General features: G+C 40.1%; 2 protein-coding genes across 5 annotated transcripts; both read left to right on the top strand.

Moving 5' to 3' along the window:
• Positions 1-58,660: 58,660 nt before the first annotated feature.
• arhgef40 (Rho guanine nucleotide exchange factor (GEF) 40) lies at positions 58,661-118,186 on the top strand. 4 transcript variants are annotated; one of them, XM_067399924.1, is made up of 27 exons: positions 58,661-58,784; positions 65,548-65,664; positions 67,126-67,233; positions 68,882-69,167; positions 69,381-70,641; positions 70,820-71,043; positions 73,066-73,215; positions 73,287-73,401; positions 73,648-73,741; positions 73,841-73,927; positions 74,455-74,571; positions 76,810-76,908; positions 77,059-77,210; positions 77,365-77,467; positions 80,039-80,158; positions 80,304-80,495; positions 81,265-81,780; positions 84,158-84,525; positions 86,415-86,664; positions 88,421-88,510; positions 89,297-89,500; positions 101,737-101,916; positions 102,844-103,024; positions 108,089-108,199; positions 112,184-112,293; positions 112,391-112,453; positions 114,420-118,186. In XM_067399924.1, exons 1-26 carry the CDS (start codon positions 58,782-58,784, stop codon positions 112,415-112,417), a joined length of 5,265 nt encoding a protein of 1,754 aa, XP_067256025.1. In that variant the 5' UTR covers positions 58,661-58,781; the 3' UTR covers positions 112,418-112,453; positions 114,420-118,186. The 4 variants fall into 4 exon arrangements, with proteins under 4 accessions (XP_067256025.1, XP_067256023.1, XP_067256026.1 ...); XM_067399922.1 differs by having other exon boundaries at positions 77,329-77,467; XM_067399923.1 differs by having other exon boundaries at positions 58,675-58,784; positions 65,575-65,664; positions 77,329-77,467.
• Positions 118,187-126,058: 7,872 nt separating this feature from the next.
• On the top strand, positions 126,059-140,393 carry znf219 (zinc finger protein 219). Its single transcript, XM_067401267.1, has 5 exons — positions 126,059-126,188; positions 132,831-132,921; positions 133,047-135,072; positions 135,342-135,485; positions 136,198-140,393. The coding sequence occupies exons 3-5, from the start codon at positions 133,050-133,052 to the stop codon at positions 137,319-137,321; spliced, it is 3,291 nt and encodes a 1,096-aa protein (XP_067257368.1). The 5' UTR covers positions 126,059-126,188; positions 132,831-132,921; positions 133,047-133,049; the 3' UTR covers positions 137,322-140,393.
• The last annotated feature ends 3,786 nt before the right edge of the window (positions 140,394-144,179 follow it).

The following is a 144,179-nucleotide window of genomic DNA, read 5'->3' as shown; positions in this document are numbered from 1 at the left end:
TATTTATGAGATCATATTTAACATCAACATTCAATTATGAATATTAGCATCTCCTTTATCCAGCTCTATTTTTATCATAAAAACCAATGAGAATCTTAAAAGACATGCATTCAATGTAATATCATTCAACATTCTCAATGCTTGAGCTCCTCCTCCTTTGGGATGGTAGAAGTCAAGCTTCCTGTTCGTGGGCCCCTCCAATTAGGAAGTTCCAGGAAGAAGGTAACACAAAGAGAATCACCATTAACAAACAAAGCATTATTTGTTATTTGTACACCTTTTCTTATTTACAGGCACAAAAGGCTAAGACTGACAAACATGAGTCACAATGGAATGTGCACCTTCCATTTGACACGTGTGAGACAAAAGAGTGAATAAAATTATCTTGAAAACAAAACCCATTGTTTGGTTTTTTGAATTGAGTTACATACCTCACTTTATCACATTGCCCATCAATAGATATTGTTGAATAAAGACATTTTATTTATTTATTTTTTTTTTTTTGGTGCACAAAAAGTATTCTCATCACCTCATAACATTAAGGTTGAACCACTGTAGTCACATAAACTGTTTTAAATGTCTTTAGTAGCTTTCTGGGCATTGGAAGTGTTCATTGTCTTGAAAAATATATTTAAAAAATATATATTAATTTGTGTTCCAAAGATGAACGAAAGCCTTACGGGTGTGGAACGACATGAGGGTGAGTAATTAATGATAGAATTTTCATTTTTGGGTGAACTAACCCTTTAAACCACAGAAATTAATCAGAGAAATTCACACATTATTTTTGACACCCATAATTAAACACTTTAATAGACGGATATGCTCTCGTGATCACTTTTCTGTAAAGTAAAACAATGTACTGTCTACAAAACACACACATGCATTATGCTTACCATACTATAGCCTTTTTTTTCCTGTCCCACCTGTGATCCAGTTATTAATAAACTTATTATTGGACAGAAGTGTCACAATCACAGTCAGTTCCTGTCACTTCCTGGACTACATTCCCCATAATCCTCTCTGCCAATCACCTGCACTCACTCCACCAATCACTATCACTAATCACCACACCCAGCTGCAGTACATTAACAGGACTATAAAGGACTTTCACTCACACCACCTCACCGCGAGGTCTTGATTACCATTGTATCATTTCTGAGCGTTTCTATCCTGTCTGCCTGCTTGTTATCGTTCCTGCCTGTTTCTTGTTTTTGACCCGTTGCTGCCTGTCCTGATCTTTGCCTGTCCCTTGACTACGACTCTGCCTGTTCCTCACTGCTCCTGTTTGTTCCTGTTTTGACCCTGCCTGTACGACCACTCTCACTTGTAAATAAATGCTGCACTTGGATCTCCTGCCTGAGTCTCCATTCGTTACAGAAGACCTCGCCATCTACGATCCAGCAGCTTCCACAAGCGTTTCCAGCCTCAACATGGACCCAGCTATACGTCTCATCCGCCTTCGTCAAGGTAATAGTACCCTGGAGGACCACATTCAGAAGTTTCTGGATATTGCCTATTATGCAGACTGGCCTGACTGTGCACTTATAGACTTTTTCTGCGATGGCATTAATCAACCCCTCCAGGATAAACTTAGACAAGAGGGACCGCGTTCATCACTTACTTGCTTTCTGGATTATGCATTATTGACTGTTGGTTCTCTGTTTACTGTGGGGGTCGCGGAGGAATGCGACACCATGGTAGATCATGTAATGGCCGCCTCGCCAGATGACACTCACAAAATGGCGGTCACCACAATAACAACACCAAGTCAAGTCAGCACTGATCGCCCAGAGCAACGTCACGCCTTCGCTGATCACCCAGAGCAACGTCACGTTTCCGCTGATCGGCCAGAGAAACGTCACGCCTTCGCTGATCGGCCAGAGAAACGTCACGCCTTCGCTGATCGGCCAGAGAAACGTCACGCCTTCGCTGATCGGCCAGAGAAACGTCACGCCTTCGCTGATCGCCCAGAGCAACGTCACGCCTTCGCTGATCGCCCAGAGCAACGTCACGTTTCCGCTGATCGCCCAGAGCAACGTCACGTTTCCGCTGATCGCCCAGAGCACCGTCACGGCGCCGCTGATCGCCCAGAGCAACGTTACGCCTTCGTTGATCGCCCAGAGCAATGTCACGTCGCCGCTGATCGCCCAGAGCCACGTCACGTCTGTAGATCAGTCCGGGAGCGGAGAGGGTTGCGTTCCAGTGTGGCTGATCCTCCACTGACTACGGTCCGAGCAGCTGGCATCCCCAAGTCCTCGCTGGCCGCTTCGCTCTCAAGCCAGCCGGACGCTTCGCTCTCAAGCCAGCCGGACGCTTCGCTCTCAAGCCAGCCGGACGCTTCGCTCTCAAGCCAGCCGGACGCTTCGCTCTCAAGCCAGCCGGACGCTTCGCTCTCAAGCCAGCCGGACGCTTCGCTCTCAAGTTCGCCGGTTGCAACGCTCTCAAGTTCGCCGGTTGCAACGCTCTCAAGTTCGCCGGTTGCAACGCTCTCAAGTTCGCCGGTTGCAACGCTCTCAAGCGCCCTGGACGCGATGGACAAAGTGGCTGCCTTGCCAGTGCCCTCGGGCAAGATGGCCGCCCCTGCAATGAGTAAGGATGTAGGGGGCGTTCCAGCCAGTGAGTCCATTCCAGAGGCCGCTCCAGCCAGTGAGTCCACTCCAGAGCAGCCTGCTCTCCTGGTCAGTCCTGTCTTGGCCCAGAGGGCTGTGCTCACTTTTTATGTTTTGGCTGTCCTGCGTGCGTTGAGGATAAACTCGAGCTCTATGGACTTTGGAGCAGTCTGCCAGCCCGAGCAGCCCGCTGTCGTCCCAGAGCAGCCCGCTGTCGTCCCAGAGCAGTCCGAGCCTGCTGCCGTCACAGAGCGGCTCGCTGCCGTTCTAGAACAGCCTGTGCCCATCCCAGAGCTGCTAGCTCTCCCTGACACGGCCACGGAGGCCGTCACCGAGCTGCCCGCTCTCACTGACACGGCAACGGAGCACCCTTGGTCGGCCCTGTCACCATCGCTCAGGCCATCTATCCTGCAGGGGCCCCCGAGCTCCTTGCCCATGAACCCGACAATGCCTCCGTTGATTTCCCCAAGAACTTTTTGGGGGGGGGGCAGTATACCTAGGGGTGGGGAGCTTGTGGGAGGGGACCCTGCTCGGCCACTGCCGTCATCGGCCTTTGAACTATTCTGGCCATTTATGGACCCTGACCCGCCGTGGTCACCCAAGCCACCTGACCTGCCGTGGTCACCCAAGCCGCCTGACCTGCCATGGCTACCCAGGCCATCTTACCTGCCGTGGCCGCCCGAGCCACCTGACCCGCCGTGGCTTTCCGACACTCCGGACTCGCCATGGTTGCCCGAGTTCCTGGACCTGCATTGGGGACCCCGTTCCTGTCTGCATGCAGGTCTCCAATGCACCCACCCTCCCTCCCTAGCTGTTCCTTTTACGCCACGAGGACGCGCCTTCCGGGAGGGGGGCGTTATGTCACAATCACAGTCAGTTCCTGTCACTTCCTGGACTACATTCCCCATAATCCTCTCTGCCAATCACCTGCACTCACTCCACCAATCACTATCACTAATCACCACACCCAGCTGCAGTACATTAACAGGACTATAAAGGACTTTCACTCACACCACCTCACCGCGAGGTCTTGATTACCATTGTATCATTTCTGAGCGTTTCTATCCTGTCTGCCTGCTTGTTATCGTTCCTGCCTGTTTCTTGTTTTTGACCCGTTGCTGCCTGTCCTGATCTTTGCCTGTCCCTTGACTACGACTCTGCCTGTTCCTCACTGCTCCTGTTTGTTCCTGTTTTGACCCTGCCTGTACGACCACTCTCACTTGTAAATAAATGCTGCACTTGGATCTCCTGCCTGAGTCTCCATTCGTTACAAGAAGAGAGCCAGAATCTGAAGTGAACTTCATCTGCAGTAAGAAAAAAGCAAACAAACAAACAAAAAACAATAATATAGTTGACATAACAGGGTCACTTTTATTTTACTGTATAACCAGTCTAGTACATTGCATTATATAATAAATATGGAAATTTACATATAAAAAATTCAACAACATGAATGTTTTATTTAGTTATTTTACAATTGCTAACAACCTTTTGTCCAAACGCACTAAACACAATTAGCACAACATCCTTCTGTTGAGACTAGGCAATTAACACAATTCATGTCGTTTTCAATATGGAGTCAATTAAAACGTTCTAAAATTCTTACATTTTCTTTTCATAAAAACAGGTTGATGGGTTGATGATTGGCTGAACACTATTAAGACTATAATTACAATGTAATTAAAATGTAATGGCTGTGTACTATTCAGCACAGTGATAGTTTCTTTGTTAAATACTTTAGTACATGCAGGTGTGCTTGTGCTATTGTTAACTGGCTTGAAAATATGAAACATTTATAATGCAATTTATAAGAAATATATTACATTAGATATTTCTATATATGTGTGTTTATACTGCAATATATTTATACAGTACCATATTTTATCACAAGTACATACTATAATTTATCATATATTATGAATATGACATACAAATAGGCTTAATAAAATACCCCCAAAATGGCAAGAGACAAAGGAGCAAGACATAACACAAGCCAATACACATGCGATCTGCTGTATTTCATGCTACTGCATCAATAATACATAAATACATAATGATAATAAACCCAACAGAGACAACAAGTGTGACTATAGAGGACAATACAGCCCCCCTAAACAAGCACATCTACCACCAAGATATTGTACTTCTGCTGCTCGAAAAGCCATGAAAATTGCATGTTTGCTTGCTTTGTGTGCCTGGGTCTGCTTTGCTGAATGGCTCAATGGATTCTTCCAGTGTGAATGTATTCACTTGACCAGACCAGACTTAAAATCTAGTGGCTTAACTTATAATGTGTATCTGAACTAGTGAAGCCCAGATGAGTTTATACTGTTTTAACTCCAAGCTAATGTTAATGATCTCTGAGCACATCATTTAATGGGGAGCGCTGCATTTTGTTAGCGGTTTTATTCTACTATATTGAGATCACATGACCAAGTGAATGTTGGTCCTTTTATCAACCCCCTGCAGTACTTTTAATTACAGTACTTTTAATTAATCATGAGTGATGAAACCATCAGCCATTAGACTGATGTCCGATCAGCGTTTGTGTGGTGCTGTGTGTGTTTGTGGTGTCTGAGATTTCCTCTGCAGACCAGAACACACAGGAGAGGGTCTGAAATCACTCTCAAACTCAACAAACAGGTAGACATCACAAACCAAGATGTGTGGACTCTATGTGGACCCATGAAGAATTTCACACAAATGATCAGAATGAAAGGTAAGTACAGTATAACAAAGGTAAGAATGGCAACAGTGAACACTGAACATGTGTTTTTTCTGACAGGAGTGGGAGGAGCTGTACAGGTCATTACACATGTTGTAGCCAAATAGCTCAGCGATGCCAAAATGCCGGCAAGACTGAACAAAGAAGGAACAAATTTAGGATTGTATGCAGTTAATGTACTCAGCATCGAAAAGACAAGCACAAGGATAGAGATTATGATGTAACAGGGGTGTGAGAATATATAAGCAGAATGCAATGGATATTTCAATGTCAAAGCCCCCTCTAGAGCCACCAGCTGGTGCAGGTGAAAACCACACAAATGTAAGCCTGACCAAAACTGGAAGATCATGTCAGAGTTCCAGTATATGTATTTTCTGAGTAGTTGTGTCACCATATATAGATTTAGGAGAAGTTGTATCAGGTCACTGAGAAGGAGGAGGAAGATGAAGGATGAGATTTGTCCTCTGATCTTTCTGTGAAGGTTCAGAAGATGAAAAGCCCAAATGAGAGCTGGCAGACCCACACAAACACTAGTGATGAGGAAGATAGACAGATAGTCTGATTTCTGAACCTGATGAAAAAGGGTTTAGAGGAAAATCCATTTCATTTATATTCAGATCTTCAGCAGTTAGTAATTAAAGTTAGTAATACAGCAGTTAGTAATTTCAGCAGCTGTGTTAGAGATGTCACAATCACTGTAGTTGTTTTTGTCCTCTATGGTCAATTTGAGTAGCTGAAAGACAAAATAATGGTACAGAGAGAGTGATTGCTTTTATATCAAATAAAATATATTTGAATTATCATTAACAATATTGTGATCAATCACATTATGATATCATTATTTTTTTACTATATTATGCAGTAGACAGCACTGGAGGGAAACTTTGCTTTCTTCCTGCATTATTTTTTATAATTTAAAAGTTATTTGTAATTTAAAAAAAATAAAAAAATAAAAGTTTGATCTAGCATGTAGGCTCACCTTATAAGATTTTCATTGGTTTATCCTATAACTTCACATTCGTAACACTACTTCTCATGGTTAATACTACACACACTAGAGAGGGGCTCCTAATGTTACAATTTTACTAATCTAATAATGTGACACGGGATTAGAGAAAAGAAAGCGTTTGACCAGATTTAAAAAGTTTGCAAACAGATGTGAAATAATAAAGTGGAGAAATCGGAACAGAAATGTATTACTATTCTACTTTGCATTGTATTATACTATATTATATTATAATTTATTAAAGATGAGGTAACATGGTGTTACATTAGTAAAAATAAAGAATATGGGAAAGAGACTCAGGAAGATGTCATATTTCACATTTTTCAACATACTTTGTTCAGTTCAATCAATCAATCAAGAAGGCTATTTTTATATGTTTGCCACTGTGAAAAAGAATTGCACTTGTAGTGTTGCCTACTTCAGATCTTTAAAGTATATTTCTAAAAACCTTGCATCTGAATTGGTACAATTACAAATGCATAAATAATGTTGAGATTAATGTTTTAAAAATACAATTTTGTTTATTGAACATTTGTTAAAAAAAAAAAAAAATCAATTGTGACATTTTTTTTACACAATCCTTTGTTGATTTCTGACCCAACACAACAGTAATAAAATGAATAAAATTAGAAATAATTTACTGATTTCGTTTGAAGCAGGAAGTTTTAAATCCAATCAAATTATTGGTTAACAAGAAAACAGACAATGCAACAGCAATTTAGTGATAACCCTGCAGTTGTGGTCTTGACTGGTCTTGAAGTAAAATCTTGTGTCCTTTTAGTTTGAGACCAAGACAAGACCGAGACCAAATGCGGCCAAGACCAAGACCTTCAAAAAATGGTCTTAAGATCGGTCTTGAGTACTGCAACACTATTACAAATGAATCTTCCTTATTACTGATCATATCATTAACATATATATTCAACATATGTTGAGTTTGCATGCTTATACTCATATATTCCACATTTAACCTTATTGTCAATATCTGAGCCACACTTGAGATATATATTACCTCTTGCCTCTTGTAAAAAGGGGCATAATAGGTCCTCTTCAAGATAATATACAGGTATAAGTAAAATATGCTATTTTAAATTCATATTTATGTCCATGTATTTATTTGTATGTTAAGTATAATAAGCTCCCCATGGAGTTCCTGATAACCCTGCTAGGGATTATTTTGCAATAATGACAGGATAATTGTATTTTATCCCTTACATACACAGAGGCTACCTACCTGTTCTCTTGTTTTTGTGTTTCTCCAATCATTGTAAAGTAATGTTGGCGAAATTGTCTCTGAAAGTTGCTAGATTTGTGCGCTGAAAGTCCTCTGAATTGTTAATTTCACTATGCAGTTAGAAAGGTATTGTCTTAAAAAAACAGGCCAATCACAAGAGATTTGTTAGGGAGGCACCTGGGGTGGTCGACCAGATTTCAGTGGGGGGTGGTGCCCCTGTCTCTTCCCAGGCTTGTAATTTTTTTTTTCCTTTTTTTTTCACTCCTGGTGGTTTCTCACATACAGCTCTCATGTATGTGGTCTGTGTAGGTACTCAGTATAAAAGTGTTTTTTTTTTTTTTTTTTTTTAAGATAACTTTAAAGTGTTAATGAACTGCATTTTTTTTAAATTATAATGTTCTTTAAAGTCTTATAAGTTTAACAAGTTAGCAGTGACTGAATGATTTTGAGATCCGTCTTTTCACACTGAGGACACTTGAGGGACTCAAACATAACTATTAACAGTCGGGATCACTATTTACACCCCCAATTTTTGCATATACCAACCCATGTTCAAGGCAAGCCAGTATTAAAGGGATAGTTCACTAAAAAATGAAAATTTGATTTTTATCTGCTTACCCCCAGGGCATCCAAGATGTAGGTGACTTTGTTTCTTCAGTAGAACATAAATGATTGTGTTTCCTTCTGGAGCATCAGTGAATGTTTGAACCTTTTTTAATAGTTGAGTTGAGTCCCTCAATTGTCCTCAGTGTGATGAATCTCAAAATCATACAGCCACTGCTGGAAAGGGTTCAAATATGTAAAAATGCTAGAAAACTGATGAATCTGCAGGACCTGGAGGAATTTTCTGAAGAACAGAGCTCAGTTTAACTGCTCAGGACAAACAAGAGACTCATGAACAACCATCACAAAACAAAAAAAAACAGTTGTAGATCATCAGGTAACCAAACACAGTATTGAGAATCAATGTTTCACATACTTATGAATGGGGTTATTTTAATAAATTCAGCTATTGTTTTGTCTTGTGAACTAAATGCAAACATCTCAGGACAGTACTAAACAAAAAAAATAACATGCATTTTTTATTATCCCCCTTATTTTATTAAAAAAATTCTCATTTTCACAGATTCTGCAAGGGGTTCACATACTTTTTCATGCCACTGTAATGGCGTCAATATTGCCATACCAATTTGAGCCTGAATCAGACCCAGATAGCAATGATGAAGGCCAAGCAGAACCTCTGCAAGCATGGCTTTTAATGGTTTGTGAATGGTAAGTATTTTTGTATTTGTGTCAGTGTTTAGATTAGTGATGTCTAGCACTCATTGAAGTATATGCGCAAGACATCATTGCCATTGTCAGAGCGCGATCAGACCTCACTAAGTGAATGCTGAGCGCAGTTGGATATAGTGGTGTATTAGAGGTAAAAAATGATATAAATACTGTTCGGTTTCTCGCACAAACTGATCGTTTCGTGTCTTAGGACATCAATGTGTTGTCATGAGCTGCAAGGTTTAATTTGGATTTGTCTAAGCAAGTTTTATTTACTCTTATAGTAGAAGTTCCCATTCACTCCCATTATTTGACTGACAGATGGCAGGGGTTGTAGTTAAAAATCATCATTTGTGTTCTACTGAAGAAACAAAGGCACTTATCTTGGATGCCCTGGGGGTAAGCAGATAAACATCAAATTTTCATTTTTGGGTAAACTATCCTTTTAAGTCAGAAACGTAAAAAAAAAGTTTCTAAAGTCGAGCACACACCTTATGATTAGATTAGATATGCACAGGCGGTGCAATGCTCCACCAATTAATTATCTATTAACGGTTCACCTATGTTTAAGACAACTGGGGGCACCATAGGCGTAATTTGCGGTGGATCATGTCCCCACCACAGTCTGACAGTCTGCACTGCATAAATTTTAAATTAAATATGGCTAAATCATTATTAAAGCTACAAAAGTTCTTTAGTCAATTTTCCCTGTTACCTTTGTTTTTTGATTAACTTAATGGTAGATTCTGGCGCGCGTCTTTCTGTGCGTTGTCAGGACATTCACAGACAGCTCATACTTGTTGTTTGACAAGAGGCTGCTTTTACATAGTTATAATTTTTTGTCTTTTTACTCTTACAGATGTAGTAATGAAATGTAGTAAGGATGCAACTGAGGTACGGAAGCCTGCACATACCGTTTCAACGGTCCTGTCCATTCCTGGCCACCAGCATTTCCCTGGGGAAGAAAGTGGGCTTCGAACAGCGCTGATTTGCGAGCCACGGCGGCAGACCCAATGTTTAAATCAGTAAGATCAGCGCTGAAGTCCGCTACCATTTCAGGGACAGCTTCATACCCAGCCCATGAGTCCTCTTCAGCTCACGAACCTGCTCCACTCCACGAGTCTGCTCCAGCCCCGGGAGTCCGCTCCAGTCTCCGCACCAGAGCCCGCTCCAGCACCAGAGCCCGCTTCAGTTCTCCATGAGCCCGCTCCAGTTCTACACGAGCCCGCTCCAGGCTTCCCAAACTGTCCGACACGCCGTGGTTTCCCAAGCTGTCCGACCCGACATGGCACTCCGGTCAGCCTGCACCATCCTGGAGACAACCTACCCTGCAGCACCCGGATCACCCGTCAATTCTCCAGGACACCCGGTTTGTGGGCGTGAAGTCACAGTCATTGTCTGTCTCATCGCCCCAGGACTCCATTTCCCATAATCCCCTCTGACCCACACCTGCACCCAGTCAGCTCATCATCATGGATTTCCAACACCTGCACTTTCTCATCAGCACTTCCTGTTCTCATCATTGTTTTGTTAGTTGTCCAGTTCCTGTTCCAGTGTTTAAGTATGATTAATAAACCTTTGCTGCTATAACTTGATCCTGCATCTTCACCTTGATTGCAACCCTGACATGAGTACACGCCTCACATTTTTTTGTAAATATTTTATTATAACTTGTCATGTAACAATACTGAAGAAACATGGATAACTGGTAACACGGACATGGATAACTGGTAACTAACCAATATGGACTTTTTCACTTAGGGGTGTACTCACTTTTGTGGCCAGCGGTTTAGACATTAATGGCTGTGTGTCAAGTTATTTTTAGGGGACAGCAAATTTACACTGTTATACAAGCTGTACACTCACTACTTTACATTGTAGCAAAGTGTCATTTCTTCAGTGTTGTCACATGAAACAATATAATAAAATATTTACAAAAAAATTGAGGGTGTACTCACTTCTGATATATATAGTGTGTGTGTGAGTGTGTTCAGCCCTGTGCTTATGGCATGAGAACATTTCAATTCTTGGTTGATTTATTCACTCGTTCTGTTTGTGTTTTTGCTCTTCCTTTTTTTTTCTACTGCTGGTTTCTGGTTGTTGGTTTATCTGGTGGTTTGATCTCAGCTCTCATATTTGAGCTCTGACTGTGGTTTCAGTAATAAGCAATGAATAATCTTTACTTAAACCACAATGTTTAAAAGTATTAAAAAAGGTAAGTGAAGTAAATGTAAACTGTTTCTATAAATGCTGTGTAAATTTGTACAAATTGTAGTTTTATTGTGAGAAAAAGGTAATTACTTATGAAACAAAATATGAGTAACTGTATTTCCTTACAGTTACATTTTAAATGGGTGGTAATTCCAATTAGTTACATCTGAAAAGTATTTTAGATTACCCGATTGATTACTTTGAATTTTAATGTCATTTATTTCATTTAAAAATTAATGTAAAACTGTATGTGGCAATTAATGTAAACAGCAATTGGTGATTCTCTGACTCTGACACTGAAAAAGCATTCTAGCTACAGTTCTGCTCATATTGCAGAACATGCAAAATGTTAATAATTTTAACAAAATAAGAGGGATCATGAAAAATTGCATGTTATGTTTTAGCACTGTCCAGAATAAGCTATTTCACATAACAGATGTTTACATACACTTCACAATTAAGAAAAATTACCCTATTCAAATATTTGCATACTCTTGAATCTTAACTGTCTGACGTTACCTGAATGATCCACGACTATTTTCATGTTTTGTGATAGTTTGTCCTAAACAGTTAAACTGCCTGTTCTTCAGAAAATGTCACGATCACCTGTCCACTCCAGAGCCCGCTCCAGTTAGTGAGTCCACTCCAGAGCTCGCTCCAGTCAGTGAGTCCAATCCAGCCAGTGAGGCCATTTTGGGTAAGCCACCGCCTCACCCTTATAAGTGGAGGAGAGGGAGGAAAAGGGCTTCCTCCATCCTACAAGACCTGGAGACCACTCTAGTGGTTGATCGTGGGTTCTCCAAGCGTCTTTCCCTGCCGGTGCCACCGAAGCTTCTTTCCCTGCCGGCGCCACCGGAGCGCCTTGCCCTGCCGGAGCAGCCCGAGCCCGCTGCCTTCATCGAGCTGTCCGTTCTCCCTGATACGGCCACGGAGGCCGTCACCGAGCTGCCCGCTCTCCCTGATACGGCCACGGAGCAACCTTGCCGCCGCCGCCCAGACCTTCTGCCCTGCCGCCGCCGCCCAGACCTTCTGCCCTGCAGCCGTCATCCAAGCCTTCTGTCTTGCCGCCACTGCCCGGGCCGTCTGAGCCGCTGGAACCAGCCTGGTCGGTTCCTCCAGCGCCACGGTGTTCAGTGAGGTACCCGGGATCTGGCCCACCATCCCTCCCCCTGATCCTCCTCCGGTCCACCTCCCTCCTGAGTTTTTTGTGTTTTTGTTTGTTGTCTGGTGGAGCGTCTGGTAGCCGCTCCTTTGAGGGGGGGTAATGTCACGATCACCTGTGAGAGTGCCCTTCAGCCTCTAGAGGGCACTCCTTCCCGGACTCTCTGTTTCACCCATTTTATGAACTACACTTCCCATACATACTCCCCGGACTAATCACCATTCGTCATTGCACTCAGCTGTTTGTTATTTTGTCATTAGTGTCTGTGTATTTAATCTGAGTTGTTTCTGTCTGTTCTTGTGGTTCATTGTTGAATGTCACCCTGGAGTCTGATCCCTGGTTTTCATGTTTCCCCGTTTTGGTTTGTAGTTTCTTGTTTCGTGTTTCTTGTTTTATGTTTGGACTGTTGTTTTGGATTCTGACCCCTGCCTGTACTCTGGATTACGCCTTATGGAATTGCCCTCAATAAACACCTTTGCTGCACTTGGATCTTCCTTTTGCCTTTCCGTTCCGTGACAGAAAAATCCTCCAGGTCCTGCACATTTCTGTTTTTTCAGCATCTTCTGCATATTTGAACCCTTTACAGCAGTAACTGTATGATTTTGAGATCCATCTTTTCACACTAGGGACAACTGAATGACTCAGATGAAAATATTTAGTAATGCTCAAGAAGGAAACAATGTATTAAGAGCAAACTTTGAACAGGATGATTATGATGTGTATATTTTGTTTAATATTTTGTTTAAAAATCATATTTTTTTCATTTAGTACTCCCCTTCCTAGTTTCCTAGAAGACAAAATAATTACAATTTACCCTGTTCATGCAATTCCAAAACACACCCTACCCTAGCTCTTAATGCTTTGTGTTGCATCAGTAGTTTTTTTTTTTTGTTTTTTTTTTTAAGTTTGTCTGCATTTTTTTCCTTCAAGAGATACTGTGGAAAACTATTGATGTTAAAAAGTATTATGCAGAGGAAATCCAAGCCCTATGTTTGGTGGACCCTTTGTGTTACATACCGTATTAGTGTTCCAAAGTATTCTAATGTATTTAGATTAAGTTACAAAAGTTGTGTAAATTACAAATTACTTTTTAAAGCATGTATTTTGTAATCTGTAGTGAAATAGATTTTAAAAGTAACCTTCCCAACCCTGGTTATAATGCACAATGGACGAGAAGGCTCATGCCACAGACACGTTGCATTCTCAAGTTCAAGGTGGCAGTTCATAACAGTGTATTTAATCACCATTAAGGCAAAACGTTTATTTCAAGAACGAAAAAAGTAGGACTGATGAGTTTTGCTTTAAAAACAGTGCAAATGGAGAAAGAGTGATCTACAGACTAATATTATAATATCTCTCTATATATGAAACATCAGACTTTATTTAATCCACAGAAAGACATATTATTGAAAAAATTTTATACAGACTATGAATGTCTTCCTTTTTTTTTTTTTTTTTGCATCAGTTGACTGTCAGCTGATCCAAAACTATCTGTAGGAATACAAGGCCTATCACAGCATCCATATGAGTCATCAATATTATCAAGCAGCTTATCGTGTTGCTCAGGAACTGAATAATTCTTGAATTATGTTGAACATTAAATTATTGAACATTAATGATATCTCCAATACATTTATATTGGTTCTGTTCTGTTTACCCTAAGGGGTTATCGCTGCTCTCCCTGCTTTTATCCATACTAATCGTCAATCATCTTTGATGATAGTGTTCCTCACAGAACTGTGTTTGTTTTGTGAGTGTGTGTATACTTAACCATATTTATTTATTTAGCATAAGTCTGTAAAACCACTACCTAACGTAGGATAGCACATGGTGGTTCCTCACATACAGCTTTCATGTCTGTGGTCTATGTGGGGCCTCTGTGTTTTTCTCAGTATAACTCAGGATAACAGTCAACCTTAAAGCTGCACAGTAATTTCATGTTATTAAAGCTGCACAAAGTAATTTCATCCACTTAAAATTATACAATTAAAGAGATAAATTTGTCTGTCATTGTTTAAACTGATGTAGCCTACACATCACATGAGACTCAAATAATTCCAGTGAAGGCATATCATGTATATAAAGCACTGCTTAGTATGAGCTGTTGAACACTGATGTTACATACATTAATAGGGCTGGGGGCACTACATGTAAACACATAAATTGCAATTTAATGTAAAATATTCATATTGGAGTGTCTATTTACACTAAGTGCAAATAGCGTCCCTTGTTGGAAAACACTATTTACACTAGCTCCGCCCCCAAATGTCTGATTGGGCCACTCAAGTTTTAAAAAAGCAACGCACAGAATATCTTAATGTCTTCAGTGGCACAGCAGTAGCGCGTGAGACTCATAAACCTGGCTTTTAACGCAATCCACACAATAAAAATTAAAATAATGTTCTAAAAGCGGAAATAAACTGCGAATGAGTGTTTAATAATATTAAAAGGGGGGGAGGGTTTTTATTCTCCCAATAAGGCAGCATCCATTTAATAATTTTATGGTATTATTGCATCCTGTTAATGTACAAAAATACTGATGTGCAATTGGTATCAGCCAATATAAAGTAGGCTATAGATGGCATCTAATTACTATTTACTCTTACTGAAAAGAACTGATTGCCTACATGGTGTAAATAGAATCGCTATTTTCACCTAGTGTAAATGGAATATATTGCCAGTGTTGGGGAAGCTACTCTGAAACTGTAGTTTGACAAGCTACAAGCTACTCATAAATTAAAGTAGTTAAACTACAGTCAAGCTACTCTTTTGAAAAAGCAGTTAACTACACTACAAGTTACTATCAAAAAGTAGCTAGCTACATTGAAACTACTTTCTTTTTTTTTTTTTTAATGGCATGGCTTATTACAAATAACTGAATAACTGTTAAAGGTGCCCTAGATTGTTTTTTTTACAAGATGTAATATAAGTCCTAGGTGTCCCCTGAATGTGTCTGTGAAGTTTCAGCTCAAAATACCCCATAGATTATTTTTAATTAATTTTTTTAACTGCCTATTTTGGGGCATCATTAACTATGCACGGATTTTTTCAGCGTGGCCCCTTTAAGAGATGCGCTACCTCTGCCACACGAGCTCTGGACTCTATATTCATCGCATAAACAAAGTTCACACAGCTAATATAACCCATGGATCTTTACAAGATGTTCGTCATGCATGCTGTATGCATGCTTCGAATTATGTGAGTAAAGTATTTATTTAGACGGTTCCCAGATAACACACATACGTCGGGCCGATGTTGTCTCGATGGAGCGTTTGCTCTGATCGCGAATGCTCTCCGGCCGATGTGTGGACGATGCAAAACTGTAAATACTGGCTGCTGTGCAGGGCTTTCTAGGACCTTCATTTATTTAGGCTGAACCTTTCATGCTACACCCAGATAGCACATAATTAACCTAGAATCGATGTTTCTCACGACATCAAAGACCAACGTCAGACACGCCATTCAAAACTAACGGAAAATCGACGCGGATGGTTTGCTTACCTTATGCTGAAACAATGTTGACATCAGTTGAGTGAAACACGATGTTGATTTCAGTTGGGCTAAAGTTTTACAGTTTACACATTTTCGTTTTTAAAAATCTCAAATACTTAATACTAATTGATAATTGTGCATGTTTATGTAATAATCACACATCACATTCAGTTAACATTGTTTTAATATTTACAAAATACAGATACAGATAGCCTACATGTTTAGAGCATACATCCTCCTATACAAACCGTCAATATAATAGAGAAGGCATTTACATTTAAATACACACAGAGGTATACAAGTAAATTACAGGCTTAACAGTCTCAAGTTAAAAAATTAAAAGCAATATTTACTCATGAACAAAACTGGTCATGTTCTGTTGTACCAAACACGTTATTTTTATTGGAGCACAAAAGGAGATGTAAGGCAGAACATCAAGAGACTGATAGCCTCAGTCACAATTCACTATCACAGTTTCTTTTCTAATGGTGACTGAGACTGTGACTCTCTCCTTTTGTGTTCCACAAAAATAAGACATACTGGTGAGTTGATGATTTATATAAAAAAAAAGGTTACATGTAGTTACTATAGTAATAACTATAAATTATGCATAATTGCATGCAACTAACCCTAATCCAAACCAAACCCTAATCCTAACCCTATAGTAAGTACTTGTAGTTACTTAATATTACTCAGTACTTAAATGTATAATTACAGTGTAACAAAGACACGTTAAAATAAAGTGTAACTAAAAAAAATCTTACCCTTGAAAACGGAGGACAGAAGAATATAGCAGAAGAATTGGTTTTCCTTTGTAATTAAAATGTAAGTTCCTCGCTCTTGTATTATCAGGAATGTAAACTCCTTGGGTGAAAACGGTGACAAAGATGTAAACCACAATTTCAATAGCATAGACAAAACTATTTTTAATTACTTTTTAAAAAAAAAAAATACATATTATGGGCCAAAAAGAGGTTTAACCCACACTGAAAAGTCATGAAATGCCCATGAGAAGGATGCAACACTAGAGAAACTGGAAAATTAAAGTATGACCATTGCACGAGAAATGCTGATTGGGTCAGCAGGGTCCAGCCAATCCCTCATTAACAATTAAATATCACTTGTTTATATATTGATTATACACAAAATGAATAGTAGTTAATAAGATAGACATGGTTTGTCATTGATAAAATGAGACTGGAAATTTAATCAGAATATTGTCTCAAATTATGCATGTGCTGTATAATATATTGTAGCAAAACTGAGCTCCTGTGACAGTGGAATTTGTAGAGAATATTTCAGTAAAGTCACTGAGAAAATGTATTAGGATTTTCAAACTTGTAGTTTTCTTTTCTTTTCTCTCTCACAACCACAACAGTTAAATTTGTACTAATCTTATTCTACAAATTCAAATTATGAAACTAAATGACCTGTAATGAAAAAATCCTACCATCCATAAAAATGACTCCTATCTCTCTCTAACATAGTCTTAAATATTAATTGTAAAATAGTAGCATTTATAATAAATATTTGGCTACTTTTAATTTCTTGCCAAAACCATAATTCTACAGTGCCAGGTAATTTCAGGGTGGTGCTGTGTTGATTACTGATTGATTAATAACGTCAAGAACATGTTTATCACTGCATAGAGCACGTGTTTGAGTGGGATGTTACATACTGATATGTCATATGTGAGATCTCGCATATCAGTTCACAAATAAAATCTGTCCATGACTTCACACTTTTGATACAGGTGTGCTGCAACTGTAGAATAAGGTGCGATCACACTACGCTTTTCATTCCATTGACCTCCATTCATATGCACACAAATGCGGGAGACCAGAAACGCAAGCTCATGCAAAAAGTTTGGTTTGGAACTCTGACCTGCAAATTCACATCACACGACTATATGTAAAGAGTACAAAATTGCTATATGAAGGTGTGACCTAATGGCTAAATTTCAGTGTCTGAAGAATTTTCGCATGCTCAAAGTAATGTGTCTGCAGCTTAAATGTGAGCTTATGAATATCTTAATTTCTGATTTGTAGAATAGGACTTGTGCACCACCAGAAAAGAATTTGAAAAGGTTTAACTGTTGTTGTTTGTAAGAGAGAAAGAGAAAGAAAAGTTTGCAACTTCTAAAAAAACATTGTGTGATTATTCTTTACAACTACAAATCCCACTGTCACAGGTGCTCAGTTTTACTATAGTAATACCCTCTCAGAACATGATAGTAATCAGCCATCCATGCAAAAGCAGAAGTCGGTGTGGTGTACTGTTGGTACATCTGTCCAGGCCAAGATCTGATGTCTTCATGCCTTCGGCTGGGGATCCCAGATACCCTGCAATAAAAATAGTAGAGTTCAAAATCCATTGTACATGCCCATTACAAAGTATCGCATCTGGTAACATAAATCACCATTCCAGGTTCAATTTAACTTTAGCTCAATAGACAATATTTGTAGCATAATATTGCCCAAAAGAAACAGTTTTGACTTGCACTCTGAATAGTCCTTTAATATGGCATTTTGTGAGAGGCCTTGTCACATTTTCTTCTATAAGTAATTTTTATTCAAAATTAATGATTAATGTAAAATATAAAGAATTCATGCATTTACAAACCTCATTTGGATAAATATGATGTTTTACACAGGAAAGCCTGTCAGTGATGGGCTGTAATGAAAAAGAAAAGACACATAACATATATACCTATCAAAATAGACTAATACAGATTGAAGTTGTGACCAGTCTCTTGATCTCGGTAGTGGCAGCTATTGGGGAAACTCACCATCTTCATGGCATCAAGGCCACGTCCTGAAGAATCTCAGCGCCAAACGCTGGGGATCACATCTCATCTGGTAACAAGATCACAGCCATAATTGTAAGAACCCTAATGACATCTTTACCCCCTGATATTGTATTGGTGATTTAATTCAAACATTTTAGAGGCTGAGTATGAGCAGTGTGTAAGCTGACCAGATTTATGTGAAAAATAACTTAAATGCCTAAAGTTGTCGACCCCCTGAACCAGTCAGCATTTAAAGTATTTAAGTATTTGGTAACACTTTACAATAAGGTCCATTAGTTATCATTAGATACTAATACATTATAAAAATCTTGTTAACATTAGTTAATGCACTGTGAACTAACATGAACAAACAATGAACAACTATATTTTCATTGACTAACATTAACAAAGATTAGTAAATACAGCAACAAATGCATTGCTCATAGCTAGTTCAAGTTAGTTAATACATTAACTAATGTTTAACAAATGAAACGTCTTTTAAAGTGTTACCAAATATTTAGTAAAATGTATTTAAGAATGTATCAGTAAAAAATACACACAAATAACTCAAAGACCTAGAGAAAATATATTAATAACCATAACATCCTGTTATCAAATAGTTTATCATAACTACAAACACTATACCATTATTTGTCTCCTCATCTCATTTTGCTGATTATTTTATGCTAAAGGCTTTTCACAGACACTCTCACTGAAACAACCAGGGATTAAAGAGTTAGTTCACCCAAAAATGAAAATTCTGTCATTTATTACTCACCCTCATGCCGTTGCACACCCGTAAGACCGTCGTTAATCTTCAGAAGACAAATTAGGATATTTTTGCTGAAATCCGATGGCTCAGTGAGGCCTGCATAGCCAGCAATGACATTTCTTCTCTCAAGATCCATTAATGTACTAAAAATATATTTAAATTGGTTCATGTGAGTACAGTGGTTCAATATTAATGTTATAAAGTGACAAGGATATTTTTGGTGTGCCAAAAAAAAAAAAAAATTCAAAACACTGCTTCAGGAAGCTTTGGAGCATAATGAATCAGTGTATCGAATCAGCGGTTCTGAGAGCCAAAGTCACGTGATTTCAGCAGTTTGGCTGTTTGACACGATCCGAAACGCTGATTCATAACGCTCCGAAGCTTCCTGAAGCAGTGTTTTGAAATCGGCCATCACTATATAAGTCATTATTTTGTTTTTCGGTGCACCAAAAGTATTCTCGTCACTTTATAATATTAATATTGAACCACTGTACTCACATGAACTGATTTAAATATGTTTTTAGTACATTAATGGATCTTGAGAGAGGAAATGTCATTGCTCCCTATGTAGGCCTCACTGAGACATCAGATTTCAACTAAAATATCTTAATTTGTGTTCTGAAGATGAATGAAGGTCTTACAGGTGTGGAACGGCATGAGGGTGAGTAATAAATGACAGAATTTTCATTTTTGGGTGAACTAACCCTTTAATGATTTTAAAATGTGAAAAATCTTACAGGCCCCAAACATTTGAACAGTAGTGCATGTTTGAGGATTTGCTTACTGGTTATATGATTTTTAGCCTGAGATTTTCTTCGACAAGAGTGCAGGCCGTCAGCATGGAAGAATCTAGGAACATAACAAACAGTTTATCACAGAGCCTATATAATGTCAGGTTCATTAGAATCAAAACAGCTACAGCAGAGGTGAAATTCAGGAAAGAGAAAGTAGAATATGCAGAATATATATACAAAATTGTATTAATAGAATTTGTTTTAGGCTTACTTCATTTTATATTGCTCTGTGTTACTTACGTTTGTATGTCAGAACCTTACAAACTGTAATATTAAAAAATAATTTTGCAAAAGAAAATAACATGCATGGTGATATAGGTAAAATATTTTGTGGGGCAACACTTTGGAATGGGAAACATATTTACTATTAACTTTTGCCTCAAACTCTTAATATACTGCTTATTAATAGACAGTAAGGTAGTTATAGCATTTAAGGGTGGATATCAGGTAGGATTTAGGGATGTTGTAGAATAAGGTCATGCAGAAAAAGGCATTGATATCTGCTTTATAAGTAATAATAAACAGCCAATATGCAAGCTAATAAGCAACTAGTTTAAAGTGAGAATTGTTCCCCATACTAAAGTGTTACCCTCTGAGGAAAAAATGCGTATGAAGTTATTTAATGAGCTTTCTCAGTTCACCTGAGCGTCCTAAAGATACGTTACTCATGTCAGCAGCTCTTCTCCCTCCGGTGTTGTTGATTTGTTCACTCCTGAAATCACAGAACATTTTTTCTTCAATGTGATTAGTATTAAATTATTAAACATTAAATGTAATCGAGGTAATTTGTTTACCATGAAAGATAATTTCATTTCGTTTCATTTGATTTTCGCGCTTCCTGTAAGGGATGTCAGTACAGCAGTTTAAATAAATTAGCTCACTCCCAATTACCCATTGACGGATTACCAAAAAAACCTTAACAAAACTACCAAAGCCTCTCTTCTGAACATAAAGATGTGATTAAAAACGCAAACTTTCATAAGAGCTCAGTATATTAGCCAAACAGTTCTGAAAACGGTTATGCTAACGGACTTTTTCCGAAGAAAATAAACTATTTCAATAAAGTAAATATTCGACAGAAGCGTGTCAATTACAGGTAAGAAACATCCAGAACAGTTTTAAACTATTTATGTGATTTTAGGGACTAAACTCACCCGAAAGCAGAGAAAGCAACAGCGAGAGACGGAGATTTTGCAGCTTGTCCGTTACTGCGGTGCACCGTTACCATGGTAACTTCTCCAGTGTTTGAACATTCAAAGTGCGCGCCCATTAAAACAGGTAAAAGTCACGCAGTATTTAAACATCTACCATTACCGGTTTATGACCTGATCCGTTTATTTTGCAGAGGACGAGATATGTTCAAATAATTTTGCTACTTACAAAAACTTTTCTGAACTAAACAAGCTGGGCTGACCTAGCATTCTGCTGCTCATCTTCCCTTCGCCTCAGAGAAATTGAGATTACAAACTGCCTGTAGTAAACCGAGTGCCTTAGTAACTTTTAAGTGTCACAGAAATATAAAAAAGATTTTTCTAATTTACTTAAAGTGAAAACTTACCTGAAAACCACAGATGTTGCCGGAGTCGCCATTTCTCTCGTCGATTGCAGAGATGAATGGTCACGCGCAAACAGAAAAGCGCGGCATATCGGCCTGCAGTCGTGATCCGACCCAAAGCCGACAAGCTGGAAATAGAGCTCGGACTGAACATACGCGCCTATGCCTGGCCGATCCTTATTAGATGTTACAGATATGAGGCCGACGTTCCGCTCTGCGGCCGACGTCGGCCACATGTATGTGTGCTATCTGGGTTACGTTTGATTCTGTGTGAGTTTGAGGCTGTGCTCTGCGGCTAAAGCTAACATTACACACTGTTGGAGAGATTTATAAAGAATGAAGTTGTGTTTATGCATTATACAGACTGCACATGTCTAAAAATGAAAATAGCAACGGCTCTTGTCTCCGTGAATACAGTAAGAAACGATAGCAACATGCTAATGAAACATTTAGAAAGACAATTTACAAATATCACTAAAAATATCATGATATCATGGATCATGTCAGTTATTATTGCTCCATCTGCCATTTTTCGCTGTTGTTCTCGCTTGCTTACCTCGTCTGTGCACAGATCCAGACATTAATACTGCCTTTCCTTGTCTAATGCGTCGAACAGGGGCTGGCATTATGCAAATATTGGGGCGGAGCCCCCGACTGTTAAGTAACAGTCGGTGTTATGTTGAGATCCGAGTGTTTTCCGGAAGTCTTTTAAACAAATGAGATTTACATAAGAAGGAGGAAACAATGGAGTTTGAAACTCACTGTATGTCATTTCCATGTACTGAACTCTTGTTATTTAACCATGCCAAGATAAATTAAATTTTTCATTCGAGGGCACCTTTAATGAAGAATGTTTAAGTAAATGTTTGTGGTTTAAAACAAAGCAATGCACTACAATTTTGATTTCAAAGCATACTTTTTTTTTTTTTTTGTAAACTATCAAAAGTTACAGTACTCAAATGTAGCCTATATCTCACACTGACTCTCTTTGCACGTTTTAAAGAATACATTCAGAATTTCAATATGTTTTGTTTTTCATGCTATGAGAGGATGGACCATCAGTTGCACTCTGCAGTTTTAGATTTCTACATATAAATGTGGGATTCATGCTCAAAATTGCTACCATAACCATAACACGGGACAAAAATTTGCATTAATAAGAATAATAATAAGCAATGTAAATGCAGACTACAAAAATATTAGAATTTTTGTATCAATATTTTTGAAATTCTATTCCAATTATTTGTAAAATGACTTTACATCTTAAATGTCTCACTGTACATTGCTATACTTATTATAGTGGAGCCGTTGTTTACACATTACACCTGCACTTTACTATAGCACCTTCATTTATTTCAGAAGCACCCTCAGTGATTTGATTCTGGAACCGGACCTGCACTTAAACTGAACCGGAACTTAAATTTGATACACAGAAAAATGCAGGTTAAACTCACAGCACATGCAGTGATAAAGCTTTGAGATGCGAATCATGCACTTCTCGCGTAAACATTCTTATACCCGAGCAACCGATTTTATTAGATCAGTCTTTGCCATGTGCTAAGCGCAATAAGCTATATCGCGATTTTGTTTTCTGTTCAATTGACAAATGCTTTGCCAAAGCAATGAATAAAAACACAGCGTTAGTGATCTTATGTTCATTATAAAACTGTCAGGACAGATTAGACTATGGCGGGTCACCACTGTAATAAAATAGTTTGCATACATTTGATGTAGACTGCAATAAAGCAGGACAATCAATTTAAAAAGGCTATTATTCACCTGCATGTGCTTGAAGTCTTTGACACAGACAGCGTTTAAATCATTTGTTTATAAATTAAGCGAAACGTTTACTAATCAATTCGTGCAGTGTGAAACCCACTCCTGTCCTTTACATAATCATCAGACGATCTCTTCTCGATTAGCTGCTGATGAACTGTTAAAGCCGCAAGATGCGTGGTATAACAATAGATGGCAGTAATGCACGGTTTTAGTTTGTGATCTTAAAGGTCCCGTTCTTCGTGATCCCATGTTTCAAACTTTTGTTAGTGTGTAATACACAAAAAAGGAATACACAAAAAAGGGGGCGTGGTCTTGTTGCGCTCCCACGGAGAAGAGCAAGAGTTGAGTTTGTAGGGTGTGTTTGTTGCCATGTCGTCAAAACGCTGTTATTTTCATCCCGCAGTCCAATCACCTTTGTTTGGCCTTCCCAGGGACGCTGTCTACTTAAAGATCAATGGTTACAATTTATGTTTAACTCGGTTCCCGAAAATTATAATTGTGGTATCCTTACTGCACAACCTGGTCTCATGACGAAAACGTACCCGTGGGCACGTTTTCGCGAGTCGCGAAATACGTACCAGTGAGTACATATCGCTCGCCCTAAGTCCAACTCCGTATCGGCCGAGCTACCGAGTAAGCTTGGTTACGGCCAAATCGGGCACTCTGGTCGGATGCGTTTTGAAGCCGTGACATGATATTGCGCGAGGAAACGCCAAAATGAGTCTTTACGAATCCATAATCCGACCCCGGCCATCGTCGAAACCGTGCGTGAAAACGAGCAAAAGCGCTTATCGACGTTTTACCGGCCTCTTGCGTTCGTTTCTGTCGAAAACTGCAGCGAGACGTACTCGTCGGTACGTAATTTTGTCTGCGTCCGAAAACTGAAAAATGCTGCCTTCCGAGGACACATTTCAAGGTAAGAAGGCATCAAGGCACGTCCGAATCCAATGTTAGCTTCACTTCCTCTCTCATGAGATACCTTCCTCAGATCAATTTTTGAAGGAAGCATAGATGTATCCTTAGCTGCCTTTGATATTCCACAATCCTGTGCTTTCCATTCTGTGACAGTTGAGCTTAGAAAAATAAAGATGGCGTCCGAAAGTTGTGTTTGCTGCTCAGTTTGTGTATAAATGTACGATTTTGATCAACATATTTCAATTTTGATATCATTTCTATCGAGAAATTACTACTGTAGTAATTAAATATTTGTTTAGTTCTCACCAAAGCTCGCGCTATATTGTTGTAGATCATTAAACTGTTACACTGCCTCAGAAGTCTGTCCGAAATCAATTTCGTGAGGTAACTTCATGCACAAACGCTGCTGTACAAGTCATTCTCTTATAAGATAGTGAGGCAGCAAGACAGCTACCTAGGTTTTCGAACGCAGCCTTTGTGTCTTGCGAAAACGTGCCCACTGGTACGTCTCTCCTATGAGACCAGGTTGCAACAAAGATCTGTGAGTGTGATTGTCTGCAACCTTAAATCAAATTACTCACTCACCTGATTGTCTGCTTTCATTATCATCCGCAAATTGTTAATAAAGTTCCTGCTCAACACTACCAGTGTATCTTTTCCTATTTATCTGTGACAATGTATAAGGTCCCATAATTTGAGGGGTTACAGAATTCAGCACGACACCAGCCCTTGGTTTATAATTGGTATTCACTGCACAATTTTGCAGTTAGTTTTATACAAGATTCAATGGGACTCTTAGAATTACTTGTTTAATTTGTCTTGGTAATAATAATAATAATAATTGCCTCTGTACTGGGATTAAAAATGTTGTTTTAAATAATTCCTTATAAGGTGATGTGAGCAGATAGATGATTGAGCATATTTCTGTAAATGGCAGGATCTGCTTAACAAACCACAGTACATTAAACATAAGATCTAAAGAAAAGTCACCTTTAGCTGTAACTGAACTATTTAGTTAATTGACATATTTTCCGATTCTTGAGAAAAAAAAAAAAAGGCCTATTTATGAAACCACAGTCAGATGAGAAATGCAACCACACGAAGCACAAACAACCAGATAAAACTAACAACCAGAAACCAGTGAAGGAACAACCCATTCTAACTCTCAATGCATCAAACACTGAAGCATGGTCAATTGGCTTGGGTTTTTCCAACAGAATTTTAATAAAAAAATTTTTTGCCATTTTGCAAGGGTGCCATCCTTAAAATGAGTTTTGCCCCCCAACCCCCCCATTTTCTTAAAAAAAAATGTGTGTGTCAAAAAAAAAAAAAAAAAATACAAATGTATGCTTTATAAACACAAATGATTGCCTTGCACGTGCTTCCACTTTCCATATCCTTCAAAAAGCTTACGCTGTATGTCCTGCCCTTCCCTTTACGGAAAAAATGGAAATGGCACTGTTTGTTCCATAAGTTGAATAGGTAAGGCGTAATCTTTTTGAAGAATATGGAAAGCGGAAGCACGTGCAAGGCGATCATTTGTGTATATAAAGCATACATTTGTATTTTTTTTTAATGACCAATTGTTTCACTCGATGAGACCCTTATTCCTCATCTGGTATCATTTAAAGCCCTTTGAAGTTGCACTAAAACTGTAATTTTGACCTTCAACCGTTTGGAGAGACCACTGAAATTCACCATAAGGACAATAGTCCTGGAATATTTTCATCAAAAACCTTCATTTCTTTTCGACCGAAGAAAGAAAGACATGAACATCTTGGATGACATGGGAGTGAGTAAATTATCAGGAAAATTTTATTTGAAAGTGGACTAATCCTTTAAACTATGCCAGAGCGCATACACACCTCACGCACTGGATGCAGTGTGCTCAAGGCAGTTGGACATAGTGGTGTATTAGAGGTAAAAAATTATTTAACTGTTCGGTTTCTTGCACAAACCAATCATTTCATGTCTGAAGACATCTATGTGTCATCACGAGCCGCAGAGTTTAATTTGGATTTGTCTGTGCATGTTTTTTGTCTCTTATAGATTGTGTTCCCATTGACATGCATTATACAACTGACAGACTGCAACAGTTGGAGTTAAAAATCTTCATTTGTGTTCTACTGAAGAAACAAAGTCACCTACATCTTGGATGCCCTGGGGGTAAGCAGATAAACATCAAATACCCAGGTTTCAGGGAACAAACTGGGAAACCAGTTTGTTCCCTCATACTGATCTTTTTACCTGTTCTGTTATTTATCTCATTAGTTCTTCTTGTTATTCAAGCCCTGTGTTTCCTGAGTTCATTGTTCAGTGTGGTCAGTGTTAAGTGATTGTGATATTTGTTTCCCTGAGTTTTCTCATGGATTTTCAGAATAAAGACAGCTGCATTTTGTTAGCTATTTTATTGTACTATATGGTTGGCTGCCATGTTGAGATCACATGACCAATTATAAAGTTCTATATGACATTTTTTTGTCAAAAATGAGTTATTCACATATTCTTGTTCTGTGACAACTATATATATAACATATCTTTTTTTTTTTTTAGATTTTTGCTTGATTCTGCATTCACTGTGGTGCTGTATTGATTGATTAGGAAGACAAATATAGTCAGAAAAACAACAAAAATTACATTACATTACATTACAATTACATTTCTCTGTTGTTTTCAGTGACAGTGAACAAACAAATCAGATTAAACAATCAGCACAGAGCTAGAAAGTCTTTCATGCTGAAAATGAATGTAGCTCTAAAATAAAGCACACTGATTGAATAAGCAAAATTCAGACCCAATGACTGATAAAACTCATGGCAGCCATTAAGTTCAGACTGACGTCTCATCAGCATTCTGTGTGTTTGTCGTGAACATCTTTAAGATTTCTGCAGACCAGAATACACAGGAGAGGGTCTGAAATCACTCTCAAACTCATCAAGCAGATAGACATCACATACCACGTTTTGTGGACTATAGTGAATAAATCTAAACAGAGGATCAACATGAATGGTAAGTACAGCATAACAAAAGTAACCATGCTAACAATGAACACTGAATGTGTGTTTTTTCTGACAGGAGTTGGAGGAGCTATACAGGTGATTGTACATGTTACAGCCAATAAACTCAGTGGTGCCAAACTTGTGCCAAGACTGAATATCATATTGGCTCGATTTCCAAATGGATGTATGAAAAAAAGGAATGCATTCAGTAAGGAAAACACAAGCACAAGAATGAAGATTATGATGTAACAGGGTAGTGAGAAAATATGAGCAGAACACAATGGATATTTCAGTGTCAAAACCCCCTCTAGAGCCACCAGCTGATGCAGGTGAAAACCATATAAACTTAATGCTGACCAAGACTGGAAAACCATGTCAGTGTACCAGTATATTTTTATGAGTAGCCATGACACTGTAAGTAGATTTAGGATCAGTTCTGCCAGGTCACTGAAGAGGAGGATGATGATAAATGCTGAGATTCTGCCTCTGTGGCGGCGCATATGAAGACAGGCCCAAACCAGAGCTGGCAGACCCACACAAACACTAGCAATGAGAAAGATAATTAGTCTGATGTCTGGATATGAAGAATTATAATCTGAATAAAAATCCATTTGATTTATATGCAGATCTTCACAATAGACCAGTTAGTAATTGTAGTCGTTGTGCTAGAGATGTCAAAATCACTGTATTTGTTTTTGTCCTCTATGGTCACTTTGAGCTGCTGAAAGACAAAATACATTAAAGAGCTGATTTAGTTTGTTGTGTTTATATAAAATGTATTTCCAATATGGTCTATTTGAATCATCATCAACAATAAAGTGATCAATCACATTATGTTAACATTGTTCATAGAACGCAGTAGAGTGCTAGAGGAAAACTTTATAGATTTTTCTTTGAACCTCTGCCTTAAATTCCAGCAGATACTCTCTTTTCTTCACAGTTGTAAATGAAACTGAGAACTGTCATGATCTGTTCAATGAATCTATAAGATGAGGACCTGTGTAGAGTTTGTTTTTCAAACTAACGATTGATGTACAGTCCTCCTGATGCGGAATATCTGGGCTTCGACTTCAGCACACTCGCCGGGGGCCCAGAAAACCAGGACTTCTTTCTGCACAATTTTATGATTTAAAAGTGATTTGTAATTTAAAAAGTAATAATTTTATGAGTTTGATTATAGATGATCTGGCGTATAGGCTTCACCTTAAGATGTCCATTTTTATATGCTAAAACCTGCATTTCACAGAGGATTTGGATCAAAAAGTTTGCTTTAAATCAAACAATAAAGTGAAGAAACTTGGACACAAATGTATTAGTACTCTATATTGTATTATAATTTATTAAAGATTAAGTATCATGGTTGCATTAGACAAAATTAAAAAAATCTTTCCACATAATTTTTGCCTGTGCAGATGTTTCTAAACACACTTAAGTAGTTTCAGAAAGTACACTTTGTAATGTCAAATTAAACATTTTACTTTAAAGTATTTTAAATCATTGTTTTATGTTGTCTTTTTTCATGCTTTAAAGAAGTACACTTATTCTGATGTGTTGACTACTATAGTAAATCACATGTAAAGTATTCAATTATATCTTTAGTGCATGATTTTTAGTGTATCTGTAGTGATATTCAATATTACGTTTAAATTTAATATGTTTTAAATGTACTAAATGTACAATCACAAATGTATTTAAATACATGACATTCAGGTTTTTATTGAAATGACAAAGTATGCTTTAGTTGACCATATTTGTCAGTACATGCAAAAACTAAAAATTAAAATTTCAGGTAATTGTATTCAATATAAATTTAAACTATAGCACAGTTTCACTAATTACAATTAAGTGTATATAAACATTATGTTAAATTCACACATGTAGTTGCACTTGTATGTAGGGAAATAATTTGTAGTGCATTATTTTTAAAGTATACAATTTTCATAATAATAATAAAATAAGTACTTAATGGTACAAATTCCTATATATTAACACAGTACATTGAGCCCTGTTGTTATGGAAACATCTCTCTTGGTCAGCTGAAAGCAAACAATCATAAAAAAAAAAAAAAAAAAAGGATTCATGAGGTCTTACCTGAATGACACTGACACATTAGCTGTCTTTAGATTCATATGCTACATTCTTTATTTCTCTCTCTCTCTCTCTCTCTCTCTGCACACGCGTGACCGTGGTGAGTGGGTGAGGTGCATGTTAAGAGTGTGGTGAGTGATACTTCTTTTTTCGATCAAATCCCAGGAGGAAAGTTGTTATTTCTAAAGTGCCATTCTTAAGTGATAAGATAATGAGAATTGCAAAGACATGGACAGATTTTCTTGACAATTAGTAAGTAATTAGTAAGTAATTTTAATTTATAAAGCACATTTACACACAGCGCAAACTGACCAAAGTGCTGTACAATGAAAACACACATATAAAATCAATAATTAAAGAATAATAAGTAATAAAATAAAATGAAATGAAATCTTCAATATCAGGGCACACAACACAGAAATACATGACAGTAGAAAATTCCAGGTTATGGAACAGGGAAGGCCAAAGAATAAAAATAAGTTTTTAACCTGGATTTAAATGCATCAATGGAAGGGGCAGATCTAATATGCTGGGGCAGCTGGTTCCACAAACGTGGAGCAGCAACTGCAAATGCTCTATCACCTCTCTGTTTAAGCCGTGAGCGCGGCACAAACAGGAGCCCATTGTTTGAGGATCTCAGTGACCTTTGAACTGAGTATGGCTGTACAAGGTCAGTAATATAAGTTGGGGAGAGCCCATTAAGTGCTTTAAAAACAAACAATAAAACTTTAAACTGGATCCTAAAAGGAACTGGGAGCCAATGCAAGGAAGCCAAAATAGGGGTTATGTGCTCACGCCTCCTAGTGCCAGTTAAAAAACGTGCTGCTGCGTTTTGTACTAACTGCAGACGTCTAAGTGATGATTGTGGGAGGCCAAGATAGAGAGAATTACAATAATCCAGCCACGATGTAATGAAGGCATGGATAACTTTTTCAAAATCGTTAAAAGATAAGAATGACTTCAGGCGTGAAATCATTCTGAGCTGATAAAAACTGTTTTTAACAACAGAACTAACCTGTTTTTAGGCAGAGTTCTGTGTCAAGAATGACACCCACATTTCTGGCATAAGGTTTGATAAATGTGGTGAAGTGACCTAAATTTTGTACCACAGTGCATCTTTCCTTGGGAGAACCAAACACAATCACTTCCGTTTTATCACTGTTTAACTGGAGAAAGTTGTTAACCATCCAAGTTTTGATGTCTTCGAGACAGGCCAGAAGAGACTGTATGGAATCGCTAGATTTTAGAGGCAGGTACAACTGTGAATCATCCGCATAGAGATGAAACGAGATGTTATGCTTCCTTATGACGTCGCCCAGTGGGAGCATATAGAGGCTAAAAAGAATAGGACCCAAGATGGACCCCTGAGGGACCCCATATGAGACAGAAGCAGAGGATGAGGAGAAATTACCAATAGAAACAGAGAAAGTCCTTTCATTGAGATAGGACCGAAACCAAAGTAATGCAGTCTCCCTAATGCCCACCTGCTGATCAAGGCGAGTAAGAAGGATGTTATGATCGACCGTGTCGAAGGCAGCACTAAGATCCAATAATATCAGGATGGCATTATCACCTGAATCTAGTGTAAGGAGAAGATAATTGGTTACTTTAAGCAAAGCAGTTTCAGTACTATGCAGTGATCTAAAACCTGACTGAAAAGGTTCTAATATATTGTGAGTGGTCAAAAAGGGAAGCAGCTGTGACAATACAGCTTTTTCCAGTACTTTAGAAATAAAAGGAAGCTTAGAAATGGGACGATAATTATTTAGGCATTTAACATTGAGATCATGTTTTTTAAGCAGGGGTTGGACAACCGCATGTTTAAAACATGTAGGGACAGTGCCAGACGCAAGACATGAATTTAAAATGACCTGAATGGAGGGGCCAACTACATCAAAAACATCCTTTATAATAGATGAAGGAATAGAATCATAAGATGAAGTGGTAAGTTTCATATGTGACACTAAATCCCTCAATTCAGTGAGAGAGATGGGCTGAAATTGGTTAAAAGTAGCCAGTACCCCTGAGCTAACAAACGAAATAGCAGATGAAGTAGGTGTAAACACTGATCTAAGATTCTCAATTTTATTAATAAAAAACGTAAGAAATTTCTCACAGGTATCGGTAGATACATCAACTACTGGAGAATTTATGGGATTGATAACAGAGTTTATCGTACTAAATAAAACTTTTGGTCTATTTGAGTGTTTACTGATCAAATCAGAGAGGTATTTTGCTCTGGCTATTTTAGCTGCTGCCTGAAAAGAAGCTAATGCAGATTAAAAAAAATTGAAAAGAAACATTGAGATGATCCTTTTTCCATTTCCTTTCAGCTTTACGACACGCCTGCCTAAGTGTCATGATCACAGTCTGCTCCTGTCACTCCCCGGACTACACTTCCCACAATTCTCCCTGTCAGTCACATGTTCACTCCACACCAATCACCTGTCGCCACATACAGCCATGCACACACTCCTCACTAATCACCACACCCAGCTGCAGCTTGTTACCTGGACTATAAAAGGACTCTCACTCACACCATCCAATCGTGAAGTCTTGATTACCCTGTGTGTCAATTCCAAGCGTTATCCTGTTTTCCTGTCTGTTCCTGTCTTTGACCCTTGCCTTGTTATCCTCTTCTGTGATTGATATCTGCCTGCCTTTGACCATTGCCTGTATTTTGACCACGATTCTGCCTGTTCCTTGTGATTCCTGTTTGCTCCTCTCTGACCCTGCCTGTACGACCACTCTAACTTCAATAAAGCTTGCAGATGGATCTTACCTTGAGTCCCGCTACATTACAGAAGACTTCGCCACCACCACGATCCAGCAGCTTTCCCGGAGGACATTTGTACGGTATGGACATTGATCAGTTGTTGTTATGGAGTACGCAGGGCACACGTTCACTGGAGGATTACATCACAGAATACCTAAACCTAGCTTATTATTCGGATCTGCCTGACTGCGCACTTATTGACTTTTTTTGTGATGGAGTGAACCAGCCACTCAAAGAACAATTAGTTCACAATGGACCCCGTTCCACCCTTAGTCATTTTTTGGATTATGCCTTGTTGACTGTTGGCTCTCAGTTTACTGTGGGTGAAGCGGGGGAACATGATTCCTCGCTTAATCATGTAATGGTTGCCGCGCCAAAGGACACTCACAAGATGGCGGCTCCCATAACAGCAACACCAGTCAACGTCTCCGCTGATCGCCCAGAGCAACGTCAACGTCTCCGCTGATCGCCCAGAGCAACGTCACGTCGCCGCTGATCGCCCAGAGCAACGTCACGTCGCCGCTGATCGCCCAGAGCAACGTCACGTCGCCGCTGATCGCCCAGAGCAACGTCACGTCGCCGCTGATCGCCCAGAGCAACGTCACGTCGCCGCTGATCGCCCAGAGCAACGTCACGTCGCCGCTGATCGCCCAGAGTCACGTCACGTCTGTAGATCAGTCCGGGAGCGGAGAGGGTTGCATTCCAGTGTGGCTGATCCTCCACTGACTACGGTCCGAGCAGCTGGCATCCCCAAGTCCTCGCCGGCCGCTTCGCTCTCAAGCCAGCCGGCCGCTTCGCACTCAAGTTCGTCGGACGCTACGCTCTCAAGTTCGTCGGACGCTACGCTCTCAAGTTCGTCGGACGCTACGCTCTCAAGTTCGTCGGACGCTACGCTCTCAAGTTCGTCGGACGCTACGCTCTCAAGTTCGTCGGACGCTACGCTCTCAAGTTCGTCGGACGCTACGCTCTCAAGCGCTCTGGATGCGATGGACAAGATGGCTGCTTTGCCAGTGCCCACGGGCAAGATGGCCGCCCCTGCAATGCTGAAAGATGTAGGGGGTGTTCCAGCCATTGAGTCCGCTCCAGAACCTGCTTCAGCCAGTGAGTCTGCTCCAGAACCCACTCCAACCGGTGAAACATCGCCTCACCCTCGGAAGAGGAGGAGAAGGAGGAAGAAGGCTTCTTTCATTCCTCAAGGCTCAGAAGCATTTCAAGAGGCCGCTGGGGGTCCGGAGACTACTCCAGAGGTCTCTCCCACTCCGCCCAGGTGTCTCGCTCTGCCGGCGCCACCTGAGCTCCTCGCTCTGCCGGCGCCACCTGAGCTCCTCGCTCTGCCGGCGCCACCCGTGCTCCTCGCCCTGTCGGCGCCACCCGTGCTCCTCGCCCTGCCGGCGCCACCCGTGCTCCTCGCCCTGCCGGCGCCACCCGTGCTCCTCGCCCTGCCGGCGCCACCCGTGCTCCTCGCCCTGCCGGCGCCACCCGTGCTCCCCGCCCTGCCTGCGCCACCCGTGCTCCCCGCCCTGCCTGCGCCACCCGAGCTTCCAGCCCTGCCTGCGCCACCCGAGCTTCCAGCCCTGCCTGCGCCACCCGAGCTTCCAGCCCTGCCTGCGCCACCCGAGCTTCCAGCCCTGCCTGCGCCACCCGAGCTTCCAGCCCTGCCTGCGCCACCCGAGCTTCCAGCCCTGCCTGCGCCACCCGAGCTTCCAGCCCGGCCGGCGCCACCAGAGCTTCCAGCCCGGCCGGCGCCACCCGAGCTTCCAGCCCGGCCGGCGCCACCAGAGCTTCCAGCCCGGCCGGCGCCACCAGAGCTTCCAGCCCGGCCGGCGCCACCAGAGCTTCCAGCCCGGCCGGCGCCACCCGAGCTTCCAGCCCGGCCGGCTCCACCCACGCTTCCAGTCCTGCCGGCACCACCCACGCTTCCAGTCCTGCCGGTCCCACCCACGCTTCCAGTCCTGCCGGTACCACCCAAGCTTCCAGCCCTGCCGGCGCCGCTCAAACTCCTTGCGCAACAGTTAGGGAGGGGGGGGGAACCCTGCCCAACCCTGCCCAGCCACTGCTGTCAGGGCCATTTATGGACTGTAGCCCACTAGGGCCATTCATGGACTGTAGCCCACTTGGGCCATGTATGGACTCATTGCCGTGGTTACCCAAGCCGCCTGACCTGCCGTGGTTACCCAGGCCGCCTGACCTGCCGTGGTTACCCAGGCCGCCTGACCTACCGTGGTTACCCAAACCGCCTGACCTACCGTGGTTACCCAAACCGCCTGACCTACCGTGGTTACCCAAACCGCCTGACCTACCGTGGTTACCCAAACCGCCTGACCTACCGTGGTTACCCAAACCGCCTGACCTACCGTGGTTACCCAAACCGCCTGACCTACCGTGGTTACCCAAACCGCCTGACCTACCGTGGTTACCCAGACCACCTGACTCGCCGTGGCTACCCGAGGCTCCTGACCCTCCGTGGTTGCCCAAGTTCCTAGAACATGCATTGGAGATCCGTTCCCGGCTACCAGTAGATCTCCAATGCACCCACCCCCCCTCCCTAACTGTTCCGTTTACGCCGCGAGGACGCGCCTTCCGGGAGGGGGGCATTATGTCATGATCACAGTCTGCTCCTGTCACTCCCCGGACTACACTTCCCACAATTCTCCCTGTCAGTCACATGTTCACTCCACACCAATCACCTGTCGCCACATACAGCCATGCACACACTCCTCACTAATCACCACACCCAGCTGCAGCTTGTTACCTGGACTATAAAAGGACTCTCACTCACACCATCCAATCGCGAAGTCTTGATTACCCTGTGTGTCAATTCCAAGCGTTATCCTGTTTTCCTGTCTGTTCCTGTCTTTGACCCTTGCCTTGTTATCCTCTTCTGTGATTGATATCTGCCTGCCTTTGACCATTGCCTGTATTTTGACCACGATTCTGCCTGTTCCTTGTGATTCCTGTTTGCTCCTCTCTGACCCTGCCTGTACGACCACTCTAACTTCAATAAAGCTTGCAGATGGATCTTACCTTGAGTCCCGCTACATTACACTAAGAGAGCGCATATCCTCATCTAATCAATAATGAGATTTTAATTTAGAGCGAGTGTATGTGAAAGGTGCTACAGAGTCAAGTATGGTAGAACAAGATGAGTGAAAAAGGGTAACTAATTCATCCGGACTAGAGGAGAACAATACCGCTGTTGCAATAATAGATGCAACATTTCCATTAAAAAAACTATCAGAAAACTGAGTTGCAGTAAGTCAAGTCAAGTCAAGTCAAATTTATTTATATAGCGCTTTTACAATTGGTAATTGTTCAAAGCAGCTTTACATATTAGAAGCACAGAAAAAAGGGAAGTGGTTAAAAATAAGCTGTACAACCAAGCGTGGTAATATGTAACATATACAAGATGGTGCTACATTAAGCCAATGTCAGCTGACTCCCAGGGGTGGAAACAACCCCCTAGGAGAAAAACCCAGCGTGCTAGCACTGGGAAAAAAGTCCTAGGAGGGAAAAAACCCCTTGGAAGATATATATAATATATGTAAATGGATATGGAGATCAAAATCTGAATTATACATTTTTATTATAGAGATTAAAAATAGATTATATATAAATATATGTATGCGGATACGGGGATTAAAAATCTGAATTATAGATGCAGCCAGAGCTGGGTCTGTAGGCCCATTGTCTCCTGGGCTACGTTGTAGTCAGGTCCAGACACAGGTTCTCCATCTGATCTGGATACGGCCTGAATCCAGCACCCGACAAACCTCAGGATAAGCAGAGAGACAGATATTAGCGGAGATGCCATTCTTATTCTGATGTACAGGTATATCTAGTGTTATAGGAAATGTTCTCGGTTCCGGCCGACCTAAATATTGCAGCGTAACAATCCTTTAACGGATTTGAAAAATGTTAATGTATTGATAATGTGTTATGTGTATGCAAGAGCAAAGAGATGTGTTTTTAGTCTAGATTTAAACTGACAGAATGTGTCTGCTTCCCGAACAATGCTAGGAAGATTGTTCCAGAGTTTAGGTGCTAAATAGGAAAAGGATCTGCCGCCTTCAGTTGATTTTGATATTCTGGGTATTATCAACTGGCCTGAATTCTAAGATTGCAATAAACGTGAAGGACTATAATGCATTAAGAGCTCACTTAGGTACTGGGGAGCTAAACCATTTAGAGATTTATAAGTAAGTAGCAAGATTTTAAAATCTATACGATGTTTAATAGGGAGCCAATGTAATGTTGACAGAACTGGGCTAATATGGTCATACTTTCTGGTTCTAGTAAGAACTCTAGCTGCCGCATTTTGGACCAACTGTAGTTTGTTTAAAAGCCGAGCAGAACAACCACCCAGTAGAGCGTTACAATAATCTAGTCTTGAGGTCATGAATGCATAAACCAACTGTTCCGCATTTGTCATTGAGAGCATATGCTGTAATTTAGATATATTTTTTAGATGGAAGAAGGCGGTTTTACAGATACAAGAAACATGACTTTCAAATGAAAGATTGGTATCAAAGAGCACACCCAGGTTCCTAACTGAGGACGAAGATTTAATGGAGCACCCGTCAAGTGTTAGAGAGTATTCAAGGTTTTTTCGTGAGGAAGTTTTTGGTCCAAAGATTAGGATATCAGTTTTTTCTGAATTTAATAATAAGAAATTTCTTGTCATCCAGTTTTTAATGTCAGCTATGCATTCTGTTAGTTTTGTGAATTTGTAGGTTTCGTCAGGGTGCGAGGAAATATAGAGCTGAGTATCGTCAGCGTAGCAGCTGAATGTCATCAACCAGCCTATTTATTGCCCTGTCTTTTGTCTCATGTTATCAGATCGTTGGAGAGTCCCTCGTGCTGTTCCTTGTTCTACTCGTGTGTTCCTGTGTTCTACTCGTGTGTTCCTGTGTTCTGAGTCAAGTTCATCGTGTCATGCTGTTCCTGTTCCATTCTCATTTTGGATTACTCACCTGGTATTCTCCCTTCACTTCGGGCACTCTTCACACGGTCTTCACTCATCTGTCCCAGATTGCCCATCGAGGTCCCTGAGTCACACTCTCCTGTTGGCTGCTATGTGTTTGACTTAAAAATTAATCATTTTTACTTGCAACTTGCATCCGCCTTTAATTCCGTGACAGAACGATCTGACCTTGTCATGGATGCAGCAAGTTCAGCTTCACTGACGAAGTTCATCAATCACAGCATCGCTCGTATGGACCAGCAACAGAAGAGTATCACCACCACAGGAAGCGCTGTACAAGCGCTCCTGACGCATGTGTCCGAGCTCTCTCAACAGTTACAACTCAGTTACAAATCCCACTGCGCCGCCCACACCACACGTTCCCCCTACACCACCGGAACCGGATGACCAATCTGAGCCATGCCTACTGCTCCTCAAAGCTATGCAGGTGAGCCCAATTTTTGCAGAGCCTTTCTTACATGGTGTTCCATGCACATTTCCCTACAGCCCCAGACCTTTGAGAGAGAAGAGTCCAAGGTGGCGTTTGTACTCACCCTCCTCACGGGTCAGGCAGCACTGTGGGGAACGGCGGTGTGGGAAAACCAGGATCCATGCTGCACCTCGTTCCAGGCACCAGGCACTCGCCGCCGAGATGAAGAGGGTCTTCAACCGTGCAGTGGCAGGCAAGGACGCTGCCAGACTCCACCATACGATCACCTTGAACTAAAACAAGGTGATCGTACGGTGGCCGACTACTCTATCGAGTTCAGAACATTGGCGGCAGAGTGCAGATGGAACAAGGAGGCGCAGTGGGACATGTTCCTGCATGGGCTGGCCGACCGCGTCCAGAAGGAAATTTACATCTTGGACCTTCCCCAGAGTCTTAACAGTCTTATCGACCTAGCCTTGCGAGTGGATACTTGTCTCAACCGTCTGGAGCAGTATACTTCTCCTAATCAAGGACTCAAAGGCGCAGTAGGTCGATTGACCAACGAGGGAGACATGGTCGGTCCCATCGCTGATTCCGAGACCATGCAGGTAAGGAGAGCTCGACCTTCCCGGGAGGAGAGAGAGAGGCGGAGGTCCCGAGGACTTTGTCTTTACTGTGGAGGAGTGGGCCATTTTTTACATGCGTGTCCAGTAAAAGATCAAGCCCGATAGTAATGCCGAGAAGTCCTCACCATCCACTCTCCTTCTGGTAAGACTGAGATGGGCCAACCACACACACACCTGTCAAGCCTTACTGGACTCCGGAGCCAAAGGTAACTTCATGGACATTCAATTCGCTCAGAAACTTCAACTCCCCATCACACCACTCACCAGGCAGATTTCTGTGAATGCTCTCAATGGACAGGAACTCCCCAGCATCTCCCTTACTACCGGTCCCATAACTCTCACCACGTCAGGCAACCACACTGGAAACATCACGTTTCTCCTCATGGACTCCCCTCTAGCACCCATAGTTCTTAGTCACCCCTGGCTTAACACTCTGAGGTCTGAAAACGCGCCTGCGCGTTTTGCAGGTTTTTTTTCACATTGCAGCAATTGCAAGTCCGTGATTCAGCTCATTATCCGCTAATGCGGCCACGCCCACGGAGCCAGCGCTATTCAGACGCAAATTCAGAGGCAATACATGCATTCATCGCCTCAATCGTGTATTTATTGTCTTGAAAAGTGTTTATCTGGATGTAAAAGTCATGGTTAGGGAGCTCTAGAAGACATGCAGTTAGTTCCTGTTTTCTTTTCTTCTATAGATTAATTTTAGATGAGTTTTTGTTTCTTTAGCGCCCTCCGGCTGCAGTATGAATTGGAAACTCCATTCATGGAAAAGCCTCTTCTTCTTTTAGATGAATTTGTGGACTAAAAATGCAGAGCACCCTCCGACTTCAAGGATGAATTGAAAACACCAGCGCTCATAGTAATGACAATGAATATTAAATAAATATAACTCTATATAAGTATAGAAAATTGACATAAGTATATGAGAATCCAATATTTCTCCAAATGTGCATGCTTTTAAACTAAAAGCCTATATTCAGACTCTTTGCATCACAGAAATACATTATATTTTATATATATTAAGTATAATATAAAACCATTACTTTATATTGTAATAATATTTTTCTGTATGTTTCATATATCATGATGAGCTTGAGACATCACAAGGTTTTTTTCACAGCCTACCTTACTGAAATGCCTCATTAATATGTAAGTCATTTCAGCTCATTACTATCCAGTTCTTTTGTCTTCTCAGGTGAGAATGGCCCATTATTCAGTGGTGATTCACGCCTCCACGCATACTGTGTTTCTTGGCAAAAAGTGTCTTACAAAAACGAAATCAATATATTGTTTTATATGTAGGCAGCATAATTTTTACATAATTTTGAAGCAAAAACTCTAGTTTACAACCTCCAATACCCTAAAGTATTGTAAACACAGATTTACTATACTTTTTTTGGCCTTATTTCAGTGAATTAAGTTTTTTTTTGTTTTTTTCAGTAACCACGCATAAACATTATTCCTTCAAAAACACAAACATGTACATATATTATATATGTATATATTATTGTAGCCTAGTTGGTGCTGAATACAGTGTAATGACACTTTTTTCATTTATATGTTTATGAACAACTGAAAAAAGCACAAATGTCGCCAGCACTCTATCTCCGAATGCAGCACTCAGTGTCACGAGTTTTGTCTTGTGTCTGCTTGTCCGTCTGTGTCTGTTTCTGTGTTTCAGGAGAAGGCAGCGGATTTATCAAATGTGCCCGCAGAGTACCTGGATCTGAAGGAAGTGTTCAGTAAGTCCCATTCTGCTTCTATTCCTCCGCATCGTCCCTATGATTTACTGCCCGGTAAGTCTCCACCTAAAGGCAAGCTTTACTCTCTTTCTGTTCCCGAGAGGGAGGCAATGGAGAAATATATTTCTGATTCTCTAGCAGCTGGGTTCATCCGTCCTTCCTCTTCTCCAGTGGGGGCGGGGTTCTTTTTTGTGGGAAAGAAGGATGGTTCCTTGCGACCTTGTATTGATTACCGAGGACTGAACAACATCACGGTAAAGAATACCTATCCTCTGCTGCTGATGTCTTCAGCCTTCGAGAGGTTGCAGGGAGCATCCATTTTCACAAAATTGGATTTACATAATGCTTATCATTTGGTTCGCATTCGGAAAGGGGATGAGTGGAAGACCGCTTTTAGCACCCCTAGGGGGCACTTTGAATACTTGGTCATGCCCTTTGGGCTGTCCAACTCCCCGGCGGTCTTCCAGGCACTCGTCAATGACGTGTTGAGAGACATGGTTGATCAGTTCATATTTGTCTACCTGTATGACATATTGATTTTTTCCTCTTCTCTCCAGGAACGCGTTCAGCACGTCAGGCGAGTGCTTCAGAGACTGCTAGAGAATGGTCTTTTTGTCAAGGCGGAGAAATGCAATTTTTATGCACAGTCTGTTTCTTTTCTAGGATACATCGTCTCGTCTGAGGGAGTACGTATGGACCCTGACAAGGTTAAGGCTGTGGTTGATTGGCCAAGTCCAGATTCCTGTAAGGCCCTACAGAGGTTTCTGGGGTTTGCCAATTCTTATCGTCGGTTCATTCGCCACGTTGACCTCCCCCAGAATGATGTTCAGGTGGTCCGATGCAGCTGAGGCTGCATTCGCCAAACTCAAAAGCCGCTTTGTTTCGGCCCCCATTCTCATAGCCCCTGATCCTTCATGTCAATTCGTGGTGGAGGTCGATGCGTCAGAGGTGGGGGTAGGTGCAATGTTGTCTCAGCGTTCTTCCACAGACGACAAGATGAATCATTGCGCGTTTTTCTCCCATCCTTTATCAACTGCCGAACTTAATTATGACATTGTTAACAGAGAGTTGTTGGCAGTCAAATTAGCATTGGAAGAGTGGCGTCAATGGTTGGAAGGCTCGGGGGTACCTTTTATCGTTTGGACTGATCATAAGAACCTGTAATCTATCAGATCTGCTAAAAGACTAAACTCCAGACAGGCTCGGTGGGCACTTTTTTTTTGTCGTTTTTTTTTTTTTTCTCTCTCTGTTACCGCCCGGGTTCCCAAAAACGTCAAACCCAATTCTTTGTCTCGTGTTTTTGATCCTTCCGAATGCCCGTCTACTCCCGAGTGTATTTTACCCGAGACATTAGTGGTCTCCACTCTGACATGGGAGGGAGACCCTGGTCCCACATTGCGCTAGATTTTATTACCACCCTCCCACCCTTCCAAGGGAAGATGGTCATTTTGACTGTAGTGGACCGGTTCTCGAAGGCGGCTCATTTCATTCCCTTGTCCAAATTACCATCTGCCACGGAGACAGCAGTAGCTGTCATAGACCACGTCCTCTGGCTACATGGCCTCCCAATGGACATGGTTTCCGACAGGGGTCCCCAAATTGTGTCCAGATATTGGAGAGAGTTTTGTAAGTTACTGGGGGCGTCTGTCAGTCTTTTTCGGGGCTCCATCCTCAAAGCAATGGCCAGACCAAGAGAGCCAACCAAGATTTGGAATGAGTGTTGCGATGTTTGGTATCCAAGAATCCTTCCTCCTGGAGCCAGCAACTCTCTATGGTTGGTGTAAGAACTGTGGACGAACCAGACAAATGAATCATTTAGATGATTCTTTCAAAACATAATTCTAATTCAGAATTGAGGTTCCAGCTCTGGACCGTCTGCAGATAAAGCCAGGCTGATTACTTTTACGACACATGCTTCCTGATAGCAGAAGCGACATACCAAAGGGTCACCCAAGAAGACAGAGAGACAATCCAGACCCTTTTGTTTCCTTACTTCACAGGAGAGCCAAACAGACTGTTGAACAAATAAATCTGCTTCAAAATTATCAAACATCTTTTAACTACATACATTTTGCATTATGTGTCCACAAGTACTACCTGTAAACAGTTAGGCTTTAGAACACTCACAATTCGTGTAAATGCGTTAACTCTTGACTGAATGACTGGAAGTATGCCTTATTTGGACTTAATTTGATTCTTTCTCCCTTTCCTATATTCTGATTGAATGAAATCTGTTTAAAATGTATTGTATTCCATTTAATAGCAATTATGTTAAAATGGCACTCTGCTAAAGCAGAGACAGACTGGGATGTAACACTTAGGTTTTATTGGGGGCAGAGGAAGGCCCTCTTGAAACGGGTCAATGTCTGATTGGCCAAGACTCCTCTGAGGTGTGACAAACAACTCAGTTTAAATGATCATATGGCAAGATAGTGAACGGGAGAAGTTGGTTAGTTAACGAGAAAGGAGTTGGTTCTGTTCTGGGAAAAGAAGCCAAGACAAGTACCAAGAACAATGGAGTGACAAGAAGAACAGACCAGCCGCTCATTCAAGCCATCCAACCTTCACTCACTTTTCTTTTCTTTACTTAATTTTCCTTTACCGCTGAAAGTGTTGTGTCCTAAGTTTCGCCGCAAAGTTCAACCAACGACTTTTGCCGCTTCAACTCCAGCGACAAAGAGACTTCCTTCATTGTTCCACACGGACCTGATCTGGACCAATCATCGACTTGGGAAATCCCTCTCTGAACGACGAGGGAAATTCACCTTAGTCAACGCAAGCAAGTACCTCCAGATGAAAACTGAACTGGTGCATTTAAATGAATGATTCATGGTTCGTTCTGGTCTTTGAAATGCATTGATAGGAATTCGGTTAATCAGATCTCTCTCTCTCTCTCTTTCAAAACTCTCATTTCCTTCTTACTGCAACGCGTATGAATGTGTGTGTGTGTGTGTGTGTGTGTGTGTGTGTATGTGCGTGCCTTTGTGTTAGATTAGGTTGTGTTAGAATCAATAAAATCTCTTGTAGATTTTAAAAGGAAAGTGTCTTGTATTATGTGCTTTATGATTTAATGTCTTAAACTGTGATCAAGTTACCGTGCTCTAATCAGTGTTCTCACGATTGTTGGATATTTATATCCGTTACCAGAGCTTAATTACGGCTCGAGCAAATGAACGCTGGACGAATCAGTTGCTCGGTCGTAATCTAAACAACTCTTTATAATTCCCTATAAATATTTCATTTGAGCTAATTTTACTTCCTAGGGTGTTTTCCCTACAGTTGGGTATGCACATAATTTGTTACCAGTGTCATCCACGGGCCTCTCTCCATTTGAAACTATCCACCCTATCCGCCCTAAATAGTATTGAATATTACTAGTATCACATACTATTTAGGATGGATAGTATGCATATTGATACGCAGGCTAGGTCACAGGGGAAACACAATAGCTGTGTCCCAATTCAGGGGCTGTGCACTTCGAAGTGCATGAAAGGTGTGGGGCCTTTGAAGTGAAGAAAGGTCTAACTGAGGTGCAGGGTTGCTAGGTCTGCACAACAAAACCATCCCAAAAGTAGCATAATCATGGCACAAGTGTTAAACTAGCCCAAAGGCTTGGCAACAATTAGCAGAGCGTCGTTACATGGCCTAACAGCTGTGTGTGCCATTTGTTAGGGGATTTTAAAAAGGGAAATGGATGCAGAAAAGTTTTATGACTTTCTATTGGGTTTTGACATGCTTCAATGCCGGCAATGACAGGACACCAGGCCAGGTAAAATATGAATGGTTAAACAGTGTTATGTCACTTTTATATCATTAGCATCTATTAGTTAACCTTGTTTATCTTTTATGTTAAATGTAACGTTAACTGTGAAAATATATTTTCACATTTACACATATACTCTGTAAATTTAACTCTAAATTTAAAGTACAGTACTTTAGGATTTCATTCAACTCCATCTCAGAGACAAATATTGTATTTATGAAAAACTGATGTTTTGAACATCATGGATATTGCAGTTTTATTTAGATATTACATATTGGTTAAACCAGGGAATTACTTACATTTATATGTGAATTCACACAGAACTGTAGTCACCAGCGCACTATGAATTATGAAATATGGTAGACTGCGAAGTGTCTTGAGATCAGAATATACACTAACAAGAAGTGACACTTAATAGAACGTTCCATTGCAACACCAGTGCCCAGCAGCTGCCCTGCTTTTCCGCCACTTTGGGGGTGAAAGCGAGTCGGCAGTCCACTAGTTTCTATGGCAATATCAGCTGCTTTGTTAAAAAAGAAACGTACATTAAAGCTGGAATCCAACCTGAATGATGACATCACAGAATAAAATACTATTACTAGTGATCATCAAATCCTTTTAACAGTTTATTTTACACACTTTGTGTTTAAGTCTTTCACTTTTTTTTCACAAAACCTTTGCTCTCTATAAACCCAGTCATTTTGGGTTAAAATTCTTTAAAAGGCTTATAAACACTGAATTATTACCAACATATGAAATTAAATTAAGGACATTCATCAGAAAAATTGGGAATGTTGGTGTTATGTCTTTGTAAAGATGCAAGCAACACAGGGATAGCTTATGAACATGCTTTTTACTCAGACTAACGTCTCGGTTACATAGGTAACCCTCGTTCCCTGAAGGAGGGAACGGAGACGTACGTCGGACAGACCGACGAATAGGAATCTCGCTAGAGAGGCCAATCTACTTCGAGTGTAACTAAACGAGCCAATGCACATTGGCATGCAATCATATGCATCAGCTGCTCGCCTCGCAGCGCGGGTATATAATGAGCAGCAGGTGCGTTGCATCTTCAGGTTTTCGCTGAGGAGCCGAACCCAGCAGGCGGCAGCATCAGCAGGACAACGCCTGTGGCGACGGGACGTACGTCTCCGTTCCCTCCTTCAGGGAACGATGGTTACCTATGTAACCGAGACGTTCCCATTCAGTCGGTCACGTTCGACGTACGTCGGACAGACCGACGAATAGGAATCCCTACCAAAGCGCCACAGGGGCTGCCCTCTTCCAGCGCTCTGTCGTGAGCCACCTGAACCCCCTTGCCTAAGGACGGTGGGACCAGGCTCACGCAGAGAGGGTCGATCACTGTTGTTCCCAAAACCCACTCAGTGCGACAATTGGATAACGCTGGGAAAGCGTAGCCTTACATGCGATAAGGAACGCTGCGGAAGCCATATCCTTCCCCGAAGGAGTTATATGGATAAGTACATATGGACTAACCTTGTAGGTTGTACAACATATGGAAGAACTGGGGTGACTCCACTCGGTGAGAGATGGGTTCTCCCAGAGGGAAAGACACGGGCTTCGTTTAGGAGCAGCCGTGGAAAAAGCCATATGGGATCCCCGTAGGGTCACACATATGGAACCCAGCCTAAATCCGGTTCTCAAGGATACAACGGAGTATAGGCCTGGCGCCAGACGCTCCGCCACGTCGGCTGCCGAAGGGTAACCGGAGGACTCAACAGGGTCTGCCCGTAGGGACTCTCTGGAGAATAGAATGCGCATGTAGCGCAGCAAGCCGACACTAAGCCGGGGCCTCTCCGTGCCTCTGACCTGAGGCGAGAACACGGGAGGAGACCGGCTCGACACGAAGGCTATAGTATCTAGCGAACGTGTTAGGTGTCGCCCAGCCCGCAGCTCTACAAATGTCTGTTAGCGAGGCGCCACGAGCCAGCGCCCAGGAGGATGCCACACCTCTCGTGGAGTGGGCATGCAACCTGAGCGGGCAGGGCACGCCCTGAGCTTGGTAAGCCAGGGCGATGGCATCCACTATCCAGTGGGCCATCCTCTGCTTGGAGACAGCCTTTCCCTTCTGCTGGCCTCCGTAACAGACGAAGAGCTGGTCTGAGGTCCTGAAGCTTCGAGTTCTGTCTATGTACAGTCGCAAGGCGCGAACTGGACAGAGCAAAGCCAGGGCTGGGTCTGCCTCCTCCGAGGGCAGCGCTTGCAGGCTCACCACCTGATCCCTGAAGGGAGTGGTAGGAACCTTGGGCACATAGCCAGGCCGGGGTCTCAGTACCACGTGGCTGTCACCCGGCCCGAACTCTAGGCACGATTCGTCGACCGAAAATGACTGCAGGTCCCCTACCCTCTTGATGGAGGCCAATGCCACCAGCAGCAAAGTTTTCATAGAGAGAATCTTTAAGTCTGCTGACAGCAAAGGCTCAAAGGGAGCAATCTGGAGTGCTCTGAGCACCAGAGTAAGGTCCCAAGAGGGTATGGAGGGGGACGAGGAGGATTTAACCGTCTCGCCCCCTAAGGAACCTGACGACCAGGTCGTGCTGACCAACAGATTTGCCATCTATGTGGTCGTGGTAAGCGGAGATAGCAGCAGAATGGACTTTGAGGGTGGAGGGGGACAGCCTACGCTCCAACCCTTGCTGCAAGAAGGAAAGCACGACACCGATCGAGCATCTTCGGGGGTCTTCTCGGCGAGAAGAGCACCACTCGACGAACAGGTTCCACTTCGAGGCGTAAGCACGTCTCGTAGACAGTGCACGTGCCGAAGTGATGGTGTTAAGTACCTCGGGGGTAAGTCACCTAGAACCTCCGCGTCCCGTCCAGGGACCAGACATGGAGTTTCCAGAGGTCTGGACGCGGGTGCCAAAGAGTGCCCCGTCTCTGAGAGAGGAGGTCCTTCCTCAGAGGGATGGGCCAGGGAGGGGCTGTCGCGAGGAGTGAGAGTTCTGGGAACCAGGTCCGGTTGGGCCAGTAAGGCGCAACTAACAAGACCTGCTCCTCGTCCTCCCTGACTTTGCACAGGGTCTGTGCAAGTAGGCTCACTGGGGGAAACGCATATTTGCGCAGGCCCCGGGGCCAGCTGTGAGCCAGTGCGTCTGTCCCGAGTGTTCCCTCGGTCAGAGAGTAAAACAACTGGCAGTGGGAGGTTTCTGGTGAGGCAAACAGGTCTACCTGAGCCTCTCCGAACTCTCTCCAGATCAGCTGAACCACCTGGGGGTGGAGTCGCCACTCTCCGGGCAGCGCAGCTCGTGATAGCTCGTCGGCCACACGGTTGAGCACACCGGGGACATGAATGGCGCGAAGCGACCTCAGATGCTTCCGACTCCACAGGAGGAGATGGCGGGCGAGTTGCGACATGCGACGGGAGCGTAGACCACCTTGGCGGTTGATGTACGCAACGGTCGCAGTGTTGTCCGTACGGACCAGTACATGCTTGTCGCGAAGCAGGCCTTTGAGGCGGCTCAGCGCAAGGCGTACTGCCAGCAACTCGAGGCAATTGATGTGCCAATGCAGATGGGGTCCCGTCCAAACCCCTGAGACTGCATGCCCGTTGTACGTGGCACCCCAGCCGGTGGCAGAAGCATCTGTGAAAACCACAGCATGCCGGGACACCTGTTCTAGGGGCACTCCTGCCCGGAGAAACAAAGGGTCCGACCACGGACTGAAGGTTCGGCGGCACTCCTGAGTGATTGGCACCCGGAACGTGCCGCGTTGCCACGCCCATCTCGGGACTCGGCCGTGAGGCCAGTGCTGAAGCGGTCTCATATGAAGCAGCCCGAGCGGTGTTACAGCCGCTGCAGCCGCCATATGCCCCAGGAGCCTCTGAAAAAACTTCAGTGGGACCGCTGTCCTGCCATTGAACGTATTCAGGCAGTTCAACACCGACCGAGCACGTTCCTCTGTGAGGCGTGCTACCCGTTCGACCGAATCCAACTCCATACCGAGAAAAGAGATCCTCTGCACTGGGGCGAGTTTGCTCTTCTCCCAGTTGATCTGAAGCCCCAACTGGCTGAGGTGCCTGAGCACTAAGTCCCTGTGTTCGCACAACTGATCCCGAGACTGTGCTAGAATGAGCCAGTCGTCCAGGTAGTTGAGAATGCGAACACCCTGTTCTCTCATGGGAACAAGGGCTCCCTCCACGACTTTCGTGAAGACGCGGGGAGACAGGGCCAGCCCGAAGGGTAAGACTCTGTACTGATATGCTCGACCTTCGAACGCGAATCTCAGGAATGGCCTGTGTCGCGGAAGAATCGAAACATGAAAGTACGCGTCCTTCAGGTCGATCGCTGCAAACCAATCTCGGGGACGGATGCACTCGAAAATGCGTTTCTGCGTAAGCATTTTGAACGGTAGCTTGTGAAGGCTCCGATTCAAAACTCGCAGGTCCAAGATCGGTCGTAACCCGCCGCTTTTCTTGGGTACAATGAAGTAGGGGCTGTAGAACCCTGACCTCAAATCGGCTGGAGGGACCGGCTCTATCGCGTCCTTCGCCAGTAGGACTGCAATCTCCGCACGCAGAACAGGGGCATCGACATCTTTCACTGAAGTGAAGAGGACGCCCCTGAACTTGGGGGGACGCCGGGCGAACTGAATCGCATAGCCGAGCCTGATGGTCCGGAGGAGCCAGCGAGACGGACTGGGGAGCGCTAGCCAGGCTCCCAGAGACCGCACCAGTGGCACCAAGGGGACCACCGGCGTACCCGCCGCGGGGCAGCGAGGTGGAAGGCAGGGACGCGGCCCGGGAGGCTCTCTGTGTGAGGCGGCCCGAAGCGGGGTCACAGTGTGCTGTGCAACACTTACCTGCCTCCACGGGTGGACAGAGGGAGCAGTCAAGGATTTGCTTACCTGCTGCTCGCTGCTGTCCGCTGGCGACAGAAGAGGTGGATGAGAGTGGTGAGGTTCTAGCCCTCCCACTGCTCTCCGAGCCCTCTTCGGACCCGGAGATAAAGGAAACTGCTCTTTTCTTGAAAATTTGGGTACCGCTGGCCGTTGAGCCAGCGGCGGAACAAAAGGAAACAACAAAAGATTCTCCACCCGGCCCTCCTCCGGGGGAAGGAGTGGTGCATTCACCACCTCCTGAAGAGCAGTCCCCTCCATCTCCGGGTCGCCCGTCCTAGGGCCGCTTGGACTTGGCCTTGCCACCCTTCTTCTTGGGGGGTGGCTGGACGGGCTGGGCGCCCCGCCCGCGACCGGCTCCACGGCGCCGCTTGGATGGAGGCTGCTGCTGCTGGGGCGCGGGAGCGGGGGCGGCTGCAGGGGCGCCCTCGGCGACGGGTAGTCTGAGGTGCCGCCGGCGGTGGAGGTGCAGCAGCTGACCGCCTCGGCAGGATGTGACTGATGGCCTCAGACTGCCTTTGTACAGCCGAGAACTGTTGGGCAAAGTTCTCGACCGCGTCGCCGAAAAGGCCGGTCTGGGACACGGGGGAATTAAGAAACCTGACCTTGTCGGTATCCCTCATGTCCGCAAGACACAGCCAGAGATGGCGTTCCTGGACCACCATAGTGGACATCGCACGACCCACTGACCGCGCCGTAACCTTCGTCGCTCGAAGCGCGAGGTCCGTCGCGGCACGAAGTTCCTGGAGAACTTGTGGATCATGACCACCCTCGTGCAGGTCCCTCAGTGCCTTGGCCTGATGGACCTGCAACAACGCCATAGCGTGTAAGGCAGAGGCAGCTTCCCCACAGGCCTGATAAGCCTTGCCGGTAAGATCCGACGAGTACTTACAGGCCCGGGAAGGGAGAGACGGCTCCCCCCGCCAGGTGGAGTTAGGGCACAGTTGCATAGCAACGGCCCGTTCCACAGGGGGTATGCGCGTGTAACCCTTCGCTGCCCCGCCATCAAGGGTGGTGAGGGAGGAGGACCCACCGACACGGTTTCGGGCAGTAAAAGGTGCCGTCCACGTGCTCGTGAGCTCTTCATGCACCTCCGGGAAGAAGGGCACTGGGGTGGGGGGCTGAGAACCAGCCCTGGCCACCCCGAGATACCAGTCATCCAACCTCGAGGGTTCGGGACACGGTGGAGGATTCCACACGAGCCCGACCCTGTTGGCGGCCCGGGAAAGCATAGCCATCATTTCCGGGTCCGTGTCGGGCACAGTTGTCACCCCCGAAGGAGGCAACTGCGCCGACTCATCCTCCCCAGAAGTATCAGGCTCACCCTCCGATGCAGCGATCGACATCCGGTCGTCTGGGGGAGCTCCGAAGGAAACGGATGGTACACACCTCTGGGGTGGTCCACCACGTTCCGAGGGCAGCTCTACTGGCTGCGGAGTGCACGAGGGGGGAGGGTTCCTAGGGGGTTGGTTCCCCGAAGGAAGCGCGCTCACCGTTATCCTCAAGTCACCAGCCCCGCCGCTCGCAGCAACCCTCTGAGGAGGATTGGAGCGAGGCGTCGGGACCGGGACTCCACCCCTTTGCAGAAAGTGGAGTCTCGACCGCAACTCCGCGATGGTCATCTTCCCACAATGGGTACATGACTCATCCACAAACGCTGCCTCAGCGTGCCTTAAGCCCAAGCACGCGATACAGCGCTGGTGACCATCCCGAGGCGCCAGGTAACGACCGCATCCAGAAACACACAAGTAGAACGACATCTTTAAAAAGACGCGAACTACTCGTGTTAGCTCTTTCAAGGACTGACTCTTTTAGGTGCTGAAGCACGCAGGGGAATAGCCGCTGCAGCACAGACAGGGAATGTGCAGCCTGTCGTGTGCACTCTCCTTGAAGGCGCTCCTCTTACCAGCTGTAACAACAGCTTTTTAGCGCTCTAGGCGCACCGTTTCACCAGCCGTGAGAACGGCCTTCACGCTGATTACAGCTTTGCTCAATCAAATTAAAGGCAAAAACAAAAACAAAAGGAGAATCGGCCCCGCTGCTGCGCTGTCCGCCTGCACCTCGCAACAAAGAGACGTCTTGAAGAGAGACTCGTTCACCACACTCGCTTTCAGTAGCTGTCTTCATAGAAGGTTTGGCTCCGAAGCGAAAAGCTGAAGATGCAACGCACCTGCTGCTCATTATATACCCGCGCTGCGAGGCGAGCAGCTGATGCATATGATTGCATGCCAATGTGCATTGGCTCGTTTAGTTACACTCGAAGTAGATTGGCCTCTCTAGCGAGATTCCTATTCGTCGGTCTGTCCGACGTACGTCGAACGTGACCGACTGAATGGGAACTCATCTTCACTCTCCTGGTACACTCATATGCATTTCAGATCTACTAGTGCCACCCACAGGACAAGTGGTGACACCACAGCTGGACAATAAATATATAAATATAACAGCTTGTTTTTGCAGTGTTGTCTAATGTCCGTTAAAGCAAAAGTGTCCAAAAGTTGGAATTATGCAATAAAGGACACAGCAATTCATCAGGTATTATAAGATCATTATGTTTGTAGCATGATCCATTAAAACGTACAATATAGACTATTTAAATTCAGACCTAGATATTATTATTATTACTCCACTAGGTCTGAAATATATTGTTCGCTGCAAACATGATGATCTTAAATTTATTAATTATTAATTTACTATTAATAAATGTTTAAAGTTGCATAAAATGGAAATACTCAATAAAGTAGGCTATACGTTACCTCAGATGGATGTACGGATGAATTCCACAATAAAACATATATAAGACAATACAACATTTACTGTGGCAGTTTACTGGTGACTTAATTTAAAAAACTGTTCTATTGCGCTTCTGATTTGGCAGTGAAATTCGCCGATTTTGGGTGCGTAAGATGTGAAGGATTCTATGGTCCAGTTAGTATTTTCACCCCATAATGGCGGCCACTCTACCGGAGCACCATCTAGTGGCTGTTACACAAAAAGTATCAAAGTGTTGCCTCTTGGGTTCTATACTCTTTCGGTGCATTCCAAACGGGATATATCGCCCTCCGAAGGGCATTTCGGAGTGAAAACAATCATGGCCGCCATATTGAAGGGTCGTTCCAAACCAAAGTGCTCAAAACGGGCCACTTCAAAGGGCCCTTTGGAATGAAGGATTTCAAAGGGTACAAATGATGGACATTTCGGGCCCCCGTGATCCTTTGCACAGGGAAGTTGTTTGATGTCACAGAATGGGTACAGGAGGCTCGGAGTTCGATTTTACCTATAAATGTATATATTTTTCTATCCTACTGTAATATTTATATGAGTTATATTTGTTACATTGTTATGGTCAAAACGACATTGTACTTCAACAAAAATACTTTACAGCTCCCTTTATCAGTGCATTCAAATGTTTAAAATACATAGATACAATAAACATGGTGCTATAAACCTAAAATAAATAATTAAATAAACTAACATTAAACAAAGGGCGCAGCTTGCACAATCTACTATTCTTTGATTGTCTCGTTAAGATGATGCTGAAGTGTGTTCTAAAAGAAGAGTTTTGTTGACCCCTACACCCTTCATCCATTCGAAGCTTTCACTCCGGAGGGTAAACCCTCTGAAGGGATTAGGGCATAGGGATGAGCCCTTCCGAATGGAACGCCGGGTTTTGAGATATACGCTTCATTCCACGGGGAAACGGAGAGGGTGCATTTGAAGTCACTTTCGAATTACATCAGCCCTCCTCGCGCCCCATCGCACCTCAAAGGCTGCTTTTTTTCAGTTTTCTCATGATGAGAAAACGGTGCATAAAATGGTTAGGCTACATTAAAATTTGTCAATATACTTTTTTTTGTTTTGTTTTTTTTTAAATGTCACTTTGTCAATGAAACAGCCTAATTTCTGTTCAGCTTATTTTTGTGATGTAAGTTAAAAATGAAATGCATAAGTTGTATACATTATTTATTTTTGTAATGTCATTTATTTGTTAAAGGTGCCATAGAATTGAAAATTTAATTTACCTTGGCATAGTTGAATAACAAGAGTTCAGTACATGGAAATGACATACAGTGAGTCTCAAACACCATTTTTTCTTCCTCTTTATGTAAATATCATTTGTTTAAAAGACCTCCGAAGAACAGGCGAATCTCAACATAACACTGACTGTTACGCAACAGTTGGGATCATTAATATGTATGCCCCCAATATTTGCATATGCCAGCTCATGTTCAAGGCATTAGACAAGGGCAGACAGTATTAACGTCTGGATGTGCACAGCTGAATCAACAGACTAGGTAAGCAAGCAAGGACAATAGCGAAAAATGGCAGATGGAGCAATAATAACTGACATGATCCATGATATCATGATATTTTTAGTGAAATGTATAAATTGTTACAACAGCATGTTGCTAATGTACTGTTAAGTGTGCTTAAAGTTACCATCATTTCTTACTGTATTCATGGAGACAAAAGCCATCACTATTTTCATTGTTAAACATTTGCAGTCTGTATAATGCATAAACACATCTTCATTCTTTATAAATCTCTCCAACAGTGTGTAATGTTAGCCTTAGCCCATTAGCCACGGAGCACAGCCTCAAACTCATTCAGAATCAAATGTAAACATCCAAATAAATACTATACTTACATGATCTTTGTCAGCAAGTATGACAAACATTTTGTAAAGATCCATTTTAAGGGTTATATTAGCTGTGTGAACTTTGTTTATGCAATGTATTATAGAGTTGCGAGTGTGGGGGCGGGGAGCGCGATGATTTAAAGGGGAAGTGCGCTGAATTGGCACATTTATAATGATACCCCAAAATAGGCAGTTAAAAAAAATTATAAAAAAAATCTATGGGGTATTTTGAGCTGAAACTTCACAGACAGGGGACACCTTAGACTTATATTACATAAGACTTATATTAAAAACATCGGTGAGGCCGCTGAAAAAGCTTCAAGGTGGTTATGGATCCAAAGGGCAGAAGTATGGAGTAGCGCGCTGCTTGGACACAACCCCGGTTGGGTCGCCCAGGTGAGGGTGTCTGAAGATCAGAGACTCGAAACACCCTATCAGCCTATGGTCCTTCACTGAAGATGTGTCCAAGCTGCACCTTTAAGGTGTTTCAAAATCTAACATCTTGTGAAAAAGCATTCTAGGGCACCTTTAATGAGCTGGAGTCATTTCTGTAATTTTTTTTTATATATGTTCATATGTGTAAATAAAAGAGAAGTAATTCTGTAATTTTTACATGAAACATTCTACTACACAATCATTTTTTTCATCTTGTAAATTAAATGTTTTTACATTAAAATAAATAGTTCTAAACATTACTTAAAGTACATTTAACAACTATTTACAACATAACTTTATGGAAGCTTATGTGTAGCAATATTCAATTTGAAATGTAATATGCAAAATGGCAATGCATTTCTGTATTTAAATGTACATTTTCCATACCACATATGCAATGTCTGGAGCAAAATGATAATTCAAATTCAATAATATCATTTAAACATATATTTTAATGCTAAAATTAAAATTAAAATGTATTACAGAAATGATTATATAGGCTATGTTTAACACTTTGAAGCAAAAAACGAAGCAAAATGATCATTTAAATGTTATTTTTCTTAATTGCATTTGCACTCATAGTGCAATTGCATTTTCATCAAATGTCCCGCAATAAATGTAGCAAAATTCAATGTGGATTTGAAAATGCATTTCGAGCCAATCACGTCCCAGCCCCTCCCTGTCAATCAAACATGGCGGCATTTTCTTGACAAAAAAGATGTCCCGCAATAAAATTCCATTGTGTTAAAGCACTGCTGCTTAAATGTGGTATAGAAAATGTTGCTTAAATTTATATTTTATACTGGGATGAATCAGGGGTGGCTGTACTTTTTTGCACCCCTATTTGCACAACACTATTTGCAATAAGTTTAGCTGCATACACTCAGTCTAAAAAATACCAAACACTGTTCATAATTGAGCAAACATTAGAGCAAGAAGCATGTGCAGTAACATTTTGAAACCTTTCTACAACACAGTGCAAGTACATTTAGAGCACTTTAGATGGCAGTGCAGCAAGAGTCTTTTCTTAATTCTAGGTCATCACAGTGAAGAGCTACAGAGCCTCAAAGCAATGTTTGGCTGCCCCTTTGATCGCGAAAGTGAAAGTGCCCTTTGCAGTCGCATCGCGGTGCTCCCGCGTTCCCATTTATCCCGGAACACAATTCCTACCGACGGAGACCCACAACCCCCCTTTTCGCCCCTGCCCTACAGGAAGTCTGTGCACGCCACTGATTAGGATAATGTGAAATCAAAAAACATTGATGACATGGTAAGCAAGGTTATGGGATGCTAGGAATGTGTCACAACACAGTGCATCGCATAGTGCATAGCCACAGAACAATCAGAGTTCCTATGATGACCCCTGTCCACTGTCCACTAAAGCACTTACAGTGGGCATGTAAGCATCAAAACTGGACCTTTGAGTAGTGGAAGAAGCTCACTTTGTCAGATGAGTCCTATTTTCTTTTATATCACATGGGCTGCCATGTACATGTGTGCCGTTTACCTGGGGAAATTATGGCATGATGGGAATGTGATGCTCTGGGTAATGTTTTGCTGGGTCTGGCCTTTCATATAGATGTAAATTTGACATGTGCCACCTAATTTGCATAAACAAATATTTCTGTAGACCAGGTACACTTTGTCATAACAGTGGTGTTCCCTGGAAGTGGGCTCTTTCAGCAGGAAATGCACCCTGCCACACTGCACACATTGTTCAGGAATTATTTGAGGAACAGGATGAAGAAAACAAGGTGTTGCCCTGGCCTTCAAAGTCACCAGATCCATTTAAGCATCTGTATGATGTGTTGGACCAACCATTCATGGTGGCTCCACCTCACAACCTACAGGACGTTAATGATCTGCTGCTAACGTCAGATATCACAGGCACAAGACACCTTAAGAGGTCTTAAAGCTGCAGTAGGTAACTTTTGTAAAAATTTATTTTTTACATATTTGTTAAACCTGTCATTATGTCCTGACAGTAGAATATGAGACAGATAATCTGTGAAAAAATCAAGCTCCTCTGGCTCCCAGTGGTCCTATTGCCATATGCAGAAATACACCGCTCCCGGTAAGAACCAACCAATCAGAGTCAGGAGTGTCTTAGCAGTGTCAATCAAGCTCGTGTGCGCGCTGATGTGCACAGCGTGTACAGGCATTCAAATTCAAGATTACCGGTGTGCAGCAGCTTTGCTTATGGCGGACAAACAATCCAGTTTCGTACGTATAATACCCCATAAAGTGCGTATCATATGCACGCGAAAAACTCATTTTGGCATATATATTCTACAAGATTACAAACTCGTACTATTGATACGCATTTTCGTGTGATCGGGCTCTATTAATTCATGATATGCAGTTTTAAGAGAATGTGCTGGTTTAAAGCTCAAATTTGTGGTTAATTGATAAAAAAAAATCTGAAAATTTGATCTGACGTTGTCGGAGTTTTGAGATCCAGGCGATCACCGGACTCTCAGCGCTCATGTACCCAGCCGAGAGCAGCCTTACCTCGTCTAATACTTCTGACGTTTGCCGCTGGCTCCGTTTTGACTGAGGGCAACGTGACGTTTCATAAATTTATATATGGCTATTTAACTTTTGTATCATACTAAAGCACTGATTTTGTACGCTTGACTGAATTGTTTGCTTTATTTCTTATTGTATATTTTTATACCTTTTATAATGGCTATTATTGAACATTAAAACTGACATTTAACAAAAAGAGAAGGTTGTGTTTTATGTTAAAGCCTATTTCATTTCATTACAGTGAAGATAATCCGAGTATGCACAAATAGTATTACATTTAATATGTTTGAAATGTAAACGAAAAGAGGCAGGGTTGTTTAATATTTCGTTTTGTTATAAATATAAGCAGACATTGCAGATAATTAATCACTCGTTGCCTGAGGCTATTAATATGTTTTTGCTTGTTTCTTTAAATAAAACGAAAAGAGGCAGAGTGGTTTAATAACAATAATTTTGTTTTATTCTTGGCTAAAATATACATACAGAGATAACCGGAGGAGCCAGTTATTTGCGTACTGTAACATTACCGTTATATTATCTTACTAGCTATTTATTACTTATAGAAATAGTGCATATACGTCATATAGTTACATTACATGTATTGCAAAATACGTAATGTTTTGAGGACCAAGTTTGTAGTCAAAGTATGGGAAGGCCATTGTCAATGTAAATCATATTGTTGATGTTTTGTCCGTACCAGTGAATGTGCCATAACTGTTTATCCGCCGTCATCGGTGGCCCTGCTTGCTTACTAGCCTGCCCATTCACGGCAGCCTCCGTTGTGATGGGGGAGGAGCTGTGGAGGTAGGGCTGTAGCGCAGCAGAGAGCAAGGGGGAGTGACCTGTGAGTTGTGCTTGTTCAAATTTTCAGGCTAAGTCAACGTTTTCTAAAAACTCCCTACTGCAGCTTTAAAGGATTAGTTCACTTTCAAATTAAAATTTCCTGATAATTTACTCACCCTCATGTCATCCAAGATTAAGGTTTTTGATGAAAACATTCCAGGATTTTTCCCCATATAATGGACTTCAATGGAGCCCAAACGGTTGAAGTTCAAAATTACAGTTTCATTGCAGCTTCAAAACGTTCTACATGATCCCAAACCAGAAATAAGGGTCTTATCTAGAGAAACCATCGCTCATTTTAAAAACTTCTATACGTTTTAAGAATAAATCTTGAACTAGCTCTCTTCTCTATTTGAATTCCAGCAGTGTAGATGCTGCTAAGTGTATTACTGCCCTCCACAGGTCAAAGTTTGAACCAATTGTTATATACTTGCACTAGCATATTGTATATGACAATTTAGTTCAAACTTTGACCTGTGAAGGACAGTAATACATTTAGCAGTGTCTACACTGCCGGAATTCAAATAGAGAAGAAGAGAGCTAGTTCAAGGTGAGCATTTATGGTTAAAACTGTTAATCATTTTTTAGAAAATGATTGATGGTTTCTCTATATAAGACCCTTATTTCTCATCTGGGATTGCTGTAAACTGTAATTTTGACCTTCAACCTTTGAGTTCCATTGAGGTCCACTATATGGAGAAAAATCCTGGAATGTTTTCATCAGAAACCTTAATTTCTTTTCGACTGAAGAAAGAAGGACATGGACATCTTGGGTGACATGGGGGTGAGTAAATTAACAGGAAATTTTTATTTGAAAGTGAACTAATCCTTTAAGAGGTTATACATGTCCATGCCTCTGCGGATCGGCTCTGTGTTGGCAGCATGCAGAGGACCAACAGCATATTAGACAGTTGGTCATAAAATATTTTGGCTCATCTGTGTTTGATGAGCACTGTGTCAGTGGAGGATCTAGGATTTTTTAAAAGCAGGGGCCACAATGGTGCTACCCTTTACAGAAAGGGGCCAAGTTTAAGTCATGTGCAATTCTTAAATTAATGAGTTTTGCATACATTTAACCTCTTTCCAGCGCTTTGTTCATTAACTGTTTTTTAAATCCGTAAGTTGAAGGGTCTTATATATATATACATATATATAAAATGTCCCTCTGGCCCCGTCAGTGCTCTTCTCTTGTAATGCATTTCTACTGTTGACCACCAGATGGAGATATTTCACATGCTTTTATTAACTAACGGTATTATGAATTGAACTGAGTCTGAACAGTGTTTGTGAAAAAAAGCCTCACTGAAGTAGGCTATTTATTAGTGAATTTACAAAAGAGGCATCACCGTGTCAATTTCAAAAGATTGTTAGTGCTTGCAGATTTGACACTAAATCTTAAATCTGACACTAAATAGCTTATGTGGCAGTTTTAAAACAGGCAAATAAATGATCATAACTAAATGTACCAAATGCATATTAATCAACTACAAAAACTCCAGTAAATCAGGATGGTTTCAGTGCGTTTCTTCATATGCAGCTGATGGCAGTGGAGGGCAGTGGAAATAATGACTGCGACTCACTGTAGCTCTTGTTCTGCAGATGGGAGGGACTGACATGCCTCTCTCCCTCCCTCCACCATCAGACTCCTGCATTTCACAAAACTTCAGACTGGCAAACACTGAAGCGACGGTTAAATTCGAGAAAAGTGATCGTTTGTCTGTGTGGATGTTCAGAAACAGAATTAAGAGCGATGTAGTCCGGGCGGCCGAGTGAAGTGATGGTGAGTACAGCTGTCTTGCAGGAATTTTTACATTTGACATTTAGCAATGCTTTTATCCGAAACGAATTTAATATAATGAAAACACGATTAACCTTAACGAGGCGGTAACAGAAGTGCTGCGATAGCTGAAACAAAGTTACAAAATTAACCTGTAGGTAACTTTTAGAAAAACTTTTACTTCATAAATGTATTGAAAGACATCGGTCTCTTTGTTTGAAACGACAGTAGGAATGTGTAATCCTTAAACAAATTTACCACATTGAAGGTCAAAATGTCTCTGCAGGTATTCTTATTATAGGAAAACTTGTTATTAATGTCATTAAACTTAATAAATAAAATGACAGGAAGTTTCTGAAAGCTTCTCATGGTGAAAAAAACCCTATATTATAGTACTAGTTTTATAGTGCTGATGATATTTGCAGTGATTACAGGCTAGGTGGAAAGAAACCATGGATACTATGGTAAATGGGAATACAACAACAGTAAATAGGAAAAAAAAAAAAAAACTGAAGGTGGGAATTCCCCCTCATCTCATTTGAACTCACCAGGAAAAACTGCAGGACACACTGATGCTTAACAAACTCAGGACTCTGTTATAAAAAGACTTCAGGGTTTCTGGACTTTCTTTATGACTGTTTCATATAAAAAAAGAATAGAATGGAATAGGAGTGAAGTAAAACTAATATGACAGTAATTAAAACAAAACAGTTAGAGTAGTGAATACTGGTTTAGTTAAACCAATATAATAGAATAATTTAAAAATGAATTAGAAGAGTAAAGCTTAAAAAATAGAGTATTTGAATAATAGAATACGTCTGACTTGAAGCAAATATAGTATAATTGCATAGATGAATAAGAGAATGCGGAACTAATAGAGTAGAACAGTTAGATAATAAAATTAATGAATATAACCGAATTGCATAGTGAAATAAAACAAAATATGAGTAAAATGAAATGTTTTATAGCACAAAACAACATTATTTTCCATGACTTTCACAGTTTCATATGAATAGACAAGAATATTAGTGAAATAAAACAAATATAATAGAATTAATGGAAGTTAAACCAATAGAATTGAGTAATTGAGAAACATTATTAGGAGAAAAGTTCAATAAATGGAAGAAGTCTGGAGTGAAACAAAAATAATAGAATTGCATAGCTGATTTATGTAATTATACATCTTTTTTTTCTTTTAGAAAAGTTGTTAAAATGTATCAATATGATCAGGTTTTTGAGGAATGTTTGTTTGTATGTCTTTCAATCATCATTGCATTGCATTATATGAACAGAATTCCACTGTTAAAAAAGAAAGGAATAAACTGAAACAAACAGAATGGTATCTTTTAATAACTGTAATTAGTTTCCACGACTTTCACACAGTGTGACTGTGAATGGCTCAGAGAGCTCATTACAGACAGATAATATGTGATAATAGTATTAATAGAGTGACAGCTGTAATGGGGTTATTGCAGTGTTCTGGACGTCCTGCATCAGTCCCAAACTCTCACAGACGCTTGTTACTGTCCATCTGTTGGCATGTTTACAAATACAAACTGAGGCAGAGGTTCCGAATGCTGATGTGACTTCAGCTGCTGCCAGTGTTTGGTGTGTGTGGGACAGGGTGGAGCAGTCTGGCTGGAATATATAGAGACAGAGAGAGGGAGACTGTTTTACTTTGAGAGAAATGAAAAGACATGATGGTGGTTTGGGTGAAGTTGCATTTTCCACACAAGACCTCAAATAGAGGCAGATGATTCATTTTCAGTTGGGAGAGGTGAGAGTACGTGGAAAAATACATCAATACACACTTACACACACATTTACATGTTATAGCATATGGTTTTATCCAAATTGATTTACAAATGAAGAACATCACAAGCAATTCATAGTGCACAATGTCTAGTTTAAAATATATAAATAATATTAGTACACAAGCTAAAGTAGAAGTGTAATGCACCACAAATAGGAGGACACACACATGCACACAAATATTATCGTTAAGTATGCTTAAGCCAACCTTATAATGTCTGAATGACATTGCATTAGATAACAAAACTTCAAACCAAGTGTCATTTACTTTAAAGATGGCACAGGCAAAACCTTTCACAAAAAGGAGTTTGTTGCATTAGAAATGGTAACACTTTACCATGTAGTATTGTGCCTCTTTGTGGTGGTTAGTGGAACATGTTGATAGTTAAAAGTGATGAACTATAACTGCAAGGACACCTGTGTAAACTTGAGGACAACTGGTTTTAAACAGCTACTAAAAATCAGCAGAACACCAGCTAATTCAAAAACGAAAGTAAAGCAAAGTCAGTGTCGAGAAGAGCTCTACCATTGCTTGTTTTCAGTTGACTCTTGCTTTGTATTTATTATGCAATGACATTCAGACATTTTAGTGCCCTTAGACAGGCATGAGTGTAGGGACACTGTAGATACACACATATACAATTTTTATTGGACAGATCTGTTGTGCACCACAAATCAATGTTTATAACTGCATGAACCATCCATCCATTCAAGACAAAGAATAAAGACTGTACCACTAATTGTTCAATATAAGAACTTGCAAGAGTTGCATTTATTGAAAAAATAACTCTTCTTTTTGTCCAAACTATCCAATGTTAGAGCTCTGGAGTGCTGAAAGGAACTCATTTATAGTTATTTTTATTAAAAATATATGATAATGATTGAACACTTCATGCCCTCCACTGTGTCCTGCACCGTTTTAGGTATATAAAGGGATGGATTGTGTGTGTGTGTGTGTGTGTGTGTGTGTTTGTGTGTGTGTGTGTGTGTGAGAGAGAGAGAGAGAGAGAGAGAGAGAGTCTGGTGGTCACTCATCCAATACTACAATGATATAAATAATTTAATGAATCCCCCCTTCCCGCCCCACCTGATGTCCACACCATCCCCCTTGTTTTTTTTTTTTTTGTTTTTTTTTTTTTACAATTCGACCTCTGAACACAAGTATGTGAATGCAGTTGTTTCTTAATTTTACACATTGTGTTCAGACTGTAATTCATATGGCAACAAAAGTACTCATTGCATTTCAAATACTCTGTGACTTCAGTTACATGACAGACTTAAATCATGATTTTAAGGCCGAGGGACATTCTCATTCTAGCATTTGATTGGACTGAAATCGGTGCAGTGCAGGATGAGTCATCAATATTTTGGTCTTTTTTTTTTTTTTTTTTTTTTTTGGATAGACATGATTTTCAATTCCTATATATTTGCGAGGAAATAAATATATGAGCACATACACTTCAAGAAAACGTTTTGGGGCAGTACGCTTTTTTAATTAAATTAAATTAATACTTTTATTCAACAAGGACGCATTAAATTGATCAAAAGTGACAGTAAAGACATTAATAACCTAACAAAGGATTTCTATTTCAAATAAATGCTTGTATTTAAAACTTTTTCTATTTATCACATAATCCTGAAAAACATGTATCACAGTTTCCAGAAATATATAAAAGAGCACAATTGTTTTCAACATTGCTAATAATAATAAATGTTTCTTGGTCAGCAAATCAGCATATTAGAATGATTTCTGAAGGATCACGTGACACTGAAGACTGGAATAATGATGCTTTGTATCACATCTTACAATATATTCACATAGAAAAAAAGTTATTTTAAATTGTAACAATATTTCACAATATTACTGTATTTTTGATCAAATAAATGCAACCTTGGTGAGCATTTAAAAAAAGCGACTAAAAAAAACAAAAAAACTCATCAACCCCAAACTTTTGAACAGTAGTGTATTTGAATGCAACTTTTTTGCACAGATGTCTATAATATAACAAGAAAATGGCCTAAATTAGGACTTCTTACTGTTTGAGATAGGACAGCTTGTCATGTATAAATTCCTGATTTCTTCAAATATAAACCACTTGCAGACATCACTTACATGATTTAAGACGAAAAAGCTGTTGGATCAGATCCTGAGGGTGAAGTTCCTCATAGAAAGAGGAAATAGTTCTTGAATCTTTTTTTTTTTTTCTATCTCTCTTCCCCCATTCACCGCCTCTTTTGCTCTCTCTCTCTCATTGCCTGCATCTGGATTTTATCATTCTGTTCTTCAGCAGTGTCTGTCTTTTGCTCTCTCTCTTTATGTATCTCTCGCTCCCAACCAACTCTTCCGTTAGGATCTGCTGAGAAAGAGAGGAAGTTGAGCAGAACAATGACACACACATGCACACATGATTTCAGATTTTTGATAAAACAGTTCAAGAACTTTTTTTAGATGCATTAATACTTCATTAACCTCCTCCCAACCTATGAGACATTCACAACAATTTTCAGAAACACTTGAACTAAGGATGTACAAAATAACATATTTTCCAAAATTGACTAATTGGTTTGTCTGAACAGTTAGTCAGTCTTGAGGACGTCCTGAAGTATCAGACACATTTCTTAGGGGGTGCCAAAACAGGGTGTGTTTAAAACAGCTGGCAGAGCGTAACTGATGGATTTTTAGATCAAAATATTTTAGAGCAAATTGTGAAGCAGTCCTACACAAAACCTTTACTCTCTGTGAGGTCGTTCCAAACCAAAACGAGTAACACAAAAAAGTGTTTTGTTAATATTTTATCTTGTTTCTTAAGTGAACAAGAACTAGGGCTGTTGAGCTCCAAACAAAAAGTACCATAAAAAAAAAGAAAAAAAAATAAATCGAAAGAATGAAAAAAAAACACCTTTACTTTCTCACATTCTCTCTTTTTCACTAAGAAATATAAATTATGCATATGTTAATAACTTGTCAATGGTGTCAGTATTTGAATGGAGTTTGATATCTGGTCCTAATCATTGCATGGAAAGAGCAGATGAAAATGTGATCTGTATAAAAGTGAAAAGACTCTAACCTAGATATAACTAACTAACCGAAAGAGAATACTAAATTCCTAGCATTTATACTGCCTGACTTCAATATGTGCATTAGTTTGTCGTTATCCTCATGTGACATGTTCACCTTCCCCCAGTTTTGTCCAAAAAAATCATTTTTTCCCCCGTTTTGTCTTTAATTATGTTTCTCTTGTTTTTTTTTTTTTTTTTTTTTTTTTCATTTTACTTTCTTTCCTGCCATTTTCCTTCTCGGTTTGTTTTTCTTTCCTCACCCTCCCCACCACCCCAAACATGCTGGCCTTCCTGACTGACTTTCCCTCTCTCTTTTCCCTCATCTTTTGTTTATTTCACTCACTGCTCCCTGAGTGGGAGACTTCTGAGAGCATAATATGTTTGTGAAGATGCTTCGGCATAATTGTTGTCAGATGATACTTAGAAGTAGTTCCTAAGAGAAGTATTGTTTAAGCAGGGGAAGAGGGATTTGGAGAAATAGTGTACAAATAAACGAGAGGAAAATGTTCAAGGTTGCTATGACGACAGACCAGTAGTAAATTAAACATCAGTGTTCATGTGCACGTATATGTGTGCTTATTGGACAGCTTGTGTTTCTCAGGATGGCTTCATTCATAAAACACAAGCAGAACAAATTTCTGATCGTAAAATCATTCTTATGTAAAACAATTTATGTAACAATGGATTCATGGACAGTTCAAACCAAATTGTTTCGTGAGACCCAAATCTTTTTTGAGCATACAGGGCTGTACGTTAACATTTTTTTTTTTTTCTTTCACATAGCATTGGTGCTACAGTGGTTAAACGTTTTGTAACACAGGACATACAATGGTAGCACAAGTATAAAACGTCTGTTACCATTTCTGAAAATGACTACAAGTAAAACAATAAAATAAAATACTACAAAATACAAAACAGAATATTTAAAAAAAAAAAAATATATAATAACTATAAAACGAATTAAAACCCGTTATATACAAAGCTATCCAGAGATCGTTGCATTGGAATAAAAAATGGATAGAGACATTTTGACTAATGAAACATATCAATATAGGTCAATATATGGTTTATCTGTGTTCTAGACATCTCAGGTATTTTCATAAGAATAAAGTATATTTTATAATGCAATGCTAATTGACATAGCCTTTATCACTGTATAGAATAGGCCTACTAAAAATATAATTTCTGCCTCATTCTGTGGCCACGTCAGATCACAAAAATAAGTTATTTCAATGAAGTGCATTATGAAGTGAAGCATTATGTAACATTATGAAGTGCATTTGGAGTAAAAAAGTGTAATTAAATGTTCTCTTTTGTTTTGTAAATGCTTCTCATTACAGGTTTGAAAAAAAGTATAGTGTGTGTTTTGCTTTTTCAGCGGCTTTGTCTCACACAAAAGCAAAACTCTATCGCACGTTTGCTGCTGTGGTAAATGTATTCATCGCACAGACTTTTTTCTGTATATAAATACATTATATATATATTATATATATATATAATGTCGCACTGTACAGCCCTGGTGTAAGTGTCAGTGTTGGGGAAGCTACTGTAGGTTTGTCCCATTTCAAATACTTCTGCACTATTCTACACTAGTATTTTGTTGTATGAGTAGACTATAAGACTTGACATGACATTATCTTTACAAAGTTCTATGCTTTATGGCAGAGTACATAGTGTAAGTACACTGTGTACATTTGGCCAGCTTATATAATTTGAGACACAAGACATGCTTTTTCTGAATTCAGTGTACTTGTTGAAAAGGCCATGATGACCATTTGTCCCACAGGAACTTTTAGATGCTGTCTAGAACACAAAACAGGAAGTTGTGTTTTTGAGGAGGAAGAGAAGAAAAAGCTGTCGGCTGTGATGACTAACATGTGAATCGCCTTGTCAGCTTCTGTTTATATACTCTCTTTTTCAGGGTTCAGAGGCGGTAGAGGACTGTGTGCAGGGGGCGTTATCCTCTCTCTATCCTCCTTTTGAAAGCACAGCTCCTCCTCTTCTCTCTCAGGTAAAAACATAAATCTGTACTTTCTAATTTTATTCTATGACTTTTCTAACTGATTGGGCTGTTAGTTTTCCTGAAGCTGACAAACAAACATCCCCAATATCATATAGACTTTCACTGACAATTTCTGACTGTTACTCCTCTAGAGTTTCCAAGCTATGTCCACCAAACTCAGCACTGTCCTTTCTTATGGTTTTCCATGTAGTGTATACCCAAATACCCCCCCCCCCAAAAAAAAAAACAACAACAAACAAACAAACAAACAAAAACATAGACTTTTACTTCATACTATGCATTGCATTTTGATCCATGGTAAAGATAACTGTTGGGCTGTCAATACTGGAAGAGGAGCATTCCACAGAAACAAATCCATGAACCGCATTATTAGACAGTTTTCTAAGGATGCACGATTTATTAAAACCATTTAAAAATCATAATGCAGCATTGCATAATGCTATCATTCTTAAATCTATGCGTACACATGAGAATACATCAATGAAAGTTTAAACCCTCGCTTGGAGTGTGCATGTTTTGATGTTCACATATTCTTGTTGAAGAAATTACAGTGGCTGTAGCATTTCTATCATAAAGAAGTGGCCGATTATTATTATTATTTATATAATATAGCATTTTTTTATTTTTCGGGGTGGCCAAAAACAAGGCTTTTGATCATGCTGTGTAATAACAACAATCACCAGGCTTTAGGCGCCCTCTGCAGACATTTGTTATAATATATATTATGTACTTCTAACATTTCAAGGGAAAAAACTCTTGATGTATTTAAAGGATTAGTTCACTTTAAAAATTTAATTTTCCTGATAATTTACTCACCCCCATGTCATCCAAGATGTCCATATCCTTCTTTCTTCAGTCGAAAAAAAATTAAGGTTTTTAATGAAAACATTCCAGGATTATTCTCCTTCAATGGACCCTACTGTCGAAGGTCAAAATTACAGTTTCAGTGTAGCTTCAAAGGGCTTTAAACGATACCAGATGAGGAATAGGGACTTATCTAGCGAAACGATCGGTCATTTTCGAAAAAATTTAAATGTATATGCTTTATATAAACAAATGATCGCCTTCCAAGTGGTTCCACCAAAACCGTACTTTCGTATTCTTCAAAACGTTTACGCTGTATGCCGTATTCAACTTACGGAACAAATGCAGTGCCAGTTCCATTTTTTTTTCGTAAGTAGAATAGGGAAGGTTGGTAATTAGGGAAGGAATTTGGTAATAAATTTATTTTTTAAATAAATAATTATGAGACATGCCCTTTTTTCTGCTTGAGCCCATCCCCCAAAATGTCTGTTCACGTCCCTGATTACAACACTAAATAAGCACTAAATAAGTCTTCATCAAACCAACATTCAGTATGTCTTGATATTTTTTTTACTCTGATTAGTTTTAGTTTCCAGTCATACAAATGTTCTAAAATGACAGCATATTTTTGTTTGTGTCATGTAGGTGTTCTCCGTACTTGAGTCCACCTATCAGCATGACAGCTTGAGATATCTGCTGGATTTCTTCATTCCTGCCAAACATCTTCTGCATAGATTACAACAGCATGCATGTGTAAGTGTTCTGCTAAGGCAAGCATCACTATTACTATCGACCATTCTTAGGGATAGAAGCTTGTTCAAATACCTGACATTAAGTATTAAATTTCAGTTTATTATGTAAAGGTATGCACTATTATTTTGTTTAAGAGATGGCCTGGTGGATAGTAGAAAGACATAGACTTAGACTAAATGAGGGACCTGAACCATATAAAGAGACCAGAATATCAGATGTGCTTTTTTGGCTTGAGACAGTAAACAATTTCCTACAAACCCCCCACAAAACCCCCACAAAAAAACACCTAGCAACCACCCAAAACACCTTAGAAACCACAAAAAAAATGTAAAAATCTACTGACCATTTGCAATACCACACTTACTAATATTACTTTTCCCTTACACACATGGTAATTATTCATATGCAGTCAAACACAAACAAGCTAAATGTTCACTATGAAACTCTCACACTTACATAAATACATGACACACACACATTCTCAGCCGAATCTGTTTTCATTGTCGCTATGAGAAGCTGCCAGGGACGAGAGCCTCAGTCTGAGTCATGACGGTAATTCTTACCATATGTGTGTGTGAGAAAGAGACTAGGGCCTGAGAAAGGCTGGAGGAGTGTTTGGTTGAGAAATGGGGGAGGGATAAACAGACCGAACACTGGGGCACATTGAGAAAGAGGGTAGGAAGGGAATATCAGGGTGAGAAAATTAGGGGCTGTTCACTGAAGGAGGAAGAAATACAACATTTTTTAGATGGGTTGAAGATATGACTGTAAAATGACTGTAAATGACAGACCTTAAAGCAGAGGGTGGGATTTCATAGAAAAGAGAGGATGATATAGGAGGGGAAGTGCATGGATTCTTCAACATAATTTAATCATGATCGTGTGAGTGATTAAGGATCAGGAGGGATTCATGTCATGGGATAATCGGTTCTATAGCCTGAAGAGAAAGCATTTGAATTTGTGTTTAGATTTTCAGTTGTGAGGTAAGTAAACACTTTCAAATGGAAGAGATCACAATATGATTAATGTGGGAGATATGTGTGTAATTGATAACAGAATTTAATATTTAAAGATGCAGACAAAGTTGAGATAATGATGAGCAATGTTGCACTAGCCAAGAACATCCATGTGAAGTTATTAGCAGCAGCCTCTTGGCAAATAAGTGTTAGATGTCCTAGATAGCCATGACTATTATGAGGTTTCATTGGTCTAATATCCTGCTCAACATGACTATACATTAAACATCAAGTGTGTACTTATTGGCTGTGATTGTTTTGCATCATTTTGCTGGAAATATGCTACAATATAAGTTGGCACTAGAATTTCATAATTCTTGATCGACAATTTCACAATTATTTATCTACTTTTAATACCACAGTAAAATAGTACTAGCCTAATTTAAATAAAACTAGACAAGTAACAGTCAGTAATGAATTCAAATTCTGTGTGCACAGAAGATTGTCTCTCAGAACAGCATGCCTATATTGAATTGAGACCTTTTTTTGCATCTCTTTTGTGCCTGAATGGCTGTGTGTTTTAAGGTTGTGTTACAAACTGGATCAATTTCAAGCTTGGATTTAATAACTGTTATTCCATTATGACATTAGACAGGCTATCTTTGTAAGAAATCTTTCTCTCTTCCTCTCAGTCTCAGTATCTAGGCTGTCTCTTCTTGCACTCTGGTTGGCCACTATGTTTGGGAGAGAAGGTAGTGGTACAGCTCTCTACTTTGGACTGGAGACTCCTGCATAGTACTGACTTCTACCTACAGGTGGTCCCATTTTCAACACGTTGTCCTCGCCTTGCTCTTAAGTGCCTTGCACCTGGTGGGCGGAATGTACAGGAGGTTTTAGTGCCAGAGTCACAACACCCGCTGGTATTTACTTCTGAGTGGCTACATTGCATCAACAAGGAGCGTGGCTGCAAGAGAGAAGGTAAGACAAAAATGGAAGAATAAGAAAACCATTGGTTAGGGTAGATGGTGGTGAAATGGGAGACCAATGGTAGAAAAAAGGGTCAGCATAATTAGGACAGTTTTAGTGTGTCATGATGTCTAAACAATGTCTTAAGGTTTTGTTTGTCTTTTTAGAATGATACATAGAGTGCACCCTTTTTCTCAGTTCTTTTCAAACTTTCTTGCCATGTAGGTGGAGGATGTTTGGACACCTGTCTAGTGAGTACATGTGACGGAGTGGTCCGTATTCCATGGGAAGAGGTGGTCTATCCTAAACTCTTGCACAATCCATCCGATCCTCTCCAAGACAATCCTGACACAACTGACTTGTCATCAGGGGGTTCAGGCCTTGGCTGGGGTGGCTCTTCAGGAGAGCATGATTCCTGGTCTTGGGATGAAGAGGATGACTTGCCTCCAGATGGGAACGAGGCAGAGATTGAGGCCGCATTAGAATGTCTGCGCAGAAGCAGTGATGACCACCTTTTAGGTGATGGTGCTGGAGATTATGTTGAACTGCTAGAGCCCCGAGGAGGACCAGATGGTGGTGCTGATCCTAAACAGCGATATCTGGAGATGCATGGGATATGTAAGACCAAAACATTACCCCTGTGTAGGAGGGGTAAAGCAATACGACTACGAAAGGGGAAGGGGAGAGGGTATGGGAGGACTGAAACTGGTGCTAGGGCTGGAAGTCTGGTACGAAGGGATAGCAACAACAACGGTAAGGATGGTGTCGTTTCCTGCAGTGACTTGGCTACCTCACGGCCCTTGCCTCGTGTCATTGATTTAGGTCGACAAAGGAGGTCATATTCCCCTTCTTTCCAGGACTCTGATGAAGGTGCTAAGGACCCAGTAGGTCTTGAATGCAGATCTCATTGTATGAACAATCCAGCCAAAGAGAGGAGGCCAGGGGTAGGTAAAGAGAGAGATGGGACTGGAGGTACACTGCCCTGTCAGAGAAAAAAGGGATCAAGTGGGCGATGTTCCATAGATGCTAATGATGTGGCAAAGAACAACGCAGAGAGTCTTGGAGAAGGACAACAGGACCACAGTCAAAGATCACACTGTGGCTGTGATGATACAATTTTGGACAGTACTTTAAACAGTAGACATGAGGTTGCAACATTAACAAATCCCTCCAATGCTGCAGATAATAGCACTATCCCGTTGGCTGTTTATGGGGAAACAGAAGGCATAAACAAGCAATTGGCTGGACAATCTAGGACAAGTACAACATCCCTCCGAGATTCCTCCATGAACAATGCATCTGATTTATCAGGTTGTGCGCAAAGCAGAACCAAACATTCAGACAATACCAGTGATGAGAAAACAGATAAAATTATGCCACCATCAGGTACATTGAGTACCATGGGAGAAAAGCGTGCGGGAAAGTCAGAGAATTTTGTTTGTCCCAGAGGAAAAGAAGTAAAAACCGGTGGATTTAGAGCACCCAGGTATGGCCATGTAGACATTTAGAGTTGCAAATATGAAATTCCGGTAATACTTCAAATATTTTTGTTTGCACCATCTTGTTGTGCTCAGTACTGCCTGTACCATACCACAGATACCATTCCACTATAACCATACAGAATCTGTTGAATCACTAAAACACATACATTTGCTTTTCTACAGGAGGAAGAGGAAAGCCAGAGGCAAAGGGAAGGCCAAATCCAATGGCCGTGTCCAACATAAAGGCAAGGGTGATCCAGTCATCTCAAAGAACCAGAGCAAAACCACTCACCCAATCAGCCATTCTAGTCAATCAGAGGAGGCTCCTCAGCTATCCAAAGATTGCAAAGTCAGTGTACCAGCCACTGATGCAGATACAGAGGCAAAGCCAAAGGCCAAAGATGTTGGTATGTTCTGATCAGCACAGTTAATGCTTATTTGTGGCCTCACATTGAGTAAATAATTGCTTGCATTAACAGAACACTATATAGCGCGATTGAAGAATCAGAATTGAGTTTTCCAGAGAGCCGTGTAAAAATATAAATGAATGATGCATGGTTATGCTTATGCACTACACAAGTTTGTGAAAGGACTGCTAATGCCAGGTAAACGTAAAGCAGAAGACGAATCTACTTCATATTCACAAATACCAAAACAACATGTCTAGAACCTATTATAATGATGCTGTCTAGCGGATGTGGCGCTACACGACATGACAAATTCCCAACAGTAAAATGATGCCCCATTCATACTCCAGCACTCTGACACAAAAGACAAATGGATTTGCAACATTCGCTTTGTTGCTTCCAGTAGTCTGTTGCAGTGAAAAGACAAGAAAATATGACAAGGCATATCTCGCCATCGGAATTACCAGTTCAACGCTGGGTAATGAAGAAACACCACAGTGTGTTGCATGACTCAAAACTTCTGACAATTTTAATTCAAACAAGTTAAAGGGTTAGTTCACCCAAAAATGAAAATGATGTCATTAATGACTCACCCTCATGTCGTTCCAAACCCGTAAGACCTCCGTTTATCATGGGAACACAGTTTAAGATATTTTAGATTTAGTCCGAGCTTTCTGTCCCTCCATTGAAAATGTATGTACGGTAGACTGTCCATGTCCAGAAAGGTAATAAAAACATCATCAAAGTAGTCCATGTGACATCAGTGGGTTAGTTAGAATTTTTTGAAGCATCAAAAATACATTTTGGTCCAAAAACTACGACTTTATTCAGCATTGTCTTCTCTTCCGGGTCTGTTGTCACGACTCCGCAGTGACGCTGCTGACGTAAGACGCTGCTGATGTGTCATCTGGTGCGCCTGAGCTTTGTTTACAGTCTGAGGGAGACGCACGCTGTAAACAAAACAACCTTCGCAAACATGTCTAAGGATTTCGGCACAGAGGAAGACTTGCATTTTTTTGCTCAGCCATATTTATTTGAACCCGAATACACGGACGAAGAACTAAGAGCGATGGAAGAAGCTACGTCAGCAGCGTCACTGTGGAGTCGTGAACGTGGATTGACAACAGACCCGGAAGAGAAGACAATGCTGAATAAAGTCATCGTTTTTGTTATTTTTGGACCAAAATGTATTTTCAGTGCTTCAAAAACGTCTAACTAACCCACTGATGTCACACGGACTACTTTGATGATGTTTTATTACCTTTCTGGACATGGACAGTATACCGTATACATTTTCAATGGAGGGACAGAAAGCTCTCGGACTGAATCTAAAATATCTTAAACTGTGTTCTGAAGATGAACGGAGGTCTTACGGGTTTGGAACGACATGAGGGTGAGTCATTAATGACATAATTTTCATTTTTGGGTGAACTAACCCTTTAAGACACCACTTAGGGACTTCACATCACAAACATAAAGAGAAACCCATTGATGATGAGAAATTGTAGTATGTTTTAAATAAAACCTTTAGAATTTTGCAATCAAGGTCATGTCTGAGAGTGTCTTTATGTGGATGCATCTATATTCATCAAAGAATCCTGAAAAAAAAAGTAGTTTCATCAAAAATATGAAGCAGCACAACTTTTTTCAACATTGATAATCAGAAATGTTTCTTGAGCACTAAATCAGCATATTAGAATGATTTCTGAGGGATCATGTGACACTTAAGACTGGAGTATTAATGCTAAAAATTCAGCTTTGCCACCACAGGAATAAATTATATGTTAAAACTTATTCAAATAAAAAATAGAATATTTCACAATATTACTGTTTACCATATTTTAAATATATAAATGCAGCCTTGGTGAGCATAAGAGACTTTCAAGAACATAAAAAAAAATCTTACATCATGAACACAAAAGGGGGTGGGGGGTGGTATCAAAAAGGGGGTGTGGCAGAAAAAGTTTGGGAACCACTGGCTTACTCCATACGCAGTCTGTTTAAATTCAACATGTATTGCAGAAAACCAGTCTGGCGCATCATTTCCTGAACATTCCCAAACAGAGATGGGATTATCTGAATCTGCTGCTCACTTGGAGTCCAAATCTCCCCCTCCTCATCTTAGAGATTTAGATTTCAATCTTCTGAAGTCGGGAAAGCTAAAATTAACAGGTAAATGTTCTTGCTTTTAATGGTTACAATATATTTGTTTTTCCCTTAACATTAAGTGGCTTCTTATGTAGGTACTATGGATCGACTTGGACGAGCTTTGGTTTTCACAGAAAGTCACCTCCCAGAGGATGGCTGGAACACAGACGAAATGATCAAAGTGTTGTCCTGCTATTACACCATCACCAGGTCTGTTATTTAACCTAGAGTATATGGCAGAGACAATCACACCTGTCATGAAACTTAAACACATATTACATGCATTGGTTTCTTTGAATGAAAATATTTATATTGAGTGAGCTAAAGTTAGAGTTGGCCAGGCTTTTGGTAAATCCCCAGTGTTTCGCTGAATTTTAGGCTGGGGGCACTATCTCATGACCTTTTACTGTGCTTGGCTAATGTGCATACTAAGCTGTGCTTATTTTGAAATAACAGACCTATGGTCAAAGAGAAGGGTCTTACCGTGATAGTGGACAGCAGAAAGTCTGCCCCGTCTGAACTCTGTCTCTCTGCACTGAAGCTCTTCAAGGTGAGTCAGTGCACTGACTGTGTTTGTGGTCCAGTTGGCGCTTTGTATTGATTCTAAATCTGTTTTGTCTGTGTGTTTGTTTCGGCTTATGTTTAACAGGGACAGGTGGCAACAGGGCTTGACTCGATTCTTATCCTAACAGAGGAACAAGAAGAATCGACCCAACCGTGTCTGGATGGAATAGAGGTTTCTACATTGAGTTAATATTTATCAATCAATTTAGGCAAACACAAAATAGGAATGGAAGGGAATGGGCTTTCCAATTACTTATTGTGCTCAACAACTATGTGACAAACATAAGAGAGATTGAGAAGAGCAGCTATTGGTACTTAAATGGATAGTTATAGATGTGTCATCTGTGATGCGGAGTTAATATTAAGCCTAGTCTCCCTTAGTTACTGTTGCAAATTCTGCTTAACTATCCTAGTAGTGCTTGTTTGGATTATATCTGGATTCTTCTCTGTGTCATGGAAGGCTACATCCGAAATTTGAAATCCATCAACACCTTAAACATAAGATTATATTATTTATGTCACAGAGACCATCTCACAGACATATAGAAAGCAAAGATTTCATAGTTACAACAGTTGGCACAGTTGGAACTCCACATCCCCAGGGAGTTTGTTCAGTTCCTGTGGGAAAGTTAATGTTCAGCCTGGTGCTCAAGCATTTGAGTAGATAATAAAAACTCGTTAGCTATTTTACTCTCTCAGGTGCATACAGTACGAGGTACGGGCATCCTTCAGCAGTTTGTGGACAAGCAGCAGTTGCCCAGAGAAATGGGTGGAGACTTTAACCACTCACATGAGGACTGGCTCACTTTCAGACTGGTAAGAAATTACTTGGCAAGTACTCTTGCATAGCCAGATATTTGGCATGGTTCACATTACAGCTTATTCTGACTGTCAGCTTGTGGATTTCTAGTTTACTTACTATTAATAGTCTTAAACAAAACTCTGAATAAGAAAGGATTTGAGGATTTTACGCCACTTACCTGACAAACTTTGAGAAATGTTATTTCTTCTCAAAAGTGCTCACTTTATCAACCTGGTATATTGTAAATACTACTTTGTTTTTATTGTCTCTAAATACTACGCTACACATGACTGATGGAAATTGCATAGAACACTATATAAACCTTTCAAGACCATCAGCTCTGAAGTCATACAGTGGCATGAAAAAGTATGTGAACCCCTTGCAGAATCTGTGAAAATGAGAATTATTTTAATAAAATATTGATTCTCAATACTGTGTGTGGTTACCTGATGATCCACGACTGTTTTTTTGTTTTGTGATGGTTGTTCATGAGTCTCTTGTTTGTCCTGAGCAGTTAAACTGAGCTCTGTTCTTCAGAAAATTCCTCCAGGTCCTGCAGATTCATCAGTTTAAGCATTTTTGCATATTTGAACCCTTTCCAGCAGTGGCTGTATGATTTTGAGATTCATCTTTTCACACTGAGGACAAATGAGGGACTCAAACTAAACTATAAAAAAGTTTCAAACATTCACTGATGCTCCAGAAGGAAACACGATGCATTAAGAGCTGAGGGGTGAAAACTTTTGAATTTAAATATCAAGGTAAATTGTACTTAATTTTTCTGCCGGGAAACATGCAAGTATCTTCTGTTGGTTCCGAAGGGCAGTACTAAATGAAAAACAATTATATTTAAACAAAATAAGAAAAGTTGTGACATCTTCATCCAGTTCAAAAGTTTTCACACCCCGACTCTTAATGCATAATTTTTCCTTCTGGAGCATCAGTGAATGTTTGAACCTTTTTTAATAGTTGTGTTTGAGTCCCTCAGTTGTCCTCAGTATGAAAACACAGGTCTCAAAATCCTACAGTCACTGCTGGAAAGGGTTCAAATATGCAAAAAATGCTTGAAAACTGATGAATCTACAGGAGCTGGAGGATTTTTCTGAAGAACAGAGCTCAGTTTAACTGCTCAGGACAAACAAGAGACTCATGAACAACCATCACAAAACAAAAAAACAGTCGTAGATCATCAGGTAACCACACACAGTATTGAGAATCAATGGTTCACATACTTATGAATGGGGTTATTTTAATAAATTCAGCTATTATTTTGTCTTATGAACTAAATGCAGACATCTTTTATGTAAAATATCTTACTCAGGACAGTACTAAACAAAAAAAAAAAAATGCATTTTTTATTATCCCTCTTATTTATTAAATTAATTCTCATTTTCACAGATTCTGCAAGGGGTTCACATACTTTTTCATGCCACTCTAATTTATATAATGAATGTGATATTATTTTTCATTTAAAAAAAAAAAAAAAACACTATTGCACTATCCATAATCCTATGGCAAGATTCACCAATAGAGAAGTTACTGTTTACATGGAAATAGGAATAGAAATCTTTCAGTGATTTTTACAGGTGAGGAGAAACTAGCACTTACCTGATATAGGATGTTGTAGCATTAAAGGTTAAATACAGTACTTGTGTTTTCTGAAAAGAAAATACACTAAAAGACTTTAAAAAACCCAGACTGATTTGAGTACCTGCTTCATAGTGCTTCATGAAAAGTACTTGTTTATTTATTCCCTAATACTGTATAACCAGGGTTGCAAAACACAGTTCCTGGAGGGCCAAGTCCTGCAGAGTTTAGTTCCAACTCTGGTCCAACACACATACACAAATAATTAATGGGGAATATATTTCCTGAGCAAAACTTTTGCACTTTTACATAACCTGTCCATTAACATTCAAAACAGATTATTATTATTTTTTTTTTAATGGACATCTTCTTTGTGTGTGTGTGTGTGTGTGTGTGTGTGTGTGTGTGTGTGTGTGTGTGTGTGTGTGTGTGTGTGTGTGTGTGTGTGTGTGTGTGTGTGTGTGTGTGTGTGTGTAAACTTAGCACTTTGGTTAAATATATTTAGAATCTTTCCCACAACACAACATATTTTATGTTTAGAAATAGAGTTAAGTTATACTCATAAAAAGGACCAATAAACTTAAATCTAAACGTTTTAAGAATTACCACAAGGCTTATTCAACATCTGCAGCAGATTAACATGCTCTTCCTAATGCTCTGCACAGAGTTTGGAGCAGCTGACTGAGCGCTGTGAATGCGCCCTCACCCTGCTGGGAGACGCACTGCAGTCTATAGACACAGAACCACTACCTGACAGTATTAAGGTTAGGCAGCATTTGATGGCAATATGATTTGCTGTCTTCTTAAAGTGTATTACAATACTTAATTGTTTGTGTAATATTTTATATTCAACAACTATGCAGATGCTGACAGATTAGTTTATTAGACTAATAACTAATTCTATTCACTTGTAGAATGTTCCCCACAGCGCTGACAAACACAGACAGTTAATGACAAGCATCCTCACTGACCAGCGGCTGACAGAGCTGCAGCAGAGGGGCGGAGCTTGGCTGGCAGGTCTGGCCAATGGGACATCAGGATTGGCGCAGAAATCACCAGACTGCAAGTATGAATAGAATAGAGAGAGAGTAAATAATAATACTGTACAATTAGTTCACATTTCACTTAGTTTCAATTAAATTCAATCTGGATTGTTGCTTACATTACAAGCTTTTTGCTTTTAGGGCTGCTTTAGCAGTGACCTCTAACCTATATGACAGTGTGGATGATGCGCTTCATCGGCTGGTGCGTGTGTCCAATCAGAGGGGTCGTGACCTCGAAGCACTGGGGAGATTGGCTACACTTGTGGATAAACTGGACAAGGTACTGTATGTGTGAGGATAAAGAGTAGATTTGTCAAATTAATTAATTAATTAATTAATTAATTAATTGGGTAGATGTTAGGAATTATTTTAGGTAGACCATCAGACAGAAAAAACAGACATATATTACACCTGCTTCTATTTTTCAAGTAATTCCGAAGACCTTCAATAGCTTGTTAAACTGGTGAAAGAGCAATGATTATGTCAGAGATCAAATTTGATTAAGGAATAACAAATTTTATTAAATAAAGTGAAAAAGTAACTAAATAAATGGATCATGTAAATATTACAATTGTAATGTAAAATAAATTCTGAGATAAAGCAAAGCATTATTATCCAAAGTATTTTATCTAACAGATGAAGATTGTGAAGATCAGTGTATAGAAAGAAAGGCTCAAAGAAAGAAGTAAGATATTTGCAGAATGCAAGGAGAGGAAGAAGAAGCAGAAGAAGAAGCCCTGAGTCTTCTGAAACTAAACATTTTTTATGCTGTGATAGCGTAACAAAGGACTAGGGAAAGTACCTATTGAAGTTCTTTGTACTTCTCTTGCACTCACAACAAAATGTACCCTAGCAGTTCTTATTAGGTCACCGTGGTCTTTGTAAGACACATTGAATAACTTAATAAGCAATTGTGGTTTTAACACCTTTAGAACCTTTAAGAGAATGTTGCAGATCTTGCATTATCTAATGTCTGCAGAGATTTTTTTTGTACCAAGGTACCTCAAGTAATCAGTTTTGATGGAAACACACCTGGTCAACAGGATGAATCCCTCAGTCTTACAGCCAAAGATCTTACATTTGAGAACAATCAAACATATCAGAGTATATTGGTAATGGATATGACAATGTAGATATATTTGGTCTTGGCGGAATAGATCTGCTATGCTGCTGCTGTTGATTATTGCTGCTGCTGCTGTAGAGCAAGTACGGGACTTGCTACTGCCAATACATATACGACACGCTGCTGTGAGCAAGTACGACATGCTGCTGCTGTACAAGATAGCTTACATAAATAACCATAGCATCCAGGTGGAGCTGGGGAACATGGAGGGTTTCTGAAGCACGCTGTGCTACTAAGCAATGCTAACTCATGTATTTAAAGATTAAGCACAAAAGCACATTGGCTACTAATGCAGCAGGAACCAATCATCTGTGACCTATAGATAATGATGTGCTAATTAGCAGGTGTGTTAAAGGACCTATTAGTCTGTGCCATCTAGAGTTTCATGCCAGAACTTTGTATGTGGATGGTTAAAGAAATCAATAACATGTAAAAGAATAATCATGCAACATAAAGAATATAATGATTAATGATGATTAAATGAATACATAGCTATCACTGACTAGAATGAAGAAAAGTTTAATATGATTCATAAAAAGAAAAATTAATAAAATACATTAATAAAAAGAATGAAATTCAATAAATTCCAAAATGAAAAATTTTGCATGTGCCATAAACTGTGTTTGATTAAAAATTTTGCATATGCCATAAACTGTGTTTGATTAGGATTGTAACTCAACTCTCAAGGCCTGGAGTTGAACTATTTTGCAGTGTAGACTTTGGTGATTATAATGGGAATGTTCGAGAGAGTGCAGAACAATGAACTCATGCTGAACTGGTGAAACAAACAGTCACGTGAATCTGTGTAAACTTGCAGCTTTGTTGATTATAATGGGAGCATTCCAGTTGTGACGCATCGTGCCGCTCGCTTGCTTTGAATGACTGTTTTGTCTTGTAAGCTTTTAAGGGAACCATGCTGACCATTTAGGCAGTGTGTTGATTTACTCATATGAGACCATATGACAGCAATAAAGTCATTCAGGAACAGCTTGTTTTGGATGTGTTCATTAAGAAAATGGCATGCACTGATGATGTAAATTATATTAAAGGAAAGGGTAACATGAAAATGAAAAGGACCATAAATGCACTATATAATATATTAATATGTCTGAAATGGCTGTGGTTGTTTTTTTTTTTTCTCAATGAAAACATCCTCTCTTGAAATAGCATTTATTTATATATTATCAGTTGTCATTTTAGCTTAACGTTTAGTATTTTTACTAAAACTTCTGTTAGTTTTGTAATTTATATTATTTTTTTTACACTTAGCTTTAATTTATTTTTGTTTTCATATTAATTTCAGTACTTTAACTTCAACTTATTTTACTTCAGTTAGTTGCCAAGGCAAGGCAATTTTGCATGTTTCATCTAATATTTATATTTTATTTCAGTTTTTTTTTTTTTTTTTTTTTTTCAATGAAAATAAATTTTAATAGTTTTAGTTTATAGTTTTAGTTAACAATAACAACACTCCAACTAGTAAATTTCTCCTTTTGTGTTTAATGGAACAAAGAAAGTAATGCAACATGGGGATCGACATGAGGGTAAATGATAAGTAAATAATGATAGAAATGTATTTATTTATTTTGGTGAACTATTCCTTTCCTAATGGCAAAAAAAAAATCAACATTTACTATTTCATAATTGTGCAGTCCTGATACATGTATTTCATCACATATGACATTGACTCCTTGTTTCTTTCTCCCTCTGTGTGTGTGTTCGCTCTAGTGTGAGAGAGACATAGAGCACATACAGGAGCAGCTAGAGGACTATAAACACCCTCCTCTGTCTCTCAGCAGACTGTCACTCAAACAGCACAAGTTCAAGAGCTTCAGAGACTCTGCTATGGTCAGTGACAGCTACAACTGAAATGGGCTTTCATATATGATCTGTGATGCTTCTCATTTTCACACATTTGTTATTTTATCTAGCCTATTCCACTCAGGTGCAGCTTGAAACGATCAGCTAGGTTTGCATTTGTGTGCATTTATAGGAGCTTCACAGTGAGACTCTGGTGTTGCTGGCAGAGGTGGAGAGCTGGTCTGAGCTGGACTGGTCTGGTCTTGGAGCTGTCCTGGACAAACTCCCTCCAATAAGGGAAAAAGTGCGAGACATGTCTCACTGTCTGTCGGACTGCTGGACACAGCTGGATAACACACAACGGCTGCTGTCTACACTTACTGAAGTAAAGCACAAACAAATACACAGAGGGATCTCATATTAATGTGAACAGGAATAATTATTAAACTATTTACTGTTTGCCAATGTGGTAACTGGTAAGGGAAATAAACTTACAGTCGGAATGAAATCAAAATGTTTGAATGCATGTTCCAGCTCTTTTTATATGTGATTCATCCACTCATAGATTTTTTTAATAAATAACTTTAACCTTGATCTTTATACCTTTATAACATCAGATAACTGGCTCTTCTTGCAATGCAATGCCACACATTTTTTATTAATTGAAGTTAAACCAATTTATTAAGTAATTTATTAAATCGCTTGCAATTTCTGCTTTATGCCAACTTTAATTCAAGTCTTATAACATTTATCTTACAGTAAATTATGTAGTTTTTAGAATGTTTAGATTTTCCAGTAAAAATACTGATTGAAGGTTTGGTCACATTTATCATTACTCTGCAAAATCCAGGCCTTTCAATAGGAATCTGCACAATCAACATTTCGAGTGAGGGTGAAACATTATTGACAATGGACCTTTCTTGGCCGCAAAATATCTCTGAAATTTCGTTAATGTGACTGCACCTAAAATTATTTATTTATTTATTGCAGTGTAGAAGCATTTTCTTAGGTGTTCTCAATTGTTTGGATCCCATATATACCATATATAGAATATATAGAAATCCCCATATATAGAAATCATTTTTGGCAACTCACTCCTACATACACACACTTATGCCAGTGATCATGACTAAATCTCCATTCCTTCCCTGCAGGCATCTCAGTGGTGTGATGTGGTGTCGTCCTCCTCTCCTTCCTCTTCCTCGTCCTCTCCTCTCTCCTCTCTCCCTCCTATCCCTCCATCACGTTTCCAGGATGCTCGCGCTCTTGCACTGGATCTGGGTGGAGGGGCTTTGTTGGACCTCTGGTCCCAGACTCTGGAGCGCTACCAGAAAACACTGGCTCAGTTTAAGAGCCGAATCCTGCAGGCGGAAAGAGGCTCGTCTACAGCCCCGGGTCAGGAGCAGGACATCGGGGGACGAGGGAGGACTCCTGCGCCCAGCACATCCAGCCTGGGGGATTTAGAGGGTGAAATCGAGCCAGACTGGTGCCCTGGAGGAGGAGGAGGAGGAGGAGGAGAAGGGGGCATGCAGTCCTGGGGTTCACTGGCGTCTCTCTTCCGACCACAAAACTGCTCAACACTCAAGATTGGAGAGGAGAAGAAGAAAGATGGGTTGAATCCAGGAGGGGGAAAGTTTCTGCAAAATCTGTTGCACCCAGCCAAAAAAAATGTTAGTGTTTTAGAATTGCAGTCTAGTGTTTAGAGTTGCAGTCATGTGTCAAAAGTAAACTTTATTGCTACTCCTGTCAATGAAAGGTACACTGAGAAAACCACCCAGAAAACCACCAAGCAACATCCTAACATCTATCTAGAAACTCCCTATCAACCACCAACCACTTAACAACATCCTATCATCTATATAGAAACACCCTGGGAACCTAGCTCTAACAAGCTCTAACAACCTCCAGCAACACTATAGCAACCAACAGGACCCCTAACAGCTGCATGCCAACACCCTAGCAACTGCATACCAATGCTCTGGGATATACCCAGAACACCCTAGCAACCAGCAAAAATACCCAGCTGCAAAAATGCCCAGCAAAAATAGCAGCTGCACAGCAACTCATTAGGAACTCACCTTGCAAACTGCACACAGCAACACTTTAGCAACCACATCCTAAACAACATAAACATCCTAGCAACTATCTAGCAGCTCCTTAGTAACAACCAAGAATTCACAAGAAACTGCCTAGCAACACCCTAGAAACTGAAGAAAAAAGCCATAGTATCCGCTTTAGCAACACCCTGCATAGAGACACCCTAACAACCACATGCCAGGCTAGGATCCACCCAGAACACCCTATAAACCATCAGAAAACTGTCAAGCAACACACTGGGAACCTCCCACAGCATATTAGCAGCCGCCAAGAACACCCTACAAAGCACACAGCAATGACCTAGCAACCGCATATCAACACCCCAGCAACTAATTAGTAGTAACCACCAAAACACACTAGAAACTTCTCAGAAACACCCTAAAAGCTGCATATCAATACACTAGCAACTTGATAGCAACACCCTATGAATCAAGAACACCTTAAAGGGTTAGTTCACCCAAAATTGAAATTAATGTAATTTATTACTCACCCTCATGTCGTTCTACAGCCGTAAGACCTTTGTTTATCTTCCGAACACAAATTAAGATATTTTATTGATGAAATCCGATGGCTCAGTGAGGCCTCTATCGAGAGCAAAGCCATTCAAACTCTTAAGGTCCATAAAGGTACTAAAAACATATTTGAAACAGTTCATGTGAGTTCAGTGGATCTATCTTAATATTATAAAGCGACAAGAATACTTTTTGTGCACCAAAAAAACTAAATAAAGACTTTTCAACAATATATATATGGGCCGATTTCAAAACACTGCTTTGGAGCTTTACAAATCGAATCAGTGAATTGGAGAGCCATAGTCACATGATTTCAGCAGTTTAGCCGTTTGATAGGTGATCTGAATCACTAATTTGAAACAAAAGATTAATAAAGCTCAGAAGCTTCATGAAGCTGTGTTTTGAAATAATATAGATATTGTTGAAAAGTTGTTATTTTGTTTTTTTGGTGCACAAAAAGTATTTTTGTCACTTTATAATATTAAGATAGATCCACGGAACTGTTTCAAATGTGTTTTTAGTACCTTTATGGACCTTGAGAGTTTGAATGGCTTTGCTCCCAATAGTGGCCTCACTGAGCCATCAGATTTCATCAACAATATCTTAATTTGTGTTTCGAAGATGAACGAAAGTCTTAAGGGTGTTGAACGACATGAGGGTGAATAATAAATTATGTTATTTTCATTTTTGGGTGAACAAACCCTTTAACAACCAAACTGCAACAACCTAGCCACTACCCAAAACAAACTGCATACCAACACCTTAGCAATAGCATAACAATTACCTAGGATCCACTCAGAACACCCTGGCAAACATGTAGAATACCCTAGCAGCTGCAAAATAACTCTCTAGTAACTGTCTGACAGCCCCATGGGAACCTCCCACAGCACCCTAGCAACCACCTAGAAACACTCTAGAAACTGCTTAGCTACACCCTAGATACTGCATAGCAACACCCCAGCAACTACATAGAAACATTCTGGGAACCATTTAGAATGCAGTAACAATCATATAGAAATACTTTAGCAAACACCTAGAACCCACTAACAACTGAATAGCAACACCCAAGCAACTGTACGGCAATGCCCTGGGATCCACCCAAAACACCCTAGAACCATTTAAAATACCCAAGCAATCTCACATAAACCCCATAAGAACAATCAAGAACACTATGTTAACTGCATAGCAATCATAGCAATGTTAAAGCAACCAAACGCCAACACTCTAGCAACTCCCTAGGAACCACTAAGAAGAACAAACTAGAAACTACTTAGCAACACCCTTGCAACTGCATAGCAACCCCATATAACATCAAGACATATTTAGGACATTTTTAAGACAGATTTAAACCATGTACTATGTCATAAAAAGTTACTTTCCAGCCAGCCACATTGATTTTATGTTAAACAAATAATTACATACAGTTGTTCTGCTTTAGCCAACAGATGCACCACTCCCTCCCAAACCCCCCCGCAAGCGGCATCCCAGTTTTGACCTTCAGGCTCTGCTGGCCCCACGCCGTTCAGCCGCTGTGTCTAAACCCACCGAGTCCACATCGGGACAGTCTTCTCCACTATCCTGGCTGGGCCGTCGGGCTCTAACAGACTCCATCCTTACAGCGGGAGTGACAGCAGCGGTTCCAGGATGGAGGGATCCTGCTGCTGGAGGAGGAGGAGTGCTCATCAGAGGAGTGGAGGTCAGCAGTAAGGAAGTGGCAGATCATACGGGCTTCACGCGCCAACATGTACTTCTCAGTCGCACTGAAAGAGAGACAGGGGTGGAGAGAGCAGGAGCAACTGCACAAAGGTGTGTTCGTGGCAGGTTTCTCTTCAGAAATTGGCTCCCAAGTAACCACATAACAATGCCCTGGGATCTACCCAGAACAATCAAGCACCCATTTACAATACCCAAGCAATCTCATAGCAACCTCCTACAATTTATGAGAATAAATGATGAGAGGAGCATTAAAAAAGAATAAATTATGAGAGGAGTTTATCTTCAAAATTCGCCTGACCAAACTACTTTATGAGGATTTTCCTTAAAGCGCTAAATAACATCTTAATTTTTGGGCTGTCAGTTGAAAAGCCTTCATTTTGTGTTATTATTTTGTGTTATTGCCACATGTCGCACAAGACATAATGGTAATGTCTAAAACATTGTTCCCTCCTATTGCATTTTATTTTCAGTCTGATTGAAACACTGTTTAGAGTGGTTATTTCTTCTTGAATTTTTGTCTTTCTCATTTATGGTCATAAATGTGCTTTCAAAGTCTTGACACATAGATGTATTTTGGAAAGGCTGTACATATACAGAGTTAAGTAAAAGCCATAAAACATTTATTATAGCTTGTCAAACACTAAAATATGAAATACATGAGAACTTTAAGAATCAAGGTTTACTCGAAATTGATGACTTGTCTTCTGAATCATCCAAATAGGATTTTTGCTGTTTCTTCATGTATTTGAGTTCCACAGTCAAAAACAAAACAACAACAACAACAAAATCTTTGAAAGGATATTTTTGTTTCTTAGTGTGAAACCCATATTTCCCTTGCAAGGGTTTGAGAGAGTGTAGCTTTTTTTTATTATTATTATTTATTAATAATATTTTCAACTCAAAAGTAAATATGCACTTTAATATATTTAAAATTATTATTTTGTGAATTAATAAACCTAATCAAACATTCCTTTTTCAATTTTTTTTTTTTACAACGTACAAACAAATCTGGACATAACCAAAATAAAGTCAGATGAAGAAGTTGTTTAGTGTACATGGAACAAAATTTAAACATAGATTATAGAATATAAACTAGTTAATCTGTCATTTTCAGTAAGATTTACTAAATATGAAGTGCTTATCATGCCCAACAGATATGTGTTTTAAAGCAGTGGGTGAGTAATTCACTCCTTGATTTGCTTAATAAAAGACTACTTTGTGATTCTGTTGATAAACATGTTTATAGTGCATTATTTTCAAAGTGTTTATTGGTAACGCAGCAAAAATATATGTAGCGCAAGTAATACGGGTGGATGTATCTGGTTGCCATGACAACCTCATGCTTACTGCTGTTCTATGTAATCAGTAAAATCACTTGAATGGTAATTTGTAAGTTTGCTATAGAAAAGCTAAAATGTATTTAAAAGTGTGACTGACCAATTCCACTCGGTTGGTTTGGCATCCACCCCCAAGCTCAAATGTCAAGTTACGCCTATGTGTTAGATCTAATTATAGTTAGTTTTAGTTGTTTGCACCTCTGTGTGCAAATAGTCACTACAAGTAGTCATGACAAAAAAATAAATAAAAAAAAAAATTTATTTTGTGTATGAACATAAAAATATGTTGATTACATTGACCCCTAACATAAAAAAAGGAAATTCCACAAAATGTCCACATATTTTTTCATCTCTGACAAGCTGCAATAGAATTTTTTTTTTTTTTTTGGTTTTTACATTAATCTTTAGTGTTTTTAATAGTGTCAATTTTTGGCAAATTGCATAGAAACCAATGGTCAATTTGACCCCAACACAAAGAATTTTTAAAACAACAGGAGAGGATAAGATCAGTGACAAATAATGCATTCCAAGATCAGTTATCATAAAGGATTTTCATGAAGAAATCTCATTTAAACCGTGTTTATAGGTCAGCTAATCTTTTAATGACATCTTTTCCTCACTCTTTATCTCTCTCTATCACAGCAAGCTCTACTTACAGTGGTGTCGACTGGTCAGCACAGAGAGGCAGTATGTCGCTGTTCTTAAAGGCGTGGAGGAAAACTACTTGCCCCTCCTGGAATCTTCAGATGTCCCGTCTACACTAAGAGGAAAGACAGAGTCACTCTTCAGTAACTGGAAAAGCCTCTCTGCCTTCCACTCACAGTTACTCCTCCCTGCCATGGAGGGCGCTCTCTCCCAGACACTACAGCAGACCGACTGTTTCAGTAAATATGTGAGTAACATCTTATAATGGGCGGTATAGTGGCTCAATGGGGACCACTGTCACCTCACAGCAAGAAGGTCGAGTCAATCCAAAAACATGCAGTATAGGTAAATTGGAGATGCTCAATTGTCCATAGGTGTGAATGCAAGCCATGTAGTGGGGAGGGTTGGGGAAAAATTGCCATGAAAATTCATGGTCAGTCTCTCGCTTATGGCAAGAGATGGCCATAGAATCACCAAGAGACAGATATGACTGAAATGGTTAAAGCATTAGTTCACTTTAAAATGAAAATTACCCCAAGCTTTACTCATCCACAAGCCATCCATCCTAGGTGTATATGACTTTCTTCTTTCTGATGAACACAATCAGAGTTATATTAATAAATGTCTTGACGCATTTCCAAGCGTTTTAATGTCTGTGAACGCGACCGAGTATGAAGCTCAAGAAAGTTAATTCATCTGTCATAAACATACTCCGCAGGGCTCCAGGGAGGTAATAAAGGCCTTCTGAAGCAAAGCGATGCATTTATGTAAGAAAAATATCCATAATTAACAAGTTATAAAGTTAAAAGACACTTTACTATCCCATGAGGCCACGGAAGAGGATTTGTGAATGACAGCTAAGTGATGCAACTGACGCTGGTAGGTCAACTGATAATGACAACATGGCAAATGTAGTGCGTATGGATTATATTCATACTACACATATTCATACTACATAGAACACACCTTTTAGTGGTAGCAAAAGTAATTATTTATTTACAATAAGTGCCTACTCAGAGAGTATGATATTTTGGATGCAGCCCACCTTCGTTAATCTTCGGAACACAAATTAAGATATTTTAGTTGAAATCCGATGGCTCCGTGAGGCCTTCATAGGGAGCAATGACATTTCCTCTATCAAGATCCATAAAGGTACTAAAAACATATTTAAACCGGTTCATGTGAGTACAGTGGTTCAATATTAATATTATAAAGCGACGAGAATATTTTTGGTGCGCCAAAAAAAAAAAAAAAGATCAACGAAGGTCTTACAGGTGTGGAATGGCATGAGGGTGAGTAATAAATGACAGAATTTTCATTTTTGGGTGAACTAACCCTTTAATCTTAGTATAGCATTGGTAGCACATCCTGATACCAAAACACCATCATAATAAAACAGAACTAAACAGATCATAACAGTTAAAAATAGTCAATGGAGTCCAAACTTGTAGGCTCTAAAAAGAACATAAAGGTAGCGTAAAAACAATCCAATAAACTACAGTGGTTTAATTAAAAACCTGACTCTTTTGTTTTATTAATAAATAAACATACTCAAAATTGTTGTTGTAAATGATGGCACAACTGAGGAACAGTCGTACTTTGCATATAAATGAATGCAAATGATGTATGATTATTTTGAAATAATGGATTTTCATATTTTAATATTATAACAGCTATATTAGGAAGGCTAAAAATAAAATCTATACATTAAAAACATTTAAAAGTTAAGCAAAAATAAATGAAGAAATGTTAAGTTTTTTGAAAAACTAAAAAGCAAATGGGGAGGGGGGGGGAGCAAGTTTTAATGTGATCTTTATATAACAAGACGTTTCTTTAAAGAAAAAAAAAAAACAGCCCCTGGGCTATAAAAGTTGAAGAAACACCCCAATACAAGGTTAATTGTCATCTGAGATATTAACAAAAATGTTATGAATTATTAAATGTTGGTATGTATCCATATGAATACTTAGACTCTCATGCTGGACACTCTCTCTGCTCCACAGAAGGATCAGTTCTTTCTGTATTCCCACTACATCCGTATGAGACCTGAGCCGGATGCTCTGCTCATCAGTCAGGCTGCTGACTTCTTCAGGGTGAGAAACCAATAATGACATAACGTACTTTAATTTCATTTATTTATATGCCATCAGAAGACATGTAACAGAGGTTTAGCTGTGTCTAAATGGCACATTCCACAAATAGAGTATAAAATAGGTCCTGAATGTGTTCTAAACTACCTACTTTCTATGCTATGAGTTAGTGTTTTTCCCACATATCTAATAGTTTTAACTACAAAAACATGAGATTTGTGTAAAAAATAATGGGATAATGGAATGCCAGTTTATGCCCTGCCCTTTTGAAACAAAAGTATACTTTAGCATACGTTTAAAATAAGTACTTATGGAAATACTATATGTTGTAAGACTATAATTAAGTGTGAGCTGAATGTAATGTTTTCAGGTACTTAAATGCATGTTAATTGCAATTAAATGCAAACATATTATAGTTCAAATTTATATTAAATGCACTTAAATGCAGTTAGCTGAATTTTAGAGTGCTTTTTACCCACTCAATTAGGACTTAAACATCTTTATGTAATTGTATAATTACTTCTATTATCTTTTGAAATATTGTTAAAGCATACTGCTTAATGTACTGGATGACTAATCAAACATCATAAATCTGACCTATCCATGCGTGGCTCAACATACTGTAGAACAGTTTACAGTATGTTGCACTACTGTCTTTGCCCACAGGATGGCAAATGTGTTTTTGATATTTGTGCCTCTTTTTTTTTTTTTTTTTTGACATGAGAAATGATAAACTGTTAATTTAATCAGTATCTGTATGTCTGTCTGTCTCTCTCTCTCTCTCTCCAGTCAAAGCTGTCTTCCTCTCTTGTTCCTGTTCCTCCGTTTCCTCAGTGTCTCTCCACTCCCATTCAGAGACTGGAGCAGTACTGCCAGACATTAGAGGAACTGGGCGGTCTTAATCCCACTTCAGACTCAGCCCTCTCCATCCTAAAACATGCCCAGCAGCACGGAGCAGATCTGCGAGCCAGTGATCTCATCACGGGGTGTCTAGTAAGAGAATAACACATTCATTCACGTCTGGGTCTACAGTATGTCTTTGTGAAGTCACAGTGAGCATTTCCACTGCAGTGCTGCCTCCTGGTGTTCAAAAGAGAAAAGCTTTTTGCAGTTTACAGTTTTTTCCAATTGCTAACACACAATTTTTCAAACTAGTCTGGTTTTATCAAAACACTTAACACAATTCACAAAACCACACACCCAAACTGCAAAATACCTCATATATCCTGCAAAATGAAGCACTGCAACCGAAACTACACAGAGCATTATCAAAATCAAACTTTTGCATGAAATGGCACACACTTCATTCATATTACCAGATTTTTGCCTAACCACCTACACACTGTTGGGCATGATGAAAAGCACCCCCATCTTTAGTATGCTTTGCCATAATACTAAAATATGTATCAGATTGTTCACATGCACAGGAATATTTGCAGATACACACACATGCTGTTGCAACATTTTTATTTTTTTTCCTTCACTACAGTAAACAAGTCAGTACAACATAAGCACAGCAGATATATTTACATGGGACTGAACAAAAATATTCTTACAAAAAAAGTAAACTGAAAAAGAAAATTTCTGAAAAAAAATATATTACATTAAAAAAAAAAAAAAAAAAAAAAAAAGGCAAGAAAAATAATTAGGCAGCATCTTGCCGCACAGCCGGGTCTGGCCACAACGCCTCGTCAACATCACAGGCAATATCTTCCCTTGCCAGACATCGAGAAATGTTGGGTGGTCAGCAAACCAGTTTTGGACTGGGGCTGCACGATGAAAGCTCACGTTGTCCCATACTACAACGTACCGGTTTCTTTGATGGTCTGCATCATTCATACGCTCTGGTGGTATGAGAATGTTGTGAAGTCTGTCCAGAAATGTGAGAATATGGGCTGTGTTGTATGGTCCAAGTTTGGCATGACGGTGGAGGACACCATGCATATTGGAGATGGCAGCGCACATTGTGATGTTCCCACCACGTTGGCCAGGAACATCTATAATGGCTCTGTGGCCAATGAGGTTTCTCCCTCTTCTTCTGGTCTTTGCTAGGTTGAACCCAGCCTCATCTATAAAGATGAACTCATGTGGGATTGCATGAGCATCCATTTCCAGTACTCCCTGAAAACAAAGAACGAAAATCACTCAATATGGTGTTATCCAGTACACTGGGAAACAATGTTGTGTGTAGTGCTGCAGTCAATATAGTACTTACATCCACATATGCTCGTCTGAACTCTTTGTTTCTTTGAGAGTTTCTCTCAAACGGCACCTTATAAAGTTGTTTCATTCTGATTTGGTTTCGCTTGAGAATGCGAGCCAATGTGGACAGACTAACTCGTTGAATGTTGTTGAATAAGGTGTTGTCTTGGATGATGTGGCTTTGAATTTCTCGTAATCTGATTTCATTATTTTCCAAAACCAAGTTTACAATGGCAGCTTCCTGTACCCCGGTGAACATTTGGCCCCTTCCTCCACCATGGTGTCGTCTCTCAGTCCTTTAGAAAAAATAAAATAAAAATATATATAGGGCTTGGACAATGCAGCCTAAATATTTTCCCCCACAGTAGAGTACATTGTACAGGAAACTTGTACAGTTCATGAATGGCTGATGTCATACACTAAGTAAACAGGTGTCACCCAACTGATACACTATGACATGGGGTATACTACATGTGTACTACATGAAATTTTGGTTACATACCTGTTCTCCAGTCTAAAGGTCCGGATGACAAAGGCGACAGTAAAACGGCTCAAGTTTGGCTGCACTCTCTGTCCAGCCTCACGCATTGTCAACCCATGGTTGATGACATGATCTACTAAGGTTGCTCTGATTTCATTTGAAAGTGTTTGTCTTCTTTGGCCATGAACTCCTCTACCTGCTCTACCCCTACCTCTCACTCTTCCTCCCCCTCTTATTCTCAACCTCCCTCTTCCTCTTCCTCTTCCTCTTCCTCTTCCTCTTCCTCTCTCTGCAATGTCTTCCATTGTTGTTGTAAAAAAAAAAAGGTTCTCACCTGTGGTCTTTTCATAGTGCTTACATCCTGATTGAAGTGTTAACAATTAACCACTGAGGTGTTTGGCCAGGTGGCACATGTAATTGGCCAATTAGCTCATGTAGTGTCATTTTGAATGGCAGTGTTTTGAAATGGCAAACATGTGACTTTATGTCAGATTGTTGTGTCTTATGCAGAGAACTGTATTTAGTGAATTTAAAAAGTGCTATTTTGAAATGCAAAATGTGTGTAAAACAGAAAAGGTGTTTAGACTTTTGGAGACTTGAGAAGAAGTTTTGCTCTCTGTGTGTCAGTTTAAATAATTGTGCTGTGCATGTCATTTTAGTGTGTTAGCAATTGGAAAAAACTGTAAATTAATAATAATAAAAAATAATATTATGATACATTTTTGTTAATGGAACTGAAAAAAAAAAAAAAAAATATATATATATATATATATATATATATATATATATATATATATATATACTACAGGGCTGTTGAATGCTCAAATCTGATTGGCTGACGTTCAACTATTTTCTGGGAAATGCATGGCTTAAGTAGTTCTAGGCAGTTCTTGACTGCATTACAGCTCCATATCACTTTGCCAAATAATTTCAGTTATTTCAAAAGGTCCTTACAGCCTACAACCACAAAAGAAACAAAACTCACAAAGGCACTGACCAAGCAAAGAAATATAGTAAACAATAAGATAAAAACAACAAATTATTGTCATGTTTTTTTACGACAAAATAAGTTTTATTATGTCCTGAAAGTGCATACTCTCTCCAGCTCTCTCTCGCTCTCTCTCTCATTCAAATGCACACACACATACAGTGCGAACACACTCTCGCACTGAAACATGATGTCTGCACTGCTTTGACGAATTAATCAGTAAAATAGTTTAGCAACTTAAAAGCTAAATGAAATTTCTCACCAGCGAGGTAATAACTGTGTGGTTCTTGAGGTAGATAAACTTGCAGTTTCGCTATTAGAAGAGACACCTCTGCCGTGAAACTCAATCAGTTAGGCTAGGTCACAATTGCTTATTCTCTCTCTCTCTCTCTCTCTCTCTCTTTAGTATTAGTCTTCTATCAATGGCTCAAGCCTCCATTACTATTTCTGAAATGTCATTTTGGACAGAGACTTGAACAGAGGCTTGGGATGATCATTGCTTACAGTCATACAGTCTTCACCTTCACATGATCCTTCAGAAATCATTCTAATATGCTGATTTGCTGCTCAAGAAACATTAATGAATAATCATTAATAATCATTTCTATAAATGTTAAAAACAGTATTGCAGCTTCATATTTTTTTTTTTGGAAAACGTGATAGTCCGTGAAGTCACGGATAAGATTAAATAAATATAATTTAATTATTTTATTCAACAAGGACACATTAAATTGATTTAAGTGACAGTAAAGAAATTTATAATTATTACAAATTATTTATTTTTCAAATAAACACTGTTCTTTTGAACTTTCTATTCATCAAAGAATCTGGACAAATAAAAGTATAACAGTTTTCACAAAAATATTAATAACAAAAACAGTCTTCACAATTGATAATAATAAGCATTATTAATAATTGAGCAAAAATATAATAATTAAGCAGCAAATCAGCATATTAGGATGATTTCTGAAGGACCAATTGCTGAAAACCTCTACGTTAATGTTTCTTTGTGCATTGTGTGACGAATAACGTAAATGGCATTAAGATCTGAGAAATTCGAAAAGGCCAGTTGTAATTTGCATCCCTGGAAATTAATGTCTGTCATTTGAAATAATAAAGTCGTCAGATATAAAAGCTAAGAGTAGGCTGTAAACGGACTACAGCACACCAAAGTCGCGGATCATCGTCACCATCACCAATTGTCAGTCTGTCCGACGTACGTCGAACATGACTGACTGAATGGGAACAGAATATACCATTCTAATAAATAAAAATAATTACAAAATTAAATAGTTGTAATCAAGTCAAAAGTGCAAAATGCCTGAAGTGCAGGGGAACATATATTCGAAACACAAGCCACAAATAGTTAGATAAGTTAGATAACCCAGAGTGATCAATAAATAAATTAAAATTAAATTATTAATAATTATTTAAAATAACGAAAGTATAGCCAGAATTGTCAACTTTGTATATTTAACTGCAGAGACAATAAATGCTAAACTGGAGTGGCAGTCTTTTTAGCTAAACATTCACAGCATCCAAAAATCTAATTAGAACCAGCTGAAATGTTTTCAAATTACTTGTACCCACTGTATTGAGAGAAAAAAATACAGTCTTTCACACAATCTGTCTGTGTCCATTTGAGTCTTTTCAAATAGCGCGCTAGTCAGCTCGTTAACGTTGGCCGGCAGAAGCGCACGTTTGTTGTTGTTGAGCGGTAGGACATGAGCTGTTGGCATAACTTGCATCTTGCGTTATGGATCATCTTTTACCATTTCAAAGTGCATCCAATTCTACACTTTAGATTTTCTTATCCCAGACATTGTTAAAGATTTAATCCCTGCCGCCAAGATGCTCCTCTCATCTTTTGTCGGTCACGGATCATGGAAGTGAAACTTAAATCTGTCACAGGGGTGGTTGGATTTATTCACATCAAAATACTAAAAGCTTCTTTCTTTTCACATTTTTATTTACAGCATTATCATAATAGGCTGTATATTAACCTATTGGGAAAGAACCGATAGGTCTATGTAAAATCAATTATTGAGCAACCCATATCTCATTTCATAACACCTCTATGAAGATTTGACTGTGAGATTGGTAGTCGAATCATGCTCCTCCTATCGAAGCATTGAATTGTATTCAGGGCCACCCCTATTGAGCTCTCTAAATTCATTGGAATTTTTGAATAAGGTGGGCCACACAGGCCATTCGGCTGGGCTGACCGAAGAATATAAGCTACATATAAAAAAAAACAAATCCAAAAAAGTTGGACACTGTACAAATTGTGAATAAAAAAGGAATGCAATAATTTACAAATCTCATAAACTTATATTTTATTCACAATAGAATATAGATAAAAGTGAGACATTTTGAAATGTCATGCCAAATATTGGCTCATTTTGGATTTCATGAGAGCTACACATTTCAAAAAAGTTGGGACAGGTAGCAATAAGTGGCCGGAAAAGTTAAATGTACATATAAGGAACAGCTGGAGGACCAATTTGCAACTTATTAGGTCAATTGGCAACATGATTGGGTATAAAAAGAGCCTCTCAGAGTTGCAGTGTCTCTCAGAAGTCAAGATGGGCAGAGGATCACCAATTCCCCCAATGCTGTGGCAAAAAATAGTGGAGAACTATCAGAAAGGAGTTTCTCAGAGAAAAATTGCAAAGAGTTTGAAGTAGGGATGTCCCGATCACGTTTTTTTTGCCCTCGAGTCTGAGTCCGAGTCATTTGATTTTGAGTATCTGCCGATACCGAGTCCCGATCCGATACTTAATAGCCTACATAAAAAAGAATAAAGAAGAGCGAAAAAACAGATCCAGGAACAGTGCTTTTCAGGTTTTTCAGGTATTCAGTTTTCAAATAGTAATCAAATATAAAATATCACTGCATATTATCTTTACTGTATAAAATAAATAAAGATTAATCATTATTGAAGTTACAAAAACTATTCAGTCAAGAGCAGTGAGTGATTTCTTTGTTTTTTGTTGTTTGATTTAACATTAAATACAGGCAGCAGGAATAGTTGATTTCCCTTTAAGACATGCACGATCCAGTACATATACTGTTCCACATGCGCTGTCTTTCTCGACTAATATACGTTTGCTAGGATACTCGCTAGGACGGGCATGTTGACAATTTTTGTATGAATGTGGCCGCCGAAGCGCAAGACTTGAAAGAGAACTCAGTATTTGCGCGCTGACTGGAATAAGCGTGTGCGCGCTTCGGATGAGCGCACACAAATCTTCTCACAGCGCGTGCGAGTTCTCTTTCGCGTCTTGTTCTTGAAGGTTTAAATCAGCAAGGCTTAAACGAGTTAGTTTAAATACAGACAGCAACGTGTGCTGTTCAGGTCTCACCTGCGCTCGCGCGCTATCAACACCCGGGTGATGACGGCGTAAATGACTGGACATTAGAGCAGACGGCACTCGCAGTTAACAGTTTACAAAGAGTGACTGTTTTGTTCACGCTTTCTGATTATCGTTGTTGTAACGTTTTGTGCATCCATCGACTGAAACATACATTATCTGAACTCTGTCTGTTTTCCACGTTGCTATTTTAAACAAACCATATTAACCAATAGATGCGTCGTCATTCGAGATGGACCACAGTGCAAGTGCGGTCCGTAAGTGGAGAACCGTATGGTTCGATTTTTTTACCGAGAACCGTTGCACCCCTAATACATATATATCCGAGTCCTGATCGGGAGGTAATGTCCGATTCCGATCGAGTCTGAAACCACATGATCGGGCCCGATTTCCGATCATGTGATCGGATCTGGACATCCCTAGTTTGAAGTTATTATCATCTACAGTGCATAATATCATCCAAAGATTCAAAGAATCTGGAACAATCTCTGTGCGTAAGGGTCAAGGCCGGAAAACCATACTGGATGCCCGTGATCTTCGGGCCCTTAGACGGCACTGCATCACATACAGGAATGCTACTGTTATGGAAATCACAACATGGACTCAGGAATACTTCCAGAAAACATTGTTGGTGAACACAATCCATCGTGCCATTCGCCGTTGCCGGCTAAAACTCTATAGGTCAAAAAAGAAGCCATATCTAAACATGATCCAGAAGCGCAGGCGTTTTCTCTGGGCCAAGGCTCATTTAAAATGGAGTGTGGCAAAGTGGAAAACTGTTCTGTAGTCAGACGAATCAAAATTATAAGTTCTTTTTGGAAAACTGGGACGCCATGTCATCCGGACTAAAGAGGACAAGGACAACCCAAGTTGTTATTAGCGCTCAGTTCAGAAGCCTGCATCTCTGATGGTATGGGGTTGCATGAGTGCGTGTGGCATGGGCAGCTTACACATATGGAAAGGCACCATCAATGCTGAAAGGTATATCCAAGTTCTAGAACAACATATGCTCCCAGACAGTCTCTTTCAGGGAAGACCTTGCATTTTCCAACATAACAATGCCAGACCACATATCGCATCAATTACAACATCATGGCTGCGTAGAAGAAGGATCCGGGTACTGAAATGACCAGCCTGCAATCCAGATCTTTCACCAATAGAAAACATTTGCCGCATCATAAAGATGAAGATGCAACAAAGAAGACCTAAGACAGTTGAGCAACTAGAAGCCTGTATTAGACAAGAATGGGACAACATTCCTATTCCTAAACTTGAGCAACTTGTCTCCTCATTCCCCAGACATTTGCAGACTGTTATAAAAAGAAGAGGGTTTGCCACACAGTGGTAAACATGGCCTTGTCCCAACTTTTTTGAGATGTGTTGATGCCATGAAATTTAAAATCAACTTATTTTTCCCTTAAAATGCTACATTTTCTCAGTTTAAACATTTGATATGTCATCTATGTTGTATTCTGAATAAAATATTGAAATATGAAACTTCCACTTCATTGCATTCTGTTTTTATTCACAATTTGTACAGTGTCCCAACTTTTTTGGAATCGGGTTTGTATTTGCTATAATTATTTTTTTATATTTATGTAGCAATTGGCCAGTCTGCCCCTGGCTACAATTAATTTGACCAAGCTTATTGCTCATGCTTATTGCTTATTGCTCTCCCCCACCCCCACCCTTCCATCATCATGTTTTCAGGCCATTTCAAGTGTAATTTTGACATGAGTTGTTTACCTACTTCTTATTTAGTCTTTCCAATAACGGCTTCATTCTCTTCATTCAGGCAGTTTTGAGAATGCACAAAAAAAAAAAAAAAAGAAGGGGGATTTATCGCACCTTACCCCATTCATTCTCAATTGCCCCCCATCAAACTCACTGCATGCTTTGGGGAGTCTGTTAAAAGTCAGTGGGCTCAGGGGAAGCTCCCGCTGTACCTTTGCCTGTGGGTGTCGCTGTTGGACAGTGCTACTTTTCAAAAAATAGTGACTTTTACACTTTTTAATGTCAAAGTTTGTAACATTTATGTTCTCAGAGGAAATGCCCCTGATATAAGCTTCAAGATATTAATAAATACAATAACACTGCTTCCTGTAGCTCAAAATGCTGCCAACAACACCATGATCACAGGTTTTTGATTTCCAACACATATTCTGGCAAGGATTTATACCTTGAAAGCACTGAAAATGGCTTTGGATAAAAGCGCCTGCCAAATGTACAAGTAACAGTGTTAAATGTATCTCTTTTAAAACACATACATATCGGTTAACATCTCAAAATGTGGTTTCATGACCCTTGAAAAACATATTTTAATTTGGCAGGCTGTTTTATACACAGCGATTTAAAGTACACATATTACAGGTTCAATCCCACTGGAACAACCTGAGCTGAAGTTCCCTGCTCTATAGTTCTGGGGCATGAATAAATATGGATGGAAATATGGATTTCCATGGATGGAAATGATGGTGGTGGAAATTATATTTTAAACATAAAATCACTCAAAATAATTACATTTACATTTACATTTAGTCATTTAGCAGACGCTTTTATCCAAAGCGACTTACAAATGAGAGTAGTAGAATCAATTAAATCAACATGAGAACAACAGTGTATAAGTGCTGAGTGAAGTCACAGTTATGTCAGTAAAGTGCTCATAGCGAATTTTTTTTTTTTTTTTTTTTTTTTTTTTTTTTAAAAAGAATTAAAAAGAAAATCTGTTTACAAGTGATATAGGTGTAATTAATGCAAAAGTATATTTAATGTTTTTATGTAATGTTTGCTTTTAAAGGTAATTTAAGATTGAAATAACATAATACAAAACAGGTGTGTGTAATGAAGTGATCATGAGATAATGAGTCCGGCAGTGCGTTATGGGTAATGTAGTTCATGGGGTGAAAACAAGAGTCCAGGATGGAGTGCCCTCTAGTGACTGATACGGGCACTCTCACTGACGGTCGTGACATTACCCCCCCTCAAAGAAGCGACTACCAGACCCTCCACCAGACAACAAAAACAAAAAAAACACCAAAACTCAGGAGGGAGGTGGACCGGAGGAGGATCAGGGGGAGGGATGGTGGGCCAGGACCAGAGCCCCCAACCGAAGGCCAGGGGGGAGCCGGTGGAACAGACCACGGGGGCTCTAAGAGGGTCGGGGTCCTGGCTGAATGCCAGGGCGGCACTGGAGGAACTGACCAGGCGGTTTCCCTGGGGTCTGGAGTCCTGGCTGGTTGCCAGGGCGGCGCTGGAGGAACTGACCAGGCGGGTTTCAGCGGTTCCAACGGCCGAGGCAGTGGCAGCAGGGCAGGAAGCCTGGATGACGGCGGCAGGGCAGAAGGCTTGGATGATGGCAGAGCAGTAGGCTTGGACAGCGACGGCAGGGCAGGAGGCTTGGGCGGCGGCGGCAGGGCTGGCGGCCTGGGCGGCGACAGGGCAAGGCGCTTCGGTGAGGCCAGAGCAGTCTCTATGGTCGGAGGGTCTTGCAGATCGGAGGAAGCCCTCTTCCTCCTTCTCCTCCGCTTACGAGAGTGAGGCAGTGGCTCACCCAAACTGGACTCACCGGCTGGAGCTGACCCACGGAGCGGACTCACCGGCTGGAGCTGACCCACGGAGCGGACTCACCGGCTGGAGCTGACCCACGGAGCGGACTCACCGGCTGGAGCTGACCCACGGAGCGGACTCACCGGCTGGAGCTGACCCACGGAGCGGACTCACCGGCTGGAGCTGACCCACGGAGCGGACTCACCGGCTGGAGCTGACCCACGGAGCGGACTCACCGGCTGGAGCTGACCCACGGAGCGGACTCACCGGCTGGAGCTGACCCACGGAGCGGACTCACCGGCTGGAGCTGACCCACGGAGCGGACTCACCGGCTGGAGCTGACCCACGGAGCGGACTCACCGGCTGGAGCTGACCCACGGAGCGGACTCACCGGCTGGAGCTGACCCACGGAGCGGACTCACCGGCTGGAGCTGACCCACGGAGCGGACTCACCGGCTGGAGCTGACCCACGGAGCGGACTCACCGGCTGGAGCTGACCCACGGAGCGGACTCACCGGCTGGAGCTGACCCACGGAGCGGACTCACCGGCTGGAGCTGACCCACGGAGCGGACTCACCGGCTGGAGCTGACCCACGGAGCGGACTCACCGGCTGGAGCTGACCCACGGAGCGGACTCACCGGCTGGAGCTGACCCACGGAGCGGACTCACCGGCTGGAGCTGACCCACGGAGCGGACTCACCGGCTGGAGCTGACCCACGGAGCGGACTCACCGGCTGGAGCTGACCCACGGAGCGGACTCACCGGCTGGAGCTGACCCACGGAGCGGACTCACCGGCTGGAGCTGACCCACGGAGCGGACTCACCGGCTGGAGCTGACCCACGGAGCGGACTCACCGGCTGGAGCGGACCCACGGAGCGGACTCACCGGCTGGAGCGGACCCACGGAGCGGACTCACCGGCTGGAGCGGACCCACGGTGCGGACTCACCGGCTGGAGCGGACCCACGGAGCGGACTCACCGGCTGGAGCGGACCCACGGAGCGGACTCACCGGCTGGAGCGGACCCACGGAGCGGACTCACCGGCTGGAGCGGACCCACGGAGCGGACTCACCGGCTGGAGCTGACCCACGGAGCGGACTCACCGGCTGGAGCTGACCCACGGAGCGGACTCACCGGCTGGAGCTGACCCACGGAGCGGACTCACCGGCTGGAGCTGACCCACGGAGCGGACTCACCGGCTGGAGCTGACCCACTGGCTGGAGCGGACCCACCGGCTGGAGCGGACCCACTGGCTGGAGCGGACCCACCGGCTGGAGCGGACCCACTGGCTGGAGCGGACCCACCGGCTGGAGCGGACCCACCGGCTGGAGCGGACCCACTGGCTGGAGCGGACCCACCGGCTGGAGCGGACCCACTGGCTGGAGCGGACTCACCGGCTGGAGCGGTCTCACTGGCTGGAGCGGTCTCACTGGCTGGAGCGGTCTCACTGGCTGGAGCGGTCTCACTGGCTGGAGCGGCCTCCAGGCCTCGAAAGATGAAGGAAGCCTTCTTCCTTCTCCTCCTCCTCCCCTTACCGGGGTGAAGCTGAGGCTCAGTGCCCACTTCCCCTGTGCCTTCTGAAACGGACTCATGGGCTGGACATTTACACTGGTGACGGCCTCCGTGCCCGTATGAGGATGACTCTGCGAAGCCCGTTCTCTCCGACGGCTGAGATAAGCGGCAAATCTCCAGAAGTCTACACTCCGTAGCCCCTCCATCTCACATCGGGGCAATGGCTCATCAAGGCAGCAATTAAAAAGGTCTTTCAAAGCCGCATCATTGTAACTCAGCCCCACCGTCATCGCCCAAAAGACCTTGGCAAAGCAGCCTACCTCCCATCCGTCTTGCCGTAGGGCCCTCAATGCCCGAAGTTGAGCCATCCGCTCCTTACCGTGGACCGGGAAAGGGATCCGGAACTCCATGCCGCTGGATCTATTTTCTGGTGGTTCGTTCTGTCACGGTACACACGAAGACAAGGATGGTAGATCCAATCGCAGCATAAGCATTTATTGGGGAAATCCAGAAACGTAATCCAAAACCAGGCAAGGGTCAAAATCCATGTAGACAGTCCAAACAAACAGGAACAAAAAAATAACACAAAGAAAACCAAACAAGAAAACCAGGGAATCAGAAGTACACATAACATGAAAACAACGAACCACACCAAGGACAGAAACAACTCAGTATAAATAGACAGACACTAATAACATAATACAAAACAGGTGTGTGTAATGAAGTGATCATGAGATAATGAGTCCGGCAGTGCGTTATGGGTAATGTAGTTCATGGGGTGAAAACAAGAGTCCAGGATGGAGTGACTGATACGGGCACTCTCACTGACGGTCGTGACAGAAATGGGGTAAATCAATAAAAATCTTCAGAAAATAGAATAATATATATATATATATATATATATATATATATATATATATATATATATAACTTAAATATTGATGCATCCTCCGTATCATTCATATATCAAATTACATAACAAAAATTAGATGATTCTAAATCATTCCAAGTAATGTTTTTTTGAAAATGTAAAAATACAGAAAGTTTTCTGTGATGGGTAAATCATTACGTCTATGGAATGTCCCCATAAAACATAAAAACCAAACGTGTGTGTGTGTGTTTCAGATACCTGTGGCGGAACGGGGAGAGCTAGTGCGTCAGGGTGAGCTGTGTGTGTGCGGTGGAGGCAGACGGAAAAAGACGGGAATCAGAAACGTCTTCCTCTATCAGAACTATGTCATCTTCACCAAACACAAAACACCCAACCCAGGATGTAATGTGTACAGCTTCAAACACAGCATTAAGGTACACACACAGTCACACACACAGGCTGGCAGTACTTGTGTACTGCACATTACTGTGTACTGCCTGCAATTTTCTATAAATAAAAAGAGTATGAGGCAGTAAATATCACATGATCTCATTAAAGGTGAGTTGTTTATGTTGCACTGGCTCCCTTGTGTAAAAGAAATGTGCTTAATTGTATTGAATGTGCATTTGTAGTTTTCAAATCTTTTTAAAATTGTTTAGTCATCAAATCTTCAAAGTATATTTAAATTCTATATTTCTTGACCCACTTAAGTACACTTCCAAAAGTGCAAATTATAATAATGTCAAATTAAACGTTTTAGTTTAAAGCACATTTTAAATCATATTTTAATATTATATTTAGCTTGTTTTGCTTATTTTGCTTATTTTGATGTGTTGACTAACATAATTTTAACTGTGGTGTTATTTTGATATTACATTTAAAGTTAAATGTACTAAATTGCAACTTCATTATTACAGATGTGTAATTAGCAATATATTTGAATATATGACATACAAGTTTCAAAAGAAATGGCATCAAAATATATTTTAGTTAGTACCATAAATGCCATATTTTTTATAATTATGAAATTACATATAAAGATGTACTTAAGTCTTACTTAAGTGGGTCGAAAAGCACCCAAATAAAGTTCAGATGCATTTAATATAAATTTAAACTATAATAATATTTTTATTGTGTTGAATGCAATTAAGTCTCCAAATTTGTCTTTTTTTGTTGTTGTTGTTGTTGTTGTTTTTTTGTGTGTGTGTGTGTGTACAAATATTCCAAACATTTGGAAGTCTGATCAATAAAATTTACTTTTTATATACTTCTTAAACTTCTTATATTAATGATCTGATATTTCTTCAGGTCATTACACATACATTTGATCTTAGAGCATCACAATAATTGTGTTTCCTCAGACGGGTGAGATGGGCCTCACTCAGAGTGTCGGGGAGGATGGACTGAGGTTTGAGGTGTGGGTGAGACAGGCATCTCGCACCAGGGACTGTCTCACTCTCCAGGCCGCCAGCGTGCAGGACAGAGAAACCTGGACCCACGATATTGCACAGCTGCTCTGGACTCATGCCATCCATAATACAGGTCAGGAACTAACATTTGACTTCTTACTTTTATATCACCAGTCCCCTTCTCATTTCTGATCTCTGTTATGTATTCTTGTATTATATTTATGTTTTATAACCAGTGTTGGGGAAAGTTACTTTTAAAAGTAATGCATTACAATATTGCGCTACTCCCTAAAAAAGTAACTAATAGTTAGTTTTATGAAAAGTAATGTGTTACATTACTTTTTTGTTACTTTTTCTCACCTGGGCTGGGCTTGCTTGTTTGTTTTTTAATAACAACAAAAAAAGTTCTATATTTGACAAATGTTAAGGCCCTTTCACACCAAAAATGAAATGAATAAACCTAATGCTGAAGGAAAAGCATATTTACACCTGTAAAGTAGTGGGCGCAGCAAATGTAAAGTAATTTTTGCTTATTAGTATGGTTGAATTAGATAATTGAAAGTCAGCAGCAAAGACATTGCTTAATAAAGATTAAAGATTAAATACACAAAGTATATTTGTGTAATTTAATATAGTTAATTATATTATATAAGTTTGCATAAAATTCTGAGATTGCATTTCACTGTTTTTATTCATTTTGAGGAATACTGAATGTTTTTTCAAGTGAGCTTAGTAAATGCATGTTCACATTTAGTCTAGAACTACAATAACCATCATGCTTACACAGCACACACAACACCTCTGCACTTTATTTCTCTCAGCATGGAGAGAGGAGAGCTGTCAGTCAATAAATACAGTAACTTGCGTTACTTATTTGAAAAAGTCACCCCAACACTGATTATAACTATATTTATAGTCGACATTTTGCCTTTGTGAAAGAGTACATGCTAGCATACATATACATTTAAAAATATTACTTATAACAGAAATAATATACTTTCAATGACTATACTTAAGTGTGAACTGAATGTAATATTTTCAGACACTTAATTGCATTACTTAATTGCACCCTTTAACACATACCTTGGGTCTTTATTGACCCAGGACATCATTCACATAATTTACAGCATTATTCATTTTTTAAAGTTAGACATCAACCTTAGTATTCCTCAATTAGTGTCACTGTCACTTGATGGTGGTTCTGGTGAAGAAGCTGTCAGTGATCAAAATATTAATTTTGAAGACATTGAAAATTATAGTTTTGAGAATATGGTTGACATTGCAAATATGAGCAAGATGCTAAATGTACTGGGAAATGAGCTCTGACAATGACAGTGAGTGATGATGGTAAAAAACATCTGCTCAAATTGAACCCTTCCAAGTTCCAAAAGATAATGAAGTATGCATTTTTTGTTTGTTTGTTTGCTTTGTTTTTTTGTAATTGTTATTAAAATATCAGGAGAGTTTTATACTATTGTGACAGTTAGAGATCCATCCATGCCTGCTACAGGTCTCAAAAAAGTTGGCACGGGGCAACAAATAGCTGAAAAAGCAATTTTGAAAAGATTCACCTGGGAGAACATAATTGATATCAGGTCTGTAACATGATTAGCTATAAAAAGGGATGTCTTAGAGAGGCAGAGTCTCTCCCGTAAGGAAGGACAATCTGTGAAAGAATGCATAAAAAGATTGTGGAATTCTTTAAAAAAAAATGTTCCTCATCATCTACCATGTATTACATCATCAAAAGATTCAGAGAAACTGGAGAAATCTCTGTGCATATAAGGCAAGGCCGAAGACCTTTATTGGATGCCTTTGGTCTTCGGACACTTAGATGACACTGCACCACTCATTGGCATGATTGTGTCAATGACATTACTAAATGGGCCCAGGAATACTTTTGGAAACCACTATCGGTAAGCACAATCCGCCGTGTCATCTGCAGATGCCAACTAAAGCTCTATCATGCAAAAAGGAAGCCATATGTGAACATGGTCCAGAAGCGCCGTCGTGTCCTGTGGGCCAAGGCTCAGGTTTCAGAGTGGAACAGTGTTCTATGGTCAGACGAGTCCAAATTTGACAGTCTTGTTGGAAATCATGGACGCCGTGTCCTTCGGGCTAAAGAGGAGGGAGACCTTCCAACGTGTTTATCTGGATTCAGTTCAAAAGCCAGCATCTCTGATGGTATGGGGGTGCTTAAGTGCATATGGTATGGGCAGCTTGCATGTTTTGGAATGCTGAAAGGTATATAAAGGTTTTAGAGCAACATATGCTCCCCTCCAGATGGAGTCTATTTCAGGGAAGGCCTTGTGTATTTCAGCAGGACAATGCAAAACCACATACTGCAGCTATTACAACAGCATGGCTTCGTCATAGAAGAGTCTAGGTGCTGAATTGGCCTGCCTGCTGTCCAGATCTTTCACCTATATAGAACATTTGGCACATCATTAAACGAAAGACGACTACGAACTCTTCAGCAGCTGGAAACCTATATCAGGCAAGAATGGCACCAAATTCCAACACCAAACCTCCAGAAACTCATAACCTTGATGCCCAGACATCTTCAAACTGTTTTGAAAAGAAGAGGAGATGCTACACCATGGTAAACATACCCCCATCCCAACAATTTTGACACCTGTAGCAGGCATCAAATTTAAAAATGAGCTCATTTTGTGTGTAAAATTCTAAAATTACTCAGTTTAAACATTTGTTATGTTATCTATGTTCTATTGTGAATAAAATATTGGCTTATGTGATTTGAAAGTCTATTAGTTTTAATTTTATTCAAATTAAAAAAAAATGTCCCAACTTTTCCGGAATTAGGGTTGTAAGGGTTAAATGAATATTATAGTTTATATTTATATTACATTATAGTTTAAAGTTATATTAAATGCAATTAGCTGAAATTTAGAGTGTAGTTTGACCCACTTTAGTTAGACATCTTTATGTCATTTCATAATTATGAATTTAAACTATGGTTAAAGATTACTGCCAAATGCACAGGCAAGCATTTATGGTAAACTAAAATATACTTTAATGTCATTTGTTTTGGAAATTGTATGGCAAGTATTTAAATATATTTGTAATCACGCATTTGTAATGATGGTGTAATTGATAATTTAATTGATGTAATGATAATTGATTTAAAATATTAACTTTAAATGTAATATTGAATAATTAATAATAATCGTCCTGCTTGCCACAAAGCTCATTCGCCCCTTGCAGGCCAGGGGGTACCCCATGAGACTGTGCTCTATTTAAAGGTGACGTAGTTACACATTACTACATGTACTTACTATAGTAATAACAGTAAATTATGCATAATTACAAGTAACTAACCCTAAACCAAGCCCTAACTATAACTCTATAGTAAGTATGTGTAGTTCATTAATATCACTCAAGTACTTGAGTAAGTACAATATAACTACATCACCTTAAAATAAAGTGTAATCGTATTTATATATATATATATATATATATATATATATATATATATATATATATATATATATATATATATATATATATATATATATAAACATTATTAAAATCAAAGTTGTATTTGTTAATATTATTTAACAGACCTGAGCTAACATAGACTAACAATGAACAGTTGTATTTTTATTAACTAACGTTAACAAAGCATAATAACTACTGTAACAAATGTAGCTATTGTTTATTATTAGATAATGTTAATTAATGCATTAACTAATGTAACTTAATGGGACCATATTGTAAAGTGTTACCTATTGTTCTTTATAATTCTTTTGCACTTTAATCTGTTTGAAACATTTGTTTACTTTATATATTTTTTGTGTATTGTTTTATTTTATTTAAATGTTAAGAGTTATTTTTGTTATAAAAACGGACAACACTTTTTTGCAACTTAATTCAATACCGTCATAAAAGCTTCCACAAATATTGTTAAATGAAAATTTGATACTGTCACAGGCCTACTCCGTCATGATGACTGAAATTAAGTTAAATTACCACACCAGCCTGGTGTTTGTCAAAAAAAGTTAAAAAGCAAGTTATTTTTAAAAGTTATTCGGGTTGCACTTTATTTTACAGTATGTGCACTTACTTGTACTTACTTAAGAAAAGTACTGGGTAATATAAGGTAACTACATGGGTTAAGGTTTGTTTTAGGGGTAGGTACAGTGTTAGTACCTAGTTATTGCTATTGCTATAATAAGTACATATTTTGTACATAGGGAACAGGACTGTAAAATAAGTGCTACCAGTTATTCTGCAAAAAAAAAAATTTGACTCATTGATTCTGACTGAACCGCTACATGTAAAATGTCAGAATAGGGCTTATGATGAATGCAGATGATGTCTAAGTATGCAGCATACTAGGATTTTGGACAGTTTTTTCACAACTTTAGCTTTAGATTTTACTGTCAAGAATCCATTAGTTAAATACCACAAAGTTCTGCTTAATTAACTAAGTACCCATCCTTCCTAATTAATGAGCTCTTAAATACGAATACTTTGCCGTTATTGACCTAGTTATTTATGTATAATTAAGACAACACTAAAAGGCAGTTTAATTAGACATTTTCTGTGTGTGCGTGTGTGTGTTTTCTGCAGGATCTTGTCTAGGGGCAGTTTTTGGAAAAGACCAATTTGTGATTAATGATTAATTAATAATGGGAAATGAAACCATGTCAGTCATTAAGACTTTGATTTGCATTTGCACTTTTGCCTTTTCTTAATGCAAATGAGACTCTTAAATTACACTTTACTGCACATTTTATTCTGTTTTGTTCATTAACCATCATGTTTAATGGTGTTTTCTATACTTTGGACTCTCAAAATGTATTTGTGTACTGAAGTCACACAGAAATCATTTATTGTAAAAAATGCCACATCCATTTTCAAGCACATATTTGACAAAAAGACATCTGTTCGGTTTTACGGATGTAGTGTTGAGCATGAAGATCATCAGCATTGTTGTTTGTTTGTGGTTATTGTTATATTCTAAACCAGTGTGAGCTTAAGGAGAACTGACTTCATAAATCCACTAAAAATCCCCAGAACACCAGCTGATTGAAAGACATTACTTCAGAAATGATGAAGAACATTTGAAGTGTGATTTGATTGTGCAGATATAATCAGGGCCACTGTAATTGAATGAAGTGTGTGTGTGTGTGTGTGTGTGTGTGTGTGTGTGTGTGTGTGTGTGTGTGTGTAGAGTTGTGTCTGAAGGAGTCTCTGTGCATGGGAGTTTCCAGTAAGCTTCTACTGGATGTGACGGGAGCTCAAGTTTCAGAACTGGACTCCAGCTTCAACCTGAATGACAGAGGTACAAACACGCACACATATAAATGTGAACATTGCGTAGACTTGTATACAGCTAGTCATAAATGCTATAACCCAACTGTAACCCTAACTTTCTGTAAAAAAAAATAAATAAATAAAAAAAATGTACTTGTGCCTTTTTGACAAGTGAAGACATTCCCAAAAGGAGGTTTTGTCAAGATTAGCTACAAATTTGTCCCCAAAATATGGTTAAGTAGGCACACACACAAACAATTCCCTTTACTTCATGCAATACTCCTGGTTTTCCACCAGATGTCACTTTATGTCTCATCGCATTAAAATGAGCCCCCGGTTTCACAGACAAATGCATGTTTGAGCTGTTTTAACTGAAAGCAGCTTGCACTGACATATCTTAAAATATGTCAGTGCCATTGTTTGTTTCAAGATGCACACCAGTAATTTTTTTTTTTTTTTTTTTTTTTTTCCTAGGCTATGTTTATAAAAGTTACTTAAATGCCCTAATTGAACTAAGGCCTAATCTTGTCTTATACTAAGCCCTGTCTGTGAAACCGGGCCTAGTATTTTTTAAAACTATGCTTAAAACCTGGCTTAAGACAAATCAATTATGTGATCATTGATCTGAACTTTTTATGTGATATGCGATTTTTTTTTTTTTTTCTTTCTTTCTTTTTTGTAATGTAGTGCTGTATATTTAAATAGTATCATCCTGTCCGGGGACCACAGATTTTAATTAGCTTCTACAGCTAACTCTGGTACAACAACTGTGTTGTGCATGCATGGTCCCTGTTAAATAAATGAAATAAGCTAAATTAAACTAAACTAAAAACTGAAGTGTTGAATGGTGAATCTCCTGGGATATTGATCTGGTCAATTAAGTAGCAGAGGGGGTTGTTAATCAGTTTCAGTTGCTTTGGTGTTAATGAAATTAACAACAGGTGAACTAGATGGGCAACAATGAGACGACCCTAAAAACAGGAATGGTTTTACAGTCGGAGGCCACTGATTTTTTTTTTTTTTCTCCCTACTCATCTTTTCTGACTGTTTTTCACTAGTTTTGCATTTGGCTAGGGTCAGTGTCACTACTGGTAGCATGAGGCGATACCTGGACCCTACAGAGGTTGCACAGGCAATCCAGCTCACATCAATATTTGCCATTGCCAGAAGGTTTGCTGTGTCTCCCAGCACAGTCTCAAGAGCATGGAGGAGATTCCAGGAGACAGGCAGTTACTCTAGGGCTGTAGAAGGTCCTTAACCCATCAGCAGGACCTATATCAGTTTCTTTGTGCAAGGAAGAACAGGATGATCACTGCCAGAGCACTACAAAATTACCTCCAGAAGGCCTGTGTGAATGTCTCTGACCAAACAATCAGAAACAGACTTTATGAGGGTGGCCTGAGGGCCCGACGTCCTCTAGTAGGCCCTGTGCTCACTGCCTGGCACCGTGGAGCTCGATTGGCATTTGCCATTAAACACCAGAATTGGCAGGTCCTCCACTGGCACCCTGTGCTTTTCAGATGAGAGCAGGTTCACCCTGAGCACATGTGACAGACGTGAAAGGTCCTGGAGAAGCCGTGGAGAACGTTATGCTGTCTGTAACATCATTCAGCATGACCGGTTTGGTGGTGGGTCAGTGATGATTTGGGCAGGCATATCCATGGTGGGACACACAGACCTCTACAGGCAAGACAGTGGCACCCTGAGTGCCTTTAGGTATCAGGATGAAATCCTCTGATCCATTGTCAGATCCAACGCTGGTGCAGTGGGTCCTGGGTTCCTCCTGGTGCACGACATTGCCTCATGTGGCGAGAGTATGCAGGTAGTTCCTGAAGGATGAAGGAATTGATACCATTGAATGGCCCCCACGCTTGCCTGACCTAAATCCAATAGAACACCTCAGGGACATTATGTTTTGGTCCATCCGACGCTGCCAGGTTGCACCTCAGACTGTCCATGAGCTCAGTGATGCCCTGGTTCAGATCTAGGAGGAAATACCCCAGGACACCATCCGTCGTCTCATTAGGAGCATGTCCCGACGTTGTCAGGCATGCATACAAGCATGTGGGGGCCATACAAACTACTGAGTACCATTTTGAGTTGCTGCAATGAAATTTCAGCAAAATGGACTAGCCTGCTGCATAATTTTTTCACTTTGATTTTCGGGGTGTCTTTGAATTCAGTCCTATGTAGGTTGATAATTTTCATTTCCATCATGCGATGTGGCATCCTTTCATTCCTAGCACATTACCCAGTCCATATCAGTATAGATATCCATTTATTTTTCCCCATTGAGATCTGATGTGTTTTCAAAGTGTTATATATTATTAATATATATATATATATTATTAGGCAAGTAGATTTTCTGATCATAAGCACATTTTACCAATTCCAATCTACATCAATCTTAATAACTACTATTAATATTGTTTTTAATAATTTATAAGTGATATATAATTGTTAATGAAGGCTGGAAATGAAAAATGCATTATATTCAGGTGTGCAGAATTATTAGGCAGGTTTGCTTTTACAGGCAAAATGAGCCAAAAAGATTTAACTCAGACTGAAAAGTCAAAAATTATTAAATGCTCATGAGAAGGACGCAATACTAATGCAATACTAGAAATTGCAAAGTTAAAGCATGACCAAGGGACAGAAAAATGTTCATTGGGTCAGCGGGTCATACAAAAACAGCTGGAGAAGAAAAGACACATGTTAACTGCAAAAGAATTAAGGTGAAGAATTAAGTGTGAAACCATCAGGAACCCTTTAGTCCCCAGCACCACCATTTTCCAGAACTGAAACCAACCTGGAGTCTCCAAAAGTGCAAGGTGTCAGGATCTCAGAGACTTAGGTTAGCTAAAGAATCCTAAAAAATGACCCGCACTTAATAAGAATCACAAGCTGAAATACAAGAAGACTGGGTTTTTATAGGCCTTATAGACAGACAGCTTGAGAGTGACTCCTGAAGGACCAGCACCACATTCTCTTGTACCACTGTTTTTAAGAATTTATTTTCCAGAATCTGGCAGTAAGTTTTGGAAGATCATTTTTAGTCCATATTTGCAAGACGAACATTTCAGGATAAGAAATTGACTAAAATTGAACTCCCACACCTTACTGCCAGATTTTGGAAGATAAATTATTCAAACAGTGGTACAAGAGGATGTGGTGCTGGTCCTTCACTCTCAAGCTGTCTGTCTATGCTGTTTTTAGCTAATTTTGCCTGTAAAAGCAAACCTGCCTAATAATTCTGCACACCTGAATATAAGGCATTTTTCATTTCCAGCCTTCATGAACAATTATATATCACTTATAAATGATTAAATACAATATTAATAGTAGTTATTAAGATTAATGTGGTTTAGAATTGGTAAAATGTGCTTAGAAAAAAAATATGATCAGAAAATCAACTTGCCTAATAATTCTGCACACAGTGTATATATTAGGCAAGTTGATTAATAATTCTGCACACAGTGTATATATTAGGCAAGTTGATTAATAATTCTGCACACAGTGTATATATTAGGCAAGTTGATTAATAATTCTGCACACAGTGTATATATATATATATATATATATATATATATATATATATATATATATATATATATATATATATATATATATATATATATATACTTACATACATAGGATATTTTTTTTTTCGGTTTCATTGTCTCCCTAAATTTTCATTACTGTAACATGGTGTTTGTTTTCATTATTCTTAGTGATGATTCTTGCTATTCTCTTATATACTCTTTTTTTTAGTGTTACAGTAAATTATTATTATTATTTTTTTTTTTCAAATCAGCAAAAAAGGAAAGGCAGTACAATAAATATTGCTATGATGTTTAATATTTGCATTTTTAATGTCAATGAGAATTTTTTTTTTTTTTTTTTTTAATTGTCCTAAACATAAGATCTTTTTTCTGAATTTAATTATGAAATCAGAGCCACCCTAGACAATTTCTGAGAATGTATTAATGCTTTTTCTCATTATCCCTGTCAGTTCAGAGCAGTTGTTCAGATTCGTCTTCTGTGGGCAGCATGAAAGAGGGTGACTCGCCCGCCTCTGCAAGAGATTCAAAGAGAAACAGTGAGCAAACAGGGCACACTCAGGTGAGTCACACACACACACGCACACACACACACACACACATACATGCAGGGTATAATGATGATGATGATGATGAAGATATGTGTTTGTGTTTTATAGAGCTCCTCACCCTCCACCTCGGTGTGAATCATATCAACTCACAATGCAAGTCTTAAAACTAATGTAAGTGTTTTAAATGTATTATTATTTTTTTCTGCTAAATTTGTTTTGCACATTATATGTTGCTGTTTATGTATTTATTCAGAATACATGGGTACTTTAAAATATTTATCAATGGAAAAAGATGATTTTTAGAAGCAGAGTCTGCAGTTGCAGCATTTACCAACAGGGGCCATGCAACAAAATGTTAATATACAATTAAATGCACATTTAACCCTATAAAGCCTACTGTACCATATTTGATATGCAAAAATCTAAGGCCTTCAAAGGATGAACATGATCAGCTTTGCTTAAAACTATATCTACTACATACCATCTACCAATCAGATTGATCATTTATACTTTTTTAGCAAGTAAAAGGCCTTTTAGTATAATTGTAAAAACGCCCACTTTCAGGTCATGGTTCATTTTTCGTTTTCCTGTGTAATCTTTAATGATTTTTATAAAGTAAATGTAAGAATAACTTTTTTATTGTTAGTAATATTTCATAATGAACAATTACTGGACTGGAGCAGCTTAGGTTTACTTTTAACTTACTTTTACAAAATCATGTTCAAATGTAAATTTGATCCATCCATATGATCCATCAGGCTTTTGAGAAACATTTATTTGTTCATCATTGCATTACATGTTGTAAAACTACAGAGCATTGATCATAAAACTTAGAATTTTAATAATATCTTACTAAGATATATTATTGGGAGATATAAAGTGACAAATGATATTTATATGCATTAAAAGTGCCCAAGAATTAAAAATTGAATTTATATTGGCATAGTTAAATAACAAGAGTTCAGTACATGGAAATGACATACAGTGAGTCTCAAACACTGTTGTTTCCTCCTTCTTTAATGAATCTCATTTGTTTAAAAGACCTCCGACGAACAGGCGAAACTCAACATAACACTGTTACTGTTACGTAACAGTCGGGATCATTAATATGTATGACCCCAATATTTGCATATGCCAGCTCATGTTCAAGGCATTAGACAAGGGCAGCCAGTATTAACGTCTGGATCTGTGCACAGCTGAATCATCAGACTAGGTAAGCAAGCAAGGAGAATAGCGAAAAATGGCACATGGAGCAATAATAACTGACATGATCCATGATATCATGATATTTTTAGTGATATTTGTAAATTGTCTTTCTAAATGTTTCGTTAGCATGTTGCTAATGTACTGTTAAATGTGGTTAAAGTTACCATCGTTTCTTACTGTATTCACGGAGACAAGACTGTCGTTATTTTCATTTTTTAAACACTTGCAGTCTGTATAATTCATAAACACAACTTCAATCTTTATAAATCTCTCCAACAGTGTAGCATTAGCCATTAGCCACGGAGCACTATCAAACTCATTCAGAATCAAATGTAAACATCCAAATAAATACTATACTTACGCGATTAGACAGGCTGCATGATGAACACTTTGTAAAGATCCATTTTGAGGGTTATATTAGCTGTGTGAACTTTATTTATGCTGTTAAAGGCAAGCACGAGCTCCGTGGGCGGGGAGCACGAGCAATTAAAGGGGCAGCAGCCTGAATCGGCGCATTTATAATGATGCCCCAATATAGGCAATTAAAAAAAATAATATAAAAAAATGTATGGGTATTTTGAGCTGAAACTTCACAGACTCATTCAGGGGACACCTTAGACTTATATTACATCTTTTAAAAAGACGTTCTACGGCACCTTTAATTATGTTATACTATTATATAACACTGATTTACATTACAAGCTATCAGAATTTCATTTTACTTTTGGCCATATAAATATCAGTATCTGCACCAAAATACATATTTTTGCTCAGTTTGGGCATCTGAATAAAATTGAGGTGGTTTTTTTTCTTCAGAGTATGAGCTCCATATTCCCACTATATCATACTATATGAGCCATAAAAGCCTGATGTATCAGTTATGATACACACATATGTATGCGTAATAGCATAATTTTTGTCTTCTCCCCAGACACAATGGGTGCTGTTTCTTTCATCAACACATATTTAGAACTGGGACAACTGGACATAAACTGGATCAAGAGATGCGCACGGCCATGTGAATACAGTATTACAGAAGACTGGAGGTCATGTGTCAGCAGCCGTCTCGCTTATTATCATTTCACTTACTCTTTTTAATTGGTCTTTCCGTCTCAGGTCCATGACACACATTACAGCAGCAACGAAAAAAGATGATATTCAGGTCAACATGAAATCAAATTGTACATTCCTAATACACTTTACTGGTGTGCACGATTCATTGGTGTACATTATACCAAAGGAAAATGTTTATCCATTCTGACTGAAAATAATATAAAGATTAGGACAAAAATATTGGGGAACATGGAAATGTTCTGGAAGGTGAACTTGACGTTTCATGTTGACTTTAAGGTGAATATCTGTGTGTAAGTGTAAATTGAAATGAATGACACGAGATTTATATTCACCAACATCACATGGAGCTTCATACGGCTACAGAAGTCACATGGAGCTTCATACGTCATTGTAAATGTTTTGTTTTGTCCTCATTGATGCAAATGTGGATCAAATCCAAACCAAACACATGCATTTTGCAAGATTTTGCCAAACGCAAACTCTCGAAATAAGTAGCAAAGATTCTGTCAATGCAGCAAGTGGCTCTGAAATCTGACTTAAACGCTTTAACAGATTTGTATATAAAACTTAGACTGTTGGCAGAGAAAACATCTGGTATTTCAGCCCATCTCAGAGCATTGAAGAAAAAGGGAACGTGTTCTTCTCCGTTCTCTGAGTTTAGTTAAGCACCAGCTGTCTTTTATTGCCATGGCCGATCCGACAGCCAAATACAGACCTGCATTTCAAAAGAGAGCTGCTATGGATGATGTGTTTTATGCTTTATGAGTTATGTAATTATTTAACTCCGCCCTCAGCTTTTCCATTAGCAAGATTCTGCACAGTCTTAAGCAGTATTAGATGCTGGAACGCTAATCTACTCAAAGGTTCAACCGCGTAAAAAACTGACTTCAGCTCTGACTCGAGCAACTGTAATCCACTTTTGAATTTATGAGGTCTGACTCTGGAAAATCATCCTTTATAAGCTCTGTTTGTACTTCGAGTCATCTGTCCTCTTGCATATTTTAGATGGTGGAAACTGTTAGCTTCTGAACATTTCGTTTACTGATAAAACAGCCAAAGTTTTTGTTTGGCTTGTGCTAAAGGGTTTTTATTTCAAGTTGTTTATTGAGCTTGATGTGCCGACACACCTATAGGAAAGCAAAATCCCAAAAAGGATCTTTTTAAATTAATATTTCGGGCTAAGATGAATTGACGGCATTTGTGGCATAATGTTCGATTACAAAAAATATATATTTTGACTCAAGAATCAAAATTCTGGTGAGGCTCTTACAAGTGAATGGGGCCAATATTTAAAAGCAAGTACTTAAATTAATGCTTCTATCAAAACATGTATTATTTGAGTTGTAAAGTTGTTTGAATCAATTTTAAGTTGTCATTGCAACAAAATATATAAAATTTGATGTAACTTTTGCTGCGTTTCCATGTCGTAATTACTGTAGTCTCAAGATGACAATACATGATGTTCTATACAGATCTGTTCACATCCTCGGACTGGTTCTTTGTCTAGTTCACATCCTCGGACTAGCGTTTCTATGGCAACACTATCAACACCTAAATAAATCTGTAGCAGTCAGGTGGTACAAGTAAAATCTCTCAAAATTCCCATCTTACAAGCTCTATGAGCCTGTGAACGCTTTTTACAAGTTAAAATCTTGCAATTACAAAATGGCGTGAACGTGCCTTTTATACAAAAGATTGTTTTTACGGGTTTTTTTACACTAAAATCATGATAACATACATATTGTTTATTATTTGTCTACAATATTTGAACCACAAGCATTTTAGCATTTACAAATTGCCCCATTCACTTCCATTGTAATTCCCTTGTGAAAAAGATGTGAAATAAATATAAATAAAACTATACTTGCTGATAATATAATATTAATTAAATAAGAGACTACTTAAGTATACTTAAAGAGTTTACATTGCAATGCTTAAATACATTTTCACAATATTAAAAATTGCACTTTGTAATAATGTCAAATTAAAAAGTTTTACTTTAAAGTACATTTTAAATGATTGGCCTGGTTTCATAGACGGCTTAGATTAAGTCAGGATTAGGCCTTAGTTAAATTAGGACATTTAAGTAACTTTTATTAACATGCCATTGAAACATTACTGGTGTTCATCTTGAGGCAAAATAATGGTACTGACATATTTTAAGATATGTCAGTGCAAGTTGTTTTCAGTTAAAACAGCTCAAAATGCATTTTAGTCTGGGATAGGGTTAAGCCTTGTACACTTATTTTGATGTGTTGACTAATATACTAAAGCACATGTAAAGTACTTAATTATAACTTTAACTGTATGGTTTTATTCAGTGTTACATTTAAAGTTAATATATTTTAAATGTACTGCAAGTTCACCATGTGTAATTACAAATATATTTAAACACGTGACATACAAGTCTCAATTGAAATTACATCAAGTATATTGTAATTTACCATAAATGCTTGCCAGTACATTCTGCAGTGCATTTTAACCATATTTCAGTCAACAGAATTATGAAATTACAAATAATGTGTTTAATCCTACTTAAAAGGGTCAAAAAGCACTCTTTAAATTTAACCTATAACACATTATTAATTAATTACGATTAACATGCAGTCTGAAAACATTACATTCATTATTACGTTTGTTATATTCACACAAGTATATTCTTTTAAAATATATTTTTTCCATAATAAGTACTCTTTTTAAAAGTATGCTGAAGTGTACTTCATTTTCAAAAGGCTGTCCAAGAGAGTCAAGTTGACATTTTTTGGTAATCAACATTTTGCCACAAATTCTGTCAATTAAGCCTAACTTGAAAATTACTTTAATAATAGCCAAAAGATGAAATGGAGAAGAATTTAAGACTGAGTCTCAAGTCTCCTGATTATCCTCCTGAGGAAAAAAAAAAAAGCTTCAGAAGACATCTCAATAACGTCTCAGACTGTGCTCAGATTAGCCGAGACACAAAAGTCTGCAGTCAAAGAACCAAAGGAATTTGAGAAGAATCATCTTAGGCAATGCTGACTCTGAAATAAAACAAATCTAAGAACTTCGGAAGAACAACGTCCGAGCAATAAAAATGTGCTATGCTAGTAAAAATTGAAAATTGCATAATTTCTTTGACAGTTTTGGCAGTTCAGAAGACAAATACCATTTCTGAGAAAGACAGATTGCTTGGAGAAGAGTGAAGGACTAAAATGCAACATACCCCAAACCTGTGCAACTGTGGGAGGAATGTACTGTATCTACAGCACTAAACCCACATTCAGGCCAAAAATACTCTCCGCAGCGGGGCGTGTGTGCGATCCAACTCTCCCAAAACCATAAATACCTTGGCGTGATTCATAGTTTTGATTGTAAACAGGAGTGTGTGCCAGAGAAACAAGCTGTCTTTATAAGCCTCTCATGAACTCATCATGTATTAATGTTTACATTTTTGAATGCTTTAAACTGCATGCTCCTTTTTGACTTTGTAACTGTTCAATTGTCTTTGTGGGATTATTAAATGAACAGAACCAAGTTGTTCCCTTAATTTTTCCCCCGCAGCCATTTTAGAGCCTGATGACATTTAGTGCATATGAGAGCATTATGCAGGATACGCACTTGACAACATTACTGACACGCTGAAAATGGCAGCCACTCAGTGACCAGCAGAAGGGATCACATTTTTGAAAGGGGGAAAAAAAGAAATGAAAAGAGCGTGCAGAGAGAGAGAGAGGCCAAAGACAGTAGATGGTATGATGGGAAATGAAGGAGGGACAGACGGAGAGGCACAGAGAGGGGAGAGAAGGAGAACAAGAGCAAAAGAATGAGGCAGACGAGTGAGTGGGGGGCGCAGCAGACGCAGCGAGTGTGAGAAAGGTATGGCTGAGGGCAGAGAAGTTTTTGTCTTGATAGAAATGTGAAGAGAGCGAGAGAATGGGTTTAAATGGGGGGAGAGAGAAAGTGAGAGAGGGAGAGGGAGGGGGGAAAGAGGCAGCGAGACTAGGGCGAACAAAGAGAACGTGGAGAGAATGAGTTGGGTGAAACATCAAAGGGATTTTTCGGCCGTGTTACCGGGACAACAGACATTTGCATGCGATTAGCTTTTTACATCATATTAAGGAGGGATGGGGCGAGTGAGGGGAAGCACACATCATAAAGAGAGAGAGAGAGAGAGCAATGCCGGTCACTCACACTGACTTATGTGCTGACAAGCAGCCATTTGTCTTGAAGATCACGCATACGGTGAGGATGAATTTACAACACATTATGAAGTAGATGTACTATCTGAAAACATGCCTTCATTGCAATTAACAGCAATAATAGGGTCATTTGTCATGGAACAGTGGGAAATGATCATGACCCTAAAAGAGCTGTTTTGATCAGAGATGCAGGTTTGAATCCTGCATTTTTTTATTTTATGTTTTTTTAAAGCAAATAACAATTTAAAGCAACTCTAAAGCAAATAACAATTTTACATTTAGTAGTATTTGGGGTTGGCAAGAGTTTTTTTTTTTTATTTTTTTTTTTTAAAGCTTGTTTCTGCCACAAAATTTAAAAATAAAAAGGGTAATTGAAACATTTTATCTCACAATTCTGGAAAAGAAAAAAAAAAAACCTGAAAAAACAATATATATTCTCAGAATTACAAGAAATTAATTTGCATTTCTAAGTCGAAAAGTCAGAATTGTGAAATATAAACTTGCAATTTCAAATTTATAACTCAATTCTAAGTAGATGATAGTTCTCATAATTATCTTTTTTTACTCTGTGGCAGCAAAAAGCTTCCCTACTTATTCTCACCAAGGCTGCATTTATTTATTTATTTTAAATACAGTAATATTGTGAAATAGTATTACAACTCACTATAACTTTTCAGTTTATATATATTTTACAATTTGAAATACTAAGTTATAATTATGAGGTAACAAGTTGCTAAGTCATAACTGAGGAAAAAGTTAAAATAATGGCAAATAGTTGAAATTAAAGGTGCTCTAAGTGATGTCACGTGTTTTTAGGCCAAAACTTTTTTTGCCACATACAGCAAACATCGCCTCACTATCCGCTAGCTGCCTGTCCCCTGAACACACTGTAAAAAAAGCTCCGAAAACGGTAATAAAAACAAACTGGTGCAGCCTGGACCACGAATCATAATAAACATGCTCCAGCCAATAACCGACAAGAATGATTTTAAATGCATGTTCATGACTGTTTCAGGAAGCATGGAGGGGAGGAGGAGGAGGAGGGAGGGTCTAGGGTCTAACACTTCAAACGTCAACAGGAAGTTACATCCACCCAGGATCACTTTTAGAGCACTTTTAAGAAATAGTTAAAATTATGACACTGTCATAACGAGAAAAAAAGGTCAAAATTATGATATAAAAAGTTATAATTATGACATAAATGGTTGGAATTCTGAAATAAAAAGTCAAAGTTATGACAGTGTCATTGTCACGATCTCTGGTCTGCTGCTCAGTCACATCTGTACTACAGTTCCCATCATGCTCCTTGATCCACACCTGCTCTCAGTCAGCCTTGAACCAGACCTGACATCATTCACCTCATTAACTCACCCTACTTAAGCATACACCTCGGATACCTTCTTTGTCTGGTCTTGCTTAAAGTTAAGACTGGCTGTACCTGAAAACTGAAAAATGCTGCCTTCGGTGGACGCTTTCCAAGGTAGGAAGGCATTAAGGAACGTCCGAATCCAAAGTTAGCTTCACTTCCTGTCTCATGAGATACCTTCATCTGATAAATTTTTGAAGGCAGCATAGCTGCCTTTAGTATCCCACAATCCTGTGCTTTCCATTCTGTGACAGTTGAGCTAAAAAATAAAGATGGCATCTGAAAGTTGTGGTTGGTGGTCAGTTTGTGAGTAAATGTATGTTTTTGACCATTGTTTTCCACAATTACTATTGTAATAATTAAATATTTGCTTAGTTATCACCATAGTTTGCGCTATTTTGCTGTAGATCATTAAACCGTTACTCTGCCTCAGAAGTCTGTCAGAAATAATTTTCGTGAGGTGCCTTCATGCACAAATGCTGCCTGCGAAGTCATCTGGCAGCAAGGCAACAAGTCAGCTGCCTAAGTTTTCGGATGCAGCCACTGTATTTTCCAGCGTTCCTTTCTCCTTCGTATCTCCATTGTGACTCCTGAGTTCCTGTCTCCATCATTTTCCTCCAGTGTTCCCCTTTATCTCCCTGTGTTTGGCATTACCTGGATACTTACCTACAAGAAGCCTTATTTTAAAAACCTAGGCGCATTGTATGAAGCGCATGGCGCAGGTGCACTAAGGTGCATGAGTCATGGGTGTGTTTTGGGCGTAACATGCAATAAACCAATCAGAGTCTCATCTCCCATTCCCTTTAAAAGCCAGGTGTGTTTGCACCATGGCGGATTGCTATTTACATGGCGGAATAATGACCAACATAATTTTTGCAAATAGGTCATTCATTCATACATGCATTGACTATCCATTATGACATGTAAGCATTTTTACCTTAATGTACACAATAATAATCTTTTACATAATGATCCTTTTATTTTTAATATTTGGCATGTTTGTGTGCTGCGGCGCATCCCTGTGTGTGTAACAAGCAGAGTGTATGCGCATTGTGCACCTGCCTATAGGTGCATATAACTAAAGTGCCTTTTAAATAACAAAAAATACTGTGCCATTGAATTTAGACCAGGTTTTTGTTGGTCAAAGGCGCAGTCGTTTTCAGTTGCCTCAAAAAAGTAACATGCCAACAAAGTGCCTGAACACACCACAGGATGATTTGCTGATTACCATATTCCATTTAAGTTTAAACGAACCAATATATTCGATGATGCCCTAGGATACTAATAACTGCTCATTGGAGCAATATATCCTGTATGCACTCTTACTCAGTTGATCTGCCTCCAGAAAACCACATCCTCTCCTTTCATCTCCAGAGTCAGCTCCAGTGTCGACTCCAGCCCCTGAGTTGGCTCCAGAATTCAGCCAACAGTCCACTCCAGAATGTTCTCCAGAGTCCGCTCCACAATGGACTCCAGAGTCTGCTCCAGAACCTACTCATTTCACATAGCTCAGCCAGGCTATACCCGCATGGCTGAGGAGGTGGTCCTGATTCCCTGTCCTCCTGTCTTCTGCATCTCGGCCAAGGAGGCCGTCAGTATCTCCTGCACTCCTAAGTCCCTCGTCTTGACCATGGAGGCCAATTGGATCTCAAGGAGGCTATCCCAGAGCAGCCCACTCTCCCAGATACGGCCAGAGAGGCTGTTCCAGAGCTGCCCGCTCTCGCTGCCATGGAGGTCGTCCATGAGATATCCATCCCTGAACTGCCAATACTGGCCTGGCTTCCAGTGAAGCTGGCCCCTTCCGGGCTCCCTGAGCTACCAGCACCATCCTGGTTCCCTGAGTTTCCAGTGCTGCCCTGAAGACATCCCAGCCTGCTGTTACTATCTTGGTTACATTCCCAGTACCAGCCACGTATTCAATGCGACCACTCTCCCTCCCCAGCGGTACTTCTTTTGGCTAGAGGACGCACATTCCGGGAGGGGGGAGTACTGTCACAATCTCCAGTCTGCTGCTCAGTCACATCTGCACTACAGTTCCCATCATGCTCCTTGATCCACACCTGCACTTAGTCAGCCTTGAACCACACCTGACACCATTCACTTCATTAACTCACCCTACTTAAGCACACACCTCGGATACCTGCTTTGTCTGGTCTCGTTTAGAGTTAGACTACATTCTCCAGCGTTCCTGTCTCCTTTGTATGTCCAGTGTTACTCCTGAGTTCCTGTCTCCAGCATTTTCTTCCAGTGTTCCCCTGTGTCTCATTGCATTTGGCATAATCTAGATACTTACCTACACCTCATGTGTAAGCATTCCCGGTTCCCCATCTCCACGTCTACGATCTCTCCAGAACCTGCAAACACAAGTTACCTCTCCATCTATACTCTGAACTGCAATAACCTTGGTTTACCAAAATGTTCTCCAACCAATGCGCCTATATAGGTCATTTGTCACCTCCCTGAAATACGACCCATTGGAGCGTTTACTAAAGTTGCACCCCTATCCACAACAGGACACTCATTTTAATTCATGAAATACGACCCATTGGAGCATTTGCTAAAGTTGTGCCCCTATCCACAACAGGACACTTTCATTTTAATTAATTTTTCCCATTTATCTGCATCATATTTTGGGTTTCGCCTAGCTCAGTTGGCAGAGCATTGCAATATATATAACAATATTATGTGATCATATGATTGTGGGTTCGATCCCAGGGAACGCATGTGCTCATAAAGTGTATATGCACTGAATCACTAAGGGTAGGTTTAGGGGTGGGTGTAGTCGTTAATAAAAGAAATTTGTTTTTCTAAATGGAAATGGGAGAAATGGTGTAAAAAGTCCACACATTGCATTTAAATGAACACGCATTTTGATTGATAACAACAGTAATATGTCGTTTCATGATGACAGACGTAACACGACACTGTCATTGTTTTTACACCAGCTAAAGGGCGCATGACTTTAAAACATAAATATAGGTCGTAATAAGGTGCTTGAAAAGCGCCCTATAGCCTTGTTTTTTTTGTTTTTTAGAGGACAGTCTGTGATTTACTTACTTGCATTACTTAATTTTACTCATCCCTGCAATAAAACAGAACTGTTTTTGAACTCTGTCCATCCGTAACAGTCATTATAAAGAGATAAAAGGTCGGAATTATGAAATAAAAAGACAAATTTATGATGCTGTCATAATAGTGAGATTAGCTGGCCTTAACTACTTTGTACTTAAATTTAAATTAATCATTTGATACAACGCACTTTTTGTGTACGTACAAGTTTTTACATTGTACTTATGTTTAAAAAAATACCTGCATGTAATTACGTTTATAATTACACTGTTGACCCATCCCTTACACCTTAACCCAACCTTAAACCTACCCATACCAATAAACGTGTCCCTAACCCGATCACACGAAAATGCGTATCAATAGTACGAGTTTGTAATCTCGTAGAATATATACGCCAAAATGAGTTTTGGCGTGCTTATGGTACGCAGTTTTTCGCGTGCATATGATACGCACTTTATGTCGTATTATACGTACGAACCCCCCACTCCCCCACCCCCATCCTAACCAAGAGCGTATCATATACACGCCATAAGGCACGTATCATATGCACGCGAAAAACTGCGTACCATAAGCATGCCAAAACTCATTTTGGCGTATATATATACTACGAGACTACAAACTCGTACTATTGATACGCATTTTCGTGTGATCGTGTTGCCCTAACCATACATTTTACTTATTTTTTGATGTAAGTACATAGTAGTTAAGGCCACCTAATATAAAGTGGCACGAATCAAAATTATGAAAAAAATAATAATAATAATTATGAGATAATATCCATAATTATGACATAAAAGGTTGAAATGATTAAATAAAAAGTAAGTTATGACACTCATAATGAGATAATATCTACCTTTGTAGTTATTATTGAATGTTATACTTTATATGCTACAATAGTCTCAATATTTACTTTTTTCAGTTAAAAACTGAAATTGAATTTTTGACTTTTGGATATAAGCCTACAGTCAGTGATTAAATAAATTAGTTTTTTTACTCCACAGTCCAGCAGATCGACCCAAAGACACTTGCAGATTTTGGGCTTTTTTAATGGTTACATATACATTCATGAGAGCAGCAGACATGCACCTGCCAACCTCCCCCCGTCTGTCTCTCTGTTTCTCTCTGGCCTGTAATGCCTCACTGCCCTCAGTACTGCGGCTGCATTGTGCTGCCAGGCGTCGTCATGGCCGTCGCCACGGTGCTATTGTCATGGCGATATTACAGTATCAATACCCTGACACTGCGACAAAGAGACAGCAGCCAATGCCACATCACTCCACCCCTTTAACCCCTCTACTCTCATTCTCTCTCTCTCCATCCTCACCCAATCGATCCCTCCATCTCTGACTAAATATGTACGTATTGATTCTCCATCGGTCCCCTGCTTTCTTCTTCCATCCCTCTTTCTTTCTTTCCTTCTCTCTAAAATCTATCAGATTTCATCTCCCCCCCTCAGACCACCCGTATGTGTCTCTCTTTTCCTCTTCATCTGTCATTTCATTGCCCTTCTTTCACTCCTTCCTGTTCTCCATGCCATTTCTTCCCCCCCCCCCCCACCTCTGCATGTGTTTTTCTTCCTTTCTTTTTTTTCTTTTTCTTTTTTTTTTTGTCTCCGTCTCACTCACTCTCTGCATATTAATTGGTGCATTTGAGCTGCGGCGTACAAGACAATCAAAGCGATGGGGGCGGGTGATGATATGACTGTATCAGACACTATACACAATACGCAAACACACACAGACACAGATACACTCGCATGAGCTGACGGTCGGAGGTGTTTGTGAGTTAATATCGAGACCCCTCTCCAAAATCATCCTTACCATATAAACTCCACAAAACACGGCCTCTGATCCAGATGAAAACACCTGCATGCATCCAATAGCAGAAATGATACTGAATCTCACATACAAAGGTTTTTATCTGAGTATAGGCCTAAACCAAAAATAAAAGTAGACAGTTATTTGTTTTAGCACAGGTTAAAAGAGGGTAAATAGCAAACATTGACATTTGATATATTTATATATATCAGAGAGGGAGAGAAATGTATTATTATTATTGATTTTTATTATTAATGTTATTAATGTTTATTATTAATGTTATTATTTCTTGTTAGTAACCTATGTATGTGTGTGTGTGTGTGTGTGTGTGTGTGTAAAGGAATATGGTGGTGACTGATATACAAAGGTTTTCTATTATAAAATAAATAAAATATAAGTTGATGGTTTATTTGTTCATTTATCTCAGGTCAATAGAGGTTAAATCAGCATAGATAGATAGATAGATAGATAGATAGATAGATAGATAGATAGATAGATAGATAGATAGATAGATAGATAGATAGATAGATAGATAGATAGATAGATAGATAGATAGATAGATAGATAGATAGATAGATATTGTTTTACTCTAGAGTCAGTACAACTGGAATACATGGTGACCCACGCGCGCGCACCTGCGCAGCTCCCACGTGGAGCGCGAGTTTCTCCTCCAGCCGCGACACAATCACATTCACAACTGACTTGCAACACAACTACAGAAGCACTTTCTGATGGACAACAATTTTGGGACGAAACGTTCGTACTCTTCATACTTCTAAAGGACGTTTGCGCGTAAATCTGAGCACTACGAGCAGACGCGAGAAACTTGTATACGTGATTTGTAAGCGCGCGGCTTGTCAGTCTATCCCACAAATCTATAGATCGTTTTAAAATGGTGCCTGCGAGATTATAATTACATTTGCAACCTACAGCCTCCGCCTCTCTCTCATTCACTCACTCACTCACGACTGCACAATAAATGGATCTTTGAGAAAAGAGAGAGAGAGAGGGAGAGAGACGTGTGAGGAAAGAGGGAGGAGGAGAAGATAGAAAGGGCAGAAGGGAGGGGGTATCGGCGTATGCTTGTATACAACTACCCCCGATTTCCATTTTTTTTCCCTAACTCGTAATGTATTTAATTCAAGTGAAACGTAATCATGACGTGTGTTGTCATTAATCTCCTCGCCGCCTCTCCCGTAAGTACATTCAGCCTTACTTTCATCACAAAATATCTGATTCATTTCAAATAATTGACCTAATCTGCTCTTTTTGAACGATTTTACTGATACACATTGGTCGCACTATGAATGTGGGTGTTTGTATACAGTTTTAGACGTATAGAGAGCGAATGTTGTCGCCTTAATAAACAACAAATATCCGACGACGACTTTTTTGGGGGGCTGATCCGGGTAATGAAAAGCCATTGATACGGAATAGTCGTCGCGTTTACATCTCGCGTTTCTTCCACATATATACAGCTGGACATATTGATTGGCGTCTCGTGTGCCTCTGTTAGGGCACATCATACGTGTTCTCGCACATACACACTTCGTCACTTTTGTCTCGTGCCGTGTATGTTGCCGGTGTGTGTGTGCGTGTGTGTGCGCGCGCGCGCGTGTCCTGAAAGAGATGCGAGACTCAGGCATGAAAATGCAACTTTCGTTTTTAAGGCCCTTGAATATTTTCAAAGCCTCACTGAAGTGAGGGAAAAGTGCTCTGAACTAAGATGTGTAGATGTTGAACTTTTCTCAACTGTGAAAAGCAGCTGTTCTTTTCTCCGCTACTGCAATATGTAGCGACTCCTTAAGTTTTGTAGGCTACTTCATGAGAAGCTTTAGTTTATTCCTTCTGCTCCACGTCAAAAAGCGCATGTTTGAACTCGCGTAGGATTCATAACTCCATACAGATAGGTCGGACGCTCGAAGGAAAAACTGTTTTTACATATAGCAGTAGTTAGTGCTTCTAACTTTGAGGCAGACCTTTACGTGCACGTTAATACAATAACTCGTATGACAATTCCACGCGCTCTGTATGTCCTAACGTTACCTCACAGATGCGCGCTCGTAATCGCTATTGAAACTGTAGCGCAAAACCTGCAGCTGCAGCCGAAGAAGGTGCTAGTTTTACCAACGGCCCTAAAAACGTAAAGTTTCACATGCTCCTCGATCGTGTTTTGTCATGATAGCGGCGAGATTGGCAGCAGATTTCGAGATGAAACCCCATGATGGCACTTTTCAGCTGCTCCCTGATCGCTTGTCCCTTCCCCTCCCTTTATCTTTTGTTGAAAGAAAATCAGGAAGAAAATGGAGTGCACAACATCACGTCCTAAAAAGCTACATTTCTGCCTCTGTTTGGGAAAACGATGCTGTTGCCTCTGTAAATCGCGATTTTATGCTCAGGATTAATCATGCGCGAATGTCAGTGTTCGCGAGACTACGTGTCATATGCGCATTTGTTTGTGAGCATTTATTTATTTCATTAATGTGGCTTTTTAATTGAGATGGCCGCGAGAGAGAAGGAAGGCGACTGAAAATGGATGCGCGTTACTGACGCACATCACGCGAGGAAATTCCTCTCCACGGACGGGTCATCTGATGTCCTGCAAATGCATCCCGCAGAAGAAACTTTATATAGCTAAATGAAAAGACGAACATTACAAAGGCACCGTTCTTTTAAATCATTTAATTCTGTCACAGATTTGGGGCACTGGCATAAAGGCTATTATAATCTCTGCCCCTGTACGTGCTCGCATGAGGGGTGACGGAATGAGACCAGCCCCCCTGAACTGACGTGACAGTTTGACGGATAAGAGGGCAGAGCAGCACAGAGATGTGGCTGAACAGGGGCGGGTGGAAGAGCAGGGCCGGTAAACAACTTTTACAACCTGCTCATCTTGATGACCTGCACGGACAGTAGATCTGGACGAGCTGTTGCAGTGGCTTTAAAAAAAAAATGATAGTTTGATTGATAGATTTTTGCCATGGCAAATGGTGTCTCAATGCACAAACTTGGCAATGACATCTATACTTTGAACTTGGGACATGGACTTACTCAAGCTGTCATGTTCAAGAAGAATTAAAAAAAAAAAAACATACTTGCACATTGGAGAAAACATGAAAACATCCAGTTCTGATAAATAGCTAATTTTACTTGATCTGTCCATTAAAAAGTGTTTACACTTATGTAACAAAATGTAGTTAAGTTGAAAAACTAATGTGCAAAATTGTACTTTTAGGGGTACAAAAGTTTGTCACTGTAAGGACAACTTTGTACCTTATCTCAACCCCTAAAAGGTGCATTTTGTTGCCTTAGAGTAGTCATATAAGGTAGTACTATGAACTTTCATGGGTAAATGGGGGGTGAACCAAGCTTTACCCACCCTCAAACCATCCTAGGTGTATATGACTTCTTTATGATGAAAACAATCGGAGATATATAGATACATATCGGAGCTTTATAATGGCGGTGAGCGGGATCATCAGTATGAGCAGAAGAAAGTGCCACCATCCATCATAAACATACTCCACACGGCTCCGAGGGGTTAATAAAGGCCTTCTGAAGCAGAGCAATGTGTTTGTGTAAAAAAAAAAAAAAAAAAAATCCATATTCAAGTTAGGAAGTAAAATATCCAGCTTGCGCCAGACCGCCTTCTGTATTCTACATACGAAGAAAGTGTAAAACTCTCGCAGTTCAAAAAGCTTTACACTAACTTACGGAAAAAGCTTAACTGACACGACACCAGTTCCATTTTTTTCTTCTTTTTTTTCGTAATTTGAATATTAACCCCCTGGAGCCCTGTGGAGAGTGTTTATGATGGATGGATGTGGATGGAGGCACTTTCTTCAGCTCATACTCATTGATCCCGCTCCCTGCCATTATAAAGCTCGGATGTGTCAGGATATTTATTAATATAATTCCAATTGTGTTCATCAGAAAGAAGAAAGTCATATACACCTAGGATGGCTTGAGGGTGAGTAAAGCTTAGGCTAATTTTAATTTGAAAGTGAACTAATCCTTTAAAATATATCGTACATTCCACAGTGTAAATTGATTAATAAGCATTGTATATGCCAAGTTCAAATTCAGAAGGGCTCGTTCAGTTCATGCATTTATAGTTCAGTGTTGTCTGTGCTATTTGAGTTCCTCTCTGTGCATAAATGCCTGAAGGTAGACTTTCTACCTCAGCACACTGCCTTTGTGCACTTGTTGCACAGAGCGAACACCTTACAGCTCATTTCATTGGTGGTGGTCAGAGGTGGGCTGTTCATTCAAAAACAAAAGCAAACTGATTCTGAGTGAAAATTATTCATTCTTTAGATCACCCAAGGGATGATTAGACCTGAATCAGAGCTGTTGTCTGTAGTGAAGATTTACACCTGTTATTATCATCCATCTCAGGTGATCCGACAGATTGCCTTTGATTTTGTGATTACTTCACATATACATTAGGCTCTTATTGCATGTTGACAAAATGCAAAAAATCTAAAAGAAATTGTCTCACTGTCAATCCCACATATAGGCAACATTTTAGATGGTTTTGTTGTAGATTTATTTAGCAGACACAATTCTCTAAACTGAATTATCTGTGTCCTTGCCTATAGATGATGCCAGACATGTTCATGAATCTAATGCAAATATGTTTGGGTTTCCTACATGTTTTAATCACTATTGTCCAGGTGCATTAGTGTTTACACTACAAATGCAATGTGGTCACAGACATTTCTAACTACCCTAAATGTGTTTGCAGTGATCAGATCAAACACATTTTGGACACACTTGTTTTTATTGGATCACCAGAGATGGCTGTTCATACCAGGTATAACAACACTAATCTTACTACTTAGTAAAGTTCATTAACAAGAATTCAACAAGAAGTCTTTGTTCTGTAAGCTTGAACTTGAAGGTGAACTTGACCAGTTGAACTGCAGAGTAAACTATGAACTGCAGAGTTGGTGAAGCCTTCAGGTTTGACAGTAGGAAGAATTAGTTGTTGATTTGTTTTCTGAAGCACTTACTGTGGAGTAATTTCAAGTCTGATATCCCTGTTTCATGCTCTGCTAAGGGGATAATGGGCAAGATTGTGATGTTTTGAACTTGCTTATCCTCTCTGCAGCATCTTTGAAACAAAATATAATAAAATAAGGAGAACAGGTGAAGGTTATGATTGACTCAGTGGAATGTTGGAAGTTGACGGGAAAGAGAATTTTGCATATGCTGAAGTCATTTGAAGAAAATCGTCGCTGTGTGTGGGGGCCGTGGCGCTGAGAGAGATAAAGTTCAGGCCAAGGTTAGAAACAGGAAATGAATTTTGTCTGTAGGGGTTTGTTGTATGACTGCAACAATCCACAATCATATACATACTGACCTTAGAAATCCCACTCAGAGATACATGAAAGGTAAAGTGCAGTTCATGCCTCAAAGTTTGCGTACACACATGCATCACATACTGAGCAATCGGTTCTCTCTCTCAGCCTCTCTCACAATTTGAAGATCTCTTTTTCCCTCATCTAATATCAAAGAACAGGCTGCGATAAAGCCATTCATATTATATTTTCAAGGCCACAAGTCTAAAGTCTTTCAGTAGTATGAATGATCTCTTCTTAGCCTTTAGATGCATTACATGGCTACACTGTTGGAGTCCCAGTGTGTATTCACACCAAAGGCAGGAGACGTTATTTCAGGTGCTCAAGGCTACAGAATACAAACGACAGTGAGAAAAAAATGTTTTATCAAAAATAACTCAAGTGCTTGTTCAGGCATATAGAAAATTTATAAAAGGTTTTTTCAGAGTGTGTTGTGTAAATACGTCATGGTTCTTGGAAATGCGAATGTATTTTGAGTACTGGTACTTTAGCAAACATTCATTGAAACCAATTAGTGATACTTAGATAATGGAAGAATCAGTTGATCTCAATCAAAATCTTAGTTTTTTTTTTTTTTTTTTTTTTTTTTGACACCAGTCATTTTTTTACAGGATGCATTTGTTATCTCTAATGTTTGACTTGAGTGTTGACTTTCAACATTTCTAATTAGCAAAAGTCTAATAAAAACATGGATAAAAACATGTTTAATAGCAGCTACAGTTATTTCACATGACTATGGTATGTCCTAATTCTTGTTTATAATATATTCATTCCATTACATACAAAGCAGATAGTTTTACAGCCTATTTTTGACTAGATGTGCCCCATGAAGGAATAAAATGTGCATGCAATTGTGTGTGCTTGTACAGGGAGTGTAGCATGTGGCCATTCAGACAAAGGTGTTTAGCATGCATGAATCATCTAGTGACTAGGTGCCATATTGAGTGTGTGTGTGTGTGTGTGTGTGTGTGCATGCATTATTTGCACATGCTGCTTTATCGCTCTCCTGCCTTCATCTCTCCCCTCCCCCCTCTGTCTAGCACCTTATCACTCTCTCCATCTATCCAAATTTAGAGAAGCTTTATTGGCGTGACAGGGTTGGTCAGACACGAACGTGTCTGTCAAGGCGGAACAGTGAATTGCCATGACGATATTCATATGATAATAATGCCAGCAGACCAAACAGACGGCAAGATCCTCCATTGCAGAGCAGAACACTCTGTCCCATTTCTCGACAGATTTACTCATCAAATATGCTCATTCAGAACGTATTTGTGTTCTTCATTTATGTTTTTTCTTCACTAACACAACACCCCCCCCCCCCATTCTTCTTTTTCTCGCCTGTCTGTCTCTCTCCTCTCTTTTCTCTTCGCCATGTTGGCAGGCCCCAATCTACCAGCTGATATCAGCATTCCCTGGCACAGTGCCAACTGGCACCGCTGCAGAGAGACAGAGAGAGAGGGAGAGAGAATGATAGAAAGAAAGAAAATCAGTGAAGAACAGAGGGAGGAGGGAATGAGGGTGAAAAGAGAAAAAAAGTGCAAAGGGTGGAATCACAATCTATGGAAGTGAAAAGAGAATAAAGTATTAAATAAAGAAAAAAGAAGCACAATGATGGTGAGATTAAGAAAGAAAGAAAGAAAGAAAGAAAGAAAGAAAGAAAGAAAGAAAGAAAGAAAGAAAGAAAGAAAGAAAGAAAGAAAGAAAGGGCAGTATGATTGATATAGTGTGATATCCTTGTGAGTCACGGCTGAACTAAAATGTCAACTGGCTCTGTTAGCCACGGTTTCGTCCAAGTCTTGTGTCACAGATACACTTGCACACACACACACCTACACACACACACAAATACACAAACAAACACTTGATTGTGTACATAAATCCAAACTCAGACACAGACATACAGTTCAGTCTGTTCACAGAGGTAAATACTGAAAAAAACACAGACCCACACAAACGCACGCATAGTGACACATATCCAGGCATACAGACGCCCTCACAGATGTTTAGCAGATTGTCTTGCTGTAATCATCAATGAAATTCATTTTATCTTATTTATGAATAAAGCAGGTGTTTTTTTGTTTTTTTTTTATTGTGTCTAGGCCTGTCCACTCCAGACTTATGCAATGCATGCATGTGTACCTTTATAAGATTGTTTACTTTGATCAATACATTGTGTGTTAGTGTGTGTGTGTGTGTGTGTGTGTGTGTGTGTGTGTGTGTTTATATGAGTAGCATAGGGAGTGGAGAGTTTAAGAGAGGTTGAATCTATGTCTCTGTATTTTAAAGTGTATGTATTTTTTGTTTTGATTTAAGCAGCTACTGTAAGTGTATGTGCAGGAAGGGTGTGTGGGGAAGTCCAAACATCTCGCGCCCATCCTGTTTGGGACAGTCCATGTCCCGTTCTGCCCTTAGACCCATACACAGGAACAAATGTGTGTAAACTCATTTTTTATTCTGTGCTGTACTTGACAGGGGACTGTTGGAGGTGGTCAGGCAAATTGCCACCATCAGAAAACACCCTCTTTAATCCAAGGAAGTGAAGCATGGCATAGACACATTAACAGTAAGTGATCTATCTATCTATCTATCTATCTATCTATCTATCTATCTATCTATCTATCTATCTATCTATCTATCTATCTATCTATCTATCTATCTAACCACTATTGTTCCTCTTTTCTCACTCAGATTATGGATTCCCCACCAGAGTGTATGCTGGCTCTTTCCTGTGAGCCCCCACTGTCTCCTCCCTCCATGCCATCCCTGGACCACAGTCCCCAATTCCTACCCCAGAGTCCTCAATCTACCCCTTCTAGCCCGCAAACTGAACTCTATGCACCGGTCTCACCCTGCCCCCTTCCTGAAGCCAGCTTCCAAGATGAGGAGGAGGATGATGAGTTGTTAACACCCTCATCACCCACCCCAGCTGTGGCACTGTTTCCTGGTGAATTGGAACTCGGCAGTCCCTCATCAGAGAGCAGCCCCCCAGCCACAACATTAACACCTTTTTCTGGTTTTGGAGCTCTGGAGCAGGCAATCTCTTCTGGTCAAAGTACCACCTACAATGATGAGTTGGATCTTCAGCTTTTCAACAATGAGGGCATGGCTGTCCCTGGAGGGATCAGCTCTGGGCCTGGCCTAAGGTTCCCCTGCCATGTGTGTGGAAAGAGGTTCCGCTTCCAGAGTATTCTGTCTCTGCATGCTCGAGCACACAGTTTGGACAGGGAACGTCGGGCTTCTGCTCCCTACCGGACCACACATGTCAAACTGCAGCAGAATCACGCAAGCAACAGTGTAATCCAGAATCCATTATCTGGGTCATTACAAAAAAGTATGAATGAAGACATGGTTCCAGAGGAACCTCTTCAAACTGCCAACAGCCCTCAGTTCCTCTTTGAAGGAACCACAGCCCTGACTCCACCTTTAACAGAGGAAGCACCCATCTCAACCTCCTTCTCTCCACTTGGCCAGGCCCACTTGGAAGACAGTGCCCCCCCTACAGCTGCTCCTGCCTTCCGGTGTCATGCTTGTAAGGGTAAGTTCCGAACAGCTTCAGAGCTGGCACGTCATGTACGGATCCTCCACAACCCCTACAAATGTACAATGTGTCCCTTCTCAGCCAGCCAGGAGGAAAGACTGGCTGCCCATTTGCAGGAGAGCCACACACCTGCAGATCCTGCTGCTGAAACGGTTTTCCCTTCTCACCCTATAACAGCACCACCAGAAACTCCTCCCCCACAAATGTCTGTTGTTCCAGCTTTCCGATGTGAGACATGCGGGCAGCGTTTTACACAGTCCTGGTTTTTGAAGGGGCACATGCGGAAGCACAAGGACTCATTGGATCACAAGTGCCAGGTGTGTGGCCGTGGCTTCAAGGAACCCTGGTTTCTTAAGAACCATATGAAGGTGCATCTTAACAAGCTGGGCCTCAAGACTGGATTGGGAAATCTGGGTCCAGCTGGAACTGATCAATCCAAAGGTCCTGCAAGCACACAAGTGCTGGGGGCTCTGTATTCTAACTTGCTCCTTGCTCGCAGTATGGCCGGGGGTGGTGGATCAGGAAATCGCACAGAGAGGTCAGATGCCAGTGCAGGCTCAAGCAAATCCTCTATATTGGGCTATCTTGGATTACCCAAAGACAACAGCAATGGAAGTTGCATGGAGCGCCTTCAGGCAGTGGCACAGGTTGCAGAAATGGGTAACGGAGGAGGAGGGCGGGGAAGTGAGTCAGCAGACGGAGCAGACCAGGCAGCCATGTGGCAGCTGGTTGCTCGTAGTCTGGTGGCAGCACAGCACAACCAACAGCAGCAGAGATCCCATTCACACCATCAGTTTCCTTCCTCACGAGGCACCGTCGCTGGGGAAGCCAAGCAGATGAGGGCCTACCTGGGTGGGTTGGGTTCTAGAGAGGAACTGGAGGGATCTAGCGCACCATGGGAGTGTCCAGATTGTGGCAAGATGTTCAGAAGCCTTCAGCAGGTGGTTGCCCACGCCCGTGTCCATGTCCAGAAACCACAGAAAGGTGGACAAAGTGCCCAAGGGGGCATGTCCAGGGAAGAGAACATAATAAACAGAGTCAGTGAAGCTCAAGCAACAGGTGGAGTAGAAGGAGGGCAAAGAACAAGTGACAATGAAGTTAGACAGGAGAGAAAGCAACTCCCATCAGGAGTCGGGTCAGCTGGGAGCTTCCATTCTGTCATATCACATCTTTCTGGTAAGGATCAACCAGCATAATCAAAAACAGCTGACTTTATCATGATAATATTCCTTATCTACTTCAGTCCTTCATAGGCTATGACACAGCAGGACATTGATTGAATTTTATTATTATTATTATTATTATTACTTTAAACATTTCACTGCTATTAGTTTTGTAACATTTCCTTCCTGTGTTTTAGGCAGGATTGTTCTCAAAAACAGTTTAAATTCAGATTATATTTTAAAGCTGTTGCTTTTATTCATTATACATTATCTTATCTCAAGGTCAGAATGGTTTGAGGGGATCATCCTCTTCCACTTCATCTCCAAGGGAGCGTGTTCGGGGAACAGGGATGAAGGATTGCCCCTACTGTGGTAAAGCCTTCCGGTCTTCCCATCACCTTAAAGTGCACCTTCGCGTACACACAGGTAAGGCCAAGATGTTTACTAGATCTGCGATTCCCAATCCATGGCATGTGTACCCCAGGATATATATATACAAATATAATATAATATATATATATATATATATATATATATATATATATATATATATATATATATATATATATATATATATACAAAACAAAACCTATAAAACCATAATTATGACTTAAAATATTAGATTGAATATTCATCTACAGTAACTTTATTTATTTAGTGATCCTACTGTATAACAATGATAATCAAAAGCTACTTAATCATAATTAATCTTGGTTTTTAGATTGGCATGTTGTGTGGATGACACTTGAAGCTTGTAACACTTGACACTTGTAACTTTCCTGATTTAGCTTGATTGAAATCATTTGCTGTCTAACAGATTCTTCCACAAAATGTCCTCTACCAAAAAAAAAAAAAAAAAAGAGAGAAAAGAAAAAAAATGATGTTCACACGGTTGATGAGAGATGGAATGTCCTAATTTAACAGTAATGCACTTGGGACTACACCTGATGTTACATATGAAGATAAACACTGCCATCTACCTGTTACTGTGTGTAACTGCATATAGTTGTTTTACAGAAGCAATTATTTACCTAATCACTATGGCCTCCCTAAGCATTGTTATTCTTTGCCAAATTGTTTTATTAAAACATTTTAGTTTTCAGTCTACTTAACAAGAGTAATTTATTCCTTGTTTTAGGTGAGAGACCATACAAATGCCCCCACTGTGATTATGCTGGCACCCAGTCTGGCTCTCTCAAGTACCACCTTCAACGTCATCATCGTGAGCAAAGGAACGCTATGGCAACCTCCCCCAATTCCCCATCACCTAGCCTCCCCTCTCTGACTGGATCTCCCCGTGAAGGGGCAAAAAAGCGCAGAATCCCCTCCCAGTCTTCTTTTGGGAGGGTTCCTGGAGAGGCTTCTTCTTTAAGGCACAGTCAATCATGGGGTGCAGGCCCATCAGAACAGAAGGAGGGATCTTCTGCATCTATACATCAAAGAGAGGGAGACCTGGAGAGTCACTATCGCAGTCTGTCAGGGATGATGGGTACACTCTTCCCCGGTGGTCTAGAAACAAATTGGATTGGGGAGGTACCACCTCCGAAAATGCCAAAAGTGTCTAGACGTAAACCCCTTACTACAAGCCGCATGGTTTCAGTAAATGGCTATCAGGGCGGGACGACATCCCAGGAAGGAGGCTTTGAACCACTGGACCTCTCCCGCCGCCCTTTACAAGATGAAGGGGGAGTGAGTAGTTCTGGAGGTGAACCATCAGGTGGCTCTAAAGGAGGGAATGACATCCTCAATCAATGCGTGTTCTGTCCCTTCCGAACCTCTTCTGCTGAGCTGATGGCCATGCACCTTCAGGTTAATCACACCAGCAAGTCTCGTCGTAAGAGGGGCGTCCCCATCAGTTCCACCAATCATTCTCCAAGACTAACTTTGGCCGAGCCAGACCGTGATCCCCTGGCTCTGTGGAAGTTCTTTGGTGTAGAGGATGGAGTAACATCTCCTGAGGACTGGGTTTCATCCAAGTCAAAAGTTGAGAATGGAGTCAGCCCAGACAACAGGGAAACAGAGGACAGCTTTGAATTGGTCCCTGGACCTGCAGGAAGCTTTGGTGCCACAGAAAAGAAACGTAAAATGAGAGAGGACCTGGATGAGGAAGACGAGGTGGTCAATGAGGAAGAGAATGAGCTGGAAGCAAATGGCAGCTTTGTAAATGTACCCCAGAATCAGAGTAGAAGGGCTCAGTCTGATTCATCAGACCTCACGGCTGAGGATCTACCCAAGGAGGAGGAAAGTGTCTTGGGGAAATAACATCTAAAGAGAGCCCTGGAGAAAAGATAGGGGCAGGGGAGAAATATTTGGGAAATAGATGTCCAGGGTCCCTCGTACCCTTCAAACCAAGGGCAGACCATTCGCTATGCTAACATACTCTACAGTATGTAATCTGTTAACTGATAACCCGCAAATGTATTTAAATCAAGCATTTCTTAATATATCTTCCTAGCCCCCCTTGGTTAGTGATAAATTACCTCTACACACACACAAAGACTCTCAATCACACAGAGATATCCAGTATTGTATGCTAGTCTAAGCCTGCCTGTCTCGGGGCCTTCTTGAACACTGTTCTCTTGTTCCTGTCTTCTTGTCAGTGAACACAATTGCCAAGTTGCATTTCATTTACAATTTCCTTGCTCCTATGAATCTTGCTCTCATCTTAACAAGGACTTGGAATGTCAATCTGGGGAGCCGAAAAAGCAAAAAAGAAACACTGTTCTTAATCACTACAATATACAGTATTAATGCTGAGAGAGACGCTAACCGAATACTGAACGGACATCCTACTTCCACATGAACTTAATCTGACAGCACGTCTTCAGTAAACCAAAGGAGTGAGCACACTTCTTACAATGCACCTGCCAGACTCTGAACAGAATGCTGTGATAACTGAATGGTACTTGTGAATCACCTCTAACAGAACAGGACAGAGTAAAGATTATATTACCAGATATCCACACTGCCAGTCTGCTCCGACGGGTCTTCTTCAGATATTATATGAAAAAGAGATTCTGTCTCTTCTATATGCTATTTCTCTCAGTGCCTGTTGATGTAAAAGGTTTTAAGCAGATCCAGCAACACAGGAATATAGTTACAGTGAATATATACAGTATATATGCGTAGTTGTGCTAGAGCATAGAGTTCTGTGACAATATGGTGGCAGTTTGTGAGATTATGTCTGCTTTGAATGAAACAATGAATGAACCCAGATCATCACATGTGGGAACAGCCGGCCATTTGACTAGGGCCCTATGGAAGTGTTTACATTACAGATACCACCAGGATTTCTGTGTGGAATCCGGACCACCGTTACTATTGAAAGTTCAAATTTCAGGGTTTGAAACAAATCACAATCTAGTAAATGGAGACTCAGCAATATATCTTTCATATTCCTGAATTGTCTCTGATTCTCAAACCATCCAGGAGAGGGTGGAAAGTGGGTCTCTACTAAAACATTCAGTATGCCGTTTTTTGTTTTGTTTTTTAGATGTGAGTAGACTTTTTTTTTTAAATATCAAAAATGAAAAAAAAAAGAAAACACAGACACACACTAACAAATTCAGACATCCCAGTAGAACATATGTAGCTTTTGTAAAAATAAGAGGTCAAAAAGAGGAAAAAAATGTTGTTTTCCTTTAAAGAAGTGTTAATGGAAACGGAAATGGAGAATAGTAATAAGTATTATATAATATAATAATTATGAAAGAAGACTGCTTCAGAATGTCTTTAGAGCACTGTGCAAAGTCCCCCCTCGCTTTAGTTTTGCCTTTAAATGCAGATCAAACTTGATCTTTTCCCCAAAACCCCCTTTTTTTTATAATGCTGCAGATTCAATTCATGTCCCCTTAAACAATGTGTTTATATATTCATCAATCAACAAATCAATCATTCGGACACACAATCAATGTTAAAAGCTTGCCTGATGATCTTGAAAATTCAGCGATTGATAATATATTTATTAGTTGATGCTGAGATCATGTCCAAGACATGTCTCAGTATCAGCATTGTCAGTCTGACTGATCTGCTTGCCAAATTTGATTTCATGTAATTGTGTTGCATTTTTGATGTGGAATTAGCACATCATACAAACGATGATCTACTTTCCTCATCCAGCTCTGTGAAATAATTTCCATCAGGTCATCTCATTGTTATTGTTAGACACTAAGTAGGCGGTACTTTTGTCCAGTGATTGACAGAGGCTGGCCTTAAAACGTCATTATCGTGTCCTTGTTTTGTGTGTAGATTATCTTATGCGTTTGATAGCCCCTGATGTGGTGTTCCTTTGAGATAACAGTCAAGCCACTGTGCCTTCTGTCCAGAGCACTTCCTCAAGTATTTTGTAAGCTCACCAAAAGCACTTAGCCCCTACTGTTTCACTTTGTATTTTTTGGTAAACTGTGTTCTGTACTTCTCCATATCTGATCCTCTGTTTTGTTGAGATGTCAGATGTGGGGGTCATTTCAGTTTCATAATAATGAGTGTCATTCTGTCATCCATGCTTGCTGTTGCATTCTCCTGCTTCCCATTAGCGTATGCACCACTGAAAGCTTACGTACTATCTAGCTCCGAGGCCTTTTAAGAAGTTACTTTAATTTCTATGATGTTACTTTGATGCCGATGAGATAAAATCAAGCTCTTCTGCTCATAATTATTATCATTGTTCTTTTTGTTTTATGGAAGAAAAAAAAACTAAGCAAACAAACAAAAAACATGAACAAAATGTGTCTCTTGAATGTTGTACAGATAGAAATAGAGATGTTGTGTTTCTAACGAGAGATCAAACCATCAAACCTGCTCTCCATCGCTCCCTGTGCAGCCAGCGATGGTGTGGCTCTTAGGATGGCCTAACTGTGTACAGGGATCAGGGCAATAGTTTTGTTTTGTGTGTTTATGTGTGTGTGTGACCATGTGCATTGATGTCTTAAAAATTAATATTTTGTGAAGATATACTGACACTGTGAAATAAGCATAAAAGTATTCCCAAACAGTGACGTGCTGCTCAAAAATTCACTAAGTTCGACATGCACTTTTTTTTGTTGTTCCACCAGAAGTGTGTGAATTCATAAATATTATCCAGTAAAAGAGGAGAGGTGGAGAGAAGGTCTGGGTTTGATCTTTTTTTTAGTAGCCGACTGCTGTTGGTGGCAGAGGAATCTGATCTAACATAGTAGTGACTAATATGAAATTGTGGATTGAGAAAAAAAAAGAAAAAAAAAAAGTAGAGAAGAATCAATAAAATACAAAAAAACATGTTTCGTTTGCCATATGGTGTTTCACATTACATTTCCTGCTATTTTGAATTCTTTGGTGCATTTTAATAAAGCATGTACTTGGGGTAAATGATCATCAACTTGATATAAAAATAAAATTATACTCATTAATTTTACATGCAGTTACTTTAAGGTTGATAATGTGAGAAGCATAACTTTCGAAACTTTTACTGCACAAATTTAAAATCATTTATGTACTTGGGTAGAAGAAAAAAGAATAGTGCAGGATTGTTTGTGAACATCTGCACTTCAGTAAAATAATATACTTTAACTTTTATGTTCACAGGATCATGTTAAACCTAAACAAACCAAGATAATTGCATTTATAATGCACCTACATAAGTTATGGATACATGCTCTGGAAAATTCACCAGGAATCTTCAGCTGTAATCATGTCAATGCAAGTCCTAATTTCTCTTCTAATTGCAATGAAGTGAAACAACAGCAATATTTGTTTATAGTACCTTAAAGGGTTAGTTCACCCAAAAATGAAAATTCTGTCATTTATTACTTACTCTCATGCCGTTCCACACCCGTAAGACCTTCGTTAATCTTCGGAACACAAATTAAGATATTTTAGTTGAAATCCGATGGCTCAGCGAGGCCTTCATAGGGAGCGATGACATTTCCTCTCTCAAGATCCATAAATGTACTAAAAACATATTTAAATCAGTTCATGTGAGTACAGTGGCTCAATATTAATATTATAAAGCGCCGAGAATATTTTTGGAGTGCCAAAAAAAACCAAAATAATGACTTATTTAGTAATGGCCGATTTCAAAACACAATGAATCAGTGTATCGAATCTGCTGTTCAGAGCACCAAAGTCACGTGATTTCAGCCGTTGGCAGTTTGACATGCGATCTGAATCGATGATTTGACACGCTGATTCATTTATGCTCCGATGCTTCATGAAGCAGTGTTTTGAAATCGGCCATAACTAAATAAGTCGTTATTTTGTTTTTTTTGGCTCACCAAAAATATTCTTGTTGCTTTATATTATTAATATCGAACCACTGTACTCACATTAACTGATTTAAATATGTTTTTAGTACCTTTATGGATCTTGAGAGAGGAAATGTCATTGCTCCCTATGAAGGTCTCATGGACCCATGGGATTTCAACCAAAATATCTTAATTTGTGTTCCGAAGATTAACAAAGGTGTTACGGGTGTGGAACGGCATGAGGGTGAGTAATAAATTACAGAATTTTCATTTTTGGGTGAATTAACCCTTTAAGGATACATATTATTACTAATATGCAAATTTTAGGGGTATAAGGTACAAATTTGTCAATTTAAATTATGAACAGTGTACTGAATGTAATTCTCATTGACTATATGCATTAATTGCTTGAATTAAATCCAAAGTAAGTGGTGGAATGCAACCTGATGGTATTTTAAGCCCTGTAATGAGTGAGAGGAACTGTAAGAGTAAAGACATTTGCTCTAGACTCTCATTAGCAAGGCCATGCACAGACATTTTAAGGGGCAGTGGTCTGTATCAAAAAGGGTGAAGAAAGTGTGTGGTGTAGAGGGCAGACGGTCAGTGGCTCTAGAAACTGGGCCACCCCCTGTGCACGTCCCTGGTCACTGGCATCAGAGCCAGAACAAATACGTATTGCTCTTCCAATGATTGTATCATTACAGTTCATGTGGCATACGCACCACTGCCAAAAACAGGCACAGTGCTTAGCAGTCTGACAAGGTTTTTATGGTTTAACAAGATCTAATGCGTAGTTAATTCGCTAACAGAAGTGTTACTCCCATATGTACTCAACACAAACACAGGTTCTATCCTTGCAGCTTGGACTACCTTGGATAAAGTATCTTAAATTAGACAATTTTCTTCCATTCTCTCCTCTAAGGACCTGCAGAAATGATGGAAATACTGATAGAAACCCTCTTCGGTAAGTTCACCAAACTCTTGAGGTGTATGTCATTCAAAGACTTGTGACTAGACAACAAAACTGCACTATATAAGCAGTACTCATATTAGCCATTCAAGTACAAAATAACTGCTGTTATCATCTCAAACACTTTAATTGTGCAAGAAAATAAAATTACATTGACAACTTTGCATTTGGATCTCTTTCTCTTTTAGGGTCAATCCTTGCCTTCCTTTTTGGCATCCGATCAGGATGTTCTCTCAGGTTATTGTCTACTGCTATACTGGCTGAAGCAATAGGACAGAATATATTATCTGCAGTGGTCCCTTGAGCTGTTACACACAGCTGTTTTTAATACAGTATTAACAGTGGCTGCTGGAATGAAGTTGGAGACTGGTGGACTTGAAAAAATTGGAGAAAATGCTTCCTGGATTTCTGCTAATGATCTTTAAGACTCTGAGACCTACTCAACCTCTCACCATCATAGGAGCAGTAGTCCTGAGCAAGCAGTTTTTCACTTTACAAGAAAGTGAAAATGAAAGATTGAGACTAACTTGGAGGGGTTTGGTTATCGCCAGCTCATCAAATCTTGAATATGGAAACCTATTCCCTTTCTAGCAGGTGCAGTAACAGTAGTTTGCTGGCAGGGGGCAGTTGGACCAGCGTCAACTTAATTTACCATTTTGATTTTGGCAAATCACATTTAAATTTCAGTTGTGTCATTACAGTACTTTCTGCTTTGGGGTCGGTCTTTTTATTGCAAAATCAAACTTCTTGTCAGTGAAACTGACCCTGCAGGCAACCAATGTGATAAATTTACTAATTCTTGCATTGAAATTAGTTGCCATCCTTCACGTGGCAAGCACTCTCGCTATCATTTGTGGTATTGCAGTTTTATTGAGAGCACAAAACTCAGGGATGTAGGCTAAAGTGGGGCTGATATTTGCCTGGGGAGGAACAGCAGAAGCTCTGACCATAGAGCTGGCTGTACGGATGTTATATGGACAAGCCATGATGCTCAAACAACTTACAGCATCGATGTTGATATCTCTTGGCTTGTGCATTCTTTTAAAAATCACTATGCAGTAGGTAAACACATCTCATTTAAAGCAACTTGGTGTCATGTATGTAGGCAGTGCTGGCCAGATTGCTAACAAATTGGGTTACTGATTCCAAATTACATGACAAAAAAATTGTACTTAGTAACGTAATCCATTATATTACACATTTAAGGTAACATGATCTAACATGTGCTTTGTGGACTGTGAGAAGGCGTATGACCGAGTCCCCCGGGAGATACTGTGGGAGGTGCTGCGGGAGTATGGGGTGAGGGGGTCCCTTCTCAGGGTTATCCAATCACTGTATGTCCAAAGCAAGAGCTGTGTTCGGGTTCTCAGCAGTAAGTCGGAATTGTTCCAGGTGGGGGTTGGCCTCCGTCAGGGCTGCACTTTGTCACCAATCCTGTTTGTGATATTCATGGACAGGATATCGAGGCGTAGTCGTGGTGGGGAGGGGTTGCGGTTCGGTGGGCTGGAGATCTCATCACTGCTTTATGCAGATGATGTGGTCCTGATGGCATCAGCGGTCCAGGACCTGCAATACTCACTGGATCGGTTTGCAGCTGAGTGTGAAGCGGCTGAGATGAGGATTAGCACCTCTAAATCTGAGGCTATGGTTCTCAGCAGGAAACCGATGGAGTGCCTGCTCCGGGTAGGGAATGAGTCCTTGCCCCAAGTGAAGGAGTTCAAGTACCTCAATGGGACAATGGAGTGGGAGATTGGACGGCGAATCAGAGCAGTGGGGGCGGTACTGAAGTCGCTTTACTGCACTGTTGTGATGAAAAGAGAGCCGAGTCGCAAGGCAAAGCTCTCAATCTACCGGTCAATTTTCATTCCTACCCTCACCTATGGTCATGAAGGCGCGTCCAGCAGGGAGGAGGCCTCGGGGAAGACCCAG

The sequence above is a fragment of the Chanodichthys erythropterus genome, chromosome 11 (assembly GCF_024489055.1).
Source record: "Chanodichthys erythropterus isolate Z2021 chromosome 11, ASM2448905v1, whole genome shotgun sequence".
In the NCBI taxonomy this organism is placed as follows: Eukaryota; Metazoa; Chordata; class Actinopteri; order Cypriniformes; family Xenocyprididae; genus Chanodichthys; species Chanodichthys erythropterus.
The sequence above is the reverse complement of the archived record's forward strand: the minus strand, read 5'-3'. Positions and strand labels throughout refer to the sequence as shown.

Excerpts from the sequence above, each read along its gene's own strand:
- znf219 (XM_067401267.1), top strand. The coding sequence starts at position 133,050 with ATGGATTCCCCACCAGAGTGTATGCTGGCTCTTTCCTGTGAGCCCCCA. Across the intron at positions 135,073-135,341 it reads TGTCATATCACATCTTTCTG|GTCAGAATGGTTTGAGGGGA; the intron begins GTAAGGATCAAC and ends TCTTATCTCAAG. Across the intron at positions 135,486-136,197 it reads GCACCTTCGCGTACACACAG|GTGAGAGACCATACAAATGC; the intron begins GTAAGGCCAAGA and ends TCCTTGTTTTAG.
- arhgef40 (XM_067399922.1), top strand. Across the intron at positions 71,044-73,065 it reads GCCAAAGGCCAAAGATGTTG|AAAACCAGTCTGGCGCATCA; the intron begins GTATGTTCTGAT and ends CATGTATTGCAG. Across the intron at positions 73,928-74,454 it reads CGTGTCTGGATGGAATAGAG|GTGCATACAGTACGAGGTAC; the intron begins GTTTCTACATTG and ends TTACTCTCTCAG.